Source organism: Mus caroli, unplaced genomic scaffold (genome assembly GCF_978045245.1).
Source record: "Mus caroli unplaced genomic scaffold, Mus_caroli_1 scaffold_3, whole genome shotgun sequence".
NCBI classification, from domain to species: Eukaryota; Metazoa; Chordata; class Mammalia; order Rodentia; family Muridae; genus Mus; species Mus caroli.
Window position 1 is genome coordinate 65,154,204 of NW_028227258.1, and position 113,085 is coordinate 65,267,288.

Sequence of the window (113,085 nt, forward strand, 5' to 3'; positions counted from 1 at the left end):
AGGGCCAAAAGAATGGGAATGGGTGGGTAGGGAAGTGGGGGGGGGTATGGGGGACTTTTGGGATAGCATTGGAAATGTAATTGAGGAAAATACGTAATAAAAAAAATAAAATAAAAAATGCAACAGATCACCCTGAAAGGTAAGCACTGGCAGCAAAAGCCAACATTCTACCAGGCTCCAGCATGCTGAATCTCAGATGGGACCTCACACTTACCAGACCCTCCCAACTAGTATACTTCTTGATTAGGTAGAATCTCATAGAACTTATTTTTATTTAACCTTTAGAAATTATATATACATACACATATATAGTGACACATGCAATAAAAGAACAACAACAACAAAAGCAGTGGAATTCAAAGCTCCAAATAGATAACAGATGAGTGGGAGATAACAGAGTGGTTTCCACGATAATCCCATCTCAGACTGGGGCCATTAGATCATTTGAACTCAGTAGTTGAAGTCCAGGTGGAACAATATAGTAAAGGCTGAGAGCAAGAGTGAGACAAGAAACAGATTATACTACAAGCTTTACGTAATGTATTCTAGCTAAAACAATGCCATTCCCTCATTCCTGTGACCACTGGTCACAGGACAGCTCCCAGTTTTAGAAGCCCATGTTTTCCCTAGAACCTTCTTGACAGTCCAAGGGCGCCCTCTGTCTGAATACTAAATATCCAAAGCTAACGAGAATTGATGCTCTCTCAAGCACACACACACACACACACACACACACACACACACACACACACACACACACTTTATTTATTGGGGATGTGGGTGTGAGTGTGTATGCATTTGTGCCGTCGCACATACGTAGACCTTAAAGGAATTGGTTCTCACCTACTGTGTGGGACCCTGGGATTGAACTCAGGCAGCAAGACCTTCACTAGAGGAGCCATCTCACCAGCCCTCACGGAAACTCTTACTAAACAGTTTCTGGAATCCGTCCTATCTTTCATCGCTGCCAGAGGATGTTGGAAAAAAATGCAGTGCGTCATTTGTTTATTACAAGCCCCTCCACCAACAATGAAATCAACATCCCCGCTGTTTATCTGGGGATTTGGGGAGAAGTTTTATATTTTCCTCAGAATGTATTCCATATTATCCAATAAAATTATCGGCATGAGCCGCCCAGCTAATCAAACTGATCTCTGTCTGTTCTGCCTGTGTAAAACGATACTCTGTTTAACATGCCACTGAAGCCGGTGTCCAGTAATGAGTTTCACCGACATCAAATATTTATTGGCTATCTTTTCAGGGCAGGACACAGTTCTAAGCGAAAAGTATGGGAAAAAACCCTTTTTCTATCCTTAAAGAAACAGGAAGTGTAAAAGGAGACAACACAAAGAAACAGGCAGTAAGTCACCCACTGACAGAGTAGCTTCTTGCTGTTTGCGGATTTCTTCTACTTCAGGGAAGGTAATTCGACCCCTCCCAGCCTCAGAGGATCTGCATCCACCTCAAAGGGTGGATGCAAAGGGTGCAAAGGGTGAAATCTTCCTAAAGATCCCAAGGCAGGCCAGGCTCTGGGTGGTGCATGCTTTTAGCCCCACACTTGGGAGGCAAAGACAGCAGATCTCTGAATTCGAGGCCAGCAGGACTACATAGAGAAAGTCTGCCTTGAAGAATAATACAGAGCAAACAAAGTTTCCAAGGCAGCTGTTCTTGATTAGTTTTGTTTGTTTGTTTGTTTGTTTGCTTGCTTGCTTTGGGGTTTTTTGCTTTTTGTGTAACCCTGACTGTCCTGGAACTCACTCTGTAGATCAGGCTGCCCTCAGATTCTCAGAGATCTATCTGCCTCTGCCTTCTGAGTGCAGAAATTAAAGGTGTGCACCACCACTCAGTTCGTTAATGGTGATTATTATGAAGGAAATATCAGATAATAATACCTGATAGTAAAGACATTTCATTTGCTTAAGTATAAGTAAAATATTTTGCATCTTAATTTTACAATATGAAATATTTTTCCTCGTAAAGAAAAACTGATTGTCATCAAATGATTGATAAAATCACTAATGTGCCATCCTAAAGAAGTTATTATCAACATAAAAATAATATAGTCTAGACTCTTTTACTTCTATTAAGATTTAAGGAGTTATAAGACTATGAATTTTCTGATATGTCATATGGCTTGCCAATTTTTGTGATGCATTGCATAAAATACTAAAAATATTTTAGTCATATTTATGGTCATCTACAAATCTAATACTATGAGCAGCCCAAGGAAAAAATCATATTTATAAAAGAGATCTCAGAAGTAACATAATTTCATTATAATATATATAAGAAATAAGAACTTACAGTTTGAAATTCTCAAAGAATAAATAAGATATATTTAAAAAGATGGAACTTGTTTTACAGGCCTTAACATTGGAACATATTTAAAAACTTGTCTTGTGAGGGTCTGGAAAGATGGCTCAGCTGTTTAGAGTACCAACTTCTCTCCTTCGGTTCCTGGTACCCATGTAGCAGCTCAAAACCAAACCCATGACTGTAACTCCAGTCCCAGCAGACCTGACACCCTCCTCTGGCCTCCATGGACACAAGACACGGAAGTGGCTCAAGACATGCATGCAGGGAAAACACCCATTGTCATGAAATAAAAATTAAAAATTTATCTTATAAACTTTATTAACTTTTCAGGGAAGCAAAATGCAACAATCACATTTTGTTTGCAAATAGTAAAACTAATCGTGGCACAAGAAGATAATTAAAGCTTGGCTAATGATTGTACTATTTAATTCTCCCACTAACCAAAGGAGGCTGTTATTTTTTCCACTTACAGATGAGGAAACAGAAGAGCTGAGAGGCTGTGTAACTTGTCAAATCCACACAGCTGGTAGGCAGCAGATTTAATCTAGGTTGCCTGATTCTAGAGTCTTCATTTTTGTCTTATTTTGAGACAGGATCTCGGTATATAGCCTTGGCTGTCCTGGAACTTACTAAGTAGACCAGGCTAGGAGATCTGCCTGCCTCTGTTTCCCAAGTGCTGGGATTGAAGGTGTGCTCCACCACGCCTGGCTAGAATCATTTCTTTTACAGAGAATATATATTCAGTACTATATAAAGACCATCTACATGGTCTTTAACCATGAATACATCTCTTGTTTATGATTTCAAAAACTCTGCATCTTTTTTTCTCTTTTTTTCCTTTTTCTTATAGAGGGCATCGAATCCCATTACAGATGGTTGTGAGCCACCATGTGGTTGCTGGGAATTGAACTCAGGTCCTCTGGAAGAGCAGTCAGTGCTCTTACCCACTGAGCCATCTCTCCAGCCCAAAAACTCTGTATCTTTTAAAACTGTTTCTCAGTGTGTGCATGCACACGTGCTTGTGTGTGCATTTGTGTGTATGGATAAGTGTGTACTTGTGTGTGCATGGATAAGTGTGTACTTGTGTGTGCATGGTGTGTGTGTGTAGGTCACAGAACAACTTGTGAGGAGTCAGTTCTCTCTTCCCACCTTTTGGATCCTGGAAATGGAACTCAATTATCAGGTTTGGCAGCAAATGCCTTTACCCACTGGGCCATTTTGCTAACTTAGTGATTGATATTACAAGATATCATACAGGGAGGCAACACTTTTCATTTTCATGCTGTTTTATACTTTGAATGAACTAGTCCTAGCTATAAGAATGAAAAACCCATGCAAAGGTCACGAATTTGACTAAGCCGGAGATTTGCAGCCAGCCAGCGGTGCAGCTAGACCCAACTGTCCGAACCCAGGTAGGAGCTTTGAAAGCCCCGCACACAAACCTGCACAACACAATCCGCCCATTTCACAGAGCAGCTGGCCGCAGAAATGGATGGTGAGGAAGGTGTTGGAAGAAGACGGCAACAGTGTCAGAGCCAGTAAAGAAGAGAGCAGAACTTCATTCACTGCCACGGAGTTATCTCACCTAGATGATCTTGGCTGCCCCAAATGTAGTTCCTGGAACATAGGGGCCAGAATCCCTGGGAGCCTATGAAAAATACAAGAGCCTGCAGAACCCCTGAATCTTCATCTTAACATGGTCTCCAGGTGGTTCCTAAGTACACGAGAGTTTGAGGAACTATTCACGCACACTGACATTTAACTACAGGAGATCGATTCCTCTCCACATTGGTGGTATTTGAATGACTGATGAGTCATCAAACATCCTCTTAATCTCAGACACATTGCAAAGGGTATTTAAGGTAGCTTTTATGGCTTTTTGATTGGTGCTAGGGCTTGAACTCACGGCTTTCACATTAGACAATCGCTAACTCAGAGCTACACTCCAGCTCTAACGTCCTTTGTGCTTATCTATTGATGCCCACTTAGGAAGAGCGTTTATATATAATATATTTCTTATTTTATTGTTTTCTTCTGAGAGGTACCAAATTGGTTGTTGTTTTGAGTAACTGTAAAATTACTTAATGGTGTTTGTTTTTTTGCTTTTAACTAGACTTTTGCTTTCAGTGCTGAGGCTGGAACCCAAAGCCCCAGGCATGCCAGGCAGATGCTGAACCGTCCCCACATCTGTTACCCATTCTTTAGGAATACTGGCAATTGGTGGTAGATAATCTGATCAATGTAACATGTATGAAATTGTCAAAGAATAAGTAAAAGAGAAACAGAACCCTGACAAACCTAAGTCCATTCTTACTGTAAGCTCATGCCTACATTTCATGTGTTCGTTAAAGTCTAATTTAGGAAAGGGAATACATATTCACTAATGTGTTTATCAAAATAAACACAAAAGTATACATTAGATATTGTTTAGCTAAATTGAGATCTAGGTATCAATACAGATTCCATTATTTATTACATCTATTTACCACTTGAAAAAGAGGGAGTCAAAGTTGCATAAATAACGTAACAGTAACGTGCTTTCTGTGTAAGCACGAAGATCTGAGTTTGATCCACACTCATGCAAAACCTCAGACATGGTAGCATGCGCTTGTAATCCAGTACTAGCAAGGCAGAGACAGATGCATCCCTAGGGACGCTTGGGCAGCCAGCCTAGCCTAAGCAGTGGGCTCCTAGGTTCCACTGAGAGAATCTGTCTCAAAGAAAACAAGGTGAACAGCTCCTGAGAAATGGCACTCAAGGTCAACCTCTGCTCTACACACACACATGCATACATGTACACCAATAGACACACCACGCAACACACACACACACACACCCCAAACTGAGCAGTCTTTTGATTTTTAAATAATTTTAAACATTTCTTGAAATAGAAGATCATTTCAAAGAGGAAAAACAGATCAGCCTGATGTGGTGCACAGCTTTAATCCTAGCACTTGGGAGACAGAGGCAGGTAGCTTGAGTTCAAGGCCAGCCTGGTCTACAGAGAGAGTCCAGCATAGCCAGGGCTACATGGAGAAAGCTTTTCTCAAACAACAACAACATCATCATCATCAAAGGATAGACGTGTGTCCATGAATTCTTATTTAAATTTAGGGTCTAGAAAATGAAACAGTCTATCAGCCGGGTCTCAGACTTTTGATGCCTTCCCTTCCTTGTTTTTTCACAGTTGGATCAGGGCTGAAGGGGTTAATCAACAGTTAGTGTCCATTATGGAATAACTTACATTTCCTTACAATTTAAATATTGAAGTCCTAATGGAGTGTCCTAATGAAATGCCAATGCTTAGAAGGTAGCTGTATTTAGAGATGGGGTCTTTAAAGGAGACAACTAAATTCAAATGCAGTCATCAGAGAGCCTCTAACCCAATACATTTGGTTTGTATGAGAAAATTAGAATACAGAGGCTCAGAGAGATCAGGTGCTATCACAGGACAAGACCTTCTGCAGAAGACCCAAGAAGAAGTCAACCCTGGACACCTTGATCTTGGATGTTCACCCTCCAGAAATATGAGAAAATGCCATTCTGTTGGTTTAGCCTCTTTGTCTGTTGGCATCGTTATGATGTTCTCGGCACATTAATACAGCATCCAACACAAAATATACGTGATGGGTACTTGTTGAAGAGAATTTGTAAATGTTACATTTTATCCAGCTACTAAGTCTCCCAAAGCTGAGAAAAGCTACAGTACAGAATAGCCAAGTGCCCTCTAATTACCTGACACATTGTAAAGCCTCAGCATGCAGCTATGTTCTGGCCTTCAGTTGTGTGCCCCTTGCTCCCTCTCTGACCGAATCATGAAGCATTTGTTTATGCATCTTTCTGGCCTGAGGTTTTAGCAATATGCTATTTTTACAGTCTGGTCGTAAGTACACTATTTTAAAAAGGCGTGAGCTGCTTTTATTCCCAGTACTCTGTTTATATCCAAGGAGGCTTTAAGTTCTAACTCATCCACACCGAATACAGTAGTTAATTTCAAAATTATTACTTATTGTAGATATTATTTATACATTCTTTGAGTGGTGGACATTCAGATTGTTTACAACTTTGTCTTACGACTCTCAGTGACTCTGTTAGAGCATCTGTGTGCATGCTTCATAAACGTGAGAGTTTTTTAGAGCATGAAATTTCTCTCATGGCCACACACAGGGGACACTGGGAAAGCTGACAGCTGAAGCAGCTCAGAGGCAGTGGGGGCCCAGTGGCCCTGCATGGCCACTCCTGGGTTAACAGCGTGGGAGGGATGCTCTACTGTACAAGAATACCAAGGGGCAGGAAATTTGAACGCACAAGCATAAGGGTTTTATGTTTCACTAGCTTTTAAAGATAATTCCACATTTCTATTAAAAAAAAAAAGACTCTAACTTTGACTCTTGTGTTGGTAACCTGTGAATTCTTGTCTCACACTGTCTCCAACACTTGGTATTGTCAGACATTTTAAGTTTGTCAAAGTAGGTATTTTCTTTTTCAAAAAGTCATATCTGTCTGAATACAAATAACTAAAAGGACTCTCTCCACTCATTTCTTGTAATTTTTTGTAATCTGACCAGGCACCATTTCAAGGACAATCATTTTCCTACTCCTTGTCTCTTGTTCAGTTTGTTTTATTTTTTGAGACAGGGTTTCTCTCTGTAACAGAGCCCTTGCTGTCCTGGAACTCACTCTGTAGACCCGGCTGGCCTCGAACTCAGAAATCTGCCTGTCTCTGCCTCCTGGGATTAAAGGCGTGTGCCACCACTGCTGGTTTGTTCTTTTTAAGATACAGAAAGTTGAAAAAAAAATGACATACTATATTGCAGTCCGTAGAATCCAAGCAACATGGGTGATGGTGATTTTTCAGATACCAGTAACTTGCTAGATCTGTGGGTAAATTTCATTTTCTTTGTTGAGTCAATGTTTTCTATAATATATGAACTTTTTTTTGCTGATAAAACAGGATTGTATATAACATTAGATCTCATTTGTGTGTAGTTAATATCCCACCGACTCGTTTCATATAAAGCTTTAAGGCTTCTGTCAAAACATATGCACACCAGTAACTCCAGCACAGCAGACACTGAGGGGTCACACATTCAAAGTCAGCCCGTGTTACATTGCAAAGCCTTATTCAAACAAAAAGGAAGAAGAAAGAAAGTCTCAAAACCAGTAATGTGCCCAATGGGAAGTTTTATTTACTGGTTTATTTATTGACTGGAAAACTGAAAAGAACACATTTTCACAATTTTAGAAGTGACAAATACCTGTATTTCAAGTGACTTCTAGTCTTCCTCGAGGGATTTGGAAACTTCACATAATTTGCATAACCCGATTAAGTTCTTCTATTTAACCGCATATTTCTTTTTTATTTTCTTTTTTTTTTTTTAAGATTTATTTATTATATGTAAGTACACTGTAGTTGTCTTCAGACACTCCAGAAGAGGGAGTCAGATCTCGTTAGTTGTGATGGTTGTGAGCCACCATGTGGTTGCTGGGATTTGAACTCCGGACCTTTGGAAGAGCAGTCGAGTGCTCTTACCCACTGAGCCATCTCACCAGCCCTAACCGCATATTTCTTACAGTATGTTGAAAAAACTAGTATTTAGTGGTGCTGTGTTGATTTTAAATTAATTTTAAAATTAGCATTCACAATGAGTCTCATAATGACATTTATACACATGACAATTATATCTCATTCTAATGTGTTTCCTTTCTTCCTGCCTCCAGCCCCTCTACCCCAAACCCCGCGGTTCCTAAAGCTCCCTGGCCCCCTTCCTCTACTAAATAGTCTTTCTGTTTTGTGCTCCTTGTATTCATTCCCTTGTATTCCAATACAATGTCTATCCGGGTCTCCCTCTCTTAAAATCTCCTTCTCACCTCTGGTGATCCTTTGCAGTTTCATCTCTCACACACGTCATTATTTTGGTGTAAATATTTGAAGCACTAATAGCCAATGATTTGTTGCAGTTATTTGTCTTCCTGGTTTTACAGTTCTCCATTGTAAGAAGGTGAGGAACAAAACACCTTGATCCGAAGTGTGATAATAGTGTGTCATCTGTTGAAGTTTTTGGAAACTGAAGCTTTAAGATCCAGTTGATTGCTAATTGTTCTTGCTTTTTAGATAAAAATGTGTTTTCCCTTTAAATTCTCAAGTTGGTTTTGTTCGGGCCCTGGAAACAATGAATTAACTGCCCCCGCCCATTGCAGGGGCCCTGGAAACCGGGCGTCCCTGCAAGCCAGCCAAATTCAGTACTTTGGGCGCCGTGAGCTCGCAGTCCCTGCGGTCCTGAGTAGGGGGCGGGTGGAAGCTCCGCGCCTTCCTGGGGTCTCTAAGGTCTACAACATCCCTAAATAGCGCTCCCTTTGTTCCTTCATTCAACAAACGTGATGAATTTCAGCTCCCCTTCTCTCTTTAGGAAACCCAGTTGAGTCTCATTCTATGACCTACCAAATTCAAAATGCCGTCTCTTGATGCTACTTTGTTTGGATACTTTAGAAAACGGGGGCTGCCTCTGTAACCTAGCCTGGGCTATCAGAGAACTTGCTATGTAGTACAGACCTGGGACCCCGCTGCCCCAGCCTGCCCAGTGCTACGATGACGTGCGAGGGCTTCAGAAAAGATGCTCAGCAAATAGTGTCCGAGGGAGCTGTCTCCCGCGGTGCGCCAAGCGCTTCCCCACTCAGGACCAGAAGCCAGCACAGCGCCTGTCCGGGGGAACAGGCTGCCTCCCACTCCCTACCGAGAAGCTTCGGGAATGGCATCGGCGCTTAGCAGCTGAGTCTGAGTCCCGGACTCCACGGAGGAACTACAATTCCCAGTATCGGAGCTACCCGGACTCCCGGAAGCCGAGGCTTTGGCGACCGGAAGCAGCTGAGACCCAACAGGCCTGAGGTTAATTCAGCCAGGAAAGTGGGTGGGAAGGGCTGTGGGGCACCTGTCAATTCGCCACCATGAACGTGGTCTTTGCTGTGAAGCAGTATATTTCCAAAATGATAGAGGACAGCGGGCCGGGCATGAAGGTACTTCTCATGGATAAAGAAACGGTGAGTTTGCTTTTGCTCAGTATTTATAAAGGAAGCTCTGCCTTCCTTAGAATTGCTGGCCCCGTTCCGCTGTAGAACTTCGCATTTCACTGATGACGATGGTCAGGGCTGTCTGGCACTGGGAAAGTTGTAGAATGCTTTCCCAGTGGGTGTGCAGTCTAACCAGCTCTAACCGGTGCCAAGAGACTTCTTACCCCTGAAAGAGTGTCTGCAAAGAAGTTGTTACTGGCGACACAGGGAAGACTTTACTGAACGTTGTTTTAAAAGTAAATTGTTGGGGTTCAGCTGAAATAACAGGCTATTTGTTGACCACAAGTTTAAAAAAAGAACTGTAAAGGAATGGCGAAGATCCTCTTTAGAAGTTTCTGAGTTGTTCGTGTTCAGAGAGAGTGGTAGGTTTTCATTCTAACACATTACAGCCTGTTTTGGATATTTGGTAAATATTATTCTGTATATTAGGATTTAAACTACCTACTCAAATATTAGTGGCAAAAGGCTTAACTATTGATGCATGTTTTTACTAGTCCGGACTAGTATAATCTTAGTTCGTTCTTTTGCTTTACAGACTGGTATAGTGAGTATGGTCTACACACAGTCAGAGATTCTTCAGAAGGAAGTATACCTCTTCGAACGAATTGATTCTCAAAATCGAGAGATCATGAAACACCTAAAAGCAATTTGTTTCCTTCGACCCACAAAGGTACTACACACACTGAGCTGCCGTCTCTGTGGGCAAATGCAGAATACTGATCCGAAAGCATTAAGAAGGCAAAATAAATTTGTGTTACCATCATTTGTGGCATCATAATTATCCTGTTTTGTCAGTTGTGACCTTTCTTCTCTCCTTTCCATGCCTCAGTTTACCCCTCACAGCCAGGTTTTCCTTCTAGAGATCTTTTAGAATAATAGCTATTCCCAAAGCCACGAACTCTGGGAACCTAAGTCACTTTAGTGCTGGCTTGACCTGGTACCTCGTGCTGAACACCACCGTCACATCTCTTTCCTACAGCTCTTACTGTCGTGAACCTTTCTCATTTTAGTTCCACCTGTCCTCAGGAACAAATCTGTCTTTATCATAAAAATCAGTGAGCGGTCACTCCGTGATTGCTATAGTGGCTCAGTCTGACTCCTTCCGTTAAACCCAGTGGTCTAGCATGAAAAGGCCCTCTTTTGGCCAGTTTGGTCTTTCTTTACATATTTAACATTCCTGTGCTCCAATTCTCGTCCTGCATTATAGCCAACTGGGCCTTTTTGTTATCATTCCTCTACATATTTATTCCTGTCCTTTATCTGTTTACTTCCTCTAAAAAATTCATATGCCATTTTTTAGCTTTTGTACATCAACTTGCAAATCTGGCTTCAGTGCCCTCTTTACACGAAAACTGTGTAGCTGAGGTGGGGGTGGGGTATGCCAAAGGCTGCGTGTGGAGGATGGAGAGCACCTTGCAGGAGCTGGTTCTTGCCTCCCTTTTGAGTCCCAGGACTCAAACTCACGTCACCAGGCTTACCCTCTGAGCCATCTCCTCTCTCTGACACCCTTGTTTGTTTTAAACAAACGAACAAACAAACAACAAAACCCTCTCCTACTTCTTATTTTTTTAGCGTTCTATATTTTTGGTTTTGGTTTTGGTTTGAAACAGGCCTAGCTGACCTGGGACTCATGCTAAATATCAGGCTGTCCATAAGTTTGTGGCAATCCTGCCTCTGACACGGAGTGCTAGTATTGTAAGTGTCTGCCACCATGACTGGCTTTATTTCCTCTTGTCCCATCTTCGTGTTTGTCAACTCCAGTGTGCCTTCATCATGTGTGTACATTGGGCACTTTGCCAAATGCAAACCCGATTTTGTCACGACGCTTGAAATCACCGAATGACTGCTCACTTCCATGGTAAAAATAGATCCCTTCCTTGTTGACTGCAGAGTACAGTGTGGTCCAGTTCCTATCATTTTTTGAGCCTTTTTGCCCCTCTTCACCGCTACACTAGCCTTCAGTCCACTTACAGTCTCATGTTTTACTGTGCCACATGGCCTTTGCACGGACTCCCACCTCTGCCTGGAACTTCTTCATCAAGCAAGTCTTCCCTGGGCTTACTGGACATTCAGCCATCTCTCTTAGGAACAGCCCTGCCTTCCTCTCTGTCACTGGTCACAGCTGAAGGTGTTTGTCCTTCCACAGGGTTTCATTGTATAGTCCTAGCTGGCTGCAGTTTTGTGATATTTCCCCAGCACCCCCACCTCTGCCTCCTGAATTCTAGGATCTCAGGCATGTGATACTTATTTGGCCAAGTTCCATGGGTTTTGTGATTGATACCGAGCCCACCTACCACAATAAGCCCCATGATAGCAGCAGTTGTATCTGGTTGTCCATCCCACTGTGTTCCCACAGTGCTTGCTACACAAAAGATGTTTAAGAAATAGTTGCTAAATTAATGTGGGGATTTTGTTTTTTCACATTTGTAGCTTTCAGACATGAAATTTTGGTCATCAAGAGGGGTCTTAGAGATGACTTAGTTCATTATCATATTTTGACCTTTTTATCTGGCCTTATAAAGAAGTTATACTAGACTTGGATTAATTGTTAAAAACAGTCCTTAATATTATAAAGTGAGTTTGAAATGGTAGCGTATGCCTACAATTCCAACCCTTGGGAAGTAGAGGCAGGAGCCACTGAAGCTCAGAGTCAACCTTAGCTACATAGTGCATTTAAGGCCCACTCAGGCTACATGAGCTTCTATCTCAAACAGCAACAAAAGGGGGCTGGAGAATGGCTCAGCAGTCAGGGTCACTTGCTGCATAATTATGTGAACCAAAGTTTAGATCCCAGTCCCACATAACTAGCTGAGCATCCCCCATATACCTTAAACCCCAGGTTCAAGGGAAGCAGAGACCAGATCTCTGGGATTTGCTGGCTTTCAGCCTAGGGAGAGACTCTGCCTCAAATGAATAGGCAGTAAGTGCTAGAAAATGACGCCCAGAACCCTTCTCTGGCCTCCCTGTACATGCACACACACACACACACACACACACACACACACGCCTACACAGATACACATGCAAATAACTACATTTCTTAATGGCATAATATACATGTTTATGAAGATAACTTTTCTGTAGTTTAAATGTAAGCAATAACATAGTGACTCCCCCCCTCCATTGGGTAGACGTGGTACATTCCTGTTTGTTTGCTTGCTATCAAGACAGGGTCTGGCTGTGTCATCCAGGCTGACTTCAAACCCACATCCTCTTGGTTTCTGCCTTGTGAGTGCTGGGGTTTGTGCACAGCACCACCCCCAGTAGCAGCGTGCATTGCTTAAAATTATTTTTAACACTAGTGGCATGATTTAAACAAATTTTGAAGTGTTTAGTTTAAAATATATTAACAGGGATACAATCAAGCAGTCGAGCCTTTTTGTCCTTAGAAATTTTAGTTTAAAGACCTGATTTAATTTGAACTTTAACCATGTATTCTGGTATGAAAAAAACAGACCAACTGTTAGAATGGTCTGTGGATAGAATTCTCACGTTTTCACTGTATAAAAAGAACTGAGCAGAAGAGATGTCTCAGTAGTTAAGACTGTCTACTGCTCATACAGAGGACTCCATTGTGATTCCCAGCACCTTGTGTTGGGCAGCTCACAACCACCTGTAACTGGAGCCCAAGTGGCGTCTGACGCCTCTGTCCTCCACTGGCAGCTGTGTGTGCACACAGACACACATTCACACAATTGAAAAATTAAATCTTAAATGGACTGATTTTTTTTTTTTACTTCTATCATTTTTTTAATTTACTTTAAAATAATGTAATTATAGAAGGGCTCTCAGGCTGATACTTACACATACTTCATGAGCACTGTAGTTGTGGACTCTGAGACTTCAGTAAGTTAAAAGCCAAAGTAAAAACACTTAACTATATTTTCTCTTGTTTTTAAAGAACTACACACATTTTGGTAAGTAAGAAATTGGATTAGATGAATACAATTTATTGGTAAACAGCTTGAGGTAGATTTGCAATTAGTAGCAATTTTATGTTATATTTCAACATATGTCCTTTAGTTTTACATTACTTTAACCAAGAAAATGCCGACAACTTATATTTAGCATACTTACACATGTGAAAGTGTTCAGGATTCGGAGTAGTGTACTCTTTTGTTTGCAGCCTTCACTGCCCGCTGCATGTACAGTCCTGACCTCAGCACACTGTTAGGCACGGTACTTACTCATTTTTAAAGTTACATTTCTTATGGAGGTTGCAGGACAGTTTTCGGGAGCCGGTTCTCTCCTCCCACCGGGTGCATTGCAGGGACTCAGCTCAGGTCATCGGACAGGGCGGCAAATGCTCTTCTCTGCTGAGCCATCTTACCAGCCCTTCCTTCACTGAAGCACCTCTGCTCATGCTTTGTTTATTCTTTGTTTTCTAGGAGAATGTGGAATATCTGATCCAGGAGCTCCGAAGACCCAAGTACAGCATATATTTTATTTGTAAGTACTGTGGTTCACTTTTCAAATCATGGATGTGTGTCGGTGATATTGAGTAACTTGTATCATCAAGCTCATTGAACTCATCACCTAAAAGCTCGTGTGTTCCAAGTATTGAAAGTATTCTGGGAATGGACTGATAGCTCAGCTGTTAAGGAAACTGGCTGTTCTTCAAGAAGACCAGAGTTCAATGCCCAGCACCCACTTAGTGGCTCACAACCACCTGGAACTCCAGTTTCAGAAGATCCAGTGCCATCTCTGGCCTCCACAGATACGGCATACACATGGAGCACAAACATACATGCAGGCAAAATATACATAAAATAAAATTGAATAAACCTTTGAAAATTAGGTAATTGCCATCATCCCTCTTTCTGAAATCAAAATAACAATCTCCATTCATTGCTTAGATAAAAGTTTTATTTCACTTTGCATTTTAAAGACTTATTTATTCATATATTTTATGTATCTGAGTACATTGAAGCTGTCTTCAGATGGCTGTAACGGGCATCAGATCCCATTACAGATGGTTGTGAGCCACCATGTGGTTGCTGGGAATTGAACTCAGGACATCTGGAAAACCAGTCAGTGCTCTTAACCGCTCAGCCATCTCTCCATCCCTCACTTTGCATTTTAAAAGGCTGATTTATAAGCCAAAAGTTATAAGTAGTCAAACAGCATGTTTTTCTTTCCTCAAAGTGTTTACTTACTCCTGTGCTTCACCTCTAAATTGAGGTATAGAAAGGAATTTATTCTGGGGTAAGGACATACGGGAACTTACTGTATCTGTTGTTCTATGTGAGTCATGAAAGAATACATCACCAATCAGTTATCTCTTGGGGATGTGCAAGAGGGGAAGCCTGGAAATGAACTCTGTTCATATCTACATTTGGATTTCTTTCATTCTGCTATGGAAGTTACAGTTGTTCTCCTCTAGGGGTCACCATTGCTCTTTGTAGAATTAGTAAAGTCTGGCACTGGTTCCAAAACTAGGTAGCAAATCTAGCACCCAGAAAGTAGGACACTTAGCCTGGTGTGGTGGTGCACGCCTGGAATCCCAGCACTCAGGAGCAGATGCAGACAGATCTCCACCATACTGGTCTACATAGTGAGTCCCAGACTAGCCAAAGCTACGTAGAGAGACCTTGTCTCAAAAGCAGAGAGAGAAAAGAAAGTAGAACATTTAAGAGGTTTTCAAACTTTGGGGGTTTAGATTGTTGTCTAAGATATACACATTTCTTTCACCATATATTAGTATTTAATGATGCCAATGGCAGCACACACCTTTAACCCAAGCATCCTGGAGGCAGAGGAAGGTGGATTTCTGAGTTTGAGGCCAGCCTGGTCTACAGAGCAAGTTCTAGGACAGCCAGGGCTACACAGAGAAACCCTGACTCAGAAAAACAAAAACAAAGGAATTAATAATGCCAAAATTAACTTTAAATAATATTTTTAACTTTATAAAGAGCTGTTTCATATTTTATTTCACTTGAGCCTTTATAGCATCTATCATCTACCAGGTAAAACTATGTTTAATAGTTTCTCCTCCTAGGAATGGGTCAGCTGTGAGGCCAGCTTGGCCAGGTGTCTCTGTCTCTTAGCATCTGGGGCCCTGCACTTCCCTCCACTGCCTGGGAGTCCTCACGACATGTGGCCTCTAAACGTTGCACTAGAACTGTGAACCAATATGAAGCTCTTTTCTTTTAACTTACCCAGACAGTGATGTTGTGCTATTGACACAGAAAACAAAGTGATACTAGTTATAAAAATGACAGAGATCCTGTGTGCCAGTCTCCCCTAATGTGGCATCTGACGTAACAGTGGTGCAGTGTCACACACAGTCAAGCAGCACCGCCTTTCTGTCCCTACAAGGATCCTTGTGTTGCCCTTTTATTAACCATATTCACTTCTACCCCAATCCCAACCTTACCCCTGGCAACTGCCTCTCTGTTCTTCCTGTGACATTTGTTATTCTAAGAGTGCTCCGTAGGGAGAAGAGCGCATTGCCTGGGGGTGGCTTCTTTCATTCAGCACAGTTCTCTCTTTCCTCCTGAGTAGTATCCCTCTGTGTTCATTAACTCACCACTGAAGGACAGCTGACATGTTCCAGTGTGACTGCCTGAGATGCAGCTGTTAGAAACCTCTGAATGGGTTTCTGCATGAACATGACCTCATTTCTTTGGGATGGATGACAGATGCTGGGCCGTATGGTCGTGGCGTGTTTAGTGTTTTCCTGAGGAACCACACCGTTTCATGTCCCCACCGTCAGGGTAGTCCATGATCTCTGCACACTTGCTGTCATTTTTGCCAGTGTGGTAGGTGTGAGCCTCTACCCAGCAGCAGTGAGGGAATGAAGAAAGGACATACACACAGACATATGTGAAGAAAAGCTGGGCTTAGGTGGGCGTGTACACTGACGGAGCAGCACCAACTCTACACTAACCAGGAACCTCAGCGAGTTTATGATGAACGGGTAAAGAGAATGGGCGATTGGTTTAGCTCCATGTTTCTCAACCTTATGATCCCTTTGGGAAACAAATGACCCTTTCACAGGGGTCACATATCAGATATTTATATTATAATTCATAATAGTAGCAAAATTATAATTATGAGGTAATAATGAAAATAATTTTGTGGCTGGGGTCAGCACAACATGAAGAACTGTACTAAAATGTCACAGCATTTGGACAGTTGAGAACCACTGGTTAGCTAGTTTTCCAGGACATCTCTGTAGGAGAGAGAGCAGTCTCTAGCTGCAAATACCAGGAGGAGCAAGCTGCAGTTGCTAGTGTTCACACAAATGGCTAACAGTCTAACTCCCACTAGAGGAAGACTTTGCTATCCATCTGAGCCATGGGGCAAGGTTTTGCTAATTTCCCAATTTGCTAATTTCCTAATTTCTGAGGCATTGGTCCTTAATGTGGTCATGCCCAAGTGTAGTCATTTTAATATTTTTTTAAATCAAATTACAAGCTACAGCCTCATATATGCATATGTATGTATATAATATGTTTCTTTGAGTTCTGTCTTTAAGTCAATATATAATAGAAGCATTCTTTTTCTGAGTTTCTTTGCTGAAAATGGGATGGGGTCATGTAGTAAAAGACCTCATTTCCTCCACACAGCGTCCTCCACAACAAAGAATAGTAAGTCTAGTATTTCTAAAGATTGTATGATTTGGGCTAGAAATCTACAAAGCAGAAGAAAATTACGTTAGTACTAAATTCTACAAAATATCAACTACTGAAATTTGTAGGGTATAACTACCGAACTCAGGATTTTATTTGGTTAAAGTAAACCAAGTAAGTTACTATTTAGTAATTTTATTCACTATAGACTTTTAGCACAATCCAAGGTAACACTAAACTGGCCTGCTGCTTGCTTTACAGTTAATAATTTGAGGGCTGCTAAATCTCTTACTCAACAGGCCCTTTTTATTAAAGAAAACTATTTTTAAAGCACTATAGAAAACGTCAACTGCATATACATAAAACAGTATGATTCTGATAAATCCCAGTGTGCCCAGCCACACACAGTCTTGTTTTAATATGTTCCCATCTTCTATCCACCAATATTTTAAAAAATGAATCTAAAATGTCATATAAGATTTATTTGCCAGTATTTTATTATGCATCTTTAATAGAGATAGATTCATGTGGTTAGAAATGAAAAGTAACTCCTATTTTCAGGATCTCAACTCAGTTGTCAGATTTCAAATTCTTTCCTATCTGTCTGTCTGTCCATCCATCCACCCACCTACCCATCTGTCTGTCTGTCTATCTATCTATCCATCCATCCATCCATCCACCCACCCATCCATCTGTCTCTTCATTGTTTGAGTCTGGACTAAAGTAAGGCTCACTTACCGAATCTTATCTGTCAGTGTGCTGAGTTTCCCTGGTTTCCTATAGGACCTCTTCTTCCAAGCAGCTGCTTTACTGAGGAAGCACTTATGTTTTCTACAGACTCCATCTTCTTGATTTCATCAGTGTGGGTAGTTCTGCCTACTCCAAGTTAAAACTGTCTCTTTATCCATTGAGTCTGTAAGTAGATAAAGAACCTGAAATGGATTAAGTCTTGATTTCTTTTTGGCAAGAATACAAAATAGGTGATTCTATATAGTTTCTCTGGTGATATTTTTAGTGAAATTAGTGTTTACAGGTTATTAAGTGAGGAGTTGGGGTGTGTGTGTGTGAAGTATTCTATCATTCACATCCCATGGGGTTTTTAGATGAAAATGTTTCTATAAAAAAAAAAAAATCTTCCCTCGTCTTTTATTTAATACAACTTACATATAAAAGAGAGGAGAAAAGTTTGCTTTATTCCCTATAATTATCATCTAAGGCAGCTATTTGAGTTTGTAGTGTCTTCCGATGTCTTCATTGATGGTCTTTTTTAAAAATATTAACTTGGGAATTTAAACATATTTGTGCTCCTTATTCCAGCCTAAAGGTATATGACTGTGCCATGTGCCACACTATGTGCTAAACGTCACCGGTTCTTTAGGCTTTACCACTGGCCTGTTTAAGTCTAATTGCAGCAAAACTGATGCCATTTGAGTCCAATGTGATGTATCTGTTTCAGATTTCAGTAATGTGATCAGCAAGAGTGACGTGAAGTCGCTGGCTGAAGCTGACGAGCAGGAAGTTGTGGCTGAAGTTCAGGTAAAGGTGTGGGTCCTGGAGCATCCCTTGAGTTGTCCCTGTTAGAAGATTTTAGTCTAAAAATAAGGAAGGTGCTGTCTGGTCAGACAAAATCAATGTGCACACACCAGACTAGGCTTATATTTAGAAACTTTGCAGGAGGTTCTAAGTTGACTAGAAAGAGAAGTCATGGAATAAGCAGGAGGGAGCAGAGGGGCTGATTCACTGGGGGACATTTTCACAGTTGGGGAAGAGACGGGTGTGTTCTTTGTCAGTTCACGATAATTCCTGGGCCTTCATCAGTAAGACTGCATGACTGGGAGAGAAGAGGGATCAAAGGCTGAGTGAGGGCTCCCCATGCTCTGGTTGAGATATTATCATTTGGGAACTAATAGCCAGCCTTTGTCACTAAGGTAAACTTGGGGTCTCCTAGTCATTTATTTTATATGCTATGTGATGTATAACATTAGCATGTATACCGTTAGTTTTCCTACTTGAAGAGGTCAGTGTTCTTGAACACATTTGTCATAAATATTTGATATAGTTATCACTTACATGAAAAGTACTGTATTCATAGGCAACAAATTAAGTAATTTTGAGTTTTTCAAAAAGATGTTCTTTTTGAGTGATAGAATATATGAAAAGAATGATTTATTTTAAATCATTATCCCACACAAGAATACACTTGTCACTTAATATGGTATAATATTAAAACTACAGCAGTGTTTTGCTTTTTGCTAATTGAAAATTTACTTTGGTGTGTATACTTCAACTTTTTAAAAGAACATTTATCATTGCTGTATTTTATAGTTAGTTCAATCCCACCATATTGACCATTGCTACTCACTTGAACATCTTGTACCTCTTCACCTTATATGTTCCCGTTTGACTGTGGTACTTGATGCAGCTGCAGCCTATACAGCACTCAGTTCAGCTGCAGTCCATAGCACTTGATGCAGCTGCAGCCTTTAGCACCCAGTTCAGCTGTTGTCCTAGCGCTTGATGCAGTTGGAGTCCATGGACTGACTAACCCTGATGCTTTTCATCTGCAGGAATTTTATGGTGACTACATTGCGGTGAATCCACATTTGTTTTCTCTCAATATTTTGGGTTGCTGTCAGGTATGGAAGGCAAAGATTTTCAAAATAAGTTAATCAAGTGGAAATTAATTCAACAAGTAATGAATTAAAAGAAAAAAGAAAATATTTCCTTTTAATGTTTTTAACCAAAGGGTCGAAATTGGGATCCAGCCCAGCTATCAAGAGCGACTCAAGGGTTGACAGCTCTCCTTTTGTCTCTGAAGAAGTGCCCCATGATTCGCTATCAGCTTTCATCAGAGGCTGCAAAGAGACTGGGAGAATGTGTTAAGGTATAGTATTCCCTGTCCCCAGTTCTAAAACCTCAAGGCTAGTCATTTGCCCATAATAGTTAGGCAATATCTGAAATGCCAGGCATGGTGGTGCATGCCTTGGCAAGAAGATCTCTGAGTTCAAGGCCAGCCTGGTCTACAAAAGCAAGTTCCAGGCCACACATGGCTACACAGTGAGACTCTGACTCAAAATAAATAAAATAAATAGATAAAAAGACGAGAGGAAGAAGAAAGGAAGAAAGCAAAAGATGTGATATGTTAGGTTTTTTGGGTTTTTTTTGGTGATATGTTAGTTTTATTGGCAAAGAGGTATGGCTATATAAATTCAAAATAATAAAAAGGAACAAACTAGCACCAATACCCTTAGGTTTAACCTAAGAAATATGCAGAGCTATTTAACTTCAGGGACCCAAGTGACTCACTTGTAAAGTAGGGTTTCAAGGCCTACTTCTTAATTAGCGTGCTACAACTCCATGAAGGGTTTTGGATCCTTTTACAGGAGGCCCATGCGGGAGGGAAAACTGTGCAATGTGTTTTTATTCTCCTGCCGTCTCTACTTGCGGCTAACTGCTTAACCAGACCTCTCCTCTCTTTCATCCTCAGCAAGTGATAAGTAAAGAGTACGAACTCTTTGAATTCCGGCGGACAGAGGTTCCTCCGCTACTTCTCATTCTGGATCGCTGTGATGACGCCATTACCCCACTGCTCAACCAGGTGCAGAACCTTCGTTAGCAGAAAGAAGGATGTTTTTGTGTGGTGCTCATAACACGCAAATATGGAAACCCCATCCGTTCTACCCACCCCCTTGCTTTCAGCTGTTCTTGGTTGTGCTGTACATTCTGTGGTGTGTTGGTGTCCTGTCATTCATGCTGGCTTCTGCCTCTCCTCCTGTTCCTCCTGCCACTGTCCCTCTGTCATCAAGGCAGCTTCTAAGCTCTGGACTCCACGTCCCAGGGTCTCCTTTTCTGGCCTTCCTGCTCAAGTGTTGGTCTAACCTCAGTCTCTTGTCCTAACAGTGAAACAGGCATCCATTCAGTTCCTTCTTTGATTTTTCTTCAACCTGCATTCTGCAAAACCAAGGTTGTTAAGGACAACTCTCAGCTTACAGCACCTGGCCTAAAACCTTTGTTGTTCCCATTTACCCTCTGGGTTAGAGACAGTCTCCTGATTGTGACACCCAAGCACGCGCAGGGTGTGTACCCGTCTTCACATAAGGCCTCCTGCTTCCTGCAGGAGAGGTGCTGCCTGGTTTCTTGCCATTGTGCTTTCAGTGTGACTGCTGTCTAAGGGAAGGTGTCCGGATGCCTTCTCCCCACTTTACCTAGCACAGCTTCTCTCCCTGGAAACCACGGGGAAAGCAGAGAGCAGCCTTCTAAAGACAGCTTCAGCAGACAGGGTGCGCTTCCTCCCTCAGGGTGTGGAGACTGTGTCTCTTCTGCCTCATGCTGCACCTGCCAAGGTGCATCTTTGGTTGTTTTGACAGTCTCGGCTAACACTCCCGGGGTAGCCTGCGTCCCCTCATGCTTGTTCTTCTGCAAGTTAAACAAGTGCTTCCTTGTATGTAGCTCTGCACTGTGTGTGGTGATTTTGGATCTAGAGGGAAAGCTGTCTCCTCCATGTCAGTTTCTCTCAGCAGATAGTAATGGCAGTGCCAAGGGTAACCCACTGTGGAAGGAAGCCCCTCTCTAGAATAAGGTAACATCTGGCCACCAAAGGAACTTGATAGCAGAGACAAATAAAAGGGGGAGAGAGAAATCTGGAGAAATGGCTGAGTGGATAAGAGTACATACTGCTCTTGCAGAGGGCTTGAGTTCTGTGGCCCAGCCCCGACACTGGGCAGCTCGCAGCCACTTTTAACTCCTGTTCCAAGGAGTCCAACACCCAGCCTGGCCTTTGCAGGCTGGACACTCATCCACAAACCCACATTCAAACTTAAATAATTAAAAATAAAATTAAAATCTTTTTTAAATAGTAGAAAGAAAAGTAATAATCTGTAATTCTGTATCCCAGAGAAAAACAGATTTCACTGAGAACCTATAATTGTGTGTACTGAACTAGGTATTGTATGTAAGAGTTAAAAGAGAGAGTCTCTTGTTCTAAACAAAACAAAATCCCCTGTGTCCTAAAAGGAGGAGAAACTAGCTTTTACTTGTAGAGTAAGCGCTGTAGACAAACCATGGGCTCTGTCCGCTTGGCTGAGCTCACTGTAAATGCCCAGGGGAGCAGGCTTCCTCAGGGTCCTCTTGGCAAATCTGTATTTTTGTTGTTGTTTGTTTTAATTTGTTCTGGAGATTGAAAACCCCCTTTCTTTTCCTTTTTTCTTTTATGTCTTTGGGTGTTTTGCCTGTGTATGTGTCTTTGTGCTACCTGTATTGCCTGTTGCCATTGGAGGCCAGAAAGGCACTGGGTTCCCCTGGAGCTGGATTCACAGACAGCTGTGAACCACCGTATGGGTGCTAGGATCTGAACCTCAGGTCCTTTGGAAGACCATCCAGTGTTCTTAACCACTGAACAATCTTTCCCATCCTTTGACAAATCTTTCTGGCAATAAAGCACCTTCTTTTGGGCTAGAGGCGGCTCAGTGTTAAGAGTACTAATTGCTCTTCCAGATGACCCAAGTTCAGTTCCCGTAGGATCTGATGCCCTCTATGGCTTCCAAAGACATCTACACACATGTGGCACACACACATATATACAAAATAACAAAATTTAAAGTACTCTCCTTTATTACATCTTAAATTCTTTCTTTTTTAAAAAAATGTGGATGCTTTACCTAAATGTATGTTTGTGCAACAAGAGTGTGCCTGGTGCTCATGGAGGCCAGGGAGGGAGCTGAACTCCCAGAGCTGGAGCTACAGACAGTTGGGAGCTGCCACAGGGTGCTGGGAATTGAACCTGGTCCTCAGAAGAACAGCCAGTGTTCTTAACCACTGAGCCATCTCTCCAGCCCCTTAAATTACTTCTTAATAAATTTAATTGTAAATATATGTATAAATACATCTAGCTTGATTCTAGATGTAGTAGTAACTTGCTAAAAGATTCTTAGTTTTGTAAAAATACAGTCTCCATAAATGGTGAGAAGGCAAATTTTTGGCATTTACCTTTCTGGTTTTTAACCAAACAAATTTACATTTTTGAAGGCTGTAATAAATCAATCCTTCACAATTCATACTCAGTTAAAAACATAAGATAAAATGGATCCAAGGCAAGTGTCTGATTATGCCAGTGTTTTGATTAACTCACAAGGGTTTTTCTGATAATATTAGTGTTCCCTGGATAAATATAGCACCACTCAGATCTGCAAGAACACACTTCTCAGGCCGCAGAGAACCACAGAAGCGTGCAGGAACTGGTGCAGCTTGTAACTGCACTACCAATATAGCCCTAGCTGGCAAGCCAAAAATATGCCCTTAATTCACAGGCAAAAATCAGAGCTAATGATAGCTGCAGTCACTTTCTTTCTATCAGGAGTATTAATATTGTTCCATTTTCTCTAAAGTGTGAAATGTAAAAGTATTTTGACTGTTTGAGTGTTTAAGTAATTAAAGTGACAATCTGAATACTTACTAGAGAACAAAGTATTAATAAAAATACAAACTAGATAGAGGAACTTGGTGTGAAGCAGGCTACTTACTAAATATGCCATTGTTCTTGGTTTCCTAAACACTTGATATTTCCATGTTTTGTCACTTGATATTTCCATGTTTTGTCACTTGACAATTCTTTTTTTTTTTTTTTTTTTTTTTTTTTTTTTTTTTTTTTTGGTTTTTCGAGACAGGGTTTCTCTGTATAGCCCTGGCTGTCCTGGAACTCACTTTGTAGACCAGGCTGGCCTCGAACTCAGAAATCCGCCTGCCTCTGCCTCCCGAGTGCTGGGATTAAAGGCGTGCGCCACCACGCCCGGCTGACAATTCTTTTTGTTTTACTTCTTTAGTGGACATATCAGGCCATGGTCCATGAACTACTGGGCATAAACAACAACCGGATTGATCTTTCCAGAGTGCCAGGAATCAGCAAAGACTTAAGAGAGGTGGTCCTGTCTGCTGAAAATGATGAATTCTATGCTAATGTAGGTGCTTTAATTTTTCAGTTGTTCTTATGTAAAGTGTCAGCACTGGTGTGTGAGAATGGGACACATTGGGTCTTTGTGTGAAAGGACAGCAGGATCCTGCAGCTAGGCTGCATCTCAGAGTGGCAAAGACTTGGTGCTGGCCTTGGACATATGATCACATAGATACTGACTTCTGGTCATAGCAGCTGACTCCATTCTGGTAGCTCTGTGAGAATACTAATGGTATTCATCACAAGTGTCCTGACTAATATCCAGACTTGGTAATTAAAATGGAATTTATCTTTCAAGTCTGTTTAAAATTCTTCACTTCTTTCATGATATTAAAAAAAAGACTAGTTTTGAACTTTATCTGACTTCTATTTTCACAGAACATGTACCTGAACTTTGCCGAGATTGGTAGCAATATAAAGAATCTCATGGAAGACTTCCAGAAGAAGAGACCAAAAGAGCAGCAAAAGCTAGAATCCATAGCAGACATGAAGGTACATCATACGCATGGATGACTGACCTATGACTATTGATGTAGGCATCATCTCTGCAATATTCCAGGTCTCATTTCTACCAGGACTCTTTATATATGACACTTTAGACTGTTGATGGAGGCATAACTTCTGGAATATTCCAGATCTAATTTCTACCGTGATTCTTTGCTTGTTTTTGAGTTTTGTGGAACTGGCTGGTATTTGCTATGTAGCTCATGCTGGAGCTTAGGAGGTCCTGCCTTCACCTCCCAAGTGATGGAGTTCCAGATGGGCTTACCATGCCCAGCCAGCTGCTTGCTTACCATGCCCAGCCAGCTGCTTGCTTACCATGCCCAGCCAGCTGCTTGCTTACCATGCCCAGCCAGCTGCTTGGTTGGGTTTGCTTTGCATCGTTCTATTGTGGTTTTGATACAGTACTTCTTACTGTAGACCATATTACATCTGTGTAAGCCTGACTAGTCTGGAACCCGTGGCAGAACTGTACCTCAGCCCACCAAGTGCTGGAAGTCACTTTGCTTAAGTTGAGACATTTTCTGTGAGCCTTTTCTTTAATAAATAGCATGGAGACACATCCATCATAAATCATGTTAAATCGCTTTCCATTCTCAGCTATGACTGGCCTCTATAAAGAACATAAGGGTATGGCCCAGCTTTTCCTTTTTTTTTTTTTTTTTTTTTTTTGAGACCGAATTTATTTGCATAGCCCAGGCTGTCCTGGAACTTGCTTTGTAGACTAGACTGGCCTTGAACTCCGAGATCCACCTGACTCTCTGGCCTGTGAGTGCTGGGATCAAAGGCATGTGCCATCATGCCCAGCTTACAGTCTTTTTTACGAATGGCTATTCTTAGTTAGAATGTAACAACATCTTCCATTAATGTTTCTTCCATGGCAGGCCTTTGTTGAAAATTATCCACAGTTCAAAAAGATGTCTGGGACTGTCTCAAAGCACGTGACAGTGGTCGGGGAACTGTCTCGGTTGGTCAGTGAGCGGAATCTGCTGGAGGTTTCAGAGGTTGAGCAAGAACTGGCCTGTCAGAATGACCATTCTAGTGCTCTTCAGGTCAGTGTAACTGTGTGAGCACCTGCTGTGTGAGCACCTACTGTGTGTGAGCACCTACTGTGTGTGGGCACCTACTGTGTGGTGGCACCTACTGGTGGGGGCACCTACTGTGTGTGGGTACCTACTGTGTGAGTACCTACTGTGTGGGGGCACCTGCTGTCTGAGCACCTACTGTGTGGGGGCACCTACTGTGTGTGCACCTACTGGTGGGGGCACTGTGCTGGGCAGAGGAAGCTGCAAAGGCGAATAACCCTTCTTCACCAACATGGAACTCAGCTCACCTCAGAGTTAGGAACACATTTAAGGTGGATATAAGCCAGGTGTGGCAACCCCCAACTATAATCCCAGCACTTGTGAGCTGAGGCCAGAGGATCACAAGTTAAACCTGAATATGCAACTTAGTGACCTGTCTCAAAATAAGTAAAAGATAGATGGTGATGTAGCCCTATGGTCAATTCCCAGTACCACTGAAGAGGACTTAGTCACTAGATAGTCACCAGACATTGCTTTTCATTTCACAGACATGCTAACATGCTACATATAAGTGCTGTGATGAGGATGTAGAGGGAGAGAGATAAGACACCGTCCTCCCCTCAGTGTGCTCACACTGTAAGAAGGAAGAAAGCAATCTGAAAGAATTGTGGGTTGCAGAGATGGCTCAGAGGTAAAGTATTAATGTTCAAGCATGAGGTCTAAGTTCAGATCACCAGCACCCACATGAAAGGCTGGGTGTGGTGGGGTGCACTTGTAAGCCCTGCACTGGGAAACAGACAAACAGATCATGGATGAGGCTTAATGGCCAGCCAGTCTACTCTGTTCTCTTTCTCTCTTTCTTTCTCTCTTTCTCTCTTTCTCTCTTTCTCTCTTCCTCTCTTCCTCTCTTCCTCTCTTCCTCTCTTTCTCTCTTTCTCTCTTTCTCTCTTTCTCTCTTCCTCTCTTTCTCTCTTTCTCTCTTTCTCACTTTCTCTCTTTCTCTCTTCCTCCCCCCCCCACCACACACTAAAGAGAGAGACAGAGGAAACCAGCCAGGTTGTGCTATTGGAAGGAGGTTGAGCTTCAGTTTTAAAAATGATGGGAGTCACCAGAGGATCTTAAGAGAAATATTATATAATCAAATCCTAACCTCAAGAAATATATATTCTGGTTGAACAGACAAAAAACCACAAGAAAGAAATTACATAGTGTTTCTGGATCCTGCTTAAGTCAGAACTGTGACTCTGACCATAAATAGACAAGGTTCTCTGGTTCCCTCCCTCAGAGAAGGCAGTGTTAGGACGAGCTGCAAGGAATGACTAGAATCGGGAGGAGGATTTCTGTCAGGAACAACAACAAAGCAAGGGCACATTGGTATGCAGGAAATAATAAACCGTGTGGCCCATCGAGAGTGGGTGTGGAAGAGAAATAGGAGGTAAAATTGAGTTGCTGAGTAGGAATTTCCTTATGAACCGTGTCAGGGTAGTCTACTCACTGAACTAGGCAGAGACCTGGCGTGGATCTTAGATGAAAGTCGGTGGTACAAGGCAGGACTGTAGACGGAGCCTGTTCAGCATGCATCAGAGGGGAAAAGACTGATGTCAGGGAGCCTGTAGACTCACAGCAACCATAAGTGATAGTTAGGGGCAAGCCTAGGAGTCAGGGAGAACAGAGGAAACAGTCAGTGACAATGACACATACAAATGAGACAGGAAGAACAGATCAGAGGTAACTCCAGGATTCCCAATAAATGCCCGAATGATTCTGTCAAAATGACAGGAAATAAAAATGACTCATCTGTACAGGATGCCATTGAAGAAAGATAATTTAGGAAGGAATAAGTCCTTTGAGAGGTAAAGCCACTTAGAAGAATCACATTCCTCCTTGATAGGGCTCCATATTCTAAAACTTACCTTCTCTTCTTCTACCGAATTCAGTAGGCCACCTAGGGACACTGGACACAGCCAGGCTGTGGGATTATATTGCCCTAGCTTTGGTGAATATCCTTTTCACCAACGTTTGGGAAAAGTTTGCCCAAGTGGCAGGCATAACAACCTCAAGTTTCTCTGTTGCAATGAGGATTTGATGTGACACATAGGATGCTTGGTGACATTGGTTCCTCACCGTAAGACATTTTATATACAGTAGAGTCAAATGGGAGCAGTGCATGTGGGTGCTCCAGTCCACCACAGTTTTTATCGGCATCTACAAGTCTTGCTTTTTAAGTTTTAAACATTTATCAGGATTTTCTGAAAACACCAACATTTAAAAAGTCATAACAATGCTGTTTGCTTTATATTTATATGAAGTGATTCATCATCATTTTAATATCGTCCATGGCTCCCAAATCTTTACAAAGAATTCTGTTCTTGAGACTGACATTTCTTAATTTGCAGACAGATTGTAAGTATAGGTTGAACAAGGTGTACAGTAAAATCCGAGTCTGCTAACAATGCCCGTGCACCCTTACAGGTTCTCCCAAGCCATGTGTGCACATCTCTTGTATGTTTGAGACAGGTTCTCACTATATAGCCATGGCTGGCCTGGAACTTGCTATATAGGCCAAGCTGGCCTTGAACTCACAAAGATCCACTTGCTTCTGTCTCCCACATGCTGGGTATATCTCTTTTTTAATTCAAGTGGTACCATACTCTACAGAGAGCTGCATTTGTTTTCTCACTTAACTATATACCTAAGACTGTTTCAGATCAGAACCTTCAGTCTTATGATTTTATTTTCTTAATAATTTGTTTATTCTTTGACAAGATCATACTTGCATATAATGAGTTTTACTCCCCTCTTTACCCTTTCATCCTCCTCCTACCCTCACCAACCTTTCTTCCAGACAACCCCTCTCCCACTTTCATGGCTTTTGTCCCGTTTTTGCTGGGTTTCGTAAACCGCTAAACTAAGTGTTCTTGCATGAGCATAGCTCATGAGGTCTTCACTGGGGCTTGAGCAATTTAGCAATAGCTACACAATTGAAGAAAAAGCTCCCTACCCCCAACCTCCAGCAACCCTTAATTACCAATAGCTCCTGGAGGAATGATAAAGTCTCCTGAGAGCCCCTCTATCCAAGGCGAAATGCTAAAGGGCTCCATCTTGAATAGGTCTTGTGCAGTGTGTGTATCTGTCTGTGTGTCTGTCTGTCTGTGTCTGTGTCCATATCTGATGTGTCTGTGGGTGCACATGCCACAGTATGCATGTGGAAATCAGAGGACACATTTGTGGAGTTGGTTCTTTCCTACTTTTTCGTGGCTCCTTGGGATCAAACTCAGGTCACCAGGCCTATACAGCAAGTGCCTTTGCCTGATGAGTCACCTCGTCAGGCCCCGGCTCTTACATTCCTCCCACCCCTTCCACAGTGTCCTGAGCTCCTTGAAGGGTGGTAGAGATATCTTCTTCAGGAGGAAGCACTCAACAGATACTGAACTCGCAGCACTCTGACGGGTTGTGAGTCTTTGCATTAGCTACCTTGGGTTCATTTTTTAATCAAGTTTGCAAGTTCTTTTGCAAAAATACAAAATAAAGCATTTAACTTAGCCAACTTATTTTAAATATTCCCATCAGTAATAGTTTATAGTTGTTTTGTTAGCCTGTTAAAAGTATCCCTGTGTTATTTCAATGAACTTGGTTTTCTGCCCCTTTCTAAATAAAAACAAAATTTTATATTTAACTAAATTTAAATTTACATGTTTAGTGTAAGTTTAGTGCTGATATTTTCCTTCATAAAGACAGACTCAAAGTTAATCACTAGTCAACTTTACTGTTTTTATTTACATCTCTTTGCCATATGGAAATCAGTTAGAAAAGTTATTGCAATCCTTTTTACATGAAGCTTTAGTTTTGCTACTGTTTAAAAGAAAAAGATAATGCACACTTTAAAAAACTGTGAACTCTAGCCTAGGCATGGCTGTAAGCTGTGATCCCAGTACTCAGGAATATAAGGCAAAGGGATTGCCATGAGTTTGAGGCCAGCCTGGGCTAAGGATGAGACCTTGTCTCAAAAACAAACAAATGGAAAAGAACTCTAACTATGATCTGATCATTATTTTGGAACCTATATTTTTAAGATTTCTTGTGTAGGGTTTTAACGTTTTACAGTCAGCGATAGATTGGGCTTTCCTGATCACAAAGGATTTCTTTGCAATGTGATTTAAATAGTCCATAAAGGGAACTGTTGTTTGATAATGAGTGGATGCCAGGGGCCTGACCCCTAGATGACTCGATATTAGCTAGAATGTGCCATGAAGCAATGAGCTAAGGTTCTGAACAGAAATAGAATTTGCTTTACTGAATAGTAAGTGTACCATGGCAAGAACAAAAGCTCATATATCCCATTTAAAAGTTAAGTATAAATCCCTTCCACTTCTAACCAATTATATACAAACTACCGGGAATTTGACTTAGGAAGCATTTCATTAGAAACAAAGGGTAGTGTGCTGTCACTGAGCACACGCATGACTCAGAAGGGAGTGGTTGGGTCAGGGATGAAGATCTACATGTTGTATCTGAAGAGAAATATCTTCAGAAAGAAAGCAGTCCCCGCCTGCCCTGTGTTATTACAGCATTCTCTTCATCTGGAAGAAGGAGCTGGCCTGTTTACAGCTGTTCCCTGACTTTGGACAAAACCTCCAATCACACTGTTAGTGGCGTATAGGGAAGTGAAGAGGAAGTGTCCTGTCTGGAGCCTCGGAGAACTTGAGCCTTTAGTGACTTGAATTTGGAAATGGTTGTTACCTGCTCTAAACACCAGTACTTTGTCTCTAAAATGAGAGAAAATACTAGTATTATTACCTATGGTGACTATCACCAGTATGTGCTGTTAATACGTAATAATACTTGTTTTTTCTTTCATTTTTGCTTGTTTTTATGTTTTTACATTTATTTATTGTGTGCATGTGTGCACATGCCATGATACATGTGGAAGTCAGTGGGAGTTTGTTCTCCTTCCATCATATAGGTCCTGGGAATTGAACTCAGGTCATCAGACATGGTAGCAATCACCTTTACCTACTAAGCCATCTCATTGGCCCATGTTTGGGTTTTTGTTTGTTGGTTGGTTTTTGTTTTTGAGGTGTTTTTGTTCTTGTTTTTTTGAGACAAGTTGTCACTCAACAGTCCAGACTGGTCTTTAGTTTGTGGCAGTCCTCCTTTCTCAGCCTTGAAGGTGCTGGATTATGAGATCGGACCATCCTGTGCAGCCGTGCCGCCATGCTTGATGGCCCTTGCCTGCAATCCAAGCACCTGAGAGATGGAGGCAGGGGGATCAGGCGGTCAAGAGCATCTTCAGCTACAGAGTGAGTTTGAGGCCTGCCTGGGCTGCACGAGACCTGACCCCTGATGGGCATATTACCCACAGTAGTGAGTCAGACCCTAGCCGCTTTCTTCCATTTTCCCTGTCCATGCCCAAGCACTCCATCACTTGATCCTGGGCTGCCAGGTGAGAGTGGTGTTATCACAACAGCTCTGTCTTGCTGTCCTAGTCTGTTGGTTACATTGTTATCCACTGCCTGTTGTACAGCAAGGGAATGACTCCAGAGAGGCAACTAAACCAGGGAAAGGAGGTACCCATGAGCCACCGAGTTCATCTGTCACTTGTACCATCCGTAACTGGATGTTTTTATGACATAAGGAAATTTTACTGCTTTATCAAAGTTCTGATAGAAGAAAACAGAGTAATAGGCTGACAGTCTATCAGTCTTAAACATAGAAAATGCTCAAGATGTCAGAAGAGAGCTGCTTTCTCCTTGGTTTAAAGGGCATGTTAACTTCTTTTTGAAACTTAACCTCCAAAAATAGTGTTTGCTTTGCCTTACCTGTTTCTGGATTGTGCCTGTGGAAGATCAAAATACAAAGAGTTTTTGTTCTCTGTCACTTTGTTTTTAATAACCCATCTTTACTTATTTACTCTGTGTATGTTGTGGGGGTGGGGGTGTCAGAGAAAAATCTGTGGGACTGGGTTCTCTCCTTCTACCTTGTGGGTTCTAGAGATCAAATTTAGATTGTCAGCTTGGAGGCAAGCATGTTTATCCCCTGAGCCATATCACTGACATAGTACTAACTCCCCACCTCCCCTTTTAGTCAAAAGTCACTGTGCAGCCCAGGCTGACCTTGAACTTACAGAGATCCATCTGCCTCCATCTCTCTAATCCTGACCCCTAAATACACAGTAGTTCTCTGGTTTGCTCCCCATTCGTCCATTGGTATGTGGTTCTTTTCCTCTCTTCATAGTGGCAAGACTTGAGAATCATAGTGAGAAAGGAAAATCAAATATTCACCACATAAATCCGTTATGCTTCTAACAAATAAGTACACCATTAAGACACCCCTCTAACTCTTTCTCCTCTTTTCTGGTTCATACCCCGGTTAGATCTCCATGAAACTTATGCCACCATTAGTCAAATGGACAAGCCAAGTACCTCAAGGGCAGTAGTTCAAAATGGAGTCACAGGGTAACATGGGATCAGGGCAAACAAAATGCCCAGCTTTCCCAACGATGGCATAGCTGAAAAAGAAGCAGGAGCTCAGCTTGAAACTACATATTTCTTTTCCTAAGAAAACAGCTGCCTAGCAAGTCAGAGGAGGCAGAGTTAGGAAGCAGTGTAAGGAGGGTCTGAGCCATGGTCATGAAGGGACAGCAAAGTCCAGCCAGGAAGTTTAATGCCAGTGTGAGAGCTTCAGGAAGAAAATGACAAGACTCAAGGCACAAGGGGAGGTAGTTAGAAAGGAAGTGGACAGGAAGGGCTCAACCCATCACTGCAAACAACCTGTTTCCATACTAATGAATATAGTGCTATACTAATGGAAATGGTCTGTTTCCACACTAATGTCCACCCACAGTCATGTAGGTACTTCAGATTTATGTATAATGGTGGCATAGCCAGAAATTAGGAGACTAAAGTTGAAAGGGGGGTGACTTCAAGGGTAGGAAATCAGACATTGTGTCTGTAGAGGAGTGGCAGCAGAGATTCACAATGTTTTAAGCTTTCCAAGTTGGTTGAGAAGGAACAGGGGGAGTATGAACAGAGAGAAAGAAAGAGGGAAGAGAGGGAGAGAGAGCTCACATACACGTATATATCTAATAATGTATGCCCTAAAATGCCTTTTCATTGTGATAGAAAATATTAGACCATTTTAACAGATGTCCTCAGAGGGCTGTATTCTGTGGCTATTCTGTAGAAAAGTTACTACAAAAGAAAAAAATTAAGGAAATTCTTTTGTTGTTGTTTTTTGTTTTTCGAGACAGGGTTTCTCTATATAGCCCTGGCTGTCCTGGAACCCAGGCTGTAGACCAGGCTGGCCTCGAACTCAGAAATCCGCCTGCCTCTGCCTCCCAAGTGCTGGAATTAAAGGTGTGCGCCACCACACCCGGCTGGAAATTCTTATGAATGTGATATCTAAGTGAATTTTCTCTCCCTTTCTGATCCCTTAAGGATGATGATGAACATTAATTCAGGATAACAGCAGTGGTGATCCCTCTCAGAGAACTTTCTAGAAGAGCTTCCCCTGTGTAATCCTAGTCCCTGTGCCCGTGTAGAGAGGAAGTCTGCACATTGGACATGGCTGCTGAGAGGTGCTGGAGAGCAGGTTCTCGGGCTCATGCTGCCTCGGGGTGTGAGAAGGTCTTAGAGAAGGTCACTCTGCAGGTCCTAACTCTTCTGCCCAGGACCAGTGCCTTTAGGTGTCTTGCAACTCTGTCCCACTTCTCCCTGTGGCTCTCAAGTCCCTACTAATAGCAGCCCTGCCTCAGCCTCTTTGTGAAGGCTTCCCTGACTCCTCTGCACCAAATGTACTTTCTCTTCTTCTGCCCCTGCTCCTCCCACCACTTACAGTGAGTGACCTTTCAACTTTTGGGAGCCTGAAGCTTGGAGGTCATGTTTCCTTTAGGCTCTAACATCTTAAAAATGTTTGTGTTTTACAGAGATAATTTTTTCAAAACTGAAGATAGCAGTTAAGGCTGTCTTCCTCAGTCAGTTTGGGGTTTTGTATTTTGTTTTGTTTTGTTTTTGTTTGATTGCAATGAAATATCTTTGCATCCTCCAAATTTGCCCTTGCCCTTCCCCAGGCGCTTAGCATGGTGGGAAGCGGGCCAGCTCCTAAGGTAGAAAGCTGTAGACTTCTTGCAGAAAACCTCTCTGTAGGACTTCTGCCTCTTCTTTTGTGGATGTGTTGGCACTGTGTCCTCTTTAATCCTGCGGAAGCCTGAAATTTGACGTATGAGCCAATGTCTTCTGTGTTAGCCGATACGTGCTCACATGTCTCTCAGTCTTACAAATCTAAAGTACTTTGAAACAACATGCTTCATGCCTCAATAGGGTGTGAAGACATCCCTCAGTGAAGACAGAGGTTGACTCAGACATCAGCGTTCTCCCAACAGTGCCTGGTGTGGTGCCTTCCGGGGCCTAAAATGTGTTCTTGCTTAAATTAAGTTATGTGCTCTGCTATATAATAAATACAGGACATAATAATTATTATATTATTTAATATAATAAATAATAAAATATATGTGCCATGAAAGAAGGCCCTTAATGTGAGGCTGAGAGAGTCCAGGCATGACTTGGCCTGTTCCTTTCTTCCAGCATCTGCCTCTTAGATCGGAAGTTCTCCCTTTTAGAGATTGCATGCTGTCACATACACTTGTTTCTCTCAGCCATCTTGAGATGTGTTGTGACCTCTGGTGTTTCTTGGGGATTAAATCCGGCCTGTGTAACTATGCCAGCTCATGTCTATTTGGATACAATGGGATGAGCAACACTAAAAGAAAGACGTCTTTAACCAGAAACTGGACATTTCTGTGCACTGTACTGACTGAAGTTGAAGTTGTCTGCACTCCTTATGCCACCAAGGAGATGACTTGGGAAAGGCAAGAGAAACGGTGGCTGACTCCATCTTTCCTACAGCTATTGCATGGGGAATTATTTAGTCCTTCCACTGAATAAGAAGCAATTGCCGTTCTGTAGTTGAAACATGATGGCATGTGTGTCCGCCGAGCTGTGTCTCTACCACTCTTACACAGGAGGCCATTCAAGTGAAAGCACTAACATTGGTTCTGTCTTTCTTCAGAATGTGAAGAGACTCCTGCAGAATCCGAAAGTCACAGAATTTGATGCAGTTCGCCTGGTGATGCTTTATGCTCTACATTACGAGCGCCACAGCAGCAACAGCCTGCCAGGACTCATAGTGGACCTCAGGAGTAAAGGTGTTGCTGAGAAGTATCGGAAGGTAACCTGATGTGTGTGCTTATGTGTATTTTATTGTACTAGAGATGGTCTCACTCTGCAGCCCTAGGGAAACCTCACCCTTAGGTCCTCCTGACTCCGCCTCCCAGATGCTACAATTACTGCCATGTACTTACTCTGTTGCTAAAATTCTTTCCATGGGGGAGATTTAGGCAATGTCTACTCCCTCCTATGATCCCAACAACAAAACCAGTCATGGTTCTGCCAGTTTATTGGGAGTTCCTGACAAAGCACAGGTGAGGGGTGTAGGTGTTCCTCCCCCTGGGAAAGCCTTTACCCAGCAGGGATGAGTGCCCCCCCAATCCTGCAGAGATAGCGTTCCCCTTCTCTATAGTTTCCCCCTCCTGTGTCCCCTTCCTGAAGCCATATGCCATTAAGGCAGAGTTGCATACAACAGGTGGTGAGGAGCAGCTGGATAATCTGGTGGGTGGGGCACACGCAGTCACAGAGGCCCGCAGAGAGGAGTCTTTAGCAAGGGCACAGCTCAGCTCCCGAATGGCAGTTGCTTGGCTCAGAGAACACTCACTCACAGCATAGCACAAAACCCAATTCCAAATTTATACAGTAAGCCCAAACCCCAGAAGCCAAGTCTGTTATAGTCTCAGCCCCAACACAAAATACATCATATACTGTTTATTTACAAGGTGCAAGTTCCATCCTCTCGTGTCTTCATTGCCCTGATAAAGTTATTTTTTATGAAATGAGCTTCCTGATACCTAAGCAATAAAAAGTTGTTTCTTCTTTTTTTCTTTTATAGCTTGTGTCTGCAGTTGTTGAATATGGTGGTAAACGGGTTAGAGGAAGTGACCTCTTCAGCCCCAAAGATGCTGTGGCTATTACCAAACAGTTTCTCAAAGGACTGAAGGTATAGCTTTAGTCTGAGTGTGACCTGATATGATTCTAACAGTATATTCTGAATTGTAGAGCTATGTCCACCCAGTGAATCCACAAAGGACAATCGCTTGAAATGCTGCCTCTGTGCTTCAGTGTGCCTGCACTGGGCCAGGGAGCTGAGCGGGAGTGATGGAGTAATGGGTCACTTCCAGGAAGTGTGGACAGTTCTGCCAGTCACAGCTCTTTTTCCCGTGTTTGTAATTTAAACTGTATTAAGCTAGTGCTTGCTCTCTCTCTCTCTCTCTCTCTCTCTCTCTCTCTCTCTCTCTCTCTCTCTCTGTGTGTGTGTGTGTGTGTGTGTGTGTGTGTGTGTGTGTGTGTGTATGTTGGTGGTTTGTGGTTTTTCTGTTTTTTGGTTGGTTAGTTGGTTTTGTTTTTGAGGAGTCTCATGTAGGGCAGGCTGGTTTCAAACTCAAGGATGACCTTGAATTTGTAATCCTCCAGCTCCCAAGTTCTGGGTATACACCACTACAGCAAGTTTATGCTGTGCTGGGAACAGAATTCAAGGGTCTATGCATGATAAACAAACAGTCTGCCAACTGAGCTGCACCTCGAGCCCACAAGCTTCTCTTTGAAGGAAATTCAAGAGAAAGCACAGCCGTCTGTTGTTGGGAAGTCAGTCACACAGACAGAAGACAACAATAAGTGTGGCTCACTTTCTCCACTTACTAGTGAAGTCTTGCCCACAGTTAAGATGGTCTTTCCATGTGAGTTAACATAATCAAGGCAATTCCTTACAGGCATGCCTAGAAGTCCATGGACCAGGTAATTCTAGAGTCTGCCAGGCTGACAGTGCCTTCACGGGGCTCTCGTAGGCCATCTTTTTACTTCGTAGGAAGCTTTTCTGATGGCCCCCGTGTTCGTGGGGTGGGGGGCACTGTACCAGCGGCGCCGCTTCTCTGGCCCCTGGCCTGTTCTTAGCTTTCCGTGAGTTCCCTGGTGCTCTTCTACCATATGGCTTACCAACTCCTCTACAGGCCTTTCTTTTTGTTTCACAAAGAATGAGATTCAGACAAGATAAAAGATTCCAGATTTTTAAATTCCTTGAAAAGTTTATTGAAACCATATTGAAAATAACTAGCCTTAATTTAGTACTTTAAAAAAAATTAGTACTTTTGTAAGATTGGAACAATTCTGTCTAATTAAAATAAGTTTTACATATGCTAAAGTTCTAGACTGGGGAGATGGTTCACTCGGTGAAGTGATTGCTGCTCAAACTGGAGTTTAGATCCCTAGCAAATACATAAAAGTTAAATACAGTGGTGTGCAACTGTACCCCACAGTGCTGAAGTGTGTGCATAGAAGGGGGAGGGGACCCCCTCAAGCTCTCTGGCCAGCCAGTCTAACCAAATCTGAGAGCTCTGGGTTCAAGAATAGAGCCTGTCTTGGAGATTATGGTGAAGAGGCACTGAGGAGAACACCCAGTGCTGACCTCTGACATCCATGTGCATGCACACACATACGCACCTTTACTTACACACAGACACAAATGTCCTGTTTGGTTCTGTTTGATTTCTATCCAGTTCGAGTTTGATTCTATCCCATAAGGCTTCCATTGAGTATATGTTCCTTTTCTGATGTATCATTACTGTCATATTGCTAGCTTCCCCAAATAACATGAGAACCATTTCCATATTTTAGGGAGTGGAAAATGTGTATACACAGCACCAGCCTTTCCTGCATGAGACCCTGGATCATCTCATCAAAGGAAGGCTTAAGGAAAACCTCTATCCTTATTTAGGCCCCAGCACACTCAGAGACAGGTAAGGTAACAAAGATTAGAAATAAAAACTAGGGTCACAGAACAAGCCAGAGAAACTGGAAGTACCCAAGACATCCAGATCTTGGCCTTAGAGAAACAACCTGCCATGTAGGGAGGGACAGTGGGCACTACTAAGAGCTGGGTTCCGAAGTCCTGTGATTGTAAAAACATCTGAATTCTGCCAACTGACTTATGCTTAAGATGGGGTCCTGGACTTAGCTTGATTCCCAGTTGGTAAATCTGTGAGCAGTGAACTGAGATCTAATCTATGCATGGCCTTGGGACCTACAGAAACTTCAGATCTACAGACTGTGTGTCTACGTGTTACAGACTGGCCAGTCTTAATTATCAGAGTTCAAGCTTGGTCTGGCATTGCAGGCTGGACTCCTAGGTAGTGCAGCAACTGAAACAGTAGGATGGCAAATTCAAGGCCTGCTGAGGCTAGAGAGTGAGTTCAAGGCCAAAAGCCTGGATGACTTAGACCCTGTTTCAGTTTTTAAACATGTGGGGGGAAGAGGGCTTTAAGGGGAAGGAGCTGAGAAATAACTCGGGCATTCTGCCTGCCTCCAGGCTTGGGCTCAGGGTTATTCTCCACACTCAAAAGAATTGAAGTTCATACTTAGTCTGATTGAAATATTCCTATTCCTATGTCCACTGTTGAGAACACACAGCACAGGCATGCACCCCAAAAAGCAGGTTTTTGAGACTGTAACAACCTGTGTAAGACTTTGCCTTCCACCAGACTCAAGACTAATCATTTACTAAATGAAGATTTAAATTTATGTCCTTTCTGAGAAGAGTTAACAAAAATTTTCTCCAAACTCTGAAGATTTCTTTATTTCTAGCATATAAATATGCAGTCTTATTATTCTACCAACTTTCTGGTAATTTGTTATATAACAATAAAAATAAATTAAAAAAAAAAGACAAAAACTAGAGGAGGCAGCAAAGATGCTCAGCAGGTAACGTGCTTACCGCCAAGCCTAGCGGCCTGAGCTCCAGCTCCAGGATCTCCATGGTGAAGGAACCGAGTCCTGAAGTTGTTCTCTGACCTACATACACTCCACGGTTCGGGTGCTCTCTCTCTCTCTCTCTCACACACACATACACACACACACACACACACACACACACACACGAATGTAACGATACTTGGTGACAGTCTCTGAGAAGCGGGTGTCAAGCCCTGCTCCTCGTCACACTGAGATGCTGACCGCTGCCCCCTTGGCCATCTCAGGCGGAAGAGTCTTTTGGTGTTGCATGTGTCCGCCTTACATATGCGCTCCCCTGCTAGTCCTGAATCATTTACTTGCTTTGGGTTAAAGAAGCAGGTGTTGTGGAGGGGCCCAGATCCTCCCCTATATTCTGTATTTTAGCAGCATATCAGTTTCCTTATGTGTTCTATGGCATCTGTCTTTTGGCGTTTCCAACATTAATGCCCAAAATAGATTTGCTCTCTGACTGCCAGCCAGAACAGGTTATTACTGGTCTGTGTAGGATTGGACTTGGCCAAGTGTGGCCAGCCCACCAGCTGAGAGACCTGATTAGCAAAGGCCATTTGTGTTCCAGGAGAAAAGGTTGACTTTCTTTAGTTAAAACTAATCTAGAGGTTAGTTAATTTTAATGAAAACAACTTGTCCAGATCAGGTTACTTAAGCCAACCTTAAATTTAAATATATGCAAATTCTACCTAGTTAAGAATTATAGTCTTATAGTTTTTTAAGATTACATTATATAAAGGGCCCAACATATACAGTTGGTATCAGTTGGGTAATTGAATATGAGAATGTTACTATTGATTATAAATCACCTATTATTTCACCCAGTAATTATCTAATAGCATTAGCAGTTTATTGTATAGATATAATGAAATTCAGAAAATGTTAGGAGATTTATAGGTAAGCGACTCTTGTACAGTGTGTGATTTTTTTTTTTTTTTTAATGAGTCCCTTAAAAAGAAAACTGCAGTTGGGCAGTGGTGGTGCACGCCTTTGATCCCAGCAGTTGGGAGGCAGAGGCAGGCGGATTTCTGAGTTCAAGGCCAGCCTGGTCTACAGAGTGAGTTCCAGGACAGCCAGGGCTACACAGAGAAATCCTGTCTTGTTAAAAAAAAAAAAAAAAGAAAAAGAAAAAAAGAAAAGAAAAGAAAACTGCTATTTTGTCCAGATTTTTTTTTTTTAAATCCAAGGTTAACACCAGATGCTATGGCTGAACATCTGGTATTAAATTGTGGAACTACAGTCCAGTCACTCCAATAAAATGTCTAAAGACCATGCATTTAGATCAAGAGATGTCAACTGACAAGAAAAATAAAAAGCAGTTCAAATTACTCTATTTGAGAATTCTTTTGAAAAACCTTTTTTTTTTTTTTTTTTTTTTGAGACAGAGTTTTTCTGTGTAGCTCTGGCTGTCTTGGAACTCACTCTGTAGACCAGGCTGGCCTCGAACTCAGAAATTCTCCTGCCTCTGGAAAAACCTTGCTCTTGAGGCTTGCAGTTGGTTTGCTAAGGCATTGATGTGTTTGTAGATGTCATAAGGGACCTGCTGGATGCAGGTAAGATCACGTGCTGTTCTTCTAGAGGACCGAAGCCTGCTCAGCTCACAACCATTTCCAGCTCCAACTCCAGGGAGCCCATGCTTTCTTCTGACGTCTCTGGGGTCCCACACATGCATATTATATGCTTATAGAGACACATACATTAAAAAAATGTTTAGCTTTAAAAAATTAAAGAATTGCTGAATGAAAAAAATAGCTACTTATTGATAAAAGGAAGCCATGGGCCCGATAAGTGTACAGTGCACATCGGCAAGCCCTCCATCTTATGAGTCATTGCCAAACAAAGATGAAAGTGATGCTCCCCCAAATCCTCACCAGCCGGTGCTGTCTGCCTGCACTGTCACTGCGGTCTAAACATGTGTGCAGCTAATTTATTCTGTGATGCAACAGATGTTTATTAAATGCTTTCGGAATGTTAAGAATTGCTGTAGGCACTAGGGCTGTAGCAGTGGCAGGAAAGACATGGGACTTGCCCTTTTAGAATGAAGAAGCAAACAAAAGTGTGGTAGAAGAGAGTCACACTGCAGTCACCGTGGGGCCAGGGGAGGCCACTTCAGTTAGACAGAACCTCTCTGAGGGTGTGGTATTTAAAATGGATCCTAAATTTAGGAATCATGTAATGATTAGAAGAAAGGTACCTCAAGCAGGGGACACCAGAGTGCAGGGCTTAAGAATGGAGAACTTGCCTGTGAGCCAGGAAGAAGTACACAGTGGGGCCGTGTTGTGGGGACAGATGAACAGATAGATGGGGACTGGGTCACATGGATCCTGTAGGCTCTGGTAAGGTTGGCTTTTCTTTCCTTTCTTTTTGGTTTTATAAATATAAGAAGTCAATAATAATACACTGAGCCAAACTACAGCTACTTTTTTTTTTAAGCTAGTCTCACTTTATAGCCCTGGCTGGTCTGTAACTTGCTATATAGACCAGGCTGGCCTCAGACTCACAGTGGATCTCTGCCAGCTTCTGCCTAGTGTTGAGATTAAAGACTGTGTCACACCCAGCCCCAAACTGTGTTTTAAATGATAACTGTGAGACACTGCATTGCTAATGGAGAACAACAAGCAAGGAGCCCCCTGGAGGAGGTTGCTTATGGTCCATGTAAGGAGTAAACAAGATGACTCGAAGGTGAGGGAGAAAAATCAGTCTATTCGAGAAGGCACATGGATAGAGAGAGCAAGAGTAGCAGAAGTAAAAGAAAACACTCGGGTTTTGAGAAGTTAAGAGGTGCCTATGTGTGGTGCCCCACCTCTGCAATCGCAGCATTGAAGAGCCTGAGACAGAAAGTTAAAGGCTTGCCAAGATCCTATAGTAGGACCTTATTTCAAAAATATTCTGTATTAAGTTGGGAGTTGATGAGCCAGATGTTATAGACCAGACAGGACCACTGAAGGAGGAAATAAAAGATTGCGCAGAATCCAACACTGAGTAGAGGCTAAGCCAGCAGTAAGAACAGGAACCAAAACAATAGAAGAAAAACTAGAAGCTGTGGAGTAAGACGAGGCAGAGCACATCTAGTCTTCTGCACTGCCCCCTCTTATGCTGCCTCTCTCCTCCCTGTTCTTCTGAGAGTTGGGCACACCCTATTCTGTCAGATCTTTCTCTGATTCGTCACTTTGTCTGCCTCTCAACTAGACATCACTTTTAAACATGGGTGCTTCCTTCTAGAACCTAACTTTACCTTCACTGTTTGAGGTTAAAGGTGTATACTAAGGCTATAACTATAAAAGGTCTCAGAGCTGAAGAGGTGGAGCAGTGGTTAAGAGCACTTGTTTATTCCCTTTGTAGAGGACTCAGGTTTGGTTCCCATCATCTACTTAAGGTAACTCGCAACTGTCTGTAACTCCAGTTCCAAGGTGCCTGGCACAACTGGCTTCCCCAGCACCTACATCCACACGCTACACACAACCTCAGGCACACTCACAGACAATGGCACGATTCCTTCTGGAGCTTATGCAAAACTATCTAAGATGCAGTCATAGAAAACCAAGATGGTGTCAGTCCCCATTTTGTGGAAAAAATACATAAGCATAAATATAACTATATCTAAGTGTATCTTAACTCTACATATATACAAGCATGTATATAATACGTATGTGTATATAGCATGATTTATGAAACAAGGTGTGGGAAACTGCTTAATTACTGCCTCTGTATATTGAGATAGTGGCTCAATATATTCATGCCTAGCCTTCTCATTAGTTATTGTATTATCTATTGTCATATTTAAGTAAGAATTAATTAGTCTTTAAGCTTTTCACATTATCCAACAGTACTTTGCAAAGAGTAAGACTTCAATAGCCATTAAATTATGCAAATAGGAGTAAATATGCCAAAATTCAAACATAAGAATAAATTTAGTAGATAATTTAACTTTTTATAGGTTATCATTCACTGAATATGAATTCTGGCTCTACTCCTGCTTAGCCCCACTATTGTCTGGCCAGTTTTTGGCCCTGGTCCATCACATTGAGAAGATGTTAATTTGGGTCATCTTTATAATGACTCAGGTCTGTTGCTAGAACATAGATCGGCTTTATCAAGGTGCTCGACACAACTGGCCTTCCCCAGCACCTGCATGCACAGTGCTGCAGGATTAAGAAGCATCACAGGACTGTGGCAGTCATGCAGATGTGCAAAGCCAGAGCACTTGTATCTTTATCTTTAGCTGTATAGTTTGTGCGCACTGTCTGTGAGTAAGGACATAAAGGATGGTAGTCTTCATCCTTCAGGTGGAATTATTCATCCTGCATTCTGACTAGTCTTCCCCCACAATCACTGCTTATTTCTGATATGCACACATCTCATAGACTCTTGTTGCAATCACTGCTTTTGTTCCTATAAAAGCCTTTCTTCCCTGCAGAAAAAAAAAAAAATCAAAAGAACTTTACTATCAAAAATGTAAACTTTAGGCAGAAGTGTAGTAATCCACAAAGTAGGTTAAGGGCTACATTTGAAAGTTTTTCCTGACTAGCTCATATACAGAAATAATTTCTAGAAATACTATATTTGACTTTTTATTTTTCCAACAAAATAAGACATAAGTTAGGCTCTTCAGATGCCTTGGTGTAGCAGGAGACAACATGGACTGGCTGCTGTTTTCTAACATTTTCTGACTGCTTAATTGGGTTGCTATGGTGAATTACAGTGCACAAAAAGATGCACATAGAATTGAACTGTGTATTTCATCATGTAAAAAAAGATTTTCTATGTATTTTACCACTGGTCTCATAGGAACATCTTTTAAAATTCATTGAATAAAAGAATAGAAAGGAAAATGTTATGAGATTTTTAAATTGTTTGTTTTCTATTTGAGACAAGGTCTCACTCTGTAGCTCAGGCTAGCCTCCAGATCTCAGCAATCCTCCTGCCCCAGACTCACAAGTGCTTAGATTTTAAGTGTGGGTCACCACACCTAGTTTTTTCAGGCCCTGAAGAGATGGCTCAGCAGTTAAGAATAATTGTTCATGCAGAGGACCCAGGTTCAATTCCCAGCACCCACATTGCACCTCATAAGTGTCTGTAACTCCAGTCAGAGGATCTGATGACTTCTTTTGGCCTCCATATGTACCAGGTATGCACATGGTGCACAGAGAGCATGCAGGCAAACACTCATATACATAAATCTTTTAGAAGTGGAGAAATGGCTCAGGGGTTAAAAGCATGTGTTGCTCTTACAGAGAACACAGATCTGATTCTCAGCCCCCACATGGTGGCTCATAACCATCCATAACTCAAGTTCCAGATCATCTGAAGCTTTCTTCCAACTTCACCAGCACCAGGCACAGATGTGGTACACATACTTACGGGCAAAACATTTATACATATACCAGAAAATAAATCTTTAAAAAGATTGAATCAATGTCAGGAGACTCAGAAAAACTTGTATTAATCATGTCACAGTCAAATATGACATAGTCATCTTTGTTAGGTATATAAGTGAATCAAATTCTAAGACCCCTATCTCTTTACCTAGGCTTTTTAAATTACTGTTTTATTTGTTTTAAAGGTTTGTGTGTGCATGCATGTGTCTTGAGTGTATTGCACATGTGTGTCCAGGTACACCTGTGCATACATGTAGAGGCCAGAAAGGCATGGTGGGTTCCTCTTCTGTTATTGTCTGCCTGTCCTTTTGAGACAGGATCTCTCTTGAACCTAGGGCTCCTCCTGTCTCAACCTGTTTCAGAACTGAGGTTACAATGCATGGATTAGGCACCCAGATTGTTATGTGTGTGCTGAGATCCAGACTCTGGTCCTCGTGACTGTGCAGCAAGCACTTTTAACTGCTGAGCCGTCTGTCCAGCCCCACAGCTAGGTGCTGTGTTTACAGTTTGCATAGCCTACATCAGAGGGCAGCTACAGACACCAGCACTGTTTCCAGCATGCTTTCTTTACCTGCCTGGCATCTTTTCTGATTGACCAGATCAGGAACTCAGAATACAAGTATTCGGATCTGACTTCCCTCATTAGTCACTGTATTCCCTGGAAGGCAGGAAGTCCTGTCTTTAATAATCAGTGCAATCCATCAGTATTTGTTTATTCAAACTCAAACTGCTTGATGGACCTCAGAGTAGAGGCACATGAAATCTTAGGGTAAAAAAACCACTCATTTTCTGAGAATATGATGTGTCTGTCCTCTGTTCTGTGTCCTCTTGCATCGGCCCCAGTCCTGAGGGCTTTCACCTGATTACCTTAGCTAGTCCTAATCACTCGGAGAGCCCCTCCTCTAAACTCCGTAGCCAGAGTAAGCTGCTCTCCTCCTAACACCTCACAATGGGGACTACATTTCAGTGTGTCTGCCAACCCTTGGGGACACCCTCAAACCATAATGGGCAGCTACTACCTACATGTGGCTAATGTTCCTGGAGTTAAAAATTTTAATTATGTCAATTTAAATCATCACCTTTGAAGGAGCTCTAGAGGATGTGTGTAGATTACAGAGTGGCTCAGTGGCTAGACTCTGAACACGTTAGTGAATGGTTAGGGAGATGAAATAAAGCTACCTGGGGAGCTGAGGAAATAGCCACTAATAGAGTAGGGGAAAGCCAAGAACAGAATGTCCTAGAAACTGGATGGAGAGTGTATCCAGGAGAAGCAGGTAATCAACTTGTCAAATGCTGCTAGCAGATCAAGTAAGACAGAGACTAAAGGACAGTTATTTAGAGTTAATGACGTGGTTCAACTCTGACAACAGAAGTTACTTAGTGGAGTCCAGAGCCAAACTACCTAAGATTAGCTCAAGATGGAATGACCAGATCAAAATAATAAATTACAATGAGACTGCTTTGTCACCTAACACATTTAAAGGGATCAATAGCTTTTAAGTGCATGGTCCTGACGTGGGGAGCAGGCACTCTGCTGGATTACTGGTGTGATGGCATATGCAAAACAGCTAGGAGAGTCCTCTCACAAAAATGACAGGGGCTCACTGTGAGCCTTAACTAGCCTAGAACTTGCTATGTGGACTAGATTGGCCTGGAACACTTGTCTCTACCTCCCTAGTGCTGGCATTAAAGGCATGCACCACCATGCCCAATTTAAAATTTTTAAAAAACGATCTGATGTGTTTATATGTATGCATGTTTGCCTGTGTATAAATATACCACATGAGCGTCTGGTGCCCACAGGGCCAGAGAGGATGCTGGATCATATGAAATTGGAGTTGCCGATGATTGTGAGCCACCATGAGAGTTCTGGGAACTGAACCATGGTCTTCCACAAAAGCAGCAACTGCTCTTAGCCCCCCGGGCCATCTTTCCAGCTCCCTCTCCCACGTTTTTAAACGTATAATATGGAGGCTGGCCAGACAGTAAAGGAATCTGCTGCCAGACCTGATGGCCTGAGTTGAATTCCCAAGATCCCACATAGTGAAAGGAGAGAACCAATTCCCACAAGTTATCCTTTGACATCCACACACACTTGGTGTGTACATGAGTATATGTGCCCTCCTCCAAATACACACAAATTTAAGTGTACTGTATATCAAAGAGAAGGGTGAGAACAGAACAGTGTGTACAGGATGCTTTGTGTTTGTGTTTCAAAGTGCCACACAAGATGAGCAACAGTGTTCCACCTCTACAGGAGTGCTGGGGTGGGTTGGGGTGGGGACAGGGATGACACAGCAAAAGAGCCACAGTAAAAAAGAAACTGTCTTCAGCAGGTTTTGAGTGTCATGCTGTGTACTTGCCTTTATCTACTTCAGAACAGTTGGGATGTCTTTAACTGTTATTGCTTGGCTGGTTCATTGGCATTTAATTACACTTATTGATTCATGTATGTGTGAGCACATATATGGGGTCAGAGGACATCTTGCAGGAGTGTGCTCCCTCCTACCATGTAGGTTCTAGGCATTAAACTTAGGCCATTAGGCGCTTAGTGATTGGCACTTTTACCCAACAATGGCCTAATCTTCGTGGCTCTGACTTATTTATCTTTTTATACCATCTCACTATAGAGCCCTGGCTGGCCTGAAACTCACTACATAACCAGATTAAACTCAAGTCTCCAGATTCCTATGCCTCCGAAGTGCAGGTGTGACCCACATGCACCACCACAGACAACTTCAAAGCTGTGTCTTATAAATAAAAGTTTATAAAATCGTTTTGAGTATGTAACAATAGGTAACTATTAGAGCACTGTGGTTAGATACATTGTTTGTCTGGATGGTTTTTGTTTTATGGTATTAAGAATGGAACTCCAGGCCCTGCACATGCCAGGATATCCCCAGCCTGTGGTGGGAGTTTTAAATGAAGTTTATTTTAAATGTAAATTTAGGGCCTGGAGAGATGACACAGTAGCTAAAAGCACTAGCTGCTCTTCCAGAGGACCTGGGTTCAAGTGCCAGCACCCACGTGGCACCTCACAACCATCTGTAAGTCAGAGGATCCGACACTTCCTTTCTGGCCTCATGGGCACAGACATCTGTGCAGACAAAATATCCATGCACATAAAAGAAATATAAATAAATTTGTAAAAAAATTTAAGTACATTTAGTGTTTTAAAGACAAGATTTTTCTCCCAGCTCCCAGAGACCTGTCATAATTGGTCCTCTAACTAGCAAATTGCAGAATAACTACCTCTTTATCTTCTCAAGTGTGCATGTGCTCCACTGAAGAGTTGCTGCAGTTCAGAGACCATCTGAACTTACTCAAATGGCTATGATATCTGATTCTGTCCCCATAAAGTCCTATAAGAGCAAGCACTGTCTTGGTTTAATTGCTTCAAGGTAATTTAGAAAGATATATGGAAATACAAAGAGGAAATGCGTACTTGTGTTTTCCCATAATCTGCATGTAAGTATGTCTATTCTGATTTTACTTTTGGGCCCCAATTTCCAAAACTGATGGTTCTGTTTGATGTCGTTTTAAAAAATGTGTTGTGACAAAATTGTTTGTCTGGCTTATTTTCTCTTCTTCTGATGGCACAAAAAAAAAAAAGAAAAAGAAAAAAGAAAGAAAAGGAAGACACTTGAATAACTGAAAACATGACCTTGTTCCACCTCCTATCAGAAGGAGCTGATAGGAGGTGTCTTTTCCTTTATTATGAAGCCATTTTGATAAGACAGAAACACAGGAAACAACATAGTGCCTGCCACCATGATGAGACCAGTGGCCAAGGTGATTTGTCAGAGACCAGTGTCAAATTGTTTATTATGAAAGAATGCAGACATGGGATTATACTGATAACTTATATGTGCCATTCTTTTTTATGTAATCATCATATTTAGTGATGTTGGCCCCACAGCATAGGGACATACAGTATACTAGTATTCTGCAAAATGCTTGGAGCCCCTGGGCGGGGGCCACAGCAAATACCACTATAAGAAAACATTTGACACAGGGCTGTATATGAAGGGAGATGTATGATACAAGCATAAATCACTGCCTTATTGATAGCGTGTTGCTGTACAGCATTCTCAGCCTCTTGAATATAAAAGAATATTTTTGCATTTGGTTCCAGCAAACACCATTGTGCTATTCTGAAATCCCCAGCACAGAAATAAGACATCCGCTCATAAGCAGAAAGCAAATCACTATTCAGCGTTTCCTTCTGTTTCCTGCCAATCTGAGATAATTAAAACTTTTTTTAAACCCTTTATTCTGCTTTGATTCTGCTTCCTTCACCAAAAACGGGGTGGGGGACCTTAGAAATTGAAACTGTGTGTATAATAACAATCTTTTATTTGTCGCTAAAAGCCCCCTTTCATGGCTTAGCCTGTGACATTCTGTCTCTGTCTTCATTATCACAGGCCTCAGGATATCATCGTGTTTGTTATTGGAGGAGCCACCTATGAAGAGGCTCTGACAGTCTATAACCTGAACCGCACCACTCCTGGAGTGAGGATCGTTCTGGGAGGAACAACAATACACAACACGAAAAGGTAAAAGGCCCCCTCGGTCCTCCACTCCTCCCCTGTGACTTGGAAAGATTAATAACCAAACCACAGTAAAGCGTGTGCTCTCGCACCGGCAGACCTGCTCCAAGACCGTGAGGTGAGGGTCTGAGTGTCTGAGGCACAGCCATGGTGTATTGCTAGCAAGCTGTGGGTTCTATGCTCAGAGAAGAAGAGCCTCTGATAACCAGACAGGCAGACACTGTGAAAACAGATGGACAAAGCCCACGGGTGGCCCTGGGTGTCTCTGTTGATCAGCCATGTTCAATATGTACTTAGGGAGAAGAATATAAAGGCAAGCCAAAGAGTCCATCTCAAGTGCTAGGATCAGGAACTGTAGAACAGAAGCAAGGAAATAAGACCCTGGAGAGGGGCGGGAGGGGGGGGGAGAGAGAGAGAGAGAGAGAACTGGCAAGTGTTCATGAGGAGCAAACACAAAAGCAGAGCCTCACATATGAGGCATGAGTACACGAAGGGAGGCTCCACATGCTCTCTGTAGAGCCAGCTCCACACAGGGCCCACTGTCATGATTCTGTGTAGCACAGTAAACAGTTTAACACCAGAAGTATGGAAAACCGGGGGGGGGGGGCTAGTTTTTGATCAGGAAAGTTACAGGAAACTTTCCTGATCAAACTTGTTGTTTTAGGAATGTTAACGTGGCAGTGAGGGGTAGGGAGACGCCTAGACTAGAGAGGCAGGTCGTACACTTGGATTCAGTGTTTGCTCCGAGGGTCTGTACCGACACATGTGGCTTTGAGTAACTGGGAGACGTGACAGGATTTCCATGTTCTTTCATTACATACCATTGTGATTTATAAACATAATTTTACCTTCATTATGGAAGTAGTGTGCAGCTTTTGTAAAGGGTTTCAATTTTTAGTTCAGAAAGTATACAGAGAAGGAAGAGCCCCCAGCCCCTGCACTGAGAGATTGTTAGTGCCGAGTAGATCATCAGTGTCCACTGACAGACCTTGGAGCAGCAGGGCTGCCTGGGCTTAACCCCAGCTTCCCTGAACCCTTCTTGTGAATTAGCCCCTTTGCCAGTGTCCAGAATGTGCTAGCACATACAAGTTTATAGTGTGTGTGACTTGCTGGGTAGTGTCCTTGCCCACTTTATAATTAAGGTATTCTTCTGTTTTTCTTGTTTTTAAATGTCTATATAACTAAGAATATTAACCATTAATCTTCTATTTCACAATTTTTCCACTATTTGATCTTCTTTAATATTTATTTATTTAATTTTTGTGAATGAATGCTTTGTTTCTAAATATGCTTAGTATGTGTGTGCCTGGTGCCCAAAGAAGTCAGAGGAAGGCTCCGAATTCCCTGGAACTGGGTAAGAATGGTTGTGAGCTGTCCTGTGGGTTTTGGGAACCGAACCTGGGGCCTCTACAAGGACAAATGTTCTTAACTGCTGGGCTGTCTCTCTAGCCCCAGAGGTTTTGCTACATATTATTCTATGTTCTAGTATAAAAACTGCATTGTTGTTGCTATTATTTTCAATTTTTTATTAGTTAAGCTACTAGTGATTTCTGCCTTTGATGTTATACTTAGAAAAAGTTCTTTCCCAACCAAATTTATAAATGCTAACATTTTTACTATTACTTTTAGGGCTCACATTTAAACTTGCATCTTAGCAATCTGTCAGAATTTCATTTTGGTTTAAACTGTGGGGTGGAGATTTATAGCTTTTATAGACGTTATATAGATAGGTTTTTCCTCCTGACACCAAGTGCCTGGTACCACTTCAGCCCCATGCTTTGGCTTCTCTGGACGCTGACTGACTGGATGCTAAACAGTTCACTTGATTCTGCTGTATCTACCTAGAGTTAGCGGTAGACCCCCCAAGAGGGCCCCACTTCAGATGCCAGCCTTCTTTCTGATTTACCAGCTGCAAGTTGGGATTGCCACGACTCGTTCTCTACGTTTGGAAATGTGTTAGAACCATGTGCAGAACCCAGGAAGCCACTTCATCTACATTTATTAATGTGTTAAGAGGGACATGACTCAGGAAACATCAAGAAGGAAGTGCAGAGAGTGCAGGGTTTAGTGGACAGAGTGAGGAGGCTTCACACCAACCTAAGAGATGTTTTCTCATTTAATGACGGTCTCGGGGTTCCATTATGTGGATATGACTGAATAAATCATTAGCCATTAGTGACTTCGACTCCAGACACTTTTCTCAAAGGTTAGGGCACAGGCTAAAAGTTCCAAGCTCTGACCATGGTTTGGTGTTTTCTGAATCCTGAAGCCCACAAGAGTAGCTTCATTAAAACAAAGGGCACTCAGGAAATGCCAGGGTTTTAGGAGCTCTGTGCCAAGAATGGGGACAAAGACATCTTTCTGTAGTACCACATACATGCCATTACATATAGAAGAGTCATCTCAGTGAAATGTCACACTGATTCACCTCTGTAAACAGTGTCCTCAAAAATGCCCCTTGTGTGCCTGCTTATCACCCCTAGGCCATCACTGCTTATGGGATTTCTGTTGCCATAAATTGATTTTACCTAATTTTAAAAGATATTTGTCAGCCAGATATGGTGGTCCATTCCTTTAATCACAGCACTTGGGAAGCAGAGGCAGGCAAGTGTCTGAGTTCATAGCCAACCTGGTCTGCAAGTTCAAACCAAACGGGCTACAGGGTGAGACCTTGTATCAAAAACAAAATAAAAGATGTTAAAAGAAGATAAATGACTAAAGAGATATAGAGACTAAACTTCTTAGGTCCTAAGCTACAAGCATTCTATCCCTAACCACCCACAGAACCATACCCCACCCCACAGAACCACACCCCACCCCACAGAACCACACCCCACCCCACAGAACCACACCCCACCCCACAGAACTACACCCCACCCCACAGAACCACACCCCACCCCACAGAACCACACCCCACCCCACAGAACCACACCCCACCCCATAGAACCACACCCCACCCCACAGAACCACACCCCACCCCATAGAACCACACCCCACCCCACAGAACCACACCCCATAGAACCACACCCCATAGAACCACACCACACCCCATAGAACCACACCCCACCCCACAGAACCACACCCCATAGAACCACACCCCACCCCATAGAACTACACCCCACCCCATAGAACCACACCCCACCCCACAGAACCACACCCCACCCCACAGAACCACACCCCATAGAACCATACCCCACCCCATAGAACCACACCCCACCCCACAGAACCACACCCCACCCCACAGAACCACACCCCACCCCACAGAACCACACCCCATAGAACCACACCCCACCCCACAGAACCACACCCCACCCCACAGAACCACACCCCACCCCACAGAACCACACCACACCCCACAGAACCACACCCCACCCCACAGAACCACACCCCATAGAACCACACCCCATAGAACCACACCCCACAGAACCACACCACACCCCATAGAACTACACCACACCCCACAGAACCACACCACACTCCATAGAACCACACCACACCCCATAGAACCACACCCCACCCCACAGAACCACACCCCATAGAACCACACCACACCCCATAGAACCACACCACACTCCATAGAACCACACCCCACAGAACCACACCACACTCCATAGAACCACACCCCCATAGAGCCACACCTGCTCCATAGAGACTAAACTCAGTTTGACTCAACTTTTCCTCCCAAATAGATTACCTCCACTTGTCCGTCTTCTCTGTCTTTCTTTCTTTCTTTCATCCGTCCGTCTTCTCTTTCTTTCATTCTGGTCTTCTCTTTGGTACAATTTTATTTTTACCAAAGAACACCCTTCTTCCCGCTGTTAGTCACTTTGACATGTGTAAAACTGTATTACTCCTGCTAAGTTCAGAATTCTGTGCTGAGGACTGGAGAGATGGCTTAGCAGTTAAGAGTACTTGCTATTCTTCTTCCAGAGGACCCAATATCTCTCTCTCTCTCTCTCTCTCTCTCTCTCTCTCTCTCTCTCTCTCTGTCACACACACACACACACACACACACACACACACACACACACAGAAATAAATAAAAATGAATCTTTTTAGAAACAGAAAAGGAGGGAGGGGAAATCCTTATAAAAATAATTTGAGCTGATCATTTCTGTTCAGCACTTAAAAGTCAGTGAAATTATTTTCACTTGTAACTTTTAACAAGTATTCTTTGAGGCTGGGTGTGGTGGCACACTCCTTTAATTCCAGCACTCCTGAGGCAGAGGCAGGTGGATTTCTGTGAGTTTGAGGCCAGCCTGGTCTACACAGCCAGTTTCGGGCCAGTTTGGTCATTATAGAGAGAGACTCTGCCTCTAATCCAGAAAAGGTCTTTTCTCACTATAATTGTTTGTTATTTGAAGGCAACTTTCTAGTGTTTTTGAGAGGGAGGGAGGGAGAGAGAGAGAGAGAGAGAGAGAGAGAGAGAGAGAGAGAGAGAGAGAGAGAGAGAGAGAGAGAGAGATTCTCTGTGTAGCCCCGGCTGTCCTGGAACTCACTCTGTAGACCAGGTTGGCCTCAAACTCAGAGATCCCTTGCCTCTAGTGTGCTATCACCACCCAGCTGCTTCTGGTTATAGACTATCTTTGTTATCTTTGATGCTCTAGTTTTAATATTCTGAATGTAAATATGAATTTATTTTGGATACTACTTTTTATAAAATTCTATGTTTGGCAAAATTTCTGGGAAAAGTCTTGTCACATTTATTTGAATGTTACCACCCTTCCACTCCCTGTGGCCTCTCCTTCTGGAACTCCCATGAGATAAGTGTTGGGCCCTCGTTTCTCTTAACTTCCCTTTTTACTATCTGTTATCTCTGTGTGCTTTCTTCTGTGTTATTTCTGTGAACTTTTCAGATCAATGTTCCAGGTCAGGCATTCTCTCTCTAGCTCTGCAGACTCTGTGTTTAGTGTCTCCACTGAGTTTTAAATTTAGAGTAGTTCTACCATATCTACCATACTCTAAGTTCTATTTGTTTCCTTTGCAAACTTGCCTTACTTTTCTTAATGCCCTCCCTTCTTTTCATGCTTCAAGTTCTTCATTTCTTCCAAGTCCTAAAATTTTTTTTAAATTAAAATATAATTATATTACTTCTCCTTTTTTCCTCCAGTTCCTCCATGTCCCTTACATGCTCTTAAATTAATGGCCTCTTTTTCTTTGATTTGCTACGTGTGTTGTGTGTGTGTGTGTGTAAATGTATATATGTATACATCTAGCTATGGGAATAAAGATAAATTGTAGAACGCAGTTAGGAACTGTGCTTTTTAAGTACTTCTGCAAGCTGAAGTGCATGGAAGAACAGCACCAGCTGAAATGCAGGCCTCCTGGTTATCATCATTTGTGTACGTAGGGTTTTCCGTTTCATTTCTTAGTAAGGCCTCTACATCCTGTGGAAGTCTCCACTCTAATTCCATTTCTCACTGAAGCTCATTTCCTGCCCATGCCCTGTGTGTGTGTGTGTGTGTGTGTATAACATTTTATAAATACATATATACTAATGTTTAGCCTGTGATCTTAAGAATGCTGGTGTAGCTCCCATCTAATAGTCTGGCTCAGATTTTCTCCATCTAATTTCTGATTCCTTTCCAGTTTCCTTCTATTGATTGATTGACTGGCTGGCTGACTGACTGACTGACTGACTGACTGACTGACTGACTGACTGACTGACTGACTGACTGAAAGAGAGTCTCACCATGTATCCCTGGCTGGCCTCAAACTCAGAGGTCGCCCAGTTTCTGCCTCCTGAGTGCTGAAATTACAGAGATGAGCCACGACCACCCTGCTTCCTCTTTTCTTTTAAACATAGATACATGCTTAAGCACGTTTGTAACTCTCTCTTGTCTTTCTATATGTCTTGTTATAAGAGAACCTTTATATAATCTGCCTGAAACCCAAACATAGAAATGTCAGTGAGTAAATCGTTAGGACTTGAGGGGAGCATGTAAAATGGTTATGACATTATATTCTCAGATTTTTACATATTTCAAAAGGTAGCCTTATATCCTAAAATGATCAACTAGAAGTTTTATACCTAATTCAGTGGCTACTGAGCATTTTTGTCATAGAAGTGACTAATACTATCACATTTTGTTCAGGTTTCTCCCCTTGCTGCTGACAAAAAAAAAAAAAAAAATGTGATAACTTTTAATAGTTACTGAGCATATACTGTGTGCTAAGGACAGTACTAAATATTATACCTATATTCATTTAATCCTGGTGTATACCATCATCAGAGCATTAATTAACAAGAGAAAGAGAAACAGGCAGAAGGATTGAGACTGGAAGACAGAGGCCAGTATGCAATTCTTTCATTAGTATTATCTCGCGTCTCTGATCCTGTACTGTTCTCTAACACTCACAATCTAGAGTCAGAGGTCTGGTTAGTGCTTGCTGGCAGCCACATCATCATTATCTTCTTGATCTAAACAAGGTCTCTCAAGGATACTTACAGAGTCTTTTGCTTTTACTAGCCTCTAATATCAGTGTTTGAAACAATTAATTGACCTTCAAACACTTTAAATACACCTTCTGAGATTTATTTTCTAAGTCTTTGTAGCTTTATGACCTAAGAAAGTAGAATTTTCCCTTTAACTTGAAATATCAGGAGTGTAAAATTAAACATCTACATCTCATTTTAAAAATAAGTAGAATTACAAAGATATGTATATGTATACTTCCTTGTAAAATAGTCTCAACACATGTAAATAAAAATGCATATTTTCATGTTTGACTAATAAATAGTACTTTGACTAAATTTTCACTTCATTGTTTTAAAAACAGGAAAAAAACTAATTTTTAAAAATAAATTATTTGCTGGGTGTGGTGGCGCATGCCTTTAATCCCAGCACTTGGGAGGCAGAGATAGGCGAATTTCTGAGTTCAAGGCCAGCCAGGGCTACACAGAGAAACCCTGTCTTTAAAAAAAACATACATACATACTAAATAAATAAATAAATAAGAAACCCTGTCTTTAAAAAAAACATAAATAAATAAATAAATTGTCAAAGTCACTAAGCAAATGATCTTTTGTGTGAAATTAAGTAGTAAAAGCCCCCAAATGATGTCAGGTATAGGTTTCATCTTGTGGAGCAGGCCTTAAAGCCAATCAGGAATGGTTGGCTACTCTGCAACATTTATACCACTTTTACACCAGTGGTCATTTCAGGTCATTTTTGGCTGCTGGGAGAAGAGTCGATTTTTAAGAGGGTAGCCCAGGATAAGTTAGCAGCATTCAGAGGACAGCCATGCATCCAAGAATATTTGGGTAACTCGACTTGGCCTTGCTGTGAAAGTGATGGGGGAGGACTCGAAGTTGAATGGGAAGGGAAGAAGGGGGGATCTGGGACAAGATGGGGGAGGGAAGGTGAATATTACTAAAACACTTTGTATGTTATTCTCAAAGGACTAATAAAAGAAAAAAATAGACAGCCCTTAAAAGGTCTCCAGGTCCTCCTGACGGCAGCTGACTGTGGTACTCCTGTCTGAGGGATAGCATGTAAATCCTTACCGTGAGCATGTGACTTGACAACAGACGGTGATAGCGTCTTGACAGGACTCTTTCCTGGCTCCTGACCAATGGAGCTTTTAGGAAGAAGGACTTGCTATGACAATTGTCAAACTGAGAGGGAAAAAATTAATGTGTATAATTCATAAATGATCTAATATTAGATCCTTATAGTTTGCTTTTATAGATATATAGCCTGCAGCTAATAAGTAAATAATAAAATATATTACTGATAACAAGTTATTATTACTGATATCTCAAAAGGCTACTCATTACAAAGCCTTAAATAATTGGAAACGACACAAAAACTTCAACTTTCAGTGGAAAGGGCCAATTTTCATGCTGAGTACACTACTTGTGCTATCACTAAGCTGTTAGGTAAGCCACTGCTGCTTTTCTTACTGTTTTGTTTTGAGTCAGGGTTTTACTATTTTGCTCAGGTTGGCCCATAAATCCCGACCTCAGGCAATCCTCCTGCCTCAGCCTCCTGAATAGCGAAGTGTATACCCCAGTGACTTCCCACCTCTTAAACCCTTGAGATCCTAGAGCTGGGATGCAGGCCAGCAGAGGAGCGAGTGCACAGCATCCCAGACCCTGGGGACACTCAGTGGGAGAATGTTAATATTCTGTGAAAAAAAAGAGAAAATGTTGAAGATACAGTAGGCCACTTGTGAGCTTGCAATTTAGACTTTAATATGTGGAGAATATGTTGAGTAATTTGTGTCTGTAAATTGTTAGGTTCAATGTAGGGATTGTTGTTTTCCAGTGTGTGATGCCCTAAGGGCTAATGACACAGGCACTCTTGCTCACAAGAGCTCTGCAGTCAGTATTATTTTGGGAAACTATGGAGATTAGAAAGCAGTCTACTTTTAGACGTGCCATAATGAATGCCCTCCTGTTGTGCTTAGAATTGTGTAAGAGATGGTATGGACTGCGTCACGGGGATTTGAGAAAATGAGAGGCCTATAGACAGGAAAGTCACATCCTGTGTCCCGACTGTGCCAAGACAGAGCCGCTGCCTTTACAGACCGAGAGATGCTTCCTGTGGAACTGCTGTGGATTTGGGTCACTTGCTTTCCATGATCTTTGCAATCTTAAATAAAAATCTGAGCCCACCACAGATTTATTCTGCAGCCGAATCTTAGAAACAGCGCTTACTACAACATGCATAAATCACCCGTTTATGATGTGGAGGAAGTTAGTTACTGTGCAGAATAAATGTGTCAAAATTGATCTGCTTTCCAAAAAACTACAGGCTCCTTTACCCTCCCATGGTAAATTTAGGAACTGTCCTCGGTAAATTGAAATTAAATCTTACTTGTGAGCAACACTGGCAAATGAAGAATAGAAATGTCAGGCACACTTGCAGCCCCGGCCCCTCAGGTGGCAGAGGCAGAGAACTTCTGAGCCCCATCTCAGGAAAACAAGTCTTTCCTTCCTTCCTAGGGCACTTCTGGGATTAACGTTAAGTTGGGTGAAGGGAGTCTTTTTTTGTTTTTGTTCTGCAGTTTTTCGGGGCATGGGCAGTGCCGAGAACTGAACTCACTCGCACCTGTACATTCTAGAGAACTGTCAGCCCTGTGCTGGATCTCTGCCCTGTGGTGGAGTTTGGTGGTAGTTTGGTTTGAGTTTTGCCAGAGCACCTTGAGTTAAGTTTCTTCATTTTAAGCCAGAGGTACTTGGAAGTGTATACCCCAACCCCATCTTCATTCTGAAGCAGGGCCCGGGAGTCACTGTGTAGCCTGAGAATGGTCTCCAAACCCTGCCTCCCCAGTACAGAGATGACAGATGTGTGCCATTGTGCCTGGCTTTCTCCAGCTAGAACTTAAAGAGAAGTATATAGTAGTTCAATTTAAAATTCATGTGCCATTCAAAGGTGGGATTCAAGCGGCCTTTGTCTCCTTTTTCACTTTTCCTTAGTTTTTCAGACAGGAGCCATTGGCTGTTGCTACCATGGCAACTTAAACACCAATAATCAATAAGGAACCATATCAAAATAATAGTTAATTAGCACAGCAAAATTAACAGGGACCCACTATATATTTTAACAAAAACATTTTGTGTGATTGTATATTTATTTTGTCTTTTTGAGGCAGGGTCTCATTCTGTTCCCTAAGCTAACCTCAAATTTACAGCAATGCTCCTGCCTCACTCAGCCTCTCAGCTGCTGGGGTCCCAGATGTACACCACCACACCCAATCACTTGGTCTCTTTCTTAAGCAATTTCCTTAAGACAGCATGCTGTTTGTTGAGACAGGGTTTCTCTGTGTAGCCCTGGCTGTCCTAGAACTCACTCTGTAGACCAGGCTGGCCTCAAACTCAGAAATCTGCCTGCCTCTGCCTCCCAAGTGCTGGGATTAAAAGATGTGCATCACTATCCAGTGTTGGTAGTATTGTTTATAGCAAATCTCTGGTTATAATGCAGCAGGGTTCTGATGAGCAAGTCTCCTTCCATAGTCGTCACATCACAGGTTTCTTTAGGGCTTCTCTGGTTAGGTGTAACTGTGATTGACTTTACTCAGATTTAAACACAGTTAAAACAGAAGGTGGATATCTGCTGCTAGATGCTATGGTGGTTTGAATAAGAATGCCCCCCCCCCCCCCACACACACACACACACAGGCTCATATATGTCAAAACTTGGTCCCCAGCGGGCAAGACTGTTCGGGAAGGGTTAGAAAGTGTAGCCTTGGTGAAGAAGGAGAGTTATTGAAAGCAGGCTTTGAGAGTTCTGAAGACTCACCATTTCCAGCTGCTTCTCTGTTCCTCCTGTTTGGAGTTTGAGATATGAACTCTGTTGTTCCTGCCTTCGTGCCTCCATACCTTCTCCCCACCATCATGGACTCTGACCCTCTGAAGCTATAAGCCTAATAAACACTTTGCTTTATAAGTTGCCTTGGTCATGGTGTTTTATCACAGCAATAGAAAAGTGTGTAATACAGAGACCAGTATTTTCACAGGAGATAATTATCTCTGAAGGCAAATTTCTAATAAAGTTGCTTTCTAGATACAGTAAGACGTATCTCATAATTGTTAGATCCAGCAGTGGCCTGAGCCTGTGCAGCTGTCTGGCCCAGCGGTATGTCTGTAGGATCTGTGCAGGCATACAGAATGCAGGTTGTTGCCTCCCGTTTCCATAGGTTTTTGGTGGTGGTGGTGTTTTGTTTTTTGTTTTTTGGGTTTTGTTTGTTTCTTTGTTTGTTTTGAAACAGGATCTCTCTGTGTAGCTCTGGCTGTCCTGGAGCTTGCACTGTGTAGATCAGGCCGGCCTTGAACTCACAGAGATCCACCTGCCTCTGCCTCCCAAGCACTAGGATTAAAGACATGAGCCATCCCACTGCCTGGTGCCTCCTATCCTAGCAGTACTCTTCTTACAGGATTAACTCTTCATTTCTCTAATTAATTACATTAGCCTACTATGTCTTCAGGTAGGGGGTGGAAATGTCAAATTTCAGTTTCTATGAAATCTGTATGACATGACTCATTGCCACCACAACTACATAGAGCAGTCAACAGCCATTTCACCCAAGAGTTTTAGGGTGACTATCAATCACACGAGCATGATATAAGTCAGCAGATCATTTGCTCAGATATTTAGTGATTTTCACTACAAGTTAGAAAACAGGGTAGGTATATTAGTTGGGGTGTGTGCTTGTGTGTGTGTGTGTCTGTATGCCACTTATGAGGGGTACCAATGGCAGCCAGAAGAGAGCAGTTTATCCTCTGGAGATGGATACCAGCAGTTGTGAGCCACCCACTGTGGATGCTGGGAACTGAACTCAGCTCCTCGGAGAGAGCAGCATGTGCTTTTAACCAATAAGCATCTCTCCAGCCTGGGGTTTTTTTTTTTTTTAAATGGTGCTATTGAGATATGGTTCACATATCACACAATTGACTCAAAGTGTATTGACACTAGAGCGTATTGATCTTCAGCATATTTACAAATATGTTAGAACTTAATCATAGTCTAGAACATTCTCATCATTCCCAAAAGAGCCTCCTTCTCTAGCCCTAAGCTGTTTTCTGTCACACAGGTGTCTCTTCCCTGGGCAGTTTATGAGTGGAGTTACATGTTTTCTTTTGAGTAGCTTTTTTCCCTAACATGATCTTCCAAAACATGATCTTCCAAGATCACCCAGGTTGTGATAGCATACTTCATCGTTCTCTATGACTGAATATGTCACTGTATGCATGTACCACATTTTCTTGATATCTGAATAGTTCCCCTCTCTTGGCTCCTATGAACAGTGTTACTCAGAAGATATCTGTATGGGCTTGTGTGTATTGTGGGTTTAAGAAGAGTCATAACATCAGACTTATGATATGAGCGTCATCTGAGTTACCAAAACTAATGTGGGGTTGGGGGAGGTGCTGGAGGTACTGCTCAGTAAAGAATGCTACGCTCTGTGTAAGACCCACGTTCAGGTCCCAACCCCCACACTAGGCAGCTCCCTGTAATTCCCTCTTCTGGTCTCCATGGACACTTGCATGGATTAGTGCACATAATCTCGTTCAGGGACACACATCCTCATAAGGCAGTAAATCAATATTTAGAAGACCTTTTAGACGCTAACGTGAACTAGAAGCATTATCCCCTAGGTGAACATTTGCTTATTATGGAAGTGCAGAATCCTAGTGCAGTGAACTGTAGTCAGGATTTATTCCCTGCAGTAAATTGAGTCTTCATCTTTTTGTATTTTGGGAGAGATTGATTCTTCCTTGCAAATGAAGGGGAATCTTGGTTTGGACATTAAGCCTTAATACCACTTCACAAGCAGTCAATACTAGAGAGTTCCAGTCATTGCTGGTAGCTACTGAGTTAGCTGTGTGAGTCAAGAGGCCAAGACCCCGATCAGTATGGACATAACTGTTCTAATGGAATAGAATCCCAGTTTTCCCGAGATTCAGGATAGAAGTGAAGGGGACGGAGAGGGGTGTGTTAGCCAGCCGGCCTGCAAAGCACTGCAGGAAGCTCAGTCAGCCTCCAGAACCATCCGTTCATTTCCTCTCAAGACTCTTGCCAAGGATGTGTCCTGCTAGGTAACAGCAAGCCATCCTTTTCCTGCCAGGTTTCCCTTGAAGTCGGACATAATTATGACACATAGTGGGTGCTCTGTGTTAAGTCTGAATTGGATTTAGTTAAGCCCTCAGTGGCTATAAATCTACAAAGCAAGTAAAGATCTCATATTCCAGTTATCTTCCTCTAACTAGCAAAGGCATGTAGTCTCAGCAGCAGATAGGCAGGCATTCCCCTTCCACCAAGTCTTTCATGCACGCTCAGTATAGATCCATATGAAAGTGAAAACCATGGACAGTGAGGTAACACCGAGATACTGTGCTCTTTCTTCCTTTAAGGTGTTCCTTTGCCCAAAAGTTAAAATGAAACAAACAAAAACATGTATTGGGGGACATGCCGTGGGGTGTGGGGGACTGGGGGACATGCCGTGGGGTGTAGAGGCCAACTCACAGGAGTTGCTTTTCTTGTTCCACCATGTGAGTTCCCTAAACTGAACCCTCATCATCCCTATACCCACTAAGCCATCTCACTAGCCCACATAAAGGCTTTTGGGTTTTGCTTTTGTTTTGTGTTTGACACAATTAGGATAGGAATAGTACTATGCAGAGCGTCCCACGCCAGGCTTACTTTGGGAAAGTAGAGAGTCTGCAGCAGTGCACAGCGGCTCCGTAGTCCAGGATGGCCATGGACTCACAGCTTTCCTCCTGCCTCAGCCTCCCAGATTGTAAGTATGAGCTACCACTTCCAGGTCATACTTGGTTTTGTTATTTTTGTTATATTGAAAACATTTTCCTATGATAACAGATATTCTTCACAATAATTTTAATTTAATGAAAATATAAAGGATATGTCTTTAATCATTGTAATCAGGCATTTAGACTGTTTACATTTTAAAATACATAATGCTAAAGTAAATATCATCTATATTAATAAATTCATGCCCCTAGGCTTGACTATTTTTAACTGTATGGTGAGGCAGTTTCAAGTATGGCTGGAGTAGAAATGTTAATTTGCTTGACATTTCTGGAAAGCAGCTTAGCATCATGTACTCAGAAGTGTGGGATCAGCTTGGTAGCTCATGTTGAGTTTTGTCTTTTGGTTTATGAAGCCCCTGTGCAGATCATGGAGTGTCCTGTGTGGACTGATAAAGTAGCTATCCAACTGCACTCAGTCAGACTCATCAAATGATACCCTTAAAATCTGAGTTATCATCTATGAATTATATCTCCATTTTAAAGTTAAAGAGTATGGCTAGGGAGATATATCCTAGGATGGAGTACCCGCCTGGGGTCTACAAGATCAACCTCCAGCCCCACACACAACAAAATTAAAATATGGAAAGGCAAGGCTCTGCAGCACCAGACTGATATGTTTTCTTGATATACTCATCAAGATTTGTTTTCTCACGTGTCGTCCCATATGGCTGAATGTCATATCCCATACCCACTTGATGTCATCTGGCTCTGGGGGGCACACTGAGAAAGACACTCTATAGCAGGTCCTAAGGAGGACATTGTAGGCCTGGAGAGACCACCCAGTGGTTAAAAATGAATACTACTCTACAGAAGACCCAAGTTCAGTGCCCAGAACCCACATCAGATGGCTTATGATGACCTGTAACTTCAGCTCAGGGAGCCCAGTGTCCCTCCTGGCCACCACGGGCGCCGGCTCTCACAGGCGCATAGATACACACAGATGCATACGTCCTTTTACAAATAATAAAAGTAAATACTTTTGTAAAAAACAGTCTAACGCTAAGGACTAAATTATAATGTACATCTACTACGCACTACACATTGCTTTAGCACCTTACACCTCTGCTGTGTAAACAGCGGTCCCCAGCCGCAGGGAGCTAGGGAGCTCTCTACTGGTTAGTCAGCTCTGAGGTGCATTCCAAGCATAAAAGACATTGTGGATTTCAAAGAAAACACACACAAAAATGTAGAATATCTCACTAATAATTTAAGGTAATTATGTGCTAAAATGATAATCTTTGGGTATATGAATGAACTATTATAATTAAATTTCTCTTTAGTTTTTTAATGATTACCAAACATTTTAAATTGCCTATGCAGCACACATTTGAAACTTGTAAATATTTTCAATTTTGGTTTTGTTCATTTTTTGAGACAGGATCTCTCTATATAGCCCAGGCTGTCCTGGAACTCACTCTGTAGACCAAGCTGTCCTCATATTTAGAAACCTGTCTCCCTCCATCTCCCGAGCGCTAGAATTAAGGGCATGCCCCATGCCTGACCTCATTCAATTTTGCTTAATTTCTATAACAAGCCAATGAGATCTAATTTCTCAGGTGAAAAAGCTGGGGCAGTAAAAGACCATAAACCCAGTGGTAGAGCTAGAACTGAGCCCAGTGTCTGCCTGTCTGTCTGTCTCTCCCTCCCTCTCCCCCTTTCTGTGTGTGTGTCCCACAACTATTTTGGGAAGATTTACCGGCTGTGCCTTTCGGATGCTTTACTTTCAAACGGTTCGTGTAAGGTTGGCAAGCCACGCAGCCTTCTGCCCAAGGAGAAAATAACATAAACGGAGGAACCAGAGGCATTTCATTTGGGGGCTTTTGGCATCCCAAATAAAATTTAAGTCAAAATAATTAAACTGATTAATTAGTGGAGATGCTGGGAAGACTTGAAGGCAGGAGGGCTGCTGCGTGTTGCCAGCAAGAGCATCATAGCTCTTACCTTAACAAGTAACACTAGACACTTGGCCCTTCTCCTCTAACCACAAGTGGGTTCAATCCCTGAATTATTTACAGAAAAATTAGGATACTATGACGTAATTTGCATGTCAAAGAAAAAGGAACCCATACACCAGTCTCCTGTACCTTGGGTCGGTTCAGGATCCCTTTGAAAGCATCAGGACCACGTTGGCTTTGTAGAGATTTTCTTTGTGCAAAGGTGTGTTTTCTTCCTGCCACTGGCCAGCTTTTCCTTAGTACTGACTGTGTGAAGTTCTGTTAGCGTGCGCTGTGCCTGTGAGGGCTTGTGCCTAATGCAAAAGTAGACGCTTATGAGGATGAGGTCGACTTTAACCAGGACTCAGTCTAAGGATGGCTCCTGACTCAGTGTACACTAGAAATCTTTAAACTAAAGGCAACTTTTCATCATAAGAACAACATAGAATTCTTATAGGAAACAAATAGTACAGTTAAGGCCTCGGGAGCCAGCCGAGCAGTAAGAGCACTGCTGCTCTTGCAAGAACCCAGGTTCGGCTCCTAGACCCACCTGGCATCCCACAACCATCTAGAATTCCAGTTCCCAAGGACCCCTCTTCTGGCCTCTGCAAGCATTGCACACACATAAATAAATAAACATTAAAATAATAATAATTTTTAATAATAAACACAACTAGACCAAAATAAGGTACTAAATAAAATATCAAACTCCCCTGCTGCCCCTAGCCTAGTGCAGAGCCTCTGGTCTGCCAGTGAGTGTGCACACCTTTCCCTGGCCTAGTGCAGAGCCTCCAGTGAGTGTGCACACCTCTCCCTGGCCTAGTGCAGAGCCTCCAGTGAGTGTGCACACCTCTCCCTGGCCTAGTGCATAGATAGCCTCTGGTCTGCCAGTGAGTGTGCACTCCTTTCCCTGGCCTTTGGTTTTCCAGTCTGGCCCTTTCTTTGCAGCCTGGACTGGCCTCGAACTTTCAGTTCTCCTGCCTTTACCTCTTGAATGCTGAGATTAAAGGTGTGTGGTTCCACATAAGCAATTTTAGATAAAAGACAGTGTGCTTTCAGCAAAAACATGTCTATGTCATTTTCATCCATGGAATTGTATTCTGTTGTTTGATTAACCAATCATCAGTTTTTTTCTTCACTAACAATATTTAGTATGCACCTATTCTGGAGCTATCTTTGACAACAAACACCATATATAGATGACTATTGAAATCCTTTTTTTTTGAGACAGGGTTTCACTGTATAGCTCTGTAGATCAGGCTAGCCTTGAATTCTCAGACATCCACCTACCTCTGCCTCCTGAGTGCTGGGATTAAAGACTGTCACTGTGGCCAGGCTTTTTTTTTTTTTTTTTTTTTTTGGATGCAGGATCTCACATAGCCCAAGCTGACATCCAAGTTGCTATATACTTAAGGATGGCTTTAAGTGATCCTCCTGTTTCCACTTCCTGAGCACGCAGATTGCATGTGTGCCCTACCATACCTGCCATATGCGGTGCTGGGGATTGAACCCAGGGCTCCATGCGTGCTAACAAAGTACCTGGCTGATAGTCTATGTAACTGTTCACCCTTAGAAGCAGTGTCGTAACTATCTATCTCTATGCATCCTCATGCACTCCTCACACAGGATAGCAACTGAGCAGGAACCATACACCACCTCACTGCAGATAGCGTCTCGTTTAACTTTCCTAATCCAGGAAGTAAAGTCATTGTGATCCCAACGTCCAGGTGAAAACCAGGAGCCATTGAATGATTTGCTTGGATCACATCTGGGAAGTACAGAGCTAGTGTTCAAGCTCAAACCCGTGGGCTAGCAGCAAAGTGAAGAAATGGCTGCATAGAAGGGTATAAGCATTGTCCATATGCTAAATTTCCAGCCAGAGGGTGGTGTTGTTGTTGTTTTAAGACAGGGTCTTATATAACCTTGGCTGGCCCTAAACTCAGTGTGTAGACAAGGCTGGCCTTGAACTCATCTTCCTGCCTCTACCTCCTGAATGCTAGGATTTTCATTCTATTCTTATAGTTATGGTTGCTCTGACAAACTGCTGTGGTATTGGGTGTCCGCCTGGGTGAGGAAGCATATCTGTGGGTCTGTCTGCCCGTCATTGATTCTCTCTTGGACCTGCATGACGGATACAGAAGCAGTTCTTTCCCCTGGAGTCATCTCCCTCGCAGACAGGAGGGTCTTTCTCCTTCCTTCCACTGCACTCCAGCAAATCACACCCAGCGCTGGCTTCTCCCATGTTTGCATCCGACCTGTTCCTTCTGCGAGAAGAAACTGGGCCAAGAGCTCCTGTTTGTTTTCCTTTGCTTTGTTTTTCTTTTTCTCCTAAATTGGGTATCAGTAAAAGGCAGGGATTAAGGAGTTACTTTGTTTGTAACGGACAGTTGTAGCATTCACAGGAGGTAGGAGGAACCTTGGGAGGATTGGTGGTTAAGACGATGTTTTCTAGTTAACTCAGTGTCTCACAGTGTGTCCTGCAGGAAGTGTTTGGGGAGACACAGATAGATGCGTTAAAGAGTGTGCAGACAACAAAGTGGTAAAGGACTGCATGCCGTCTGGGAAAGTCACACGTCACCGAACCGCTCACTCGATATTTAGAAAAGGAAATGTAACATATTCAATAGAAAGCACAGTGCAGTGACCACGCCGACTGTTGGCCTAACTCAAGGATGAAGTGCTGCCCGGCACCCATGTGCTTCTCTCTGGTTACAATGCTCGTCTTCCCTTGCTTTAACACAGAACAGTGCATCTCTATCCGTTGGCCATGGACTTCTAAACAACATGTTCAGTTTGCTCAGTTTGAGTCACGACAAAAGTGATATTAACTTTCCTTGTGAGGCTTGCCTCTGTGATTTATCTGCATCATTGACCCTGCTCACTCAGCTCTCAGTGCTATGTCACATTTCCTGGCCACCCAGTAATTGAAATCTGGAAAGGTTTGCTGTTGTTGCTGTTGTTGCTGTTGTTGCTGTTGTTTTACCTATTTTGCTATTGTTTCTTTCAAGGAGAAAGGATTTATTGGCCTATGATTCTATTGTTTGTGAGCATGAACGGTGCTCACAGGGGCTGTAAGCTAGCACTTCGTGCAGGAGAAGAAAGGGGGAGGATGCGCCTTTCTTCAATGATCCCAGGCTCCACCAGGGAATTAAAGAAACCTGTATCTCTCAAATTGGAATATGATTATAATTCCTAGGAACATGCAAGAATACAAAATAAATGTAACATGTCTTTTGGAGTATTTATTTTCATATAATTTGGGAGATATGCAAAGAATTAAGTTAATAAAATAATATGAACTTGGAGGCAGGAAAGTACAAAGGCTTCCAGGAAAATAGAGAATTCCCAAGTGCTGGAATCCAGTGTGTACCACACTTGGCTTAAGGCTATTTCTTCTTACATGGTACAAAAAAAAAAGACATAAAAACTACATATTCTGTTTTTATATTGCACATATTTAGAGTATATATGGAAGGGGTGTGCATACCATGGACACTAATGGACATTAGATGACAACTTGTGGGCACTAGTTCTCCCTTGCCACCACGGGCATCCAATGCTCGGACTCAGGACATCAGGCTTGGCATCACACACCTTCTCCCACAAAGCCACCTCACCAGCCAGTCAGTGCGTGCATATATTAGCTAGTCAGTCCCCACAAACCAGCTCCCCCTCCTTCCATCCTGCCTCACGTGTAAATGTCTGCCTGTGGACTACAGGAAAAAGGGCAAAGATGATGAATAGATATGGACATACATATGCCGCATTGTTGAAGTACTGTCTGGGAACAGTTATTCAAAACAATTTACCTTAATAATTAACACAACATTAATGCTGGGAGTGTTGGTTTCTGGTTTGTCACCAGAGACTCAAAACTAAAGATGATACAAGCATTTTAAAAAGAATTCTTTTTACTTTATGAGAGTTTGCCTCCATGCGTGCATATGTATCCCTGGTGCCGGCAGAGGCCATCAGATGCCCTGGAACTGGAGTTACAAATGTTTGTGAGCCATGTGGGGGTGCTGGGAACTGAGCAGGTCTTCTGGAAGTGCTCTTAACCGCTGAGCCACTTCTCTGGCCCAGCACCTACTTTTTTGTGTAGACTCAAGAATTTTCAGGGTTTGCTTTTCTGAGTTAAGAGTGAGGCCCTCAGCCGGGCGTGGTGGCGCACGCCTTTAATCCCAGCACTCGGGAGGCAGAGGCAGGCGGATTTCTGAGTTCGAGGACAGCCTGGTCTACAGAGTGAGCTCCAGGACAGCCACGGCTACACAGAGAAACCCTGTCTCAAAAAAAAAAAAAAAAAAAAAAAAAAAAAGAGTGAGGCCCTCTCAGTCCATCCATCTTTAGAGCTGGGCAGCACCCTGGCCAACCCACTCCAAGCAGCCAGCATGTTGACTCCAATCCTAGTGTCTGTGCTACACCCTACCCAGATGTGCTGTGCATCTGGCTCTCTCTTAAGGTAGGACTCATAGCTGTGATCCTGCGCACATGTAGTTCAGTGCAGTCCAGTCATGCACAGTAAACGTTTGTTAAATTAAATTTAACTGAACTGGATTGGATCCTAGCTCCACAAGAGATATTTTAGTTTGTTTTTAGGTGAGATTGATTTTTTAGAAATCTAGACAAGCCATTCTTTTTGTCTCATTGTTTTTAAACACAGTCTAAATTTAGGATGCAGCTACCAATATGTTCATTGCCCATAATTTTTAAGTACTCTGAGCTGTGAGTCATCAAAGTCCCTAAATAGATATTTGAAAAGTCACAATAGCTCTGGGAAACAAAATTAGGTTTGGCAAATACCATGTTTTCTCTTTGCAGTCAGGAATGTGTGGTCTTACTGATCTACATGGGAGGAACATTCTGTATAATTTTAGCGAGTTCTTTTCCCTTCGTACTAGAGTTGAAAATGAGCAGAGATCACCTGACGAGCTCCAATGGGGCAGCCAGCCGCTTCCTCCTTGCTGGAAACCACTGCTGGGGACTGTTTCCTTCCCAGATGGCAGTGCTGCATCCTCCTGACCCTGACTCAGCCCCTCCAGCATTGCCAGTCTGATGGGTGAAAGAAAGGAGGCCACACGGAAAGGAGGCACCTGTGTTTCACTAGAAGGCAATGCCATGGCCTCTCCTCCTTCCCATTTTTTGTCTCTAATGGAGTTTAGAATTTAAATCCTCTAAGCCCCTGCGTCTTCCAGCTCTGACCTATGAAGCAGGGTGAGGTACTTCCATCCTTCCCTCACCACAGAGCATGCTTACAAAATAACCCTAATGTTAGCAAGAAGCACCTGTCACTGGGGAGCGGCAACTTTAACTAATTCATTTATCCAGCATGCTGTGACACACATCATACACACACAAAGGCTTTTTAGAAAGATTTTAAAGAGGAAAGCATACCCAATAGGATAAGATCTGTGTTTTAGGAAAATATATGTAATTTGTACTAATGTAACATGGTCCTAAGGTAGTGGTTCTCAACCTGGGGGGCGTGCACATATCAGATAACCTACATACCAGATATGTGCATTGTGAGTCATTAACAGTGGCAAAATTAGTTATAAAGTAGCAACAAAATCATTATAGTTGAGGGTTACCACATGAGGAACTGTATTAAAGGGTCACGGCCTTAGGAAAGTTGAGAACCACTGTCCTAAGGTAATATATGAAACCTTGCCTTTAAAAGATCTGGGGTCCCATACCTTCTTTTTACAGTTTCAGTGGGTAGGGACACCTGCTGCCAAGCCTGATGACCTGAGTTGTACCTCTGACCTCTACACAAACACTGTGGCACATGGCCTAGCATAGCAGCTGCACTTAGGATCTTGTCACTTAGAGAAAAGGCTGTGTGACAACCGGCCTGCATCACACAGTGAGCTCCAGGCCAAGAAAAGGAAAACACACTAATGTGCACAAAGGCCTTGCCCTCCGCCAGTCGGACTCGGCACACGGTATCAACCAGAACGTCTCCAGCTCTATTCATGTTTCTTGCCCAGGTCACAGCCGTGAGGGCTGCTCTGCTTTGGTGAGGCTTTTGCTTTTCTGCCAAATAACCTGGAATCTCTTTGTCAGCTTCCTAGAGGAAGTCCTGGCTTCTGGGCTGCACAGCCGCAGCAGGGAGAGCTCGCAGGCCACCTCAAGGTCAGCAAACAGAAGATGAGATGGCAGTGAAGAGCGGCGAGAATGTCATGGCCTCCTCTTACCTGCCTCGGCCCTTCTCTGCTGACCAGGGGCTTCGGGGCTGGCCCTCGTGTTTGCTCTGACTCACTCCAGGTAACCCCGATTCCTGGACTGCTGGAACAGACCCCGGGACTGCCGACGATGAGCCCACCCCAACCCACTTGTGATTCTGTAGGAAATAAACACATTCCTTGTGTATTTGACAGCGCAGTGGCTTCAGGGTTTGATGGTGCATGAGAAACGTGTTGTCAGAGAGAAGAGGGGTTCTGAAAGCCATGTGATACACATGGCACCATCACTTATGTCCTGACTTCTCTTGATATCCTGAACAAGTGAAGTTCTGACATGAGCCAGCCGTGTTAAGGACCATGGTATCAGACCTTTGCAAAGTTAGCAAAGCCTTTCTCCCAGATGAGGTTCAGACTTCCCCCCTACAGACACCACCTACCGAGACCAGCCTGAGACTGCTGCCCTACAGACAGACACCACCCACCGAGACCAACTAACTTCCCCCTGGCTTCCCCCTGGGCTGTACATAAGTGCACAGAGGCCCCAGGTTGCCCATCAGAGTACAGACAGCCCATCTGGCCCTGTCTTTTCTTTTCTTTTTTCTTTTTTTTTTTTTCTTTTGGTTTTTCAAGACAAGTTTTCTCTATATAGCCCTGGCTGTCCTAGAACTCATTCTGTAGTAGTGGCCTCAAACTCAGAAATCCGACTGCTTCTGCCTCCCAAGTGCTGGGATTAAAGACATGCACCACCACCGCCTGGCTTGGCCCTGGCTTTTCTAAACCGGTATTTGTGTCTGTTCTTTCCTCTGTCCCAGTCAGGGTTCCAGGACCAAGACTCGGGGGACACAGCCCCCTATCCCCTTACCTCATCCCTCACGCTCATTTCTTTGAAGAGCCATTTGCTGTGGCATTGAGAACCCATATGGGGTTGCAATAAGAATCTATCTGCAGAGATGTAAGGGATATTGTTTGGTTTCTTTGAGACTCATTCATGGGAATTCATAAGGTGAAGACTCGAGATGATGTTAGACAAACAATGAAGGCAGAGCCTGTATCTGGACATGTTTAATTATGCGGGCAGATGAAAGCTCTGGTCTGCCTCTCCTGAAAGCAGTGATGGAAGTCAGTGTCCTCAGATAGTCATGCTCATGATCATGTATGTGTGTGCACATGCTGGTGTGAATGTCCTTGAAACCAGAAAAGGGCATCCGATCGATCACCCGGGGCTGGAGTTGGAGCCTGTCCAGTGTGGGTGCTGGCAACTGAACTCAGAGGCTCTGCAAGAGCCCCGCGAGCACTTGACTGCTGAACTCCAACCCCTTCACTTAATATGTTGATAAGTATTCCTTAGCATCCTTCAGCTTTGTCACATTTATATAACCAATACTGGACATATTCGTCTTCTGTGGCTGGCTCAGTTTCCTCCTCCATAAAGTGAAGGTAATTAGTGCCTTCCTCGTGTGACAGGAAGGACTAAATGCAATGATCCAGTACAATATTTACAGACCATTCTAGTCTTACTGGTCTCATTTTATTAAAAAACATTTTAGTTAAGGAGCTATATTTTTAATAGCTCTTCCTCTCTCCCATAGGTTAAAATGCCCTGGTCAAAACACCCATCCTATTTTTAAAATAGGATTTTAAAGTCAAGGATATTTGTTTTTAAATGTCAGCTCAGATATTTCTGCCCAGTAAACTTATAAACAGCAATTCACAAGATGTTACCTCTGAGAGTTTTTGCTTATCCCCCTAACTGCTGAGTACAGCTATTGGTGATGCTCTTACAGGTGGGCATGCTAAGCCACAGGAGTTCCTGCAGGATCTTATCTCCCTAGAGAGATTAGCTCAAGTTGTGTGTGTGTGTGTGTGTGTGTGTGTGTGTGTGTGTGTGTGTGTGTGTGAGAGAGAGAGAGAGAGAGATGCTCACTGAGTGCTATAACAATGTATAAAGGAAACCAGAAGTGCTATTCCAATTTCTCACTTAAGCACTGGTCTCTAAAAACAGTCCCACTTAGATCCAAATGCAGGTGCCATGAGGTTCACTCGGTGAGAAAGGCCAGCTTTAAAGCAAACCAGCTGGCTTATAGGAACATGCAGTGTCAAGGCAATGAAGCAAAGGTGAGGGAAAAGGCCAGGACTATAACGTTAATATTTTAGGTTACTGGGAAGGAGGGAGCCAGGAGGGATGGGGACCAGCCAGAGATTTATGTAACATCTCAAGACACAGACAGGCAGAGAAGGTGCTGCAGCCCACATGCATCTGCTCCAGAATCTGAAAATTACTTTGGTTATTTTTTACGAGTCCCTCCGCCTGATGTTTCACAGAGCACTAGCTCCTGCCTGGTGCTGTGTGGAGCCCAGGGTCTTGCACACTGGAGAGACAGGCTCTAGTATCTGTTGACTAAATGAAAGCTGCAGAGAAGAGGGAGATGAGGCAGTCATGAATTCCTTCTGCCTTGAGCCAAATCTATCTTTCCTTTTCCTTCTTGGAGTGAGTGCGGGTGATTAAGCCAGACACCCTGCTGAGTGCTAGGCGAAGAACTCTACCACGAGCCACGCCCTCGGCCCCTATTTAAACTTGGTAAATCACATGGAGACCAAGACCAGCCTTGGCTATGTAACCAAGTCTGAAGCAGCATAGGCTGTGTAAGACCTTGTCATAAGCCCAGCGGTGGTGGCCTGGTCTACAGAGGGAGTTCCAGGACAGTCATGGCTACACAGAGAAACCCTGTCTCGGAAAAAAAACAAAACCAAACCAAACAAACAAAAAAAGACCTTGTCTTATTAAAAAATAAAGACAAAATAATCCAAAGCATTCTTACCTGCTCAGCCAACAAGTTCCCTCAGCTGTGCCCTCATGCTAGTACATAGGCTCCCTCCTAAAGCCTTTCTCAGTCATTTCTTTGCCCTTTAAACAGGCCAGTACCAAACAGATGAGGAGGGGACAGTCTGCAAAGTGTGCTGTGTGTGTACAAAGTCTAAAAGGTAGACCCGGGCTAGAAAACCTCTATGGTAACTCATGTAACAGCAGTGTGTCAGTTTGAGCATGACAAATGGTTCCCTGTGCTGGACTGATCTTTTCCCAAGGGATAATATCCTCACTCTTATATGCCTTACAAAATGGTACTCGACATTCTAAAGTGCCAAAATAAGAGCATTTTGAAAGCACAAAGTTCTGTATCCACCTGAAATAGAAATCAATTATATGGCTAGTGAGATTGCAGGACTGGGAAGCACGGTGGTCTAAGAAGAGGTATCTTTCTTGATAAATTCTCCCCCAAAAAGCCCAAACATCCTCCACTCCTCAAACCACACACTTACCAACACTTCATCTTAGACGTCTCTGGGAAAAATTAATTCCCCTGCTCTGGGCTTTACTCATTCGTGGTGGTTGTGTTAACCATACACCAGATAATGGGTTTATTAGCTTACTGTCTGGTAGTAATTGAACCTAAAAGACACAGTTGGGTCCTCGCGGGCTTTCATGGGTCAGCTGATCCTCCTTTTACCAGGTAGGGGAACAGAGACCCAGGAGTGGTGAGGAAAGCCGCGCTCAAACTTGGGCTCCCTCCAAGCCACATCAGAAACACAGGGCTCGCGGTCCGAGCGTCCTCCGGGCCTCCCCGCCGCTGCACGCGTGTTTACCGCAGGCCTCGCGGGGCGCTCACGTCCGCCCGGGAGTAAGTCGAGAGTGGAGACTCCCGGGGCTCCGCCAGCCGGAGTCTGCGGGTCCGAGGCGGCCGCTCTCCCACGGCGCCTCCGCTCCATCCCGCTCGCCACGCCTCGGGCCCGCCCCCACCGCCGCGCCTCCCGGTTATCCGCTCGCGCCTCCGCCGGGTGCCGGGTCGGAAACAAAGGCGGGGGGCGGGGAGCGCACGGCGGCGGCGCCGCGGTCCGCCCTTCATTCGGAGCCCGCGACGTCAGCGGCGGTGGCCGGGGCCCGTGCGGCGGGGGCGGGCATGGGCGGCGGGGGCGGCGGGGGCAGCGGGGGCCCGGCCTGCGGCTAGCACGAGCCGCCGAGCGAGCAGCGGGCGCGGCCGCCGGATCCCGCCATGAAGAAGAGCGGCTCCGGCAAGCGGGTGAGTGCGCGGCGCGCGGACAATGGGGCTGGGGCTGGCGGGGGGGCGGGGAGGGCGCGGAGACCCGTCTGAGCCGCCGCTCCTCGTCTCGCCCCGGGCAGGGGCCTCCGGATGGAAACCATCAGTCTGCAGCGCCGGAGAAGGTCGGCTGGGTCCGGAAATTCTGCGGGAAAGGGATTTTCAGGGAGATTTGGAAAAACCGCTATGTGGTGCTGAAAGGCGACCAGCTCTACGTCTCCGAGAAGGAGGTAGGTGCCCGCCCTTGCGCGAGCCGTCGGGACCCCGTCCCCACGGCGGCTAGTTCTCCGGCTTGCCCCGCCTCCATCTCTGCAAGTTCAGGGGTCGCAAAAGTCCTGTGTCTGCAGAAAAAAGTCACCCCCGAGTGAGAGAACCTGAGTGGGGTTTAGGAGTTTACTTATTTGATGTGCCTTTGCGGACACCTTTCTCAGAAGTTCTGACATCCGCCGCCTCTCTCTATTCTGGCCCCCTAAAATATGGTTGGGGGTTTTGGTGGAGTTTGTTTTTGTTACACACTGGTATTCGTATCCCTCGACCCTTCCTGTGTTCCCCAGCCCAGCCCACCACCCTCTCTGTTCCTGCGGGGGGTTGGGGGGAAGAGGGCATATGTAGGTCCCCTGAGTAGCACAGTCTCTCTAAATCATAGAAAACACAACTTGGAGGCAGTCTCTGGGACCAGGGGTAGAGTAGCCGTGAATGCCGGATTCTTGTAGGAGCTAGCATCCTGAACCAGGCTTGTTCCTCACCGTCCACTCCACTTAAAGGGTAAAAAGAAAAAAAATTCCAGGAACTCATATTCTGCCCATCTTTATTTGTAGACAGGGGGAATGGAGATAGGACTGTGAGCGCCTGTGTGTGTCTCCATGGCTTTGGCTCTGTAGTTTTACAGGAAACCACAGCCCGGCACATGGGGTCAGAATATATAGCCAGGTCGTGGAATCCAGATCCCTTACCCCTTTGTGAAGCCCCAACTCTTGACTCAATAACAAGAATGCTGCGAAACTGAACTTGCTTCCCTGTGACTGTCTGATCATGGTGGCCTGTTCCTGTCCCTTTCAGACTGGCCCTTCCTCCCTTGCCTGCGTGCCCTCACCCAAAACCAACCGAGTGGGAAGCTCTCCCTTAGCTCTAACCTGTTCTGCTTTTGTCACTAGACACTTGTTTTCTGCCCTTGTATTTGGGTAAATAAAGCCTTTTATGGTGTCGAAGCAGATACACTTGCAGCTGGAGAGCTGTACTCGTCTCAAAGCAGTCTACTGAGACAAGCAGAGAACTAAACAGTGTTGAGCCTCCAGGCCCCTCTTGAAGGGGCCAAAACATAACGGTTGGAGAGGCCTTGACGGAGTTTGCTCTCGAGGGCCACTGCTACTTGCTCTTGAATCCTACAGAGAGCTCCCCCAACGATTCTCTTGCTTTCTACTTTTGTTTATTTTTAAAGCAGCAGCGGGTGTCACCTTGTATCTCCTGTCTTCCCCGAACTTCATAATGCCAGGAAATGTAGTTAGCAATCAGGAAGGGCTTCCTACAGGTCCGAGGGGAAACCAGAGGACAGTGAAGGGCTACAGAAACAAAACAAGGCCTTTTCCCCTTCTTATGTTTGTCCAAAAGGCAGAACCTAGGGGACAAATGTACGTGGTTACTTTGTTAATAAACCCGTGTGAGGGAGAGATGCAGAGCAGAGAGAGGATAGGATGACCTCAGCCTAGAGTGTCGGCTGTCCCTGACTCAGGAGCATCTGACTAGACCTGGGGCCAGATGCCCCCTGCTGGGAAGGGCAGTGGAAAAGAGGGAACGGCACCTTATACTGACCCTTCTTCAGAACCAGTTCCATGGTCCAGTGGGCCTGGGCTAAGGGCAAAGCTGCCACAAGACACTGTTTATTCAGCCTGTTAACAAAAGCAGTAGCAAAGCAATGCACTGAAGATGTAAGACCCAAAAGCAGAGTGTATTTGCAATTTACATGCAAAAACAAAAGAGAAAGGAAACCCTGCTAAGCATTCTGTCTCAGTCCTCCTTTCTGGGGAAAGCAAGGTCTCCCACAGCTCCTTTCTCTAGAGAAGCCCTTCCGTGGATGTTGTAGGGTCATTCCTAACTCTCCAAGGGCATCCCTTCACTGACCTGATCAAGGACCAGAGGTAGGAACTGGTCCATACCTTAGGGAGACTTCACAGTAGAGGAAGTTAGGTTGAATGCTTGGTACAACTGTGGGCTGAGAGACAGAGGGTTAATTTGGAAGATGTAGTCATAAATGAGACTTTGGGAATTCGGTGTGAGGAAGAGACAGAATACAATAGAGAGCAAGGTGCCAGGGTATCTGTCTTTTCTGGGCACTGGCATTTACTTATCCTGCTGCCTACCTCACCCAGCCTCCCACCCTTGCCCTTCCTGACCTCTGTCAACGCATCCCACTCCCAGAGTGCCTTATCAGCCTTGTCCACGCCAGGAGAGCTCCCTTCCCTTCCCTTCCCTTCCCTTCCCTTCCCTTCCCTTCCCTTCCCTTCCCTTCCCTTCCCTTCCCTTCCCTTCCCTTCCCTTCCCTTCCCTTCCCTTCCCTTCCCTTCCCTTCCCTTCCCTTCCCTTCCCTTCCCTTCCCTTCCCTTCCCTTCCCTTCCCTTCCCTTCCCTTCCCTTCCCTTCCCTTCCCTTCCCTTCCCCTGGGAAAACAGAACAAGTGAGTCCCTTCCCCTGGCTGCACACACCCAGCTCTTTCCTTGCCGCCCGCCCGCCCGCCCTCCAGGCTTTCTGGCCTCTGCTGATAGTTTCTCTGGGAAAGGCACAGGAGAGGAGGTTGCTGTATCATCCCACCTTCCAGACTGTGCTGCTGTGAATCTTTCTGGAGTGATTCTTCCCCCAGGTCCACCGTAATGTTTAAGGCCCTCTTCCCAGTCAAAAAGCAGGGAGCCCTAGAAAGGGAAGAGCCCTGGGGAGCCAAACCTTGCCAGACAAATGGCAACAGATGAATTTTCCCCACATTCCTCCTCAGCACATGTGCTCAGCAATTCAGAAGGATGGGCAGATTGGCCACGGGCTGGGCCTTCTTATACACGTTCGCTTGGTTTCAACTGTTTCCCAGGGAGACGTGACCAGCTCATTCCTGGGATATCCCCAACCAAGTGAAAGAGAGGGATAGCCTGCTGTCAGGAAGTAGTCTCCTGTAACATCCTACGACAGAAGAGAGCAGGTGGAGAGAGCACTCTGAACCATAGCCTCCCTGAGGCCAGAGGCGGCCCTTTGTCCCTTCCAGATGTTGGCTGCCTTTCCCCTTCCCCTGGACGTTAGTGGTCCCTCTTGTCTTCCTTACTTGGAACGATCAGAGCAGTCCACTCACCACGCCCCTTTAAGGACTTGTAAGCTGCATCCTTCAGAGACAGAGGGTCATGGGCAGAGGGAGGCACAGGGATGGTAGCTTGGGGGGGAGTGGGTTAAACAGACCCCCATACAGGGACTCAGGTCTCAGTCCCACCCCAGTACACACCTTAGGTAGGCTGGCTTCCTGCTGTCCTTCTTGCTCCGCTTTCTTCTGGAGGAGAGAAAGAGTAATTTTATCCTCATGACACCCCACCCTCTCATAGGTAAAAGATGAGAAAAACAGTCAGGAGGTGTTTGACCTGAGTGACTATGAGAAGTGCGAAGAGCTCCGGAAATCCAAGAGCAGGAGCAAGAAAAATCACAGCAAGTTCACCCTGGCCCGGTGCAGACAGCCGGGCACCACGGTAGGCTCGCCCTCGCTGTGGCCCTAGCTGTGGGGGCCACAATTATTTTCCCTCTGGCTTTTATTATTTAACTGGAAAATATTCTGACCATTTCCTTTCCTCTGGGCAGGCCAGCCTATAACCTATTTAGCCATAAAGAAGTCTCTCTCTCCCCACCCCTTCCTCTCCCCTCCCCCACTTACACACACACACACACACACACACACACATCCCTACTGTGTGTATGTACATATTCTCTTGGGAGAAACATTATTGGTGCTTCTTCCCTGATTGGGTGTCTGAAGTTCAAGGGAAGCCATGGTTGTCACACCCTGTGTCCTCAGCCGGTTAAAGATCTAAGCGCATTCACACCTCCCCTAGTTGTCTCCAGTGTCATTTTCTTAGCCCCACCTCCACCCCCCATCTTTGCAGGAACAGACTCTGGGTCCCTTCCGTCACCGATGATCCCAGAAGCAGGTTCTCTCCTTCCGGGAACGAGAACGGGGTGTGAGGGAGTGAGAGGATTATCTCGGGGGGCAGGTATAATTTATTTGTAATGCCCTAGCTAAGACAAGAACATTCCTCTCACAGGCACCCAACCTCATCTTCCTGGCCGTGAGTCCTGAAGAGAAGGAGTCATGGATCAACGCCCTGAGTTCTGCCATTACCAGAGCTAAAAACCGTATCTTGGATGAGGTCAGGGGCTTGCTGTGGGGCAGCGATGGGGTACTAGGGCGGAAAGCAGGCTGTGGCTCACTAGACGAGGAGGGGTGCTTTTGGGGTTCCTTTAGTTTCCCCCAAATCAGTTTCTTGGTCTTTTTTTTTCCAGTTTTTTTGAGACAGGGTTTCTCTGTGTAGCCCTGGCTGTCCTGGAACTCACTCTGTAGACCAGACTAACAGATCCACCTGCCTCTGCCTCCCAAGTGTTGGGATTATAGGAGTGTGCCACTAAGTCCTGACTGTTCTCAGCTTCTTTAAAGGCCCTGTTGTGTCATTCCCCCACCCCCGTTTTCTCTCTTAAGCCTTTTTACTGCTGATTCGAACCCCACACCCACTACACAATGCTTAATCCAGTCCTACTTTACAGCTGGGTCAGTGAATCCTTGTGCCCATGCCCTGCTCAGAAGCAAGTGGTAGAATGGCCTGCTTCCCAGTCCAGGCATGTTAGGGGTCACTCTGTTGGGACGAAGTCCTAAAGAAGCCCTGTGACTCACAGTGCATCTCTTCAGGTCACCGTTGAGGAGGACAGCTATCTTGCCCACCCTACTCGAGACAGAGCAAAAATCCAACACTCCCGCCGTCCTCCAACCCGGGGACACCTCATGGCTGTGGTATGTAAAACTGCAAGAGAGTAAGCACTGCCCAGGGGCCAGTTCTGGGCTGGTCCGTCTCAGCTGTGTATGAGCAGGAGCACTGTTGGGATCAAAGGCTCAGGAGACCTCTCCACCCTGCGTCCCTGTCTGATTCCTCTAAACCAAAATGACTTAGTCAGCACGTAGCACGAGTCAGACATCTCTGTTCTCAAAAACTTCTGAGGAAATGAAAAATACCCCTAGGACAGTGAAAAGCAGAAGTGTCGTGTTCAGAATGATGCGTGCTGCTGTGTGGTGGCCGGCCACTCTGAGGGGTGACAGTAAGTGCGACACACCCCACGGCTAACCCTCTACCAAATGAAGTAGTGGTTTCTCTCATCCAGCCTTGCTCCAAGTCTAGGGAGAGGCTGTCCATGGAGGGGGAAGAGCACAGTCCTTGGAGTGAGCAGACCTGAGGAACGTCCATGGTCTCTGGGCTGCCTGAAACATGGGGCAGTGGCGAGGCCTTTAGGAAAGTGGTTCTGAGGGAAATGGTCACAACAGCACACGCGCGACAGCACAGAAAATACTGCATTCCCTTTACCACTTCTGTTCGATTACCGTACTTAAGAAATAAGGGAACAATAGGTTGGAGAGGTGGCTCAGCGGTTGGGAGCAGTGGCTGCTCTTCTAGAGGTCCAGGGTTCAATTCCCAGCACCCGCATGGCAGCTCCCAACTGTCTGTAACTCCAAGATCCGACACCCTCATACAGACATACCTGCAGGCAAAGCACCAATAATACATAAAATAAAAATAAATATAAAAAAGAAGACAACAAGATTCATTACAAGGCAAGGATTCAGAGTTCAGATATCAGAGCGGAGCTAAGGTGTGTGGCTGAGAGAATGTAGGCAGAGGAGCCTCCTCCTCTGTCCGTCTGTCCGTCTGTGGATCTTACTGTGGCACGTGGGCCCCCCCCCCCTATGATGCTTAAGAAGTAGCCTTGCCCTGCGAAGCTTGTAGAGGAGCAGAGCACAGACAATATGCAGGAAAGGCTAAGTTACAGAAAAGCAAAGGAATTCAGATCATCATCAAAGGAATCAAACAACAGAGGAGAGGGTCTCAGTTGGAGTGGAGGGGTCCCTTCAGGGAAGGGACCACAGCTTGCATTATCGGTTCACTGCCTTTGTTCCCATCTCTTTCCTAGGCTTCGACCTCTACCTCAGATGGGATGCTAACATTAGACCTGATCCAAGAGGAAGACCCTTCCCCCGACGAGCCAGCCTCTTGTGCTGAGAGCTTTCGGGTCGATCTGGACAAGTCTGTGGCCCAGCTGGCTGGCAGTCGACGGAGAGCGGACTCAGACAGGATCCAGCCCTCTTCACAGCGGGCAAGCAGCCTTTCTCGGCCTTGGGAAAAACCAGACAAGGGAGCCCCCTACACCCCACAAGCACTGAAGAAGTTCCCCAGTACAGAGAAGAGCCGATGTGCCTCCCTGGAGGAGATCCTATCCCAGAGGGACACCGCCCCCGCCCGCCCCCTTCACCTTCAAGCTGAGGAATCCCTACCCCCTGTCCCTGCCCAGCCAGGGCAGCTGTCCCGGATCCAGGACCTGGTAGCAAGGAAACTGGAGAAGACTCAGGAGCTGCTGGCAGAGGTTCAGGGACTGGGTGATGGCAAGCGGAAGGCCAAGGACCCCCCACAGTCTCCACCTGACTCTGAGTCCGAGCAGCTGCTGCTGGAGACAGAGAGGCTGCTGGGAGAGGCTTCCTCCAACTGGAGCCAGGCAAAGAAAGTGCTGCAGGAAGTCCGGGAGCTGAGAGACCTGTACAGGCAGATGGACCTGCAGACCCCGGACTCCCACCTCAGACAGACCTCCCAGCACAGTCAATACCGGAAGAGCCTGATGTGAAAGAGGGGGGCAGGTCTGAAATTTGGGGGGGCACAGACTCTTTATCTCCAAATGTTGCAGGATAAAGCTTTTTTATTTACCTCAATCCAAAAAAAAAAAAAAAAATTCAAATTCATTGCTTTTGCTGACGCCTCAACCACTGTGGCTTTTTCCGACCGACTTCCCATATCAACTCCCTAGTCAGATTGAGCCTTGAGGCCCAAGTATAGAGCTCTCACCTGTACAAAGAATAATATAAGCAGACCTTTTGCTATGCATAGGCCACCTGCCCCCAGGCACAGTAGGGATCGTCCCGGATGCACACAGGCGGGTGTCTGGGTTAGATTGGGCTGGGGACAAGGTTTCCTCAGATGTCCCAGGTTCTCACTCTGAGGCTGAAATTTCAGCTCTGCAACTTGAGTTCTAGGGACACAGGGGCCAGTGCCACCTGTCCATGCCATAAGAGAAGTGAAATTTACCCGAGCCCTGAGAAGGATATGTGGAATTAAAGCCTCCCAACCAGACACCGGCTTCTCACCAAGGTGTGTGCACAGTCAGGAGAGGGCCACTAAGATCCGACTCCCTAAGGCTGAGGCTCAGTGTGTGGTGGCTACCCAGCAATGTGAGGCCCTCCTGACTTATCCAGTAAGGCTGAGCCTCGTCTTAGCTTTCTTATGCAAGGGCTCCCTTCCCCTCCCACCAAGGATCTCAAGATACAAACTTGAATAGATGGGACCAGTTTGGTCCTCTGACTGGGGTGGAGTAACACACAGACTGGGGAGCAGCTGACCCTGTGGAAGGACTGAACTAAGAATGAAACTGGCTTGTGATGGAGGCTGTGTGGGAAGGAGGGGAAACCAGACCAGCTTCCTCTTTCTGTCAAGCAAGGGCTCCTTCTACCCTGCCCACCTCCCTCAGCCCTCCTGACACGGCACAGCTTCAGAACAGCTCTCCCCACACTGTCTGGCCTACCTGGCTTCCCCACAGGCTTATCCGTGGCAAACTGAGCTTATTTTCTAAGATTAAGTTTATTGGTGGTGATAGGAAGGAAGGCAGGCAAGATCTGAATGATTCGGGAGATAAAGGGTCATAGAGCCTCTTGCATCAGGCAAACAAGGGGTTAAAATACAGGGTTATGTCCCCTGTCCTTGATCCTCCTGAGGTCTTACCCTTGCTGCCATGGTCCAGAGCTCCCTGGTGGAAAGAGAAGGGTAAAGACAGACAGGTTCCAGGGGTCCAGGCTGGGGAGAGTAAGGGCTTTGGGGGGGACCCCTGTGATCTCCGACCTGTTAGGACATCACCTTGTACATGAGTTGGGGGGGAGTCCCTCCAAATTAAAGCATCTTGAGGGAAGGGATTCTGGGTTTTCAGACACACATGAATATTGGGGATGTGACCTCAGAACGTTCTCTAACCACTGAGCCATCTCCCCAGCCTGCCAGCAGAGGGACACTTGTAGTCCCTGCCTCTCACTGTCATTAACGTTGTCACCAGTATTTTCCCTAGGTCTAGCCCATAGACACAAGTTCTGTACTTGAACCATGTAAAGTGCGCAAAGTGCCACCTCACTGGGGTCCCCAGGCTCTCATGACAAAGTGAGGGAACCAGGTTTCCTGTCCCCCTCACAAGCTCCACTTTCCACAACTCTAGCCCTGGTCTTCAGAGCCACCCATTGCCACAAATACTGAAAGTTGGGTTAAAGTTACACACTTCCTGCCTTCCCGGCTTCTCATTCATCAGCATTTTCCATTTTCTCTTCCTTGTCGCCCCCACAAAATGAAGTAAAAGACAACAGTAATGACACATGTGTCCTAACATGCCAGACATCTCCAGGGAAGGGACATGCGCGCGCGCGAGCGCGCGCACACACACACACACACACACACACACACACACGCAGCAGACATTGGAGGAACACGACAGGTGAACTACAGAAGAAAAGCTCAGGGCTCTTGAGAGACCAAGAAAAGCCGATGCTGGACCCCTCAGCCAGCAGCCCCAGCTCCCCGACAGGTGTCCCAGCACCAGCCTCTGCGAGTGATAAATGAGCCTGGCCTTGAAACCACAGGGATCTGTATTCAAGTTCCAACTCTCACTTCTTGGTTAAGAGGCCCTGGGCAAAACTGGCTTAATAAAAGTCTTGTTTTCTCCTCAATAAACTAGAGTTGTTGACTGTAAAGGCAGCCCGTGGTCCACAGTGGCTTCGAAGGCTGCTGAGACTACTCAGGAGGCCAGAGCACAGCTTGAATGAGGCAGAGGCCACAGGGCCGATCAATAGATTGATGGATCAATCGATTGCTGCCGCTCTACTTCACATCCTTGAATGGGCCACAAGCCATGCCCGTCCCTCTCTTCTGAGGAGGGCATTCGAGGTACCTCCAGGCACAGCGCTGAAGACAGCTGCAAAGAGGGAAAAGCGTGATTCCTGGTCTGCAACCATTTGGGAACTTAACACAAAGCCATGCTTCACACCAGAAAAGCAACCTAAATTCTACGCTGGTGGTGGGCGGCTGCCAGCAAGATTTTTGGTCATGTAAAAATGTTTTGAACCTAGCCACCACGACGGGATCACAGCAAGCCATTCTGGCTTCCTCCTGGCCCCTCTTTCTCTACCACTCCACACTCTTATGCTCCGTGGTGCACTGGGGTGAGTTTCTCCTGCGAAGCTGCTGACAGACATTTCCAGGATGTTTAGATTCACCCTCCCTCCCGACAGCTTGGCTCTATCTTCTTACCCAAAAGAACAGGAGAGAGAAACTCCTCTGGGAGGCCCCAGGATGGGGAGAGAGGGAGTTCAGGACACGGGAGTTCAACTAGGGGTGATAAGTAGAGACAGGTAAATTTAAGCACGGGATGCTTGGCTCATATTTCAGTGATAGCCCCTCAGCTCTGCCTGTTTCTCTCCGTAAGCTGTTCAGGAGGGCTTGAGGGAGCCTGTGAAAGTACAGTCCACTGCTCCCTCCATTAGGAAGACGTCTGAGGTGTTAGCCAGGCAAGCTAATGAGTTAATTTGCACATGATTTTCACAGCATAGCTGGAAGTTGTCTAGGGTGAAAAGACAGGGGAGGGGCCGAGCACAAGTGTCTCTGACCCTCCCTCTCTACTCCAGCCCTAAACAAACTGGTAAACCTAGGGTGGTGATCCCCGAGCAATAGCCCGTGTCCCATCCCCACCCACTGCCCTAAGCCCCCTGCCAACAGGAGCTGTGCCCCACTTCTCCCTAGAAACCCATCCCGGAAGTCTCTCTCTAAGCCTCCCAGGCACGCGGCCCTTCTGCAGCCCTTGCAGCCTGGCTATCATTCTCTCGCCTCCCTCCCTACCCTGGGTTTCCTTTTCTGCTTTTCTCCTACCTCCCAGTCTCCCAACAACAGCAGCCAATCCCCAGCCTGCTCTAGAGCCACACCATATATGGAGAGGTTGGAAGGAAACCCGAGTAAAAGCGGGAGTGAACACACACACACAGGGTTGAGTGCTTTTCTGCACATGACCCTGTGTCTCTCTGTGTATAGCATGAGCCCCACTGTCCCCTGTCCCTGGTTCACCCCACCCACGAAAAAAACAGAGGAATGTATCTGTTCCTTCCCACCTTTATTCAGCCCCAGGAGACCATCACTCCAACTGGTTGCCTCTGACCTAGATTCCCTGCACTAATTACAACCCTAACGAGATCTAACAAACACCCAACTTAGCACAGCTGAGACCCTCGAGGTCAATTAGTGCAGTCCAGTTCCACTTGGGAAACAGGAGCTGGGGTCAGGAAGTCATGTGTATGCCCCAGTCCAACTACAGCGGAACTCCTTGGTTGAAGCAAGGATGAGAGGAATGTAAAAATTAGTAGGTCCAGGTTAAAAATGAGATTTTGGAGAATTAACCAGTGTGAGAAGAACATTTAAGTTGGGGAGCAGTTGGAGAATTTAGGTTCCCAGGCAGGCATGGTGGTGCATTAGAAGTCTGAGGCAGGAGAGTGGCACATTCGAGCCAGGCCTAGGCTAGAGGATTACAGACTTCCCTATGCCATCAGCACAAGGGCTGGTGCACCTTTATGAAGAAGAGGGACTCAGAAAAGTAGCCCCAGAGCCTGGGTCTGCAGCACGGCCTCAGTAGTGACCACTGGTCCCTCAACCTCAGTCCCCATCCTCCCTGCTGGCTTGGAAGAACGCAGAAGTCACTCCTTTCTCTCAGAATTACTCTACTTAATCTCATTCTTGCTTTTCATTCTTCAAGATATTACAACTCTGAGAACAAAAGGTCCTTCCTCCTTAGTGCTGGAGAGATGGCTCAGCGGTAAAGAACACCCACTGCTCTTGCAGAGGACCTGAGTCCCGTCCCCTGCATCCTCATCCAGGCAGCTCACAACCATCTGTTACTACAGCTCTGGGAGATGCGACGCCCTCTTCTGGCCTCTCTCAGCACCTGCACTCACATGCATATATCCATGCACAGATACATCAAAAGATGTAATTTAAAATGGTCTCAAAAGCCCCTTTCCTCGTCAAATCCTTCAGGTGGCAAGACAGGGCAACGGAAGGGCTCTCCTCTCCCGTGCTAGGCTGAGTGTCTGTGGAGGTGGGAAGCAGGCAGAAAGGACCAGAGAGAGGATCCTATGTGCAGATGCTGAAGTGGACTCAGTCTCTTCCCGGCTTCCACTGGCTGAGGTGGCAAAGGGAAGCCACAGCCCTGATATAGAGACAGGGAGGGAACTCACTCTCCCTCTTACCTGAGCAGCTATCAGCACCTCTCCCTGGATGACCAACAGGAATCTTAAACTGGGACTGACGAAATGGCTCAGCGGGTAAGAGCACTGACTGCTCTTCCAGAGGTCCTGAGTTCAAATCCCAGTAACCGCATGGCGGCTCACAACCACCCGTAATGAGATCTGACACTCTCTTCTGGTGTGTCTGAAGACAGCTACAGTGTACTTAATTATAATAATAAATAAATCTTTTTTAAAAAAGGAATCTTAAACTGTCACTCCGTGTATCGAGAGGTTATCAACCGAAGCTCTTGGTGGACCTGCTCCAAGCGCCTTCACAGGGTGGATTTGATGCTCGCCTCATTTTTTATTTTTTTTTTCCTGTTTCAAAAAGCTTTATTTTAACTTGGTCCAAGACTTGGGAGAGCAGTTACAAAGCTGCCTAGTGGCTTGAAAGGTTCATTCAGATGGAGGTCCGGAGGTGGGCTGGTGCTGAGCAGAGTGGGGAGCCCCTTGAAAGGCACAGAGGCCTCCTAGTCGTGCTTGAGAGTGAGGTGCTCAAAGAGATACTCGCCCAGAGATGCCTGGGGCACGCCAGTCTGCACCGGTTGTGACCCTGCCACCCTACGGAGGTTGGTCAGGTGGTTGCCCATCTTCTTGATGAGCTTCACCTCCTTATCCAGGAAGTGGCTTTCCAAGAAGTAGCAGAGATGAGGGTCTGCGCGGGCAGAACCCAGGGCATGCAGATCCAAGAGGGCTGGTTCAGGTTCTTCTCCAGGGCCAGGGCAGCTTCCATGGCCTCCTGTGTTTTACCCCATTCATCTTGAGATGGCTTCTGCACATCTTGAAGGAGTACACGGCCCCCACGATCGTTCTGCAACTTGAGCAGACACTCGGCCCCCTCGCGCTTCTCCTTGACCAATTCGCAGAAGTGACCTACGCCCTTCAGAGCCAAGTCATCCCGACCAAAAAAGAAGCCCATAGAGAGGTAGGTGTAGGAGGCCCGCAGGTGCAAGTTGACCAGGCAGTTCACAGCAGCTTCCACTTCAGTGGAATAATTCTGACGAATCTGAGAGGTCATGGCTGATCCAGAGTATGAGTTAATCGCGAAGATGATGCAGACTGGTCCTAGGAGCCAAGGGAGCAAGGAGATGGTCCCGGAGGCTGCGACTGGAGAGACTTGTAAGGTGGCTGGAAGCTAAGTGGGAGTCCCCGGGTCTGTTCAGTCCAAACACTGTTGAAGCAAGACACAGATCCACGGGACCTCCAGGGCGCCACTCTTGCTCTCCCCATTTTCAAGGCAGGGCTGTTGCTTAATGTGAGTTTATCTGTGGAAGTTGCAGACCTTACTTAGTCCATAAGGGATCTTATAGTTTCTCTCTTAAAATTCAGCTGCATGTAAGAAGCCACAGCTAGCATCCTAACTGAGAGACCATTTTATAAAAGAGACTCTGAACCTGCATAGCTTCATCTAAACCTGACAGCCGAAAGCAGAGCAGCCAAACTAGTGAAGCCCAAAAGATGGAGAAAGCTGGCAGGATGAAAGGTGGCACACACCTTTAGATCCAACAGGCAGGAAGAAGAGGCAGGCAGGTCTCTGTGAGTTCAAGGCCACCCTGGTCTACAGAGTGAGTTCCAGGACAAGACCTGAGGAATTAACAATGCTTGATCCCGAAGGGCCAAGATCCCCCAATGCACAGTAAAACAAGAAACTGGTTTGGGGAAGTAGAAGGCCGCCATCATCAAAACCTAAAACAGGAGTGGTTGCCACTGTGACCAGCTGCAGATGCAAGCAATATGGGCTGTGAGGACAGTTAGTAAGGCTGGGGCAGGCAGGGGGGAAACATTGGAGACTGGAGAGAGGTTCCTATGGTGCAAATGGGCAGAATGATGGATAAAACTGTTGTCTGCGGTAACTTGGCAGACAGCAAATAGACCCAATAGACTGGAGGAGTCTTCTGAGGGGAGTCTGCAAACGCCAGTGGGCTCTCTTGCTGTGTGTTGGTAAGATATCACAAACAGGAATGGTGAAGGCAACCTTCGAGTTTATAAGCAAACCTGAAGGAAAACCCCGAGAGCCCCGGGAAGGTCCAGTGGAGAAAGCATCCCCAGCATTCCCCTGCGGTAGTTAAGAAGAGCGAGATGCTGGAGGGGACCACTCGGCCAGGAGCGGTGCCCACGAGTCCAGTGGAGTGAGCCGATGTACAGGCCTGCCTCTTCTGAGCCTGACAGGAAAGCAGAGGGGCTGACCTGTCACTGAGGCAGAAGACAGAGTTCAAAGTAAAAGAGACCTGTCAGGGCACAGTCAGGCATGGTCAGGAACAGTCAGGCTGCTACTGGAACTCCACAGGAAAGTGGCCTGTATGGCACTTCAGTTGGTTGAAGGCCCTGAATTTTGCTTTATTTCATTATTTTGTAGTCCTAGGATTGAACCCAGGGCCTCTCCCATTCTTGGCGAGCTCTCAGCCTATGAGCCACACTCCCAGAATCTACTTCTTCAAGCCTGGAATCCTCCCGTCCTGCGCTGATGGTCAGACATTTCGACTTTGCTAGTGCAGACTGTCCCTTTTCCAGGATTCTAGATGTTCTGTAACGCTCCCATCATAGTAAACCACCTCTTGCTGTCCTTGCTGGTGTGTGAATCTGGAATCCCAACACAGTGCTGCCTCACATAGTCTTCTAGCCCAATATCATAGAAATCTAGATGATTTGGAGACCTCCCTGGCTCCTGATGGAGCACTCTGTGTGTTAGCTAGTCCCTCCTTGCCTTCCTGCTGAATAATGCTGTGACTTAGTTGTTATTCCAGCAGTCAGGGGACAAGATGGGGCAGGTCTGAGGAAGCTCTTCTGTAACATGACCAGGAAAGCCATCTGTATTGTCCTGAGTGGTAGCTGAGTCTGATTTGTAACTGAGAACTAGTTTTCCCATTTTAAGATAATGTCTCAATAAATTGCCTAGGTCTGATATTTCTGCTTCACCCCTTAAATGGCTGGAATCATAGGTATGTGCCACCATATTGGCCTCTGAAGATTTCTGACTTCCAGTATTCTCTGAACCCTTAGATGATAGAACGCTTGCCTAACGTGGATAAGAGCTTCAGTTCTGTCTCCAGCACCACATAAAATCAGCATGGCAGTACAAGCCTGAATTGTAGACCTAGCACTCGAAGGGTAGAAGTGAGAGGGTCGGGTTCAAGGTCATCCACAACTACTTAGGAAATTTGTGGTTGGTCTGGATTCGTGAGACACTTATTGGGGTGGGGTGAGGGTGCTAACCATGGATTATGATTCATAGAAGACGCATACACCATGCACTCTACCACAGCAGTGAGGACCGTGCTGTTGAGGGCTACCAGCATCGCTAAAATCATGGTGGTATCTGCAGTCCAGAGACAGAGGTAGTAACATGATTATTGATAAAGGCTATTGACATCCCACTCCCAGCTCCGTTAGGGACCAAGAGCTACAAGACCAGTCCGGACATCACAATTATTTTAATGGCTAGAAAAATTGAAGGACCAGCCAAGGGCTTGACTCAAAGGCAGAGTTCAGCTGACTAATGGCACACGATATCCCCAGGGGCAAACAGACGAGAGCACAGACTGAGTGTGTAATCGACCCCAGCACAAGCAGGCACACAGAGCTGTTCACAGCTACCCCCATAAGAAACCACAAACTCTCAAGAAACTGGACCCTTGTGTGTCATTGGTAACAATGAAGAATAAGTGTGTGATAGTTCCTTGAAAGTTAAAAAGGGCATCGCCAGGGCCTGGGAGATGGTTCAATGGTTAAGAATACTGGCTGCTCTTCTGGAGGACCAGGGTTCAATTCCTGGCACCCACATGACAGCTCACAACTTTCTGTAACCCAGTCCAGATGATCTGATGCCCTCAGAGAGGAGACATGTAAGTGGTGAACATATATACATGCAGACAAGGTGCCCACTTAAATAAATAATTTTTAAAAGAGAAAGAATCTGCTGGGTAGTGGTGGCACTCGCCTTTAATCCCAGAAGGTAGAGGCAGATAGATCTCTGAGTTTGAACCCAGCCTGATCTACAGAGCAAGTTCCAGGACACAGAAACTCTGTCTGAAAAAAACAAGGGTGGGTGGAGAAGATATTCCAGTGATCAGGGATGAGCAGATGTGTAATACTGTATGACAGGGTTGGAGATGGCTCATTAGGTAAAGTACTTGCCATAGAAGCTTGGGGACCTGGGCCCAGTCCCCAGAATCCATGTAAAAGGCAGGCTTAGTGTCTGATGCGTGTAATCTCAGCCCCAAGAAGGCAGATAGTGCCAGCCAGCATGGCTGAGGATCCTTATCTTAAAACACAAGGTGGGTGGCTGATGAGGAACAACACCCAAGGTTGACCTCGGCCTCCACCCACATGGGCGAACATGCGTGTCCACACATACCATACGTGTACACCCACACAAAATGTGATATGAACACTTGAGGGAGAAATCCTGCCGCGCGCTACAGCACAGATGAACTATCATTAAGTGAGATACACAGGTCACGAACAGGCAGATACTCACGATTCCACTTCCATGATGTATCTAGCGTAGCCAGATTTGGAGGACAGAAAATAGAACATTAGTTGCATGGACTTGCTTATTAATGGGTTTAATTTCACTATTGCAAAGCAAAGAAGTCCTGGGGTTCCACTGCACACAGTCATGAATATGTGTGGCGCCACAGAGCCATGAGCAGTGGAGACGATAAATTCGGGGAGTTGTTTGTTTGTTTGTTTACCTCACTTAAAAATAGAATAGACCTTTTTTTTTTCCAGCACTGGGGATCAAATCCAGAATCTTGTACATGCTAGGAGAGTTCTCATGTCGGACCAACCTCGGTTTTCCAGGCCAGGCGCCTGACTCCTGGTTCTGGCTCCTAGAGGATGCACTCCCAGTAGGTGGAGACCAAGGCCAGACTTCTCAATGGGTAAAAATTAAGTCCTCATTTAAAAGGGGCATCTTACTGCTGTAAAATTCTAAATTTAGTGTCTTTTACACAGTGCCCTGTTTAATTTTTGATTGGTTTGCCCCATTTCTCTTTTAGCATCTGATTTAAGTTTTTTGTTGCTGTGGAGAACCCCAAGGATAAAGATACCAACAAGCAGCTGGGAAAAAGCAGGGACAGCAAACGACTTTTCTATCAAACAAGAGTGTACTGAACCCCAGAGGCAGATAGGTCTCTGTGAGCTCTGGGCCAGCCTGGTCTACATAGTGAATTGCAGAGCAGCCAGGACTACGCTAAGACCACAGCAAAATAACTTGATTTTCAGTTTACTGTTAGGCTGGGCCTAGAGCTCAGTGGAAGAACTATAGCTAGCTTGTGCAGAGCTCTGATTTCAGGCCAGAGGCGGAGAGTAGCTGTTTAAGTAAGTCACTATGAATTCTTTTCTTCCCACATGATACTGAAGTAAGCTTTAGTAAATGTATCTGGTGAGGAAAAGGCCACCGGGGTGCCGGGCAGTGCCATCGGCGTAGCTTACCACTGTAATCTGCGTGGCATTCTCTGAGGAGGAACTACAGCATGACAGCCTGTAATTTCCTGCAGATTAACATGCCAAGAAAATGCCACTTATGTGTTAAACTGTGGAGCTGCGATGCCCTCCACTGGGAGGGGGCGGATTACACACAAGTGTGTGTGTGTGAATAGACGTGTGTGGCTTCTTTCTCCCACTCTAAATAAAACTTAGTGTGGTCAGTAACTTTGGAGTAAACATTGCCTTCATGCTGCCACCAAAGCATGGTGTTAGGGGCCAGAGGGATGGCTCGAGGGGTAGAGGCTCTTGCTCCCAACATGGTGGAGGGAGAGAAGCAACTTTAGATGGCTGACCTCTGACCTCCACATAGCCACCATGTACCACCTCCATGCGCACTCATAAGCACACACACAAATAAATATATAAACAACTAAATGTCTTTTTTACATTAAAAGCCACGCCCAGCCATGCCATGCAGTTTAAAATCCCAGCTAATTAAGAAGCTGAACAAGGCAGGAGAATCTCAAGTTGGAGGTCAGCCTGGGCAACATAGTGATAACCTGTCTCAAAATCAACTTAAGAAGTGTGAGGGGGTACAGGTCAGTGGCTAGCACACACAGGGCCCTGGCTTCATCCCCAGTACCACATACGCAGAGGGGGAAAATGTCTCTAAATAGAAAGGCATTCACTCCCACCCTAGAGTGTTGCCGTTTGTCTATCTCCTTTCCCCCAACCAGATAGAGAGCACCTCCGACAGGTGCTGGGGAAAGGGGCTCAGTGAGTGCCTGCAAGCACTTAGCCATCCTGAGGCTTTAAAAGGGAGACTCACAGGGCCCATTAAAGCCATCAAGTGTATTAGCAGAAGCTCCGCTGTCTGGAAGGCTGTGCTCCCTCCCACTGGGCTGTTTCTTAGTGGTTGTTTGACATTGGACAATTCTCAATTCCTAAATCTACTACCTCATTTAAAAAAAAAAGGAATTAGGACTCACTCTCATCCACTTCCCTTGCCTCCTACAGCTGCCATCTTGCAAACACTGTATGTGCCCCTCCTGCCCCACGGCTGGTCTTAAGCTCCTGGCTCGTGACCCTCCCTACTGTGCCTCCGGAGCACTGTGCTGACAGGCACATGTGAACTTCTCAGAGATGGTGTGCATCTTAAAGGACGATTGGAGAACAGACTTGGAATTCCAAGCCAGAGCAGAGCAGGCTGAGGGCAGGGTGTGTCTCGCCTCGGCAGTCCTGAGCCTCCACAGCCAGGTTTATCAGACACAACCGCCAGGCTTATATTTTTTTCAACTGTATAATGGTGCAAAAGCAATATGCATTCACCAAACCTGACTTTGAGTTTGGGTCTTTTCCGGGGCTGCACATTGGGTATGCAATCTCAAAGCTGGGCAGTGGCTACAGCTCCCAGTCAGCCCCATGACGCGGGCTCTACTGGGAACGAAGACATAAGATGTGGGAGGTTATGGGACCTCAATGTGTTCTCAGCCTATTACAGATATTGGGGCCATCTAGGTTCTAGACATGATGAATCTGTGGCCTCTGCTACTTAATGTTTGTCTCCCCTGAGACTTGGTCCCTTGTACCGGTCTCTGTTGTCTTACATGAGAATAAAATGTGCCTAAGGTTTGTTTGCCAATCAGGAAGATATATAATATACAGAAATCTGAGGAAAAGGAGACAGCTCAGTTGTTAAATGATTGGCATACTGATGAAGCAGAAGCCGATGAAGTGGGTGGATGCCTGGGAGCTCACTGGCCAGCCTGGCCTAGCTTATTCTGCAAGCTCTAAGCCAATGAAACTCCCTGTAACATTTCATAAGATGGAAAGTGACTGAAAAACAGCACCATTTTGAGGTGACCAAGGTTGACCTCTGGCTTCCAAATACACACACACACACATCATTTTTTCAAAAACAGAAACGACATGAACTCCCTGAAGGATATCCCTTTTCAGGGATGTTCAGCGAGAGGCTGATGCAGGAGCCACACTCTGGGAAAGAATAGGATGTGTTTGCATCTACCATCTTTGGCTTAATAGCATGTGTCTTTCTAAATTCCATTCTGGCAAGGCTTTCCAAGAAAGTAAAATGAAACAGGTCCTTTCCCATCCATTGACTCATTAAGTCTCTCTAACACTAGAGCCAACTGGGAATTACTTGGCGATGGTACCCAAGATTACCCAACTGCTAACTGGCTACATCTAAAACCAATCCTTCCGTCATTAGCAGGGAGAGGCGTTATGTACATAGATCACATGTACATCCTGGAAACTCCTGGGAGATTTCCTCAAACAAAGGGCTTGTGTTCCCAAATCTATTTTGTATGTATATGTGTGTTTTTAAAATACTTCTTTTTTTTATTTTATTAACACTGATGCTATGTTCTGCCTTCATATATGTCTGTACAAGGGGGTCAGATCCCTGGAATTGGAGTTACAGACAGTCAGGAGTTACCATGTGGGTGCTGGGATTTGAACCTGAGTCTTTTGGAAGAGCAGCCAGTGCTGATATTTCTCCAGCCCCATACTTCATGTTTCTTTTTATGGCAAGGCTACACACAGAAACAGAGCTAACAGGTCAACTTTGGACATGACACAGTGATGTCCAGGCATAAGAAAGAATGCATTTCTACTGAGGGTTGTGTGGTCTCCCCATCTGAGACAGCTTCCTCTCCTAGGCAGTCTTCAATTGATGGACCAGTTCATAAACTCCTGTAACTCCAGTTCCAAGGGATCCAATGCCCCTCCTGGCCTCTGTGGGCCCCACACAAGCCTGTGCATGTGTGCATGCTCTCATGCACACACACCCCCCAAAATGAGAAACCTTGGAACACCCTAAATCCCTAGCACTGGTGGCTTTCGTTGTAAATAGGAAAGAGTAGGCTTTTCAGCATGATGTGTCTATGTTAGTTTGAACAAAAATGTCCCTATAGGCCCATAGGGAGTGGCAGTATTCGGAGAAGTGGCCTTGTTGGAGTAGGTACAAATGGCTTTGTTGGAGGAAGTGTATTACTGGGAGTGAGCATGGTGCTTTCAGAAGCTCAAGCCAGGCCCAGGGTCTCTCTCTCTCTCTCTCTCTCTCTCTCTCTCTCTCTCTCTCTCTCTCTCTCTCTCTCTTCCTGCTGCCTACGGATCCAGATGTAAAACTCTCAACTACCGCTCCAGCACCACATCTACCTGCGAACTGCAATGCCAAGATAATAATGGACTAAACCTCTGAACTATAAGCCAACCCAAATTAAATGTTTTCCTTTGTAACAGTTGCCATGGTAGCCAGGCAGTGGTGGCACACACCTTTAATCCCAGCACTCAGGAGGCAAAGGCAGGTGAATCTCTGAGTTCAAGGACAGCATGGTTTGCAAAGGGAGTTCCAGGATAGCCAGGGCTACACAGACAAACCCTGTCTTGGAAAGCAAACAAAAATGTTGCCATGGTCATAATGTTTCTTCACACCAATGAACCCGTACGACAATGTCCCTCATTCGCAGCCTAGGATGCTTGACAGTGACACGCCCCAGACACACCCTCTGATCTGATGCATCTCATTTAAAGCCTTCTTCATACCTGAGTTGAAAGATGATATTTTTTTTTTACATATGACCACAAATAATAAAGACCAGAGATCAAGTTATCTTGTAATGTCCAAACCATCCTCTCTTGAAAATCTGCCGTACTTGCTGGCAAATGAGCTCTCCCCATGAGCAGTGGCTACTGACTATTCATTAAACACTGTTGAGAGCTGGACTGACAAATGAGGCTTCCCTGATGCCCTGATTTATGGAGAGGGAAGGAAGTGCCTTCTCTAAAACCAGGAACATGTTTGGTCTAAGACAACTTGTGCGAGACCTCCCCGCCCCAAGCTTTCTATCTCCTCTGCCCTCTGTCTTCTGAGTTCCTGATCCTCTCTTTCAGAACTGTGTCACTGAAGAAAGGTTTGCTGGTCCAGGTCATAACACATACGTATTTGCTTGAATTTTCCTCTAACAGTCACAAGGCAACTTCAACCAGTCAAATACCACCAATGGCTGGCTCTCCTTCCAGAGTCTAATGCTCTGTGTAACCTGGAGTAAGTACTCTTCCCGGACTTGGAGCTCCCTTTAGAGCAGTGGTTCTCAGCCTTCCTACTGCTGGGACCCTTTAACACAGCTCCTCATGCTGCTCTGACCCCCAACCATAACATTATTTTCCTTGCTACCCCTTAGCTGTAATTTTGCTGCTGAGCAGTGTCTCAACCCCGAAGGCCATTCTTCAGCGACTGAGTTCTGGGGTTCTGAGAGAGAGAAGACCAGAAGATCAGAAGAGTCTAGAGGACAGAGAAGACAGGGAAGTTTGAGAGTATCTGTCTTCCCTGCGACCCACAGGTTGAGAACCCATGCTTTAGCGTAAGGCACAATTCTCCTCAGTGTGTTCCCAGGCTCTGAACTCAAAGCACAGGGCCTCAGGCCACATTGTTTCTCAAGTCTGACACATCCTAAAATCTCTACTAATACCCGAGAGGTAACTGTGCTTCTCCAGCCTTTATCCGATCACTGTGTATTCCCTAGGAAGGCAGCTCTCAGAGCCTCTGGATGGCTCAGCGACTGCTCTGATGCCAATTTAATAACTTTAAATCTTGGGAAAGCTGTTCTTTGGTGTAGATTTAAATCTCTCCAGACGAATCTTCAAGAAAACCAAGGAACCAGCAGAATCGGTTTTAAAGTTTTGCCTTCCTCTCCAATGCTGCCTCGGCCCAGACATCAGTTCTCACAAGCGCAGCGTCGGGGACCCCAGCTTCCATGCAGTTAAGTCCAGTGAGCGTGGGAACCATCGCTTGACCCCCAAAGGCGCAAGACAAACAAAAACAAACAAAAGCAAATACCTTTTGAGAATTTCGTTTGAAGCACCAAGTGTAACGGAGGGCGGGGGATGATTTCTGAGATTAGGGGGTGTTGGGGGGTGTAGAACTGTGGAGAGCGGTTTCGGAAGGGCGCCGCATACCAGACAATGAGCTACAAGAGCCTCGGGCTGTGGCCTCAATGAGGCCTTTCAGCAGCCCCACACTGCCTCGCTTGTTCCCCTAGAGGGGCGCTTTCTGGAAGCTAAGCCCTCAGCTGGCAAGAGCAGGGACCCCTGTGCCATTTGTCTGTCAACTTCTTTAGAAGGCGAAGCCTCCCGTACAGCTGTCTAGCTTCGCATTTCCTTTCTGCGCTTGGATGCTCGCGGTGACAGACGGAGGCGGCGGCGAGGGGCCCTGTAAAACCGCGAGGAAAGAAAAAGTCTAAAGTGCCCCTGGTTCCCGCTTGCGGCTGTTGGAGAAAGCCTCGCCCCTCAGAGAAACCAGCACTAATTAAGAGGGAGAAAGGAAAAGCTAAGCCCAGGTCTCAGCACTGGAAATCAGTAGGATGCTCCCCAGAGCCTAGAAGCACCAAAAACTTCAAAACCAAATAAGAAGCGCCTGTGGTCCACCCGCCCTTTCCAAATTAACAACGTCCTTTCCAAAATTTTTAACATAGGAATCTTTTAGAGGGTGAATTTCACCTCAACAACTTAATTTTTTTAAATCTTTTCACCTTTAACCAAGTCTGTTGGCATTACTACCCAAAATGATCCAGACTGACAAATATCTCTACATGCAGTTTCCCCAAAATTTGTTTTTTGTTGTTTGTTTGTTTGTTTGTTTGTTTTTGAGGGTCTTTTTTCTTGTTTTACTACCCTTCTTGAGCGTACCCCACATAGTTTTTACAGAGAATGTATCTCCATGCTTCCTTTAACAGCTTGGTAAGAACAGCTTGGCCCGGGCGAGCACACCCGGAAGACGTCAGCACGCCTAAGAAGAACTGAAACTCAATGTTTTCCACAAACAACAAGTTTCAAAAATTAGACTTGAATGTTGAAAATAAGCACCTTAGGGGATGTTATTTTAAAAGCACGCCAACGTTGGTTTTTTTGTTTGTTTGTTTGTTTGTTTGTTTGGGGAGATGTGTGGGGTGGGTACAACAGTCACTTTCATGTAACCCAAGCTGGCTCTACCTTACTTTGTCACTGAGGATGATCTGAACTCTCGACCCTTGGGAATCACAGGCACACAATACCAGTTCTGGCTAGCACTGTTCCTTTAAGAAAGAAGAAAAAAGTAATAGTTTGATGAATTCTAATGATTTAGTGAAAAAAAATTAAGCTTAGTCCTAAAATGTGATATAAAAATAATCAAATAGATTATCATAAAATGAGAAAGTGCTCATCCTTAGTAATAATTACAATAACCACATACTTTATCATAAAACAATATCTTTTGCATTCAATTTAGCTTTCTAACTAAATGTGACAACCAGGAAATGGACTTGGCTGTGCACTGTGGTAAGATTTTAAATGAGACTGTACAATCTTCTATCAAGCAATTTACTAAGACACATTAAAAACTGTATTGAGGCTAGAAGGATGGTTCAGTGGTTAAGAGCATATACTACCTTTTCGGAGGACTCAGGTTGAGTTCCCAGCACCCACAGAGAGCCTCACAGTGACCTGGGGACCCAACACCTTCTTCTGGCCTCCTAGGGAGAGAACACTTACATGCACAGACACATACAGACACAGACACATAAATAAAGATTAATCTTTAAAAAGAAAAACAGCATCCTTGCGTGTGGTGGTGCCTGCCCTTACTCCAGCACTCGGGAGGCAGAGGCAGGTGAACTCTGTGAGTTCAAGGCCAGTCTGGTCTGCAGAGTGAGTCCCAGGCCAGCCAGGGCTACACAGAGAAGAAACCCTGTCTCCAAAACCCAAGCAAAGCAAAGCAACACAACAACAGCAAAACTTGATCCACAATCCTAAAGACAGCGATTGCTCTCGGTGCTGAGGAGGAGACCTGCAGCCTCACAGATCTGAGGTAAGCACTCTACCCACCATGCTATACCTTCAGACTAAGACAACCCTTCCTGTGTATCTCCTTCCAATTCTTTCTTTTTTTTTTTTTAATAATAATTTATTTATTTATTTTTATGTAAGTACACTGTAGCTGTCTTCAGATGCACCAGAAGAGGGCATCAGATCTCATTATGGGTGGTTGTGAGCCACCATGTGGTTGCTGGGATTTGAACTTTGGACCTTCGGAAGAGCAGTCGGGTGCTCTTACCCACTGAGCCATCTCACCAGCCCCCCTTCCAATTCTTTCAAAAACACTTAAAATATATTTGTGATCGTGGAATATAGTTATTTACTTTTTTTTTCTCTTAAAACAATGGGCATTTGTTTTAAATGATCACAATTACTTAAAATGCCTCCATGGCCATAATGGTGTCATAATTTGTTTAATACTTTATACCATCCATTTCCTCATATCTGCTGCCTCAGTACCCGTGTTTCTTCAAAAACGATTTCATATTCGAGAGTTTCCTCCTCGGGTCTGGTTCCGGCAAGTGGAGGCGTGCTGGGTTAGAGGTGTGCAGCAGTCAGTCTCGCCTTCCACCACGAGGGTCCTGAAGGTCAAGTTCAGATTACAGAATTACCTGGACAGGAGCACATTTACCTACTGAGCCAGACCGCCGGCTCTTCTAAAACATTTCCTACACGTGGCTATTAAATTTTTTTACATGGGGCTGGCGAGATGGCTTAATTAGCAAAGTGTTTGTAGTGCAAACATGTGGATCAAAATTTGAATCCCCAGCACCTCCGTAAAAAAAACCAGTATGGGCAGCTGGAGAGACGGCTCCCTGGCTAAGAATACTTGTTGCTCTTGCAAAGGATCCAGATTTGATTTCCAACACATACATGGGGATTCACAACCATTTGGAACTCCAGTTCCAGGGCATTCAATGCTGTCTTCTGACCTCTGTGGGCACCAAACATGTATGTGGGTGCATATACTTACATACATACATGCATACATACATACATGCAGCAAAACACCCTTACACATAAAAGTGAAATGAAAAGAAAACACCCAGTATAGAAGCCTGCTGTAATCCCAGCACCAGGGAGGTGCAGACAGGCAGGTTCAGCTCAGTGAGTACAGAACTGAAGGAGGAGGAAGAGGAGGAGGAGGAGGAGGAAGAGGAAGGAAGGAAGGAAGGAACTGAAGAGCCAAGTGGAGAGGAGCCCACCTGACATCTAGCATCTACACATAAGTGCATACACACATGGACAGTATATACCACACACAAAGAAAAGAAAGAGATGTTTGATACAAACATAGCTTTTAACATTTTCTATTTTATAACTTGACCAATTAGACTGGGGCCAGCAAGCTGGGTCAGCTGGAAAAGGTGTCACTCACCATGCCTAACATCTAAGCCCAAGCTCCAGACTGTCATAGTGGAAGGAGAAGGCCAGCTCCCAAAAGTTGTCCTGTGGTTTCCATAGATGTGCACACACGCGAACACGCACACACACATGCATACACAAGGGAAGGGGGTGGAGGCAAGTATTTTTTTTTCAAGACACAGTTTCTCTGTGTAGCCCTGCCTGTCCCAGAATTCTTTCTGTAGGCCAGGCTGACCTCAACCTCACAGAGATCCACATATCCTCTGCTTCCCTAGTGTTGGGATTAAATGCATGCATGAGCACCACCAGGCTAGAAATGTACATTTTAAAAAGGTTAGACTGGAGGAACTCATAGGTTTAAAGAACAGATTCCTTCCAAACAGCTTGGGTTTAAATCTCTGCTCTACCATAACTAGTCTTGTGGCCTTGGCAACTCACTTAAACAAGTTTCCCCTTTGGTGAAAATGGAATGAATACCAGGACTGCCCTCAGTGAGAGTCACATGAGTAAATGAGTCTACACAGGCCACTTAGGACAGTGCCTGGCACCTGCCTGTGAAGTCATGACAGTTTCATTATCACCAAGCATGCCAGCAAAGCCGCTGGCTGTTTATTGTATAAAATGCTTAGACAGAAACAAGCACATGTCATGTATAGCATTACTTACTGTGAAATTATATCAATATCCAAGAAGTTCAGTGAATTTCAAACTTTCACCCTAGTGAGCATCTAAACACCTAAAGAACGCCTAATAATGTTCTCATCATTCGACCTGGAGCTTCCATTACGTGCTAGAGACAGGCACTGTATAAAGAGAAGTTAGAAAATACCATCCTCCGTGCCATGGTCTAGGAGAAAGATAGACAGTGGTCGACATAGTTATCAGTCTCTACGAAACCCTGGCACGCTAGCCTGCAGTTCAGTGTGTCCAGAGGCTACCCTGGAGCTCTCGGTCCAGCCTCTGCTGATTGCAGGCATGCATGGCCTTTAAAGTAAGACAAGGATTCATGGTAGCCCATTCTTTGCCTGCTGTCTCTCCCACTCCAGGCGTTCTTTCCAGAAGAGAGAAGCCTAACACGCCTAACACATCTCTGTTGGTGCTGCAGCAGCCAGTGCCCACCTGGGGGCAGGGGGGAGCCACATCAAAGACGTTTAATGCTCATCTCTTGAATCAAACGATTCAAGATTCAAGCTAAGATTCAGAAGGTGTGTTCAATAGTTTTTTTTTTTAACTTTGATGCTGTAGATTATAGGATTTTGCATTTTTTGAAAATATTTTTTTAAAGATTTATTTATTTTTATGTTAGTACACTGTTGCTATCTTCAGACACACCAGAAGAGGGCATCGGATCCCCATTACAGATGGTTGTGAGCTACCATGTAGTTGCTGGGAATTGAACTCAGGACCTCTGGAAGAGCAGTCTGTGCTCTTAACCGCTGAGCCATCTCTCTAGCCCAGGACTTTGCATTTTTAAATTCAGACTCAGTTGATAAGACAGTAAAAAAATATGGGCAATCCAGCAATCACATTCCTGTGTGTAGATCAGGAGAGCTAGCCTGAGCTCTGAAGGGTCCTATGGGTCACCTGCTCTGTGGCAGTAACCCACAAGGCCCAAACACCCGTGGAACTACCCACCCAGCAGCATCTTGTTTATTTGGACACTGAAATTTGAATTTTTGTATCAAAATATTAAGAATAGTATTTCATGCCCCAATACTAGTTTTTTTATTAGATATTTTCTTTATTTGTATTTAAAATGTTATCCCCTTTCCTAGTTTCCCCTCCAAAAATCCCCTATCCCCCTCCCCTTGCTCTCCAACCCACCCACTTCCATTCTTGGTCCTGGCATTCCCCTATACTGGGGCATAGAACCTTCACAGGACCAAGGGCCTCTCCTCCCATTGATGATCGACAAGGCCAACCTCTGCTACATATAAAGCTAGAGCCACCAGTCACACCACGTGTTTTCTTTGATTGGTGCTTTAGTCCCAAGGAGCTCTAGTGGTACTGGTTAGTTCATATTGTTGTTCCTCCTATAAGGCTGCAAACCCCTTCAGCTCCTTGGGTACTTTCTCTAGCTCCTTCATTGGGGACCTTGTGCTCCGTCCAATGGATGACTGTGCACATCCTCTTCTGTATTTTCCAGGCACTGGCAGAGCCTCTCAGGAGACAACTATATCAGGCTCCTGTCAGCAAGCTCTTGTTGGCATCTGCCATAGTGTCTGGGTTTGGTGGTTGTTTATGAGATAGATCCCCAAGTGGGGGAGTCTCTGGATGGTCCTTCCTTCAGTCTCTGCTCCAATACTAGTTTTATATCACACACACAAAAATACTGTTTTATTTAAAGCTATTCAGAAATGTAAAAGACACCTAGGCCTGGACATATTTGCATAGTAGCAATTATGCAAATACCAAAAATGGTGGTATGCAATTAGCAAAGCTATGTGTATCGACACAGGTAAATCTTACAAGCCAAAGTCTAAGGGGACACACATTACAGAACAAGTGTGAGGTCACTTATGTAAGGTTTTAAAATATGCACAAATTCTACGTTACTGTGTATATTTAACATACATACTACAAGTAGAAAAACTCATATGGAAATGTTCCACATCAAACCCATCAATCTGGGGACCACAGCAGCAGGTGACAAGAAGAGTGCCATGCTACTGGAGAAGGGGAAACTGAGGCACAGAGGTTAGGAGATGAGGGGCTTCCATCGGGTTGCTGAGAGGTTAAGTTGAATGTCAATTTATGGGAATCTGTCCTCAGAATCTTGTGCCACATCTTAAATATTTAATAATAAATAAAAGGAAATATATAGTTAATGTGAGGAAGAATGGGTTTTTGTGTTTATTAATTTGGGATGGATGCCTTGTGCTTCAGTGCCCTTGAGAAAGTCAGAGAACAACCTGCAGGGGGACCTTCCATCTCTCCTTCCATCGTGGTCCTAGGATTGAGCTCAGGTGGTCAGGCTCATCAGCCAGCATCTTTACCTGCTGAGCCATCTTGTCAACCTGAGAGACTGATTTGTAATTTACAAATCCAAGCCTATCCTGTCTCAAAAGAGAAAAGAAAAATCTTTCCTGTTCAGTTATGGACCTGATACTAAAAGAAAATGCAGTGCCAGACGGTGGTGGCGCACGCCTTTAATCCCAGCACTTGGGAGGCAGAGGCAGGCGGATTTCTGAGTTCGAGGCCAGCCTGGTCTACAGAGTGAGTTCCAGGACAGCCAGGGCTACACAGAGAACCCCTGTCTCGAAAAACCAAAAAGTAAGAAAAAGCAACTGTCTTATTTTTTTAAAGTTGGACGGAACCTCAAGAGGACCTGCTGGGCACCCTCTTACAGTGAAGGGCTTCAAGCGACAGGCTGGTTTAGATTGATTTTAATTTTTAATGTGTATGAGTGTTTTGCTGCCTCTATGTCTGTGTGCACTGCATGTGTGCTTAGAAGAAACCACAGAGGTCAGAAGACTGCATGGGATGCCCTGGAGCTGGAGTTAACAGATAATTGTGAGACAGTCTGCTTGCTGGAAACCAAACTTGGATCCTCTGTAAAAGGTTTTTATTCACCAGCCTTGAGGTCTGCCTGCCCAATTGGCTCCTGCTCCAGATGTGACTTCGCAGTTTTGCTAGGGATGCAGATAGCCCAGGAACAGCGCCTCCCACCACCTGCTCAGAGGAGGTGCCAATGACATGGGTGTTCCTGTGTGTGAAATCCAGCGAGATCCTCCCCCTTCCTTTGGCAAAAACTCCCAAGACATCATTAGAGGAAGAAAAAGAAAAAAGAAAAAACATAAACAAACAACAAAAAACAAAACCCCACTGGCTCTGCCCCTCCCGGCTTCAGATGCAGTGTACCTGTTAAGACTGTTGTGGAGTTACATACATCCTTTTCATAGCTCTTAACCATTTCCCGGTCGGTCGGTCATGTTTTTTGGTAAGACCCCACCACCAGCATAGAAAATTGCAACTTTTGAGCAGGCAGTGCCCTCTAGTGTTGTACTTTAATAATAAAAACTTAAATGCTGCCCCCCCCCCCGCGCCACTTTATCTAATATCAAAGCAAAGAGAAAGTCTGCCAAAATCAGTTCACATCTTCCTAACCCATCCCCCACCCCAGCTTCACAGAGCTGACATTTAGGACTTGATTTAGGACAGGAAGTCTTGTCCGTTGTGGGATGTTTAGCAGAAACTCTGGTATCTACCTCCCAGGTGCAGTGCCACTGAGGCCAGGTGTGACAACCAAAATATCAAGAGACATATCACTAACGGTCCCCAGGGAGTAAGTCACCCTGGGAAACCACTGGTTAGGAAGTGGCTTGCTCTTCTGGCCAAATATGAGTAGCGGGGAGGGGGAAGGGGTGACTCGTGTATGTTATGCAGATACATGGCTTCTTTTGTTTTAAAAAAATGTTTTATGTATATAGGTGTACTGCCTGCACGTGTATCTGTGTACCAATCACGTGCAGTGCTCTTGGAGACAAGAAGGGAGTGTTGAATCTTCTGGAAATGGAATTACAGCCGGCTGTGAGCTCTCGCACAGGTCCTAGAAACTGACCATGGATCCTCTGCAAGAGCCATCAAAGCTCTTAACCATTGGGAGGGACATCTCTCCAGCACCGTCCACCTCTTCTTCTTCTTCTTCTTTTTTTTTTTTAAAGCAGGGTCTCATGTAGCTCAGGCTGGCCTCAGACTCACTATGTAGCCAAGGCTACCCTTAAATTCTTCATCTCCCTGTCTGCCTTCCTTTGCTGGGATTACAGGCTTTGTGCCCTGTGCACATATGTAACGCTATTTTGCACTGTCACTCAGTGGTGTGGTTGTACAGGTGCAAGCTCCCATTCGCAGGACCTTGAAATGGAGTCAGTTAGCCATGCCAGCAGCTGTGATCACCCCCTGCCTCCACTTCGGAAGCTGTTGCTTTACTGGCTGTCTCTATTGGCCTTACCTCTCTCTCTCTAATTAAATGCAACTAGACAATCTTCTGAACACACTATAGAGCAAATCACAGTCTTTAGACTTTTAAAGGGCTGGTTTAGGACATACATTTAAAACTCAAACTTAGAAATGTGTGTGGCTTGGCTAGAGTAAAAAAAAAAAAAAAAGAAGCTAAACAAGGGACTGGAAAGATGACTGTTTTTTGTTGTTGTTGTTGTTGTTTTTGGCGGGGGGGGGGCATCTGAGACAAGGTTTCTTATGTAGCTCTGGCTGTCTTGGAACTCACTCTGTAGACCAGGCTGGCCTTGAAGTCAGAGATCTCCCTGCCTTTGCCTCCCAAGTGCTGGGATTAAAGGTATACACCACCACCACCCCACTGTGGCTAGGCTATTAAGAACACTGCGACTGCTCTTACCGAGGACCTGGGTTTGATTGCCAGTAGCCACATAGTGGCTCACAACCATTTGTAACTCCAGTCCCTGGGGATCCAATGCCCTCTCCTGGCCTCTGTGGGCAACAGGCACACATGGTACACAGACAAACACGTAGGCAAAACACCCAAACACATTAAAAAGGGAAAAAAAAAAAAAACTAAACAAAAATGAAATTTGGAAGGCCGTGCTCTGACTGGAGACATCGGGGACCTTTTCCCAGCTGTGTTAAAAGTCCAAGCTGGGCTGTCTTCTCTCTCTTCAATGAGGCAGCTGAGCAGCAGACACCAACGTGCAGATCTTCATGAAGACCCTGACGGACAAGACCATCACTCTTGAGGTCGAGCCCAGTGACACCACCGAGAATGTCAAGGCCAAGATCCAAGACAAGGAAGGCATTCCTCCTGACCTGAGGGGCTGATAACAGCTGGAGGATGGTCGCACCCTGTCCAACTTCCAGAAATCTTCCAGAACCTTGCACCTGATGCTGCGCCTGTGCGGTGGCATCATTTAGCTGTCCATCAGCTTGCCCAGAAGTATAAAAAAGACAAGATGATCCGCAATAGGTGCTATGCATGCCTGTACCTCCCACCCCCAGTCAACTGCCGCAAGAAGTATGGCCATACCAACAACCTGAGCCCCAAGAGAAGGTCAAATAAAGCTGGGGCCTGTTCCAGGCCGCTGACCTGGGACTAAATAAAGTCCCCTTCCATTGACTGGAGCAGTAAAAAAAATAGTAAAAATAAAATAAAATAAAAGTCGGAGCTCCTGGCCTGTGATGGGATGGTGCACACCTTTAATCCCGGGCTTCCAGCAGGTGGAGCTATGTAAACGCAAGGCCAGCCTGGTCTGCCTAGCAAGTTTCAGGGAGGGCTACACAGAGAAACCTTGTCTCTAAAACCAAAACAGAACAATTTATTGTTCAATTTATTCTTAAATGTTATCATAAAACATCTGGAAGATGTCTTAAGCACATAATTCTAGAAATCGGCTAGTATATTCATTGCTAATTCCATAGCACTTTTCCTTTGGTCTCTCTCGTAAGGAACTGTCTCCCAGACCCTGGGTTACCACACTGGACTGAAAGGATTGCAGGTGGGGTTAAGGAGCTCAAGGTGGGCTAAGTCTGGGGCCAATGCCGTCACAGGTCTCTTTTTGAGAGACGGAGGGAGACAGGAAGTCAGGGCAGAAAAGGAAACAAGGGGATGGAGCCAAGGCCAGAGGGGCAAGATGGCTGCTTTGAAAGAGGACAGGTTCAGGGGTCAGGGAGCGGGTCCTCTTAGAAATGTGAGCTGTGCCTAGAAAAGGCAGGGAAAGGTTCACTCCTAAACCCTCCAGAAGCAATACAACCCTGCAGGCATCTGCCATTTAGGAGTCTAATGCCCATTTCAAAACAGTCTTAACTCCAAAACTGTAAAGCTGATCCATGTTTTTGTAAAGGATGTTTGTGGGACTCTGTTCCAGCAACGGTGGGAAGTGGCTTCAGGGGCGGCTGGTCATGTCTTCAGCACCTCATCCTGTTAGAATTTCTGCATTTGAACAAGCAATGGACTGTGCATGCTGTAAAACTCCGTGTGTAGAGCTGGAGAGAGGCTTTTTGTCTGCTCAGCCAGAGGACCAGAATTCAGTTCCCAGCACCCATAAGGCAGCTCACAGTCATCTTTAGCTCCGGTTCCAGGGGCTATGGTGTCTTCTTCTGGCTTTCTTGGGCACCAGGCATGCATTCGGTGCACACGCACACATACCTGTAGACAAGACACCATCCACATAAAATAAAATACAAAATACGTTTTTAAAATGCTGTATTTCTTTTTCCGAGTGCTAATTACTGCTATATTTCCCCTAAAACATGCATATATATATATATATATATATATATATATATATATATATAACTTTCTAAGAGTGTAAGCCAGAGGTCAATGCATGTATAAGTAAATCCTCCATCTGGCATCAAAAGACAAACATAATACATGCATTTAAATATGTGTCCAATTTTAAGTAGCCACTGGCCACAAGAGATAACACAGGTCTATGGACCCAACCATACTGGCTTTGGGAAGGCTAAAATTGGATTCAGAACTGAGAATCTAACTTCAAAAGACAAAGGGGCAAGGTTAACAGTGCTTCTTTTGTTTTGTTTTTTGTTTTCCGAGACAGGACTTCTCTGTATAGCCCTGGCTGTCCTGGAACTCACTTTGTAGACCAGGCTGGCCTGGAACTCAGAAATTCGCCTGCCTCTGCCTCCCAAGTGCTGGGATTAAAGGCGTGCGCCACCACGCCCAGGCTAACAGTGCTTCTTAATGCGACTTTAGCGGAGAGCAGACTTTCTTATGCACAGTTAGCAACAGCTGTAGCAGTCTCTGTAGCAACAGCTGAGCTTGATAAAGGATAGAAAGTAGACCTTGCTCCTTAATATAGACAAATGCCTGACAGCATGGCCTCCTCTTTCAGCACCGTGTCACCAGTGTGGGAGCTGCTGTGATGTTGGGTCTCTGTACGGTACCCAAGCAGCCATCAGCCCTCCAAATTCCTGTGATCACACGCATTCTCCTAGCGGGGTGTGGCCCACACTCTCCTAAGCTGTACCTCAAATAACTGGGCTGATAGCCTGAGCTCCACAGTAAGCACTTGGCCTCTCCGCTGCACCCGCCATGGTCATTGTTCCGCATTCAGCCCGTGAAACTTTCTGAAGAAAACACTAGACCTTCCTGACGCTCTGGTCCTTTAATATAGTTCCTCATGTTGTGGTGACACCCCCCCCCCACACACACACACACACACACAACCAGAAAATTATTTCGTCGCAACCACATAACGGTAACTTTGTTACAATTATGAATTGTAATGCAAAAATAATATGATATGCAGGGTACCTGGTATGCAGCCCCCGTGAAAGGGTCCTTTGACCCCCAAAGGGGTTGCGCCCCACAGACTGAGAACCGCTGCTCTACGCCTTGTTACTTACTTCCCCCCTGTGCTTATGAACAAGCATGATGATTCCTCCCCTGTAAGAGTTTTCTCTGAATAGCAAGGAAAAAAAAAATCCCTAAGTAACAGCCTGCCCCCAAGAGAGTTACAGGCAGGCAACCCAAGGACAACACAGAGAGGCGCCAAGGGGAGAGGGGGTCCTAAACCCACAGACAACACAGAGGGGCACCAAGGGGGAAGGGGCCTTAAAATAGCTCATCTGGGGGACTTGGTGAATAGTGATGGACGATAACTCAAAATAGAAGGAACAAGAGCACAAAGAAGGGGCGTGCTCTTTCCTGGACAGCTACAGCCAAACAGTACATAAAGCACCCAGAAATTTCTCTCTCGCCATTCTGAAGGCTTGGCATCTGAAATCAAGATCTTCACAGGACAAACTGCTATGAAACGATTACTGACCCTATTTGAAGGGACCGTTTGTTGTAAGTGAGGGTTTCCTGAACCTCGAATCTCCGTGTGTAAGAGGTACCCTGGAGAGAAGCAGACAAGAAGAAAAGGAGGAAACATCGATGTCCACTCCAGGAGAGTCGAGCAGGGCAGCCAAAGTGAGGCCTCATTCTTCTGGGGACAAGGTGGTTAATCTTGGTGTCCTCCAAACCCTGAGGGAGCAGGGTCCTGTTGGGGTTGATATGTAGAAGGGAAGTTACTCTGAGGTGGGGAAATAAGGGGCTTGAGGTGAGATTGGTGAATCCAGTGAGGGGATCCCTCAAGCTTAGCAGCTGTGGGGGAGGGGGGCCACAAGAATTACTTTAAAAGGGGAGAAAGGGCTGAGGGATGTTGGGCCAGAGGGGAGAGAAGGACGTGATCTCCAGTGTTGATAGGGGTGGACAGGAGTTGGTGTGTGGAGCTTCATCCAATAGAGGTGAAGTCCTGGTGCGTTTCACAAGAGTGATTTTTAAGGAGCGGTTAGCTTGTTCTATCTTTCCCGAGGACTGTTCGTATGGGACATGAAAATAACAAGGGATGTTGAGGACTTTAGATAGGGTTTAGGAGATGTGCAGGTGAATTCAAGACCATTGTTGGACTGGAGGGAGATGGGGATTCCCAATGGAGGGATGATCTCTCAGATGGGGAGGTCAGAGACTGTCTGAGCCCTTTTGTGGGGGGGTGGGCAATGCCTCCACTCACCCTAGTACTTCTCCAACATGAGATCTAACACATGGTGTGACTTTATGACATCTGTTACCTAAAGCATAACAAATGTGACTTACAAGACAAGAGATGCATGAGGCACCAGGGGACACAGAGTAATTATTGTCATTGTTGTCCATCATTGTCCATCATTGTGTACGCTGTGACACCAACCCAGCGTAATGCAGAATCTACAGAGTAAAGGTGGAGCCCATCACAAGCGGTCCCCTCTTCAGACACCCACTGCAAGCCTTATATACCTCTGTCCAGCCAACTGCCAGTTCCACATGCAGCAGTTTACCGGCACAACTCAGAGCCCACAGAGGTCTTCACTGCACTTACATTTCTTTTTCTTTTGTTTTGTTTTGTTTTGTTTTTCGAGACAGGGTTTCTCAGTGTAGCCCTGGCTGTCCTGTAACTCACTTTGTAGATCAGGCTGGCCTCGAACTCAGAAATCCACCTGTCTCTGCCTCCCAAGTGCTGGGATTAAAGGTGTGTGCCACCATACATTTCTTTCCTAAAAATTTATTTAATGCATATGAGTGTTCCATCTGCATGTACACCTACATGCCAGAAGAGGGCATTAGATCACATTATAGATGGTTGTGAGCTCCTGCAATAGCACCCCCGTGCTCATCTATGACCCTCTTAGGGAGGCTATTCCAGTAATAAGCTTCCTTCCAGGTGTTTTGTTAGTCCAGCAGGATGAATTTGAAGTCCATTTCTTTAACTTATGCTTTTAAGATCAACACCAAGCTATGATAGAAATTTAGTAAGTTTTTGTTTGTTTTTTGTTTTCGTTTGTTTTTGGATTTTGTTTGTTTTGTTTTGGTTGTTTTTTGTTTTTGTTTTTGGTCAACTTGACACAAGCTAGAGTCATCTGGGAAGAGGGAACCTCAACTGAGAAAAGACCTCCAGTAGATTGGCCTGTAGGCAAGCTTGACTGGCATTTCTTGATTAGCAATTGTGGGAGGGACCAGCTCACTGTGGGCAATGCTGTATCTGGTTCTATACGAAAGCAGGCTGAGCAAGCCATGAGGAGCAAGCCAGTAAGCAGCAGCCCTCCATGGCTTCTGCATCAGCTCCTGCCTCCAGGTTCCTGCCCTGTTTGAGTTCCTGCCTTGGCTTCCCTTAGTGGACTGTAACTTGGGATACATAAGCCAAACAAACCCTTTCCTCCCGAAAGGTGCTTTTGGACATGGTGTTTCACCACAGCAATAGTAACTCTAACTAAGACAAGTGGATATGGATAGTTGACCTAAATGTATGGCTATGTATCAAATGTGTGCAGTACCTGTAGAAGCCAGAAGAGGGCATCAGAACTACTCAGGCTGGAGTTACAGATGGCTCTTAGTTATGGAACTTAAAATCTTGTTTGTCGGCACTTTTGAGCACTGTGGTGGCTTGCAATACAATTGCCCAGAGGCTCATCTATTTGGATGCTTGGTCCCCAGTTGATAGAACTGTTTAGGAAGGATGAGGACATGGGGCCTTCTTGGAAAATGTGTGTCACAGAGGGAGAGGACTTTTAGGTTTCAAAAACCTACACCATTCTCAATTCGAATTCTCTCTGTCTCTCTCTGTCTCTCTCTCTCTCTGTGCGTGCGTGCGTGTTTGTGTGCTATGCCTGTGAATAAAGTATAGGCTCTTAGCTACTGCTCTACCCCAGACCTGCCTGCCTGCTCCCATCCTCTCCACCCCACTCCCCACCCCACCCTGCCACGATGGCCATGGACTCCAGCTCTCCAGAATTGTGAGCCCCCAAATGAAATGCTTTCCTTTGTAAGTTGCCCTGGTCATGGTGTCTTTTCACAGTAACTAAGACAGTGCACTGCTGGAGGACCTGAGTTCAGCCCCTCCCACCCACATGGTCCTCACAAACTTCTGCCATCCATAATGCAGTTCCAAAGACCCCAGTGCCCTCTGACAGGCACTAGGAACACACATATTTGCAGGCAAAACACTCATAGAAACAAAATAAATAAATCTACAAATGCTCAATTAAAAAATAAAAATCAAGCCGGGCGTGGTGGCGCACGCCTTTAATCCCAGCACTCGGGAGGCAGAGGCAGGCGGATTTCTGAGTTCGAGGCCAGCCTGGTCTACAAAGTGAGTTCCAGGACAGCCAAGGCTACACAGAGAAACCCTGCCTCGAAAAACCAAAAAAAAAAAAAAATAATAAAAAATAAAAATAAAAATCAGCCGGGCGTGGTGGCGCACGCCTTTAATCCCAGCACTTGGGAAGCAGAGGCAGGTGGATCTCTGAGTTCAAGGCCAGCCTGGTCTACAAAGTGAGTTCCAGGAGAGCCAAGGCTACACAGGGAAACCCTGTCTTGGAAAAAACAAAAAATAAATAAATAAATAAAAATAAAAATCAGATGTCAGCAGCTTGTGCACTTTCACCTGTGTGTGAATTTTCAATATCAATGCCAGAATATGAGTCAAAAAGAGAAATCAAATATTGTAGCAAACAAATTTCAATATTCAGCTTTATAGTCATTTAAGTAAATGTGGTTTTTCCCCCTGGAAAATGTCAACACTTGTGTTATAAATATTAAAAGTGGTTACAGGCTTATAGACAGGAGGCTGAGACCAAATATGCTCTATCAGGAGTGTTAGTTGTCACATCAGAGGCAGCCATGACCTGAGTCTGAAGGGAGAGAGCAAGCCTGAGGTTCAAAAAGAGGACCATTAGGAAAAACAGACATCTTGGATAGTGTGATGGGCTTCTGAGGGGAGAATGACAGACAGTCAGACTTTCTGTAACAAAGAATTTACTCCTTGGTCTTACAGGGTTTCCATCTGACACATTTGCCAGATGTCATGAGGCAGGAGAAGGCATGGAATAAAATAAGTTAGGGTTCAAGGTTGTCTTGGTCCTGGGCTTACAGATGCAGGATTGGGGGGTGGGTGAGACTACAAGGCCACACACACACACACACATGCAATCGCGAGCACACACACTTATCAACTCTGTCCAGAGAGGGACTTCAGGGTAGTGTGACAGAATTTCAGCTCAACAAAGTAAGGGCCTGTCTCAAGAAGGAGAAAAAGAAGAGAATGAATGTGAAGCTGGGGGTTCAAGTACTTGGGAAGCTGAGGCAGGAATATCATAAGTCCGTATCAGCCTGAGCTGCAGTGAGAGACTATTTTACAAAGAGGAGAGGGAAGGACAGAGGAGAAGAAAGGAAGGGAGGGAGGGAGAACGGGGAGGGGGAGGAAAGAGAGCAGCCTTTAGTCATTAAATTTTTAATAACGGGCCCTTCCAGGAATGCACACTACACTCCATTACCAACACTTTCCCCAGACAGAGTGTACTTCCAAGTGTGTTCCATTTTTAGTACAAATAACGGCTCCTACTGACTGACTAGGAATTGGGAGGCTGCCAACTGACTGGAGTGACATTTAAAAGGAAGTTCCCACCGTACTCTTTCACAGTTTAATTTACATAGATGACAGTTTGGTCTTTCTTGGAAACAGTATTTAGATTCCACAGACTCTGAAAATGCAGTATTAATATGACTACTAACATTAGAAGTAGGACTTAAAACTCAGAAATAAGAATAGTATTCTGAGCTGGGCCCAGTGGTGCCTGCCTTTGATCCCAGTGCTTGGGAGTCAGAGGCCGGCAGATCTCTTGTGAGTTTAGGTCAACCTGATCTCTACATAGTGTGTTCTGGAATGGCCAGGACTATGTAGAAAGATCCTGTAGACCCTTAGTTTTAACTGTATAAAACTGAAGGTCTGGTATTAATATGAGTATACTACAGCCAGCATGGCTTGGTGCCTTGACCTGATTAGGAGCCATGAGAGAATAAAGGACAGACACTCAAGAAATGAAAGATACACAGATGGAAAAGCTGGGGTCAGGTGGGTTGTGTGCACTCTGATGGAATGGCACCAACTACCTGACATCTTACAGTGTTTGTTATTAGCTACAGCACAGTGGGGAGGGTCAGCTAATCCTGGCAGGCGGTCTCTCTACACAGAAAGTCTCTGACTGAGAACATCCAGGAGGAGGAAGTTGAGTTGCTAGTCTTTGCATACACTAGAACTTGCACACGGTCAACTTTGCCACTCGGACTAGAGGAAGAGTTTGCAGACTCTCTGAGCCTCCCCGGAGGAAGGCTTTGCCACACCCATGAGTCCTTGGCATGACCAAGCCCCTATCAACCATACACATTCACTGAGAATGCCATCCACTCTTTACAGTCACTCAAGGCTTCCTCTGTGCCCTCTGTTACTATTTGAAAATAATTAGACAAAAGTAAAGCAGAATCCATAAGAATGTAACTATACGCTCTTAAAAAGGAAACATCACAAAGCAATCATTGGTAACAGAACAGGTTAGTATGGGGTGACTCACAATTTGAGGTTATGCAGAAACAAGATTATTCAAGGAATGGCCCTGCTTCTGACAGGCAGCTAGCAGGCAGCCAGGGGTGTCTGGTGTCCCCACTGGAGTTCCCTAGAGAGAGGGGACCCAAGTTCAGGACATTTGGTAGCCAAGTTCAGGAGCATTGCCAAGGTCAGTCCTGCATTTGAA

At 44.8% G+C, this 113,085-nt stretch overlaps 2 protein-coding genes and 2 pseudogenes across 3 annotated transcripts; 3 read left to right on the top strand and 1 right to left on the bottom strand.

Moving 5' to 3' along the window:
- The first annotated feature begins 9,153 nt into the window (after positions 1-9,153).
- On the top strand, positions 9,154-69,841 carry Vps45 (vacuolar protein sorting 45 homolog). The gene is made up of 15 exons (XM_021157688.2): positions 9,154-9,354; positions 9,920-10,054; positions 13,773-13,833; positions 18,415-18,494; positions 19,526-19,594; positions 19,705-19,842; positions 20,446-20,556; positions 23,777-23,911; positions 24,283-24,396; positions 25,290-25,457; positions 34,497-34,655; positions 35,430-35,537; positions 37,208-37,329; positions 48,132-48,263; positions 69,531-69,841. The coding sequence occupies exons 1-15, from the start codon at positions 9,262-9,264 to the stop codon at positions 69,616-69,618; spliced, it is 1,713 nt and encodes a 570-aa protein (XP_021013347.1). The 5' UTR covers positions 9,154-9,261; the 3' UTR covers positions 69,619-69,841.
- Positions 69,842-73,625: 3,784 nt separating this feature from the next.
- Positions 73,626-80,754, top strand: Plekho1 (pleckstrin homology domain containing O1). 2 transcript variants are annotated; one of them, XM_021158073.3, is made up of 6 exons: positions 73,626-73,725; positions 73,827-73,973; positions 77,315-77,455; positions 78,026-78,130; positions 78,664-78,765; positions 79,935-80,754. In XM_021158073.3, exons 1-6 carry the CDS (start codon positions 73,699-73,701, stop codon positions 80,637-80,639), a joined length of 1,227 nt encoding a protein of 408 aa, XP_021013732.1. In that variant the 5' UTR covers positions 73,626-73,698; the 3' UTR covers positions 80,640-80,754. The 2 variants fall into 2 exon arrangements, with proteins under 2 accessions (XP_021013732.1, XP_029331478.1); XM_029475618.2 differs by having other exon boundaries at positions 73,641-73,725; positions 73,851-73,973.
- A 5,080-nt stretch (positions 80,755-85,834) lies between these two features.
- On the bottom strand, positions 85,835-86,392 carry LOC110291748 (ferritin light chain 1-like; annotated as a pseudogene).
- Positions 86,393-104,712: 18,320 nt separating this feature from the next.
- LOC110291880 (ubiquitin-ribosomal protein eL40 fusion protein pseudogene) lies at positions 104,713-105,113 on the top strand (annotated as a pseudogene).
- The last annotated feature ends 7,972 nt before the right edge of the window (positions 105,114-113,085 follow it).

What these genes read in the sequence shown, in the direction of transcription:
- Vps45 (XM_021157688.2), top strand. Translation starts at nt 9,262, where the DNA reads ATGAACGTGGTCTTTGCTGTGAAGCAGTATATTTCCAAAATGATAGAG. An exon ending in ACCATTCTAGTGCTCTTCAG is followed by an intron (nt 25,458 to 34,496) that starts GTCAGTGTAACT and finishes GTCTTTCTTCAG; the next exon opens with AATGTGAAGAGACTCCTGCA. An exon ending in CCCAGCACACTCAGAGACAG is followed by an intron (nt 37,330 to 48,131) that starts GTAAGGTAACAA and finishes TCATTATCACAG; the next exon opens with GCCTCAGGATATCATCGTGT.
- Plekho1 (XM_021158073.3), top strand. Translation starts at nt 73,699, where the DNA reads ATGAAGAAGAGCGGCTCCGGCAAGCGG. An exon ending in AGAGCGGCTCCGGCAAGCGG is followed by an intron (nt 73,726 to 73,826) that starts GTGAGTGCGCGG and finishes CGCCCCGGGCAG; the next exon opens with GGGCCTCCGGATGGAAACCA. An exon ending in GCAGACAGCCGGGCACCACG is followed by an intron (nt 77,456 to 78,025) that starts GTAGGCTCGCCC and finishes TTCCTCTCACAG; the next exon opens with GCACCCAACCTCATCTTCCT.